Genomic DNA, 144,179 nt, shown 5'->3' on the forward strand with positions numbered 1-144,179 from the left:
ATCATTTAGATTGGAATAGACCCTTAAGATCATTGAGACCAGTCATCTTCATACCTGGCATACAGTGGACACAGATCCTCACTTTGCCCCATTTGTGAGTAGTCTTGGAGCAGCATTTTCCGTGTCCAGGAGCTTATGAACCACTTCACATGAGGAAAACAATATAATAGAGGGTCTCAGAGAAGAGAGAAAGCACAGTCCTAACAGTGCACTGCTCCACCAAGCCACAGGAACACTGTGGAGATAGTGGTGATATTGTGATTAATTTTTTATTTCCAAACAGTGCCCACCAAACAGTTAAACTGCACAGAATCTCTACATACAAAGTGGCCATGTTCTGAGAATCCACTTTTTAATGTTTGAGTACCTGGATTGTGGAATCTTCTCCTTGTGGCAGACTGGTCAGGACTGGTAAGTGGTCTGTCTGTCTTTGCAGGGAGAGCTACTATGCAATTAAAGTCTTCTAGATATTTTCATCTCAGTTTCTCATTGCTGCAAGAACACCCTTTAGTTTCATTTCCTGTACAGATGGTAGAGGGTGTTCAGGTCTTGTACTAGAAATGACTTTCACATTGCAAATTTCTTAAGTCTTTGAGAGACAAAAGCTTTACAATTAAAAATGCTTGTGGAGAGACAAATTTTGAAAACCAGCTGAAATAAAAGGTAAGTCCTTAGGCCTTGTGGAGCTGCTTCCACATCAGTAAGGTAGAACTGAATTTAAAATCCTAGTTGTAAATACAGTCAGACCTGAGAAGAGGGACAGACAAAAGGGACCCTAAGACTTCTGACCCCATCTTCCAGTGCCCTGCTGTCCCTCTTGCTAGTGTCCACTGCACCTCTCCTTGGCTAATCAACTTAAGTAAGAGCAACCACTGAAGCAGCTTTGCTAACCAGCAAGAGTGGCTGCCTGGGCTGCTTTCTAAAGGAAGGTGATTTGTGTTGGTAAAATGCGTGCCTATCCTCCGGTGAGCTGCCAGCTTTAATTGTGCTACAGCTGGTCCTGACAGTCTATGAATTCAGTAGGGATTTACGGACTCACTGGATGCCTTTCCATCATAGAGACACAAAGCCAGTTCTGTTTCCAAATTTATATGCTACACACAACCATTTTGAATTGCTCAGCTCTCCCAAGCCTTGGAATAGATAAAGTCTCTTTGATCAGGGCAGACACAGAGCTTAGGCAGCAGACCTAGTACCTGGCTGATACTCAGACAACCTCTCCCCACTGGGTCTCTTATGGCAAGTCATTTCCTCCCCTTAACATTCCTATCACAGGTACAGCCTTGCCCTCCCTGGAGCTAAGGTGCTCAAGAATCATAGCTTGATTTTAGAACAAACTGGTATTCTTACATCCAACAATGAAAGCCAAATTTTAGCGTTAAAAAAAACCACCTCCAAAAAAAACCAAAAGCACACAGCTGGAAAGCCTGCAGACATTAAGTGAAAAGAAGAAAAATAACAATTTGCTTCAGATTTATAAGTTAGTGTCTTAATAAAACAATTCCCTGAGACAAAGCATACCTGAGAGAGATTGACAAGGGCTTGCAAAGCATTGAGGAAGATAAACATCTCTACTGCTCAGAGCCATCCACCACAAAAAGACAATTTCTGAAACACTGCTTTATCATTTTTTATTTTAATTGTACCTGAACACTGGGAGAATAACCACCAGTAATGCACCACCACAGCTAAAGGTCCCACCCACTGGAAATTAACTGCTGAGATAGCCAATTAAATCCCACAAGGCTCCTTTGTTCACAACAGTGAATAGTAAAAAAACTCCAACTAGGATTGGGATGGAATCCAGTGACATCTGCAGAGCAGCTCACTCACAGTCATGACAGGTCAATACTTTTTCTGGAGGATGCAAGGGAAGAATGTATCACTATTAACAGGTACAGGCCTCTAGGATGGCACAGACAATTCAATTCAAAGCCTTCTGGCATGAAAGTAAGTAAAATAAATTAGTATGTGTGCAGTACACAGGTAACAAACACAGCTCCTCTATTCCGTCATTCTCCTTACTGAACTTCTGTACGTAATCAGATAAGAGATCACTCTTGTATGTTTACACAACAGGAAGCAAAATGGTGCCCTGCTCCTGATACAGCATGACTAATTATCACATGCCAGCCTCTGAAAAAAATGTTGAATGATCAATTAGACTTATCTGGACTAGACAGAAGACTGTTTCTCTTAGGTAGGAATTAATCTCCCAAGTGCTAGTTTTTGTTCTGAAACTAAACTTTTCATATAAAACAAAAAAAAAAGCTCATGACTTTGTGTCAGCCCCTTCAAATGCTGGGGAGGGGAGAAAACCACCACGGTTAATTCTCACCTGACTCTATCCTGCTTTAGAAATGCACAATGTTTACATACGCCTCCATATCCTACAGGAAGGACTGAATTCTCCAAGGAAGATCTCCCAAGCATGCTTTCCATGCTAGAAGAAACACACAAGAGGCCAGGCTAGAAAATGCACGTGTTAAATGTGTTCATTGTGCCAGTCTCTCTAACTTACTCCAAATAAATTAATAAGCTGCTACCAGACATTATTGATTTGCTAAGACACCGCGACCAGGGCAAAGTAAATACTGATGAAACATCCCTCTACCCAGACTAGTATGTAACACAGAAAAGGCAATACAGAGGAGGTAACTTGTCACACACTGCAGTTCAGATGTGGAACTGTGATGGAAGTAATGAAATCCAGAATAGCCAAAAGGCATGGAAAAACAGCTATGTATGGCTCAGTCTACAGGAGAGGCTACATTCAACTGAGGGACCACATCCTAAAAGCCAAGTGAAGTGGCAGCTTGTTTACATGATCCACTCTACTAGTACTGAACTTCAGTCTGCCTGTAGAAACAGAGCACTACTTCATGGTATTTTGCAACTTGCTACACAATCACTGCTTTGACAGTCCTAAGAGGAACAAAACATGTATCAGACTACTGCTGATTGCCCTTTTTTCCCCCTCCTCAACCAGGAGATTTCAGGACACAAAAGCACATAAATTCCAGGCTTAAAAACAGCTCTTTATAAGTACACAGTATTTTTATCTACACATCTATAGCAGACTGCAAACATTTTAACATTTATGACATATAACAAGCATCTGTTTGGTTTTGTTCCCAGTTTTCCTTAAATACCCCAACCTTCCCATATATGACATATATGACAATCTATACATGAAAAGTAATAGGTAACAAAACGTACACATGTAGCCACTGCATCCCTAATCTTTAATAAATAAGAGATAGAATTTATTCCCTTATATTACACTGTAATTATGAATATCACTAACTTCCATCCAAACTACTGTTTTGATGTAATGAAGGGAGAAATCGGATAAAAATTTGCTTTCAAAAGCTGAAAGATAAGTGAGATTCTTTGTACTGTAAAATTTTCTGTGCAAAACAGTTAAGTGCTTTTTTTTGGACTGTATGCAAAATATACATCCTTGGCTTCTACAACCCATAATGAAATTAGAAGAACAAACTGAAGATGACTGTAAGTTTACAGAACTGTTTCCAAAGAAATAGTTCCTTTGGTCTCTGATACAAAAAGCTTTGAAAGTTTAACAGGTTTCAAGAATTAGTACCATCCCCCTGCAAATAAGCTTGAGTAAGTAAGATGATTACTTAACACACATCTTATTTTTAAGCTAAGATTCCAAAGCTGTACAACTGGATGGCAATGCTGAGTTCATCAGCTTTAGTATAGCAGCTCACTAGGAAGTGCTGTCTCAGTGCACTGATCATTATTAAGCTGTACTGATTTGGAAAAAAAAAATCTCACCAGATGGAAATAACAAGAAATGAACTGCATTTCCTGCCTTGGAAAATGGTGCAGTCATTTCAACTACAATGATTTTTAGGCATACCACAAAACCAGCTACCAAAAAACTACAAAATAAAAAGCAGAGAACTCCAAAAGTAATACCATCAGACACTGTTCAAAATCAGGTGAAACAGGAAAAAAACCCAAGTTCCTGCAAATCTGTATCCTCCAACAAGTTCCAGACAAATGTCTGTAATAAATGATCAAAGCACTAGCCATTTTTAGAAGCATCCACTACAAAGCTATGATATGCTCAACTACATTAAAGTGTGTTTTACAGCACTGTTAACCTTGCTTGCTCCAATTAAACCATCCAAAACTATTATATATAAAAAAAAAAATTAATTACATACTGTACTTCACAAATAATTCCCTGCAAACAGAAGTAATGTGAAAACAGAACTGTCAGGATTATCTTGAAGACAACACTAGGAAGGTAAAGCAGAAAATAAGACCAACTCAACACTCAACAGCTAAAGTGTAAAATAAATCTCCACTACGTTTCTCTACTCTTAACATACCTGTAAGTCACAATAAACTGATCAAGATATAAACCTAAATCATCACCTGTATTTCTCTTTTTTAAAAAAGGTACAAATGAATGACCCAAAACAGTTAAGAAGTCAATTAATTCAAGCTTTTTTATAACCATTTGAAAGGAACAACAAACACAGTTCTGTGCACCCTGCATTTTCACTAGTTCTCAACTTGGCTACCACAGGGCCAGTGATTTCATGAACATTAGAGATAAAAGTCCTTTTAAAAACCTAGCTTCAAAAAAAGCCTAAAAGCCATTCTGCAACTGCTTCCAAAAACCGTGGGGGTTTTTTTGCCACTGAATTCAGTGGGACTGTACTTGTACATAGTTATCTTCAGAACTACAGCTATATTGTAGTTTCATGTAAAGCAGAAGAAGCTTACTAAATTCAATGCAATTGCACTAGTGTAGATAGGATTAGTTTAAAACCCCCCATTTTGGCTTGACAAGACCTATTTAACAAAGCTGCATCAACTCAATGCACTTCATTTGCTTCCTCTCATAAAATAAAGGACATCTCACCTTTTGTATGGAACTATTTTTTTCAAATTACAAAAATGGGATTGTCTTTAAGAAAAAAAAGGAAGAAACTTATGTTACTTCTAGGAAGCAGCAGTGAAGTGGGAAATGGGAGAAATAGATGTATTTTAGCTGAACAGAATTGACATAGTAAAGCTGATGGAGAAAATAAAAACATGAAAGGGAACTGGCTTCTGTTCAGATACGAGGCATTAACAGAACATTTCACAGCAGTAAGTCCACAACATTCTATAAAGCATAATTCAAAAGCAAACCCCATTATATTTAGAAATATTAAAAACTCTAAAAATTGCCCCTAAACCAGACTTCATAAACTTTTTTTTAAAATACAACAACTGTAGACTTCTATAAATGGTCTTGCATATTATAGGGATTTAATATTTGGTCCCGGTTTTCTTCGTACTTTTCTATCATTTTCTGCATGTCATGGTCAGCTCCAATAACCTTGAAAAGAAGAACATGAACATTAGAAATAACTGACACAACAAAACATGTTTGCTTTCGAGCAAAATTGAACAGGACTACCACTGAAGCCAAACTGACACACTCCCTATAGATGGGTCTGATTAGCTTTCTGATCTGAATTTGACATTCACTGAAAAGCTGTGTCTGATCCTGTAAACAATCCCAGTGAACAAACCCTCCAATTCCACCAGAGATAAAGACTGCACTTCTATGCACTATTGACAGCTGTAAACATTTTTCTAAGGTTTTCCTTCTCCAAAAGTTATTAGAAAAGCATGTTTGTTTATTTATTTGTACCACTAAATAACACCCATAATATTTAAAGAGTAAAATCCTCCATATGCTTAATTGCTTCTAACTAAATACTCACAAGCACTGGGCAGGATACTTTGAACAGTGTATGTTTGATAAGCCACTCTTCATAGAGCTGATGAATAGCTTCTAGATATTCCTAGAAAAGAGGCATTCAAGTAACACCATACCCAGGGATGAAACACACATGGCAATTTTTACATATGTGGTAAGTAATTAAGAATTATATATAGAATCCAGCATCAGATACTTCCACCAACAAAAATAAAAAGCATCGGAACATTTCTGAGAAAAACTAATTCCCAGTATAAGGTTTTACTCCATGAAGAACCTCAAAGACACAGAGCTTACAGGAGGACAGGCTCTCAGCTCCTTTAAAGATCACTAACTGCATTTCCCTTCTATGGATATAATCAGGTCTTCTTACATCTTAGAGAAGATTAACACTTGATTAATACTGCACCTAAACAGTCAGCTATAGTACACTGATCACTAAAACACAACACTTGGGAAAGTCAGTGTGCATGATACATAATTTTTATAAAAGAAATCCAAATTAAGTACTGAAGTCTTACGTTTGCAAGGAAAACAGCTGCAACACATTTCAGCAATACACTCGGGATATAATTTTAGTATTTAGATTGGAATCATTATGTTTTTAAAACTCATTGTAACCACATATATTGAAGGAACTCCTTACCAGAGGAATGATTTTTTCCTCTTCCCTGCATCTTCTCTTTAACCTCTCATAACAAACTTCAGGAGAAGTCTGCAAATAAACTGCCATAACAAAAATTGTAAGAGTTATGTTCAAGGATCAGCTTTAAAAGCAAAGAAGAAGCTTACTTCACAAATTGTAGAAGGAAAGAATCCTGACTTGGGTACCACCACTGACCCTCCCCCCTTTGGTGATACTGTTAATCAATCCACGAACCATCCACAAATTTATGCTGTGTGATGCTACACCCTGTAATCACTATCATATTGAATAATGTGATTATTTATGAGCAAGAATTATTTTTTCTCCCAGCAAGGAAAGCCCAAAACAAACATGCCCCTCCAGATTTCATGCAATATCTTACCTATCAAATCAACCGAAACATCAGTGTTGTTCTGGATCCAGTCAAACCATTCTGTTAGGACAACGTAATCCACCTCTGGCATTTTTCCACTGAATAAACATAAAAGCCACCAATCACTGGACAGTCTGCACAGAGCAATTTTAAACTCATATTTTTATACCGGCTAGAATTACTCCAAATTTACTTCAGCATTTGTGAAATTAAAACAAGACCAATATTATACCCACCCAAATTCAAAACCTCATTAAGCATTGTTTATACAACACAAAGACCTAAAGAAAAAAAAACCACTAAAACAAAGTTTCTATTATTAGCAGTTACAAATATTAAATCTTTTTCCCATTATAGTTAAGAAATAGAACTGCTTGCCATAGGATGTCCTGGAAACTTAAGTTTTACATGAGCTTAGAAGGAAACTGGACAGGTTCATGAACAAGAAACTCCCTGTGGGTTACTAAATACAGAGAAACCACTGCTGAATGAAGACTAACTATAAGTGACAGGATACACTCAGAAATTATCATGAATGCTTACTCTGTTCTTACACTCTCTTCAAGTACTTTTGACCAATGCTAGAGACAGGATATGAGGTAAGACAAACATTTTTTCATGTCATTCCAAATGGCTATTTTAATGTAGCCCAAAGTTTTCATTTTTTAATTTGTAATCCTTCTACCCACCCCTATATCATATGTTGTTTTGCTATTGGTAGCATCAGATGTCTTGCAGCTTACTGTAACAAACAAAGCAAATGCCTTCAATCCAACATTAAAAAGTGCTGAAGCCATGAAACATCCTAGATGCCCTTAAAAATGTTATTCCAAAATTAATACATAGAGTTAACACAAGCAGACTCAGGCTGATAGCAAAAAAAAAAAAAAAGCAGTAATTTAAAATGAGAAAGACATTCCAATACACTTCCACTGCATGTAGACTGGGGATAAATGATGTCTCTTTCTGTTTGCCTCACATCTTACTGTGTTTCTCTGAACTTTCAAAGCAGTTCCAGCAACAGACTAGGTGTTTATGTAGCATGGATGCCATCTTGTGGCATGCAGCCATTCTTCTGCAGACAGGGACAGGAAAGGGGTTTTGTCCCTTAAGACCAATGAAAAAATTCATTAAAACAACAATCTGTTACATCGGCTTCTCAATACAAGGTCAGCATTCTAAACAAAACAAAACCAAAAAACCCAGTGCTGATTACTGCACTACTTTAATTAGCATGGGATGGATGAGTTACACATCAGCCAGGTAATAAACGCTTTTTTTCTCTCAGCCAAGTCTTATCCCCCAGAACAGATTGCTCTGCCTCTGGCCCAAGCACACTGGGGGCTGGGACCTGATTCAGAAGGTAACATTCAGAGACAACAGGTCTTGCTTTCATTACTCACTAGCCTACCAAGGTTTTCAGGCTATTTTGATCCTATGAATCCTGATTGTGAGCACATCAGGGCTGGAACACCTGTCACTCAAGTTCCTGCTTACAGTAAGTGCCAATCCTGGATGCTAAGGCTGGATCTCATTCTGTCCCTCCTACAGTGCTATCCTTTATAACCTCGGGGGTTTTGACCTGTCTAGTATGGGTTTGCTTTGATTTAAGCAAGACTCTTGTATTCAGCTGGAGAGCAGATAACTTCAAGAAATGGTGTTCTAAATAATAATATTTGCTAAATACACAAGAGCTGTTTGGAAAAAGGGTCTCATCTGCCCAGCGTCCCACAGGTTTTATTCTACCAGTGGGCACCGTGTCCCATACAAAACACCCTGCCACTCCTGCACAGAACTGACAGATTTCACTGACCACTTAGATGCAAATTACTAAAGAAAACATCAGCCAATTATACATATATGTATTTTTTTTTAAATCTAACTACAGCAAGGAAGTAGAAAACCACATACCATACCTTCGATACAAATTCTCTACAAAAATGTATTTTGCACTGTGAATTGATCGCTCCATCATCCTTACAGGGGAAACCTACAAAAGAAAACTTCAGTCTCTCACTAGTTTTCATTCTTCAGTACAGTTCTTTCATTTTGAGCTCGTATTGCTCATCATGTCCTTTATACTAGATAGAGCATGTGAATCAATACAGAAAAACAAAAAAATTACAAGAAAAAAAGGATGCAAACCATCTGCAAAAAAGCAACAAAAATGTAGTGGAAGTATTTTGGATTAACACAAGCAGCAATGGCTACTTTTGTGTTATACAGCATGGAGCAGTGGGATGAATACTTGCACTACCTTTAAGATTACCTAAAGTTTGCCAGAGGTTTTAAATAGCTACATTTAGAGAGACACCAATTGCAAACAAGTCACTGATGCACAGTGATGATGAAAAGATTTCTGTAAGTCCAGCTCATAAGGATGATGAAAAAAAAAAAAAAAAAAAAGGCAGTATTAGTTTGGGGAAATAGAAGTTCTAAGCTGGTTGGAGGCAGATGTTTCACCCCTGGAGGAGATTCTGAGCATATCAACAGTGTCTCTGTACCATAAAAATTCAGCCTCAATACAGAAACAAAGACCGAATGCAAACAGCACCTTAACTTTTGGATACATAGTTAAAAATACTTATTACTCATAACCCTATCTAATGCTTCTTTAAAATTAAAAGAAAAATGTTTGTTTACCATTGGTCTAGTATGCTGCTCCAACATTGTAAGCTGTATGTAAGTCTGCAATGTTATCCCCCATCTTGATGCATCTTGGTACATTAAGCCCTGTGGTTATTTAGAGACAGAAATGAGACAAACAGACATTTTTGTAAGGTCAAACAGCAAAAAAAGAGAGGTTGGGTATTTCATAAGCTTTTGCACTAGGATGGAATTGGTAAAAGAAGTGCACTAGAACAGCTGACACCAGGTTTGACAGGAATTAAGTGATCATCTGCTCTCTGCAATGCAGATGTAAGAATTACAGTCCCAGTCCTTAAAGACACAAAGTGGGGCACTTGGAACACTTGCTGAAGTCAGCAGGAATTAGTTACTCTGCACCTGGAATGGTGAGGACCAAGGCACAGGTCATTTGAGACAACTCAAATATAAATGTATCTGGTACTCTATTTCTGTGCCCTAACAAACTCTCAGTATCTCCCAGTCCATCCAGAAATGCAACATATGGTTCCAGTAAGTATACCTGAGCCTCAGAATAGGTGTCTTTTAACACAGACAACTCTTCTTCCCAAGGGGATCCTCAAAGCAGATCTCAGATCTTCTGCTCTAATTGCTGCAATGCCACACACACACAGAAGCAAGAGCCTATCTTGCAAAGCTGATAAAAGATCCAACCCAAAATAAGACATTGTTCAGTGTCTGTTTGCTGAGGTGACAAACTAAGACAGCAGCATTGCTTCAGTCCACAGATCTGGCTTTTTTTCTCCTTGACCAGCATCAGAAAGTACTGTGGAATTATGAGACTCCTGTGATGATGTTCAACACAGCCAAGCACACGCCATCCCTTGATTAATCATAACAAAGTATAGCACAAGAAACTGCTAGTAGGGAAATTTACTAGTAGGATCTGTGCTAGCAGCAATTGCATCAAATACCTGTTGGGGCATGCGTGGTTTGGGGCGTATCCACACCACTGTGTGGACAACAAATTCCACATCAGCTTCAGCATAGGTATCACCAGCAACGGGATCTTTGCAATGCAGGTGTTGTATAAGCAGGGAAGACTGACATGAGAAACCACTCCAAGCATCTCAGCAAAAGTCTATCTGCAGATGTAGTCAGAGCCCTGACTGCTCTGAGCACAGCTGTGGCAAAGGGACACATCTGTGGGGAATGTTTCCCAGAAGCAATGACTACCCAAAGGGCAACAGAAGCTCTCAGCACGTCACAGGACCAGCGTTTCCGTATCTCCAACAGTCAAACTGTATCAACTGATCAGATTCACCTCTCACTTTCTGAAGTAATTTAATAGCAAAGACATTCTTCTCTTCTTTAAAATAGACGTAAGTAGATTTAGAAACAACTGCCACACTCAGGGCTTACCTTTCTGTAAGTTTATTTAGCTCATACCCAATAAAAGACCCCGTCCTTGCTGAAACCGCATTTTATATGTAACGTTTCTGTGACACGCATGTCCTAATCAAAGTAAAAGATCTTTGCCTCGTTGAGCTTTATTTGTTTGCTGTATGAGATTATGATCACATCTTTTGTTAACAGTTTTGCTGATTGGTAAGAAGTCCACACCCCTTTCTAGAAGAACAAGAATTATAACTGTAGAATTCATTTCTGCCACTTACCAGGATATTATGACCACGAACGTTCCTCCACTTGGCCACTGGTTCTGTCAAAACCTTGTTAAAAAGAACAACTCCATGTTAAACATATTTTAGATTCAAAATATGTAATTTGACCCTACAAGTTTACACCTATTTTTAATAAATACTCCATCAGTAAGTCAGAGTATTCAGGACTTGCACTAGAGAGCTCATCCCTCTACAACACTTAAAAAATCAGAAGAATACGATTATACAACATCTTTTTAGACCACAAAAATAAACCACTGGATTGGTTACCTTATGAGCCTGGATATAATTTCACTTTTTTGAGTCAAAATCAGATGCTGGGAAAAAGAATTACTATCTGACGTACACAAAAGCAATTGCTCACTGAGGTGTGATCTTGATTTTGTTTACAAGACAGTACAAGCCTACCCTGCCCATATCTTGTTCCAAGCAAATGCAAAAGCAAGCACACTGACAGTCCAAGAAATGCCCACAAGCAATTCTAACAGATTTTTCTTTTTTTAAAAAAAGAAAAAGCCATCCATTTACTGGTGTCTCAGTACACATTAGTATTTTTACATGATTGCTTCTTTATCTTTACTTTTTTTATTACAAAGTAAAGATATTACATCAAAGAGTTAAGTGACATAGAAGAGCAAACAAGCATGCCCAAACATGCCCAACACGAGAGCTGCAGTTACTTCACAGAGGTACAAACCGTAATCCACAGGTTTTACTGACGTTTTGGCATCCAGTACTATATTGCACAGGATCTGTACTTCTCTTCTGCAATTTGAGAAACAGCTGGGGAAGGGAGAGCTAAATATGTGCACCAGTAAGTGAACTGGCTGACAAATGGCTCCTTTCTCATTAGCCTAAGAAAGGACAACACCTCCAAGATAACTGTCAGTTTTGTCCAGACAAGCAACAGCTTAATGATGTAAATAAAGACAAAGAAAATTACATCCAGTACCTCAATGCTGGTAGTTTGTGCAAAATAATCCAGGCATGTTGTTTTCCCACTTGCAATGTTCCCCTCAATACATATCTGATAAAAGACAGGACCACCTTTAAAAACTGTGCCACTCCATAGTACTAAACAGCATATATAAAAATGCACTCTCTCCATATCACTCATACCATTTCCTCACAAAGTAAATAGGTTATTTTCTAGAAAGACAGCAGCCTTACTTTCTGGCACCCCTGCAGTCAGTTGCCTCCCCCTGCTTCCAACATCCCATCTGTTCCCATGGCCCCCAAGAGTTTAAGGGGGTCACCAACACACTGGCTGCCACCACTCACCTCTGACTTTTGTTTTCAACTTAAAAGAAACACCAACTGCAGTAACAATTTCAGTATCCACTAAACAGATAGCTTAAACCTTAAGATGCATTAAATTTTTATTTTCAGAAACCTGCACAATTAAAATAAGAGACTTTTGTTTCAACCGTCTTAAAATAATTTGTAGATTAAAGTAGTAAGATTCCAAATCCAGCAATGTGAGCAACAGAATTTACAAAAGAAAAAAAATAATAAAAATGAAAAGCAAACAAGCCAAAAAAACCTAAAAGGCAGAGTTGTGTAGAGCACCTGCAACACTACACACACAAAGCACTCACCCCAAACTGACTCCTGGCCCTGCAGCAGTACCTTGTACTTGCACAAATCCCTCATGATTTTATTGCCATTTACAGCAGTAGAAAAGTGTAGGTTTGCACTGAGTAAGACCCAGTGACAGACCCAGCACCTGCACACCAGTCACTAACAGCCAGGTTTGATGGTTAATAACGTACACATACACAGATCAAGATAAAAGAAGAGGCTGTGTGTTTTACACAGCTTTCTGATCAAAATGCAAATACTTACAACTGTCTTTCTATCATCTTCTTTTATCAGATGTTTATCTGGAATGGAAATAAATAGGAGTTACAACAACAAACTTTGTTATACTGAGCCTCTTACTGTGAGCCCCTCCACAAAGTTCTCTACTGTCTAATACAAACATTTGCTCCGTTACCAATCTTTAGCTTTCAGGGAATCACTGGGTCACACACCAGACACGTTGTGGCACACACTGACAGAGTTTAAGTCTTCATTGTACTCCACACTACAAGGACTCAGAGAGTGCCAACAACAGCCTTCATCAGGTATTTGTTACACCCACTGCTCCTCAGTTAGTTACCATTCCTGCGGGGAAAAACTCGTTTTTGGGCAGGCCAGTCAAGAGTGTGACACCCACTGGTGACTTCACAGGCCTGGCCACACAGTCGGGTGAAAAGGGATGAAAATTTCAGAACACCTCCAAGACAAACAATTCACATGTCTTACATATCACTACTTCAAAACTTCCCAACTGTAGCACTCCTGGAAGCAACAGCAGGATCGCCAGACACTTCACAACGCCAAAAGGGCAGACAGCGGCAGCACCCCAGGGCAAAGAAAACCCGCCGCGCTGGGCGAAGGCCGGAGCGGGACCCCGCGGTGGGGGCCGCGGCACCGGACATGGGCAGAGGCCCGGTCGGCAGAGCAGCGTGCGGGGAGCCCCGCGGCTGTCAGGAGACTCGGCGGCTCCTCACGCTATTACTCGTGCGGAACTTGAACAGGAACCGAGCGCCTCTCCGGGCTCCCCCGGGCTCCGCCGCTGCCGCACCCGATTCACCGCCCGGGCAGCGACAAGCACGGGGCGGGTGCAGCGGGCGGTCCCGCCCCGGCTCCATCACGGCCGCCCCAGCCCCGCCCCCCCGCCAGGCCCGCCGCCCCCGCACTTACAGCCGCCGGCGCCGCTCGGGCCGGGCCGGGCGCGCAGGGCCAGGCCGCCCGCCGAGGAGCCCGCGGCCGCTCCGCCCGCGCAGGCGGCCCCCGGCGCGCCGCTCCAGGACCCCCGCCGGCCCCGGGCCCCGCGCAGCGCCGCGGGCCGCGCCCAGGCCGCCCCCAGCCGCCACATCGCCCATCCCCGCGCCCGCCGCCACCGGCGCGGCCCGGCCCGCTTCCGGTGCGGCGCCGTCACTTCCGGGGCCGGCCCGGGGCGCGCTGCCATCCCGGCCCACCGGCGGGGCGCGGGCGCTGCAGGGGCCGGCCCAGCCCGGCCGGTCGCGCAGCCATGGCCCTGGTGGCGGTGGACAAGGGCTACCCCCGCTCTCCGCGGGGCGCCGTTAAGATCGCCCGCACGGTAGGCCCTGAGAGGAGGGGGGCTCCCCGGGGGGCCCTTCTGGGAGGGGCGGCGGGGAGCGGCGCTAACCCCCCGTTAACCCGCGCTAACCCGCGTTGCTCGTTCTGTCCCCTCAGCTGGTGGCGCTGGTCACCTTCATCTGCTTCGCGGCCTCCCGCTCGCACGAGGCGTACACGGCGCTGGCCGCCATGGAGGCGGCGATCACGGCGCTGCTGTTCGTGCTGAACCTGCTGCAGCTGGACAGGAAGATGAGCTGGTTCTTCTGGCCGCTGGCGGTGAGTATCGCCCGGCCCTGGGCGGGGACAGGCTCGACCCCCTGGCGGTGTCCTGCTCGCAGGGGCCCTTGTCGGACAGCTCCGTTACTGCTTCGGTAAAGTTTAAGCAAAAAACAGTGTTTTAGTGTTGAACCGGTTTTGCCGGACAGAACACACTGTTCTGCATCAGCTCCTACGTAGCTGGCTTATCTCCCCTACCAGCCCTTCCTGCAATGACCAGCATTTGCTTAACTCTGTAATACTGTACTTTCCATCTTTCACATCACAAATCAAGGCTCTACTGTTACTTAAGCAGTAATGAGTGCTCATCTTACCTCTCTTTTTTTGTTTTTGTTTCTTAATTTGTTTGCCTTTCTAGTCACAGCCAAGTTGCATAAATTTGACTGCCAAAAAAAGAAAGAAGGTAAAATGAGGAAGTTCTATCACAAACGCTCTTTTTAACATCAAACCACTGGGTGTCACTATCGGCCTTACGTGAATATCAGTGCAATTCCATTTTCGTAGTAAATCAGCAGGTTTTAAGGATTGATACAATACTGGGAGCGATTCACGTTCCTCCTCAGGTCTGTATTTCAGAATAAACATTTTGCTCCCACGGGCTGTTCCAGGATGTTTTAAACTCGGTGATCGCAGCCTTGTTCCTGGTCGTTGTGTGCCTGTTGGCGATAAGCATCAAGACCAACAATGGGACACTGGCTGGAGGAGTAAGTAGGAGAATTATTAACGAATTTCAATTCTTACAGTAGACGCAGTGTGAACCTCTTGGTGTGCTTACATTGTGGGAAGACCAGGAAAATAACTCTGTCATGGAAACACGTACACAAGTTGCAAACAAAAGTGCATAGAGTGCAGTGTATCTTACCAAAAAATTCCTCAGATTACTAGTGATTTAAAGAAATTACTAGACTTAGTATTTACTACAGAGACGTACTAGCACTGCAAAAGAGTTTAACTAATCTGAGTAACCTGCATTTGCTTCCATAGATTAAAAACATGGGTGGGAGAATCTATAGCTCTGAGGACTATCCAGTTAGGTTACACTACTTTAAGAAATGCCTACAATCCTGCTACAAACAGTTAAAACTTTTAAACAGACGTGCTGGTACCTCCTTCCTGATGTGTGTATCATTTTTTCTGACACAAACTGAGAAATTACAGCAGTTTTCATACGATGATTGTTATATTTTTGTGTACTTACGGTCAAACCAGTTTAATAGTGCAAGCAAGTGGTATTTTTTATTCAAATTAAAACTAATTAACACTAATAATAAGGGGAAAAAACTTCAGTTTTGAAAGTAGGTAAGCCTACTGAACTGCAAGATAAGCTAAATGTAACAAGCAATGAAAAGAAACCCAGAACCTGCCACTTTTCAGAATCAGCCTAAGAGACAGAGAGGTGGAAAGCTGATGCCTGCTGGCACTGACATCCTGAGGAAAAAAAAAAAAAAGACTTTCTGACAACTGTTCTCAGTTGTGAAGTTAATGGAAATAAAAGTTGGAATTAGGAGACTAATCAGGTAGCTTGGAAAACAAGTTTGGGCAGAATGTATAGCATCTTCAGTGTTGGGAGAAACAGAATTGCCCCATGGCCTGTACTACAGGACACACTGGCTGGAACTGTGCTCTCCTTAAAGAGCTGGCCTTAGCATTATTCCCCACTGTTCAGACAATTCCATTTTAAAACATAATTGCATAAAAGCACTGGTGTGAATGTGGGATTGGGCTGAAGGGCAAGAGCTGAGTAAGTAACTCAGCAGATGTTTTGCAAACACATTTTTCCAGTTGCCTGCCTGAAGTTGTATATTTTTTAATACTTACATACATTTTCTTCAATTTGGAATATGTTTCCCATTCAGAACTTCAGAGGAGTACATATTTTTTTTTCTGCTAGGCTTGTTTCTACAACTTTTCATTTTTCTCCAGGCCAATACCATTAATTAGGCAGTCCTTCAGGAGACAGAAGGGTTTTGATTTAGGATGAAAGCATTGTCTGGCATACTGCAAAAGCTTGGCTTTCAAGGTGAACACGTCATCTCCAGGGCTTCACAATCTCCAGGGCTTCACACAAACATCAAACAAAGCCAGGGTGTAGACTGCTCTGTGATGAAAGGCTGATGGGATTTAAATATGGATGTTATTTATCAGTTGTCTCAAATCACGCATATATTTAAGAGTCCAGAAGCAAGTCAGTAAGATGGGTTTACCACTTCTTTGAAGAACAGCAGATGTGTCACTACAGGAAAAGATAGAGATTCTATGGGGAAACTAACATTATCCTTATTTTTATAGGTGCTTGGTCTTATCTTGCTTGTTCTCTGTGTTGTTGATGCAGTTCTTATTTTCCGGAAGATTAGTCTTGATGAACCAAGAAGTACTACTGCAGCAAAATAAGATACCATTTTAGTAAAAGAAAGATTTCTCCATTGATGACCATTTTACTGTGCTCTTTTAAAGAATCTGAATTTCATGTGTTCACCTTTGAATTTCCTGTGCATTTATGTACATTTTTGCAAGTACTGTTTGTAAGTTTTCTTAGATTTACAAAAGTAGTTTAGTGTTCCAATTTCACCAGTATGATCTTCAGGGAAAATTCTCCTGGTTTTCTAAACTTAATTACATTTGCACCCCTGTGAAAATTAATTAATAATTGCCTTTTTTTCTCTAATAAAAAAAAAAAAAGAAAATACAAATAAGCCTAAGTACCTTCTTTAACACTATTTATTTATTAAGTACACTTAAAGTAAAAATTACTTAATTGAATATACCAGTAAACACCTTTAGGAACCCATTTTCTTTCACCCGTACTTGTATTCCTCATTCCTTAGATCAGCTGATAACTGACTCATACCCCATGAATACTGCAAGACATTTTGATCCCCAGATTTTCATTTTTATATTCAGAATAATGCTGAAGATAACCACACTGTCCCTGGTGTAATGCAACCACAGCTGTACTGCAGTGCGTTGATATAGGAGATAAAATTAAGTTAGCATTATAAGCAATATACAATGTTTCAGTGTCTGAGGACTGCTGCTGTGGGTGCTCCTGCACTCGGGAAGCCAGTGGTGAAATGCAGCATCATGTGGCTGAGAGTCTGATTGTCCAAACTGAAGAGCAAGCATGCCTGTGATGGAAGAATTTCAGGGCTGATACAGGGCAACAGACAAAAGTGAACACACAGTGGGCACACGTTGCGAAAAGACCTTTAGGGTTATCAGGTCCAACCATTAACACAGCACTTCAAAGTCCACCACTAAACTATGTCCCTAAGCACCACATCTGCCTTTTAAATACCTTCAGGGATGGTGACTCCACCACGTTCCTGGGCAACTTGTTCCAGTGCCTGACAACCTTTTCAGTGAAGAAATTTTTCCAAATATCCAGTCTAAACCTCCCCTGGCACAACTTGAGGCCATTTCCTCTCGTCCTACCGCTCGTCACTGGGGAGAAGAGACCGACCCCATCTCGCTACAACCTCCTTGCAGGCAGTTGCAGAGAGCGAGGAGGTCTCCTCAGCCTCCGTTTCTCCCGGCCGAGCAGCCCCGGCTCCCCGCGGAACCCCTGCCAGCGGCAGGGGCAGCCGGCGGAGCCCCCCGCCCCTGGGGCCGCCCCGAGCGCTCGGACACCCCCTCTCAGATTTAGGGATGCTGAAACTTTTTTTCACGTTTCCGCAGTGTCACGATTTCCGCTTCCCTCCTTCAAAGGAAAAAAAAAACCCAAGAACCCACCCCCGCGCTCCCCGCCATCCGCGGCCGCCGGAGCCGCTGGCAGCCATGGAGGAGCCCGAGGCCGCGGGGGCCGCCGCGCCGGCCGGGCTGCGCTCGGTCCTGCCCTCCCGGGAGTTCCTGGGCTCCCGCAAGGGCCAGCTCCTCCTCGCCGAGTCGGTAAGGGCAGCGGCAGCCCCGGGCGGCGGGCGCGAAGCGAGCAGACCCCCGGGCGCGGGCGGGTTTTGGGGCGGCGGGGGCCGGACCGCAGCCCTCCGGCCCAGGGAGAGCCGGGGCAGAGCTCCTGGACGGGCCGGGGGCTCCGGGCCTGTCCCCCCGAACCGCGCCGGCTGCCTCCGGAGAGCGGGGCAGCTGCGAATGGGGGCGGCTCACCCCGTTCCTGAGCTGAACAGCCCCTGAGCGGCTGTGCTGCTGCAGCGCGAGGGGCGCCGAGGGGAGGGGGAGCAGCCTTCCCGGCACCGGGCAACACTCCAGCGGATTGTGTTCAGGCAGAGCACCTCAGGAAACCGAAATAACTGTCTCGTTAAGCTTCCAGTGCCTTAAACGTGTCCCCCTTTAGCAGGAGCCCCTTTTCAGTTTTAAATGGCTTTGATTTCATTTTAGCCTCTGTGCAGTATGAATCCAGTGACCAGGACTGATGAGATTTGCGTGATCTCCTGGTGCCACGGGGGAGGCTCCCTGGCCAGCTGAGCTCTACCAGCCCTGAGTTTGTGGGGCAAGTGGGCACTGCCCCTGTGACAGACAGTGAGGGGAACAGCCAGGAGATGTGGGGCTGGCTTTGAGACGAAAACCCATTCATTCAGATCAGGATAACTTCTGCAGTGGGGAACATGGGGCTGGACAGCAGCAGGCCACAGGCTGTATCAGCTCCACCAAAAATGCTGTAAAAATTCCAGGTATTTCCCACCAGTTACAGCATCTGTAGTTTACAAAACCACACATTTAGAAGAAACCAAAGCCCAACTAATTTTGCTCCTTTGGTACATGGTTTTGTGACATACTATAACATATACTGGAATTTCCTATACAAGCTTACAGCCAGTAAATTATGACTTGCAGAGAGCCTGGCTTTTTAACATCTCTGAATGATTACATATTTGAGGAATATTGTTTTGGTCATGGGATCAGACTCACCCCTTTTGTTGTCATAGAGCAGTACTCATTATGCCTCCTTGGAGTAATAAAAACTGCTCTGTCTTGACAAAACAGGGTTTTTTCCTTTTTAAGGCCACTTGGGGCTTCCTGAGGCTTTGGCTGGCTGAAAGCAGCTCTAAAATCCCATCTGCTGAAGCTGCAGCAAAACTTTCTGTGTGCTCCTTGCAGGCTGGCCCGCATGCTTAGGATGTCGTTTCCTGGCAGAGAGGAGGCAGCAGTAGTTTCTCTCCATTTGTCTCAGCTTTGCCAGAATAAATCCTTGAACACAACACAGGTCCCAGAATAAATCCAGTCTGTATACAATTAGAGAAATGTGGTGCCAAATAACTGAAGATGAGTCCAAGTTAAATCTATCAAAGTTTAAATCTGTGTTTCATCTTTAACTTTGTATTTCTTGTCTTGGATGTTTGATTTTTCCTCTTTGACACAGTACAGTAATAATATAGGGTGGAGTTTGGTTCTGCATAAATGTATGTAAAATTCATAGCATACAGTTTTTGAATAGTGTCTTTTGTTCAGAAACAAAATGGGGTTCTCATTGTTACTGAATACTTCTGTAACATTATTCCACAGTCATGAGAAATGAGCTTTATTTCTCTGTCTTTAAAGTCATGCAAATACCGGCATCTCTGCAGGTACATCAGAAGTTCTCTGTTCAGCTGCAAGAAATGCCAAGTCAGGTTTTTCAACATTCAAAAAGCAAACCACCGTACACTGAAAAATATATCACCACCAAAGCAAAGCAGCAACTTGCAAATGTATCTTGGCTGGGCTAGATGCCTATACTTCTCTTTTTCAGTCTGTGGCAGAAAGGGAACTGGAGTTTGCTTCAGCAAATTCCCTCAGCCCAGTGACTTATGCTGGTTGTGTACTTGGTGGAAGTAACCTCATTAAAAAGGCTTGTTTTGCCCAGTAGCAGTGGCTGGCAAATGATCAGTTCAGCTGTCATGGACTCAGGCTTTGTAAATGAAGATGACTGCCACATTCCCCCAGCCTGTTCCCTCACCTGCACTGCTGGAGGCAGCCGGCAGCTCTGGTGCCAGGAGTGCAGCTCTGGGTGTCCTAGTGAAGGTTTTCCAGGCAGTGGGAGCATGGGAGCTCAGCACTGCTGGCAAGGAGAGCTGTGCTCAGACGGAAGGAAACTGCTAGAGCTGCTTTTTAAAAGTAACATTTACACACATGAAGTGAGTGTGGATCTTCACGATGTTCAGGTCTAATTTTCATGTTGGCATCTAAACTGCTCTGTGAGCTGTCAGGTCTGGGCACTCCAGTGCTCCCTCCAGAACAAGTTAGGCTGGTGATGAAGCTGATTGCTGCTAGAAGCGTCATTATAATCTCAAATTTAACTCAGAGAAGGAAGTCATCCCCCCACTCCTTTTCCTTTTGATCTTCCTGCCTTATTCATTTTTTATTTCACCTGGGATTGCTATGCAGTCACAAAGAAGCAGTAACACCAAGTACATGTATATGGTTTGCAGTCTCTCCTGATCCTATTTATTTTCACTGTCTTGCTCCTCCACTTTCTATCACCATTCTTTATCTGCCAGGTTCCTTTTTTTTTTTCTCCATTGTCTTCCCATGCCATTATTTCTTCTGTGTATTTTAACACTCTTCTTGTCTTAAGCTACTTACTTTTCCTAAATACTCAAGTTGTTATCTTGAAGGTCAGCATCTCATCCATGCTCTTTTCTCCTCTCAAGAGATGCATTTTTCCATTCCCTCTGTCCTGTGTTGGAACCATTTAACAGCCATTCTCATACTTGCCACCAGAGTGTATCCAGGCAAAATCCACATTTACACATTCTGCTGCTCATCCCATCAATTTCAGTCAAGCTTCTGTGTTTGTCCTGGTCATTACTTTAGATGGCATCTCCTTAGTCCCCCCAAAGCCAGTATGTGGTGGCACTACAATGTTTTTAAATAAAAATATAGTAAGAATATGTAAAGTTGTCCTGTATAAGGTGCAGTCACCTCTGTGGTGACATGAAGGATGTAGACATCATTGTGCTTGTTTTTCTCCTCTTTTCCTGTCTTTGTCCTCTCTTTTCAGTCTTCTCTGAACTGACCTTCATAACTGAAACTTCAGCTGCTCTGTGTAAAGCCTCCTTCAAAGAAGACCCCTGTGCCTTTCTCCGGGTCTGCAGCCAGAAGGCAACGCTTGTAGCTATTTCTGGGGAAACCAGTACCTTCACCTCCATGACAAGTTCAATGGAGAAGAAGTAACTGAATAGCAGAGATCACTAAGCAATATACTTTGTTTCTGCCAATGAATAACAAAATGCACTCTTGTCCAAAAGAGATCACTGCCAGACTCTTTACAACTGTTTAAGCCAACCTGTTATTTTCGGGGGGGGGGGAGGGGAACAAGCAGAGGGCACCAGGGTGTGTGTGGTAGCCTGGGTATCCTGCTGTGATCCAGCTGCTTCCTGGCACCTGCATCATCCCCACCCACGGGCTGCAGAGGGGCTGTTCTCCCTGCACGGGCAAGACAAACGCCTTCACGCCCTGCCATGACCTCAGCACTTCAGCTGTCCTCCTCCCTGAAGGAGCACAGTGCTGCTAACCATTGCAACTAACTCTTTTTAACACCTTCAGTCGCAAGCTGGTTATATATGGTAACAGAACTTCACAATACCTGGCCGGTTTAAGAAGCCCAGCAACATAGTAATAATAATTACATGGGAGAAAATTACTTTTGGAAACACAATACCAAAGAAGTTTCTTTAAGAAAGGAAAAAGTAATATGTATTTGTTCTTTCTCTGTTACGTACATTCCCATTTCCACCAAAAAATGGTGCTGAAGAGTCAAGAGTTGGTTGGGGTTTTTTTGTTTGTTTTGTTTTGTTGTTGTTTTGCCAGGATTTTTTATTTTAAAAGACTATGAGAGGATTCTGCTCTGTTCTTTGCTGCACTAGAGTTTTCTGCCTCCAAGTACTCTGCCACGCTGAAGCTGGCAACAATCACACTAACCTTTCAGCAGCAGTGCAGGAACTGCTTGGACTCCTGGCTGCTATCAATGCTGAGGATGTAATCCCAAAGGAAGAAGAAACCCCCTGGGTACAAATGGATAAAACACTTTTTTTTTTTTTTTTTTTTTTCTTCCTGAGGCAGCCGTACTTCCTGAGTTTGAAAGTGCTAGAAATGAACTTGCAACTAACTACATCACAAACTTCCTCTCTGGCTTTTTAATTTTTTTTTTTAGCTTAGACACAGAGCTGGTAGAAATTGCTTGATCTTTCTCTGCAATCACTTTTAAAGATGCAGCTTCAGGAAAAAAGGTGTGAAACGAGAGTGATGTGCAGTGGATTGTTTGATAGTCTTTAGAGGAGTCAGGCTATGTTCTGAAGGTTGCTTTTGAATTTGTAATTTTTAGAGCAACTTCCAGTTTGCCAGATGTTTTTCTCAAAGACTCTGGAAAAGTAAGTATGTGTTCATTATTTCTGGGTACAGACTGTTACATCAATGCTTGTATTGTGGGAGGAGATGGAAGTTTTTTAAATTGCCAAATTTTTATATGACATCAAATGCTTCAGTTAGTAGCACTCCGATTAAATGGTCAGATAAGGTAACAAGATACCTACTCACTTTTATAATTCATAAAATGTAGTAATAGGTAATATCCAATATTGCTCCACTCATCAGAAGGGGAAATGAGCTCTAAACAAAGAGAAGTGGGAAATATTGTCAAAAGCCAGCAGCCCTGTGGGCTCCTGTATCACATAGGGCTGTCCCCAAGTTATGTAATATATCTGGCATGAAAGTCCCCATCAGGGCTGCAACTGTTGCCACCAGGCAGACAAACAAAACCAAAGGACAGCTGTAGCATGTTAACTGTTGCCTTACAGAGCCTTCAGGCATCTCCTTCCTTTTGTGTCTTCTGTCCTTTCTAATGTCTCCCTGCCTCCACTTCCAGCCTTGCCACAATGAAGATGGTAGCATTTAGAAATATCAACTTTCAAACCTTCATTCTCAAAATCTGGTCCTCTATTTTTTAGGAATGTGTTTCACATAAAATGTTCTTTGCACTATTTCAGGCTCTGAATACCTCTAAAATGAGGAATGATGTTGGAGAACAGTTATCACATTTCATGTCATATTCTTTCCCTTTTACTATGATAATCAATAACCCCTTGAAATCAAGAGACTTTTTGCAAATCAGGGTTGGTTTGCTTTTTAATGTGGCCTTGACATTCACTTTCCATGCACAACAGGATACTGACAAGTAGAGTCAGGACTGGAGAGCTAGGAGGGGCAGGACTCCAGCCCACCATTCAAGGTGGTGGTGATGGCAAGAGTACAATCACTGGTCATCAGGGCTGAACAGGAGACTGCTGTGATCCTACCAATAACCGAGGGGTTTGGTTGAGCAAGTGGCCTGTTAACTGGATTTTAAAGTGGACAACTAAGATTTCCCCAGATGCCAGCTTCTCCAGATAGGACTGCATTAGAAAGCTGAAATGCTCAGACTGATCCTTTTGTCTCTTAAGCAACTTGCCTTGCACCCAAAGCAGGAATGTGCACCACACCAGCACACTGGAGCAGGACCCCGTTGGTGTACTCTGGCCACGTTAAGTTTTTGTTTGCATCCTGAACCAGGTCACAGCAGGGTCTCAATCACTGCATTTCAAATCACACAGACCTGCCCAGGGCCATCAGCATGAGGGGAAAGCAGTGGGAACCTTAAGTTACACAAATTACCAAAAGGCTGATCTTAAGAGCACACAGAGGCCCTTCACTTCAGCTAACAGTTGATGCTTCTCAGAGGAAAACTTTCACTCTGTGTAAAGGCAGACAGAACACAGGAGTTACTGTATCAAACACAATAGAGATCAAAGTGATCTCTACTGTGCATCATCGACTTGCATAACCGAAATTTGCCTCTGCTGTACTAGGAGGAAATATTTAACACTGTATTGAATTCTTTCATAAGACATCTACCAAGTTTATTTCAGGTCTAATGTTCTGGTATTGAAAGGGGATTGGTTGGTGGGACCCACACTGAACACATCTCCCTCTGCTTCATGACAGGAAGGGAAGAAGTTCTCCCTTAGCAGTTTTCAAGTTATATCCACTTCTCTTCAAACCATACATATCACTTTTTATCCACAGAAATAAAATACCCCATTAAGGATAAGATATATTGAATGAGTTCCCTTTGCTATAGGAAAACTCTAGAAAAAAACCTGCAAAGATGCTATGTAAGCAATAAGCAAATAACACTAGGATAAATAACATGAAATAGGGCAAATATTGTCAGGTAACAGGCCTCAATGCAAAAGTGAACTCCATATATTATACTAGATCAGTTTCTAACAACCCAATGGAACAAGAACAATGCATAGGCATTTTAAGATAAATATAGTATCTTACTAAAAATGTCACATCCTCTCAAACTTCACCACCCAGTCCTAACGGATCAAAACAATTTACTCCAGTTATTATCATCCTGGTCAAGAACTGACTGCTTTCCAACCCCCCCACCCCAAAAAACAAAAACAAAACCAACAAACCACAACCAACCAAACAAGCCTTAGAATAAAGGCTTGTTAATTAAATTATTTCAACAGGATTTAACTGCTTAGTAGCCCCCTAGACCCAAACAGGCTTTTTTGATACATGTATTTGAGGGCAGACCAACCTCTCACAGGAGCAATTATTAATTAATAATTAATGATAGCAGCCTTATCTTTCAAGTACAGTAATGATTTTTTTTCAGTTAGAGGTGTTTCCCAGGAACACATCATAGCAGCAAGGCAAAAAAACCCACAGATCAAAAATTTAATGAGGCAAATGTATTGATCATCACAGTCCATGCACTGACACTTTTCAAGAAGCCACATCTGCTTTCAGACAAGCCATCTGGGGGAAAATAATACATCTATTTTTAGTATTATATGAGTGAGCATGTCAGTATCCCAATTTAGAAGTCTGAAAAAACCTTGTAACACTCAGACAGTACTGCTGTGTTGACCAAAAGCATCTCTGAGCTTTGCTATGACAGAGATTTGTCTCCAAGAGGAAAGGCTGAATAAAACAGCTCAGGGGTGAACTAGCACATAATACTTACACTTGAAGAAACTGTTTTATTCAGCATGCTGGCTACTTTTTAAATTTAAGTTAATTTGAAGAAAACAGCAACCAGTTACCACACAAGGCAGTGGAGACACAGGGCAGGAGCCTCTTCTTGGAGGTGACTAACTCCCAGTATATAATTTGAAAATTTTATTAAGTTACTCTGTAGTTCCCTCACCTCCCCCTTTCACATCCAAATACAGGAGCTGAAAGTCCAGAAGTGTCGCACAGCACTTTGGCACTATCTAGTTTATGTGAAAAATGCATTTTCTTTAGCTATATTCCCATTGTGAAACTTTTGATTTGAGCCATAAGCTATATTCTGAACTTATTTTAATTGAATGGGAAAACACATGCCATTTTTATTATTTTGTAAAGTTAGGAAACATCATAGAGATAAAATAAGTCTATGTGAGTTATCTATCCTATTGCTCTTTAAAACAGTTGTCTACACTGGAAAACCAGAACTAGAGGTTTGCAGAAATCATAGAATAATTAATTCTCAGCTCTTTTCTGTCCATCAACAGCAAATATTTTTCTTTCAAGTCTGTGAAGATTATAAATGCTGGGTTACTTTGGGCTATCTGAGCAATGATTTAGATTTCAAATGAGAACTGTCACAGCTGAAAGCTTAAAGCTCTGTTTGCTTGGCAATGCTCCACTCCATTTTCAGAATTATGTTGTCAGAACTGTTTAAAGTCCAGAACACATTACTGACTCAGAGAGGTGCAAAACCACTGAGCTCTCTGGAAAGCCAATTTCACACACACTGAAATAGATGCCAATACTTTAGATTTATTCCATGCTAAACAAGAAAATGCATTTGGCCTAAGAAAAAAAGAAAAAGCAGGAAGCAAGATATGCCATCACCAGCAGCACTGACAGAATTATGCAGGGAGAATAAAGCTTTAAAGCTTCTCATCTGCCAGAGGCTCTGCTGTTCCATGCAAATAACTAGTGTTTTCCCTTTACTCTAGGTGCTGTCATTTATCATCTTTATCTGCTTTATTGCATCTCTAGCTGCCTCTTTCATGATGGCACCACTCCTAGAGTTTCTGCTGGCACTGTTTCTTTTTTTTGCCTATGCCTTCAAACTTAATGAGAAGTTTAAAGGATTCTACTGGCCTTTGACGGTAAGTGAAATGTACAATATAAACACATACATTTAATTATACAGCATAACTTGAATAAAAGGGACTCTATAGGAGTTTAGGCTGACTGTTAACAACTTAACCCCCTATTAGAAACTTGTCCATATTGCCTCTCGTTCAAAAGGTCCCCAAGCAATCTTTAAGCTATACTGCAAGTTATAGCTTTCTTGGTGCTGACACAAAGCGTGGTTTCCTTAAAGCACAGAATTCATGCCTGATTCCAGGCAAATGGAACAGGGCCAGATCTTCAGAAGCAGGCAGCACCCGCCTAAGTCTGACCACTGCTGGGGTCTCCTTCATAAGTATTGTCACCCTTACAAACGGGGAAACTGAGGCATGCTATACAGTAATGCATACACTTCACTAAAATGTCTTAACATTCTTCGGTTAAGTGCAGTTAGACACAGAGTCATCCTTGCATGCAAACAAACTGACAACTACTTTTGTTAAGGGGGGAAGCCCTGCAACGCTTGCTGGCAGATGCTCATTCACACCAAGGAAACCACTGGCTGCTTTTTCATCGGGGAGTTGTCGGGTTGGCGGTGGCAGGTGATGGCTGCACACTGGCCACTGGATGGCTCTGTTGCTTCAAACATTCGTTCTAAATGGAACATTTGTCTAGCAGTACAAATAGTTTCAAAAAATGCTAATCCAATCGGTCTGGATTCTCTTTCGGTACAGTCTGGCAATAGCTCATCATAGGTCCCTTCCAACCCAAACCATTCTATTGTTCTGTGACAGTGAGATCTGAATTTAAGAGCTCTTAATGAGCTCAAAACACATTAGGAAGGCCATCGGTGGATAAAATAACAGTAGGGACTTTTGACTATTACAGTGTTCATGGCTTTCAGATTGTAATCTCAGTTCCACCATTTTCCCATTTTCTATATGCATCTGATTCCAGAACTATGGCCAAAAAATCACTTGTATGTTTACTATGGCCATTAACATAATATACTCTAGCCACAGCCTGTATCTAACTGACCTCGTCCTGACTTCAGAAGAGTCAAATTTCTTGTAGGATTTGTGTTTTGAGACAGTATCTTATTCACCCATCTTTTCCAAAAAGGCAGAAGACCTAATTGTGAACAGAGGTCAAGATCCATTATTCCAGCTCACATGATTTACACATGCCCTAGGAATCACAGTTCTTTATTTAATATACAGTTCAGAGACACTTGGTGCTCCAGCACATCCCTGCTTCAATTATTGGGCATATGGCCCCTGCCCTGCAGAGCTACAGCCTCAGCCACAGGAGTACATATTTCAATGACAGCAACAAGTACATTCCCTTCAGGCTAGCTGTTGGAGTTACAGGTCTACATACCAAGTATAAATCATAGTTTCCAACACTAGAAGCATTCCGTTTCTAAATGAGGAGTTTCTACAGACAGGCCTGCTTCTCTGTAGAAAGAAGCACACACCTGTTCCCCATGGGGACAGGCACACTCCCCTGGAGCCTTTGGAACAGCAGCAGTTCTGCTTAAAGAGAAAGACTTCTGAAGGCCATTCAAATGATACTTCCATTGGAGCCCTTGCTGTGCTCCAACTTAAACATCAGAGAAAGACAGCCCTTCTCAACCTGAAGACACTCATGTTGAAAGTAGGATTTACACCAACACCTCTAAGAGCAGAAGCTTATGCCAAGATTCCTGTCGTCTTGCATTTTAAAAAAATTGCCAGATGAACAATTCACTTGCTACAAAATACTAGGCTGTTGTCACAGTCCAACGTCAGGCAGATCCAATGACACAACAATTAAAGTTTTAATGGTCATTTCAGAAATCATTTTTAGAGGAGTTTGTGCATTGGAATTACATGACTAATCTGAGAATGCAACATCATTTATTTTACAGGATTTCTTGCGGTGTGTCACTGCTGCCATTATTTACTTCGCCATTTCAATTGCTGCTGTCTCAAAATATAATGATGGAGCATCTAAAGCAGCAGGAGTAAGTAGACGGGGGCTTTCCACTTAGGTATTTTGGTGAACTGTGTATGGATGTACTTAAGAAACAACTGGATGCTGACCCCACTGCAAGTAGTTGAAGCTTCTTCAATACACTGAAAATCGTATTTGCCTAAAGCAAGGAAGAAATAGTCAGTTATTTAGAAAAACAGGTTTTGAATCAATTTTTTTTTCATCCTTACAGTGCTGATAATGTTAACTGCACTGCTTCAGGAAGACACCTATTCTGCTTTTTGATTTCACCGGGTGTACAGGGAAGATAAACTTCTCTGTTCCTGTAAAGAACATCAAGATCCTTGACTGGAGGGAATAATAATAATAAAAAAGAAATCAAACCTGTAACTATTAAGGATGGTCTAAATTAAGCAGTTTCAAGCTCCTGACTCCACTGCTTAATTTTACTTGGATGACTTTAAACAAGCAGTGTCATTTTACCCTCCAGTGTATGGCCTGCCCAGGAGAGAGCCTTCATCATCAGCATTTTGCGTTCAGAAATAAGATACAGCCTTTCCACCTGCAACTTGATTCTGTAGCCATCAATAATGTATGCAACATAAATAAAATTTGCATAATAATTTAAAAAGATAGGGAAGAACAAAACCCAGTACTGCTAGCCAGCAACCCTTACCAAGCCATCCCAAGGCATATGCAATTTCAAAACTATCTTGTTTTAATCTTTGTCACTTGGTTTGGACATGGACCAATGCAACACAGCATTTACCCTCACTTCTGAGACTGAAAAGCAGTCTATTCTTGTCACACTGCTGCTTCTTTAACACTAAATAGGTAACTCCAGAATAATTTTATCTCAAGCTACTTCGCTCTGCAATAGAGATGTCTCCTTGCAAACCAGTAAAAAAGGCATTTCCAGAGAAATCAAGGTGATTTCTTGGTGGCAAAGAGATGCCCTGGGATGGTGGAGGTGCAGGTTATGTTCTCCTGGAGAATGCTCAGAATGTGCCCAGAGTGAGAGCAATGTGGCCTTCTTAGGAAGGAACAAGGAAAAAAAAAAATTCAAACCCAAGTTTTCTGTTAGAATTTTTCTTGTGTCAGTTAGGGTTACTTTGGTTGGTCACTGAAAGATATGAACTGTTGTTAAATAGTGTTGTTTTGCCACTTTAGGTGTTTGGATTTATAGCCACAATAGTGTACGCTATTGATTTCTACGTAACTTTCAACGACCTGGTTACTTTCCTCAAGCAAGGTAGTTCTGATTCCCCTCAAGGGCAAAAGTCAGAAGGTAGGTAAAATTCCCCACTTTGGTTATATGAGCATGTAACATGAGATTTTATTCTCTATTTCACCCTTTACAGGGGAGGCAAGAACACTCACTCAGTAATAACAGTTTCTATTCTTGGCTACCTTGGTTTTAAATGCCACAACCATGCTGCATTATGAAGCTGCTTAGTCTTAAAATACAAGAACTGGAATTTCAGTGATTTATAAAGATAACTAGCAAGCCAGGAATGAGAAGTTTCTCAGTTTTCTGCCATCTAACTTTGAAAGGCTCCAAATCCAACTATAGAAATTACTGCGCAGCACAGACTTTTTCCTCCCATCATTAAACAAGCATCTATCTTTTTCCAATAGCATTTTTCTCTTCATCATCTCTATCATCATTACCTCTTATTCAGATTCAAGCTTTGACCATCTGTAGACAAATGGTCTTGAAATCCAATCCATACAGCATAAAATTAACAAGATTGTTACCAAGTTTCTAATATAAAAGGGTACAGTCTACCTCAAATCAGATCCACTTAGACAAAGATAAAATGAGGGACCTGCTTTTCAGAGGTGAAACCCATTTCAAGTCAGGACATGGGTAGCTATTTTGCAGTACCCAGGAGCCCAAATCCAGGCACCATGCCCCTGTGCTACTACTCTTTGCACCCATGCATACAAAAAAGACTGTTCAACACTTAAATCCCAAAACCTCAAAAAAAAAAAAACCACACAGAAACAAAATCCCCTAAAACCCTCAAAAAAACCACCCAAGATGTTTACAGAATCCTAGAAAATATATTAAAAGGCTGACACTTTTCTAGGTATTTTTGTAGACTTAAATGTTTTTCAAGCTTTAGATTAAAAAAAAAAGAGACAAAGAGGACTTAAAGGAACAGATCATAGGAAGCTGACTCACCGGAAACTGTTTATCCTCACAAACTGACCTCAAAAAGAAGATCAGGTGATGAAGGTATGAAATTAGGCTAAAGATTAGATCTCATTTCCCTGGAGATGGAGAAATATATGAACTTAAAAATATTCAGTCACAGCTTTGTGTTGATGATCTGACCATACAAAATGGGCTCTGCCCTGCAGCAGTGTTTCTCCAGCACCAAACTCATGTTCATAACGGGGCTTTCAACTGCTCAGGCCAGAAATCCTTTGCCTCCTTACAAGCTGAGTCTCATGCTTGAGCAGGATGCACCTCTGTAGGCCTCTTGGGATTTGTCTTAAAGCTTCTGGTTTTCAGATACGTTTAACTGGCAGCACATAACCCTGACCCACAGCAAACGGCAGTATTCTCGCAGAGGAAGCATCTCTTCAGCAAGACTTCCTCTTGGTGGTCATGCTAACAGTATCATCCCTGCAGCCTTCATTTGAACTGTTATCTGTTATAGTGGTCTAGGTGCCTCTCAGCAGCATTTCTCAAGTCCTCTGAAACACCATTTAAAGCTCCATTGTGTTAAAACTGTTATTTTACAAGGCTTTTCCTAAATTTGCCACATCCTTTGAAGCAGACACCTGCTGAAGAGCAGCATCTCTCTCCCAGCAAGAGCTAAAGCTGTCATGAAGATTTCCAGTTTTCATTTTCACTGTTGTTCCTCATTTTACATTCCAGATGAGGACTCAGATTCTGACTCAGACTGAAGAACCAAACACCAGCCAAGTATGAAGGGAAGATGATCAAGCACCTTCCTCTTTGCTGAATACACTGTCAATTGAAATATCTCCCTTATTCAGCCTCGGTATCCTCTTTCCACCTGTTTATGGAATCATCAAAGCACAAACATGGCAGTGATGTGGAAAAGTAGACTATTCTCAATGCCATTAGACACTCCTTCAGAACAGTAGTTCAACCTGCCATAGACATCTGTATCCAAACACCACATCTCAGTTCTCCATTACCCCTCCTTACTCAGCACTACAATGTACTGAGTAAACGGGAACACAGCATTTTAAGCATAGAAGTGGAGCTTTTAATATGCTTTCTCAATTCCAAATATTTAATACTTATAGCTTTTTTACTTCTTACTGTGCCAAAGAAGAGAGGTTCAGAATACCTCTATTTTATTTTTCTTTATTAACTAACAATATTTTCTTTGTATGAAGTCTGAATATTCCACTGTCTCAAGCACTGAAGGCATAGATAGTTAACATGTTGGTTTCAATACATTTATATCTACTAAATATTTGCAACAAGAAAAGGTGAGAACTGGAAATCTCCAGCAAGAATGAACCTCAAAGTGTAACTGTGTTGCAGGGTAACTGGCTCATCAGACATTCACAATCACTTTTTTTTAAGCTGCTTGGATGGGGTCACATCCCATCTTCTACAGGTTCACCACAGATACGAGGTAGGACAGATGAGTCATCATCTTACCAACCCCTTCCACTTGCCTGGAAGCCCTTGTACATGTTTGCACATACTGGAAGGAAGGCTTGCCAAATACCATCCAACTTTATCTGCCTATTGAAGCCTGCAAATTTTTGTGTGCAAGATGTCACTGTCTGATCTCATGCTCTGTGTTGTGAACACTGCTCCTCCCATGAGAAGCAGCACTGGATTTTGTCCACTGGGTTTGCAAAACAGAAGACTGTTTCTGTAAAACTCAGGATATCTGGGCCCCAGGAGGGCAATAGAGCCTTCCCACTGTGAAACCCCAAAAAAAAAGCCCCAAAAAACAACAACCTCCAAACTGAAGAATGTCTGCAATGAAATTCATATTCCCAGACCGCTTTTTTGCGGGTGTGTTGTCTGGTTTGGGTTCCCCCCCCCCCAACCAGAACATGATTCATCTCATGGTCTAGTTACTATTCTGGGGGGAAAGCCTTCTGAATTTACAAGAAGGTGTTTTCATGGGTAGCACAGCCTACCTTGAAATATAGTGTTCACCTTGTGTTCACCTATAATCACATACTCCTTGGAAAAAGCACGGCATGCTCCTTGTATATGGCATCAGACAGGTCTATTCCAAAGAAACCTGTATGTGTTTTTTACAAGTTAATATAGTACCAAAACAGGTGGCCTTAAAAAGTAATTAAAATGAGAGCAGATGGTACTAACAGAGTAAATTAAAAACAGGGATAAAACAATAAAGGCAGATTTCCTTTGGAACTAAATTACTGCTTGGGTTCCAATTCCCTGCTAGCAGCTGGCTGCTGATGGGCAGGAACACAGAACCTAACAGCGAGCAGGTGCTTGGGAAGGTGCCGGCCAGATTTGGAGTTGTCCAGCAGGCAGCTCCTATAGCTCCTGTTTCCAGAAACTGAATAAAAGCAAAACACATGGTTGCTTCCAAATGTGACAAATAATCTTTGCTTTTATGAAACAGAGCTCTTTGGAGCTTTTCTGGTATGAAATTCCATATTTCTTCCTTTTCTATTGTCATATTTTACTGGCATGAAATGGGATGTCAGGGGACCTGGGCTCATTTTTATATTCAATTGTTTTGTATTTCTACTTTTTTTTTTAATTAAAAATGTATTGCATGTCACAGCTGGAAACTAGTACATGGTTAGTATTTAGAAACCATGCTGGATTAAACCTTTTTTAATGGAAGTGTTGGGTGTCTTTACTTATTTTAAGACCTGGTTTTACTGCCTTACCTCTGACCAGCAAGAGTGTTTCAAGAAACCCCATCAGAAGCACGTGGTGTGCTGGGGAGGGGTAACAGCACAGAGCCAGCACTGGAGACCAATCTCTGAATGCTTTTGTCTTGCAAGGAGAAACTTCATTTTCAGTGCATAAGCACAGAAGAATTAAACCAAGAATTAGTTTTAGCATATTTAGCAGACATCAGAGATCCAGTGCTCTTACTTAGCATCTAATAACATTGTTAACAACAGTCTGCTTTAGGTTTACGTTTTACAGATACTATAATCTAAAATCTGGTAAAGTTTTCTAGTAATTTTTTCATACTGGGATACTCCTAAACAAACAGAAGAGACAAACAAAATTGCTCATTAGTTGCTTCAGGACTACTCTGGCAGGCATGCAATGAATCGCCTGTCCAGACAATTTCATTATTAGCATTCAAGTATTTGATGATTTAATTTATTTCTAAGCAGTTTGCTCCCAGGGTCAAGCACTTGGTGTAAGATTCCAGCCTTTATTTAAAAAGATCTCTTCCCATGATTGAAATGAAATAGACTTCTGTATTTTATTAATATAATTTCTGAAAAGAGCTTTCAATTAAAAATAATTAAAATCAATTCTGATTGCAGAGGGGCTGATAGTCTTTCGCTCATCTCATGGCAGCAATATTGCACTAAGCTCAGAGTCCGGTGTAGGGCAGACGAAAAGTCTGCTTTGTTTTTGGGCTTTTTTGTTCATCTGCTTGTTTTGCTTCAACTGACAGGATGAAAATAGTGGGAGCATTAGTTTCTCTGCAATTCAACACAAGCATAATGTTACACCCACAGCATGGAGGCCTTAATGAAGTTCTTATTTTGGTGTACTAGCAGGGTCATAATCAAAGATGTCTTTTCAATCACAATAAATTTCTGTTCCAAACAGGAGCTGTTTCCAAACCCCATCCAGGCTAATACATATCTTCATTACAACCAGAGTGTGCCACTGTTCCCATTTTTAATTCCTGTACTTGTCGAACAGCACTTAGTAGACAAACCTAGGGAGTGATGAGAGTTTCCAATACCAAGTGTGGAACAAAGCTATATAGAAGCAATACAAGAAGTCTTAGAATAACAACACTGTGAATCAAAACCACTAACAGGAAGGAAAAAGAATTAGCTGGCATCACAGCTGAATGACTTCATACAGCTCTCACACTGAAGGTCTCTATCCCTCCTTCTATCAAAAAGCTTTTACACTGATCTGTGGAAGATTTGTTCAGTCTTGTGTGGTGATTTTGGACAGGTGATGTTAAGGAATTCAAAAGACCTTTCTAAGCAGCTGTTTAAAATTCTCTGAGTGAAGAGGCTCAACTGTCCTTTTAGCACTTTGTCCATTATTCCACTTTATTTTACTTTTCCCCTGATACTGTTCAAAGTTCTGTAAGTCTTGAGTTTCCAACTGACACAGTAATTTCCAAGATACTAAGTGCAAAGTGGTGTATATCTCAGCCTGTGTAGTATTTAAGAAGAATGCTTCCACCAGTCTAGTTTATTAGAAAGCAAAAGACAATCTGATGCCCTACACAGCAAGCAGATGTTTTTCATTCATTATGCTTCTGGTAAATGTTCATTGTGCAAATTTCTAAGCCAGAATTTTATAGCTGCATCTTCCCCTGGTAAGAGACCAAAAAGCCGTATCATTAAGTGAGCGTGTACTTGTAATCAGACACAAACAGTGCACGTTTCTGACACCCTGTACTTCTACAATCTATAAATAAATGAGAAAAACATACATATTGCTACTAGGCTGAGCCAAAGCTCATGACAGGCAGCTTGTAACCAACCTTTTAAGAGAATAAAAATAGTAAAATGAAGTGGCTTCATTCCGAAGACCAGGATATAAACTGCCACCAAAGAGCAAGTACAAGGTAGCTATCACCTTATTTTTTTACATTTGCATAAAGAAGCTCCACTGAGCCATCCTTTAATCCTTTTCTGAGCATGGAGAGGGAGAGAGAATACATCAACAAAGCAGGAGAAATTTAGATAAGCACTGAGAATATGAATCTTGTTACAAGACACTTGAGACACTTTTTTGCATGGATTATTGGTTTAAAAGTAAGGATGGAGACATGACCTCTTGGCTCCCTTCCAAGTAAACAGGACTGTATAAAAAAAAAATGTCTCTACAACACAAGATTCCTCCTTTACTAGAATTCCCAGTACTGTGAACATTTTGTAAAACTTCTCAGTCAGAAGGTGTAACAATGCTACCCAGATGTCAGTGTATTTAAAAAAATATATAATTTTTTAAATCAATTTTTCATTGTTTCCTTGAAAATGGAAACAGTTATTCCAATATTAATTTTGGCCAAGTAATACCTGTGCTTGTATTTTATGTATCTGTGATGCTGTCCATCACATTTTGTTAGCCTGATCCATTAAATAAGAAATCAGTTATAGTCTTCCCAGGAGACTAAAGAAGATTCAGCATCTAGAACTTAGACAAAATAATATGTTTTGGGTTTGTTTTTTTTTAATTCAGCAACTGACAAAGCTTCTCTTGACCAAGGAACACCACAGATAATGCCAGCAGCAATATGGCATTAAGCCCAGCACTGCAATTCTTTTGGTTTCTTAAAGAGCACCTATTTCATTAAGGCCTCATCTCTAAGCAGGTCCAATGAATGCAGCAGCACAACAGATGAGTTTACTGTTGCTGGCAACCCTACACAGGCAAAATGAACTAGCCCCTCTTCTAGCAGAAAAGTTGCACAAGCACATGACTCTCCTCAGTGAATCCTCCTGTAGAAGCTTGATCATACCACCACCCTTGTCCCGCTCCCTACACACATTATCCCTAAGCAGTGTTTTAAGCACATCATCCATATTTCCAAATCTTTCCACAACACTGATTCAACCATCCATGCATTTCCTCAGTTCTTACCCTTATTACCTCAGTGCTCTCCCCTCACACTTAAAGCACCTGGATACCAAAAATACTAATTCCACCAAGATAGGACTTGCGACCTCCAGCCCACGAGCATTACCCATTCACTCTGGCATTTCAGCTCCAAAATTCCTTTCCAGGCCAGAACGTGATGCTGCAAACCACAAGATATAGCATTTCAGCCCATTACAGCATACCAGATGGAGAAACCTCCACAAGAGCAATCCCACCACAACCACTTTAGCAATAAAGCAGTTCCATCTGCAGTCTGCTACATATAACTTCTCATCAAGGACTGCTTATACATGGTTTTTCATTAACTGGTGCCTCTATAAGTTGGTCTTGTCAGAGACATAGTAACACAAACAGGAAGGGTCGGTTTGTTCAATATTTAACCCTTGTGCCATCGTCCTGCAGAGCAAGTGCATTTTGCAACTGCACTTACTGGATTATCATCAACTAATCAACCACAACACATGGTATAACTAGTCTGTAATGTTGCCTTTACAGATGAAGACAATGTTTTAGTACTTTAATATATCCATTTATTAAACAGAAAGTCCTTCACAAATGATTCCATACTATATTGATCAAGTTAAGTGTTAGAAAACTACCATTTTCCCTACATACAAAAATACAGACTTTTACCACTATGAAGACATGATCAGAAGAGTACCATGAAAATCCAGAGCTCAAATCTTCAAATATCAGAAAGAAGACAGAAAGACAACCAAAGTAAGAAACAAATAAAATTACAAAAGCATTGTGCCCATATACAAAAGACCAGAAAAGCAAAATTACATTTAAAACTGATAAATACACAATTTAAATTATGCTGTAACAGTATGGATTTTAAAAAGAAGACTGCTTTCTGTATTGCAAGACATTACAATTCTTCAGCTTGTGTTTTTTGTTTAGCATAAAAAACAACAGAAAAATAAGCACATGGCATATTGAAAAATCATTACTGGTGTAAAAACAAGTTGGAGGTTACGTTTTCTTGTAGAGTTGACTTGCTTTGCAACTGGTCAAGTATTAACAGCACAACTTTCACATACAGAGTTGAAAGATGCTACACTTACATAAGTTACAGCTGTTGATACTGAGAAGACAGTGAACACAGCTGGTAGGTACCACTAGGGAAAGCACCCATTTCATCAGCTGGCCTTGTGTGCAGTTTGAGAACTTTCAAGCACCCTTACCAAAGTAGTGTGAAATTGCTTCAAGGCTGTAAATTTTCTCTGTATGAACACCTGCTAACTTGTTATATTCTTCAAATTCTTGATCAGGATTTGGTGATAAATGGGTAACTGATCTGCAGTCCCCCAAGTCAATGGGGAATTTTGCCTGAGTAGGGACAACAGTCAGGTTCTGCCCTCACATATTGAGTATTCTTGTAAGATTTTCCTTGGCAAAACATTACAGTTTTTCTTACTTCAAAAGCAAGCCACCAACAGTATTACACAGCAGACTTGTGCTCATATGACAAAAGCAAAATTGTATCCCTTCTGCTCAGCTCAAGATGGAATTCTAATCCACTATTTTAACTAATACTTCTGAGCTGTTCACAATCACCAGTCTGTCAGTAAAGGATCTATATCCCCAAAGGATGAAGTCAGGCCTGGATGTTGCTCAGACACCATACATAGAACTATCAGCTAGAATCAGAATGTTTAGATTATGCCTGCTATGTTTTCCTAGAGGACCCAGAACCATCACTGAGGATACAGATACCCCACACTAAGCATCTCTTCACACAAGTCAAGGAAAAAAATCTGGAGTACCTTCTAGTTTCCATCAGCAATCTGCTTTATCTCCATCTTTCAGGTAGCAGCTGAAGGCAGAGCAGAGCAAAAGTGATACAACCTTGATTCCCCATGATACCAGATTTACTATTTAGTGCACAAAGGGAAGGCAATGACTACAGTAGCCATAAAACTGGTATTCGTGGAAACAAAGCACAAGGAAGCCAGAGATGCATTAATGACTAACAATACAAAAATAGTGTTTACTGGTTTAATAAATTTACATCTCTATTTTTGTGAATGACAAGTGTTTATACCACACATGAAAGGCACACTAGGTGAAGCAGTTTTTCGGTGTTTGTTTACAATTCTGTGAAAAGACATACAAAGTGTCAACTTTAAAATCAAAATTGAGCATTATCATGAGAAATAAATACATACTTCACTATTTTATTGTGGGTTCCTGAACCCTTACAAACTTCAACATATACAAATAATTTCAAAATGACACTAACACAGAAGAGTAAATCTAGACAGATATGATTAGCTAAGTCATTTGTTATATTATGTCATATATGTTGTCTTAAGTATAGAAATCATTTAAAAATGCAATAAATTGGCCACAATATAAAAATCAAAATATTTTTTTACTTCAGAACTGTGATGTGTGAGTTAAAGCTGGATGAACTGTAGTGCCTAAGATACACTCTCCCTCCACAAAATCCAACAAGTAGAAACCAGTAAACTTTCAAGATTGAAGTACAAACAGTAGAAAAATGAAGGTAGCAGTTGTAACAAAAGGGCACCAGCCAGAACCACTTTAACCTGTAGACACCCGGATAAATGCAACAATATTGAAAATATTTAGACAACAGACTTTTGGGATTAAAAGATTATGAAAACTGATAAATCAGCCTAGTTAAAGAGGGTATTTTTCTTTCAAACACATTAAAGTTTTAATTAAATATGTCTGTTGAGACATTTGTCCAAAGCAAAACAAATACAATACCCTGAATTTTTCCATATGCTAGACAATAGTCCATGACAGTCAGAAGAGGAAGATGGTCGTGTTTCAATCGGTTACTCACATCCAGATGTTATTGAAATAGCTGTTAGGGACCAGCCCCAATCAAAAAAAGAAGAAAAAACCCAGATACTCCGTTAATAAGATGTGGCTATTGCTTTTTGAAATGCTCTTATGTCCTCATTCTGAATTCATGAAGACAGTTTCCATATCCTTCCATATACGCTAACTGGCTTTTTAAAATTTTTACCCATGAAGTCCATGGGATACAAGATAAACCCTTCATAGTAAACACAAAGCTCTATGTTATAAATATGTCAATCAAGGTAACTATGTATATTGTATATAAAATTAAATATCTTCTGTCTGCCAAGTATAATTTAAAAAAGGAATATCTGTGGCTAATTATAAAAAAATATTTATTAACCCATAGAGACTAAAAGGCAATTTCACTTACTTGTCCACCCAGCACATCTGAAGGAGTTGCACTGGGATTCTGGATAGGTAACTTCATCTAATCACATTTTCATTATAATTATACAACTTTCATTTCTGGGCATATATAAGAACACTTTAGAAAGCTGCATATCCAAAAAAAAATATCTATAGATTGTGTTGTATACTCTAAATTAAAGGCTATCATAAATCACAATGTAAGCAGATTTTTTTTTAAATATTATTTTTAGAATACAGATGGTTAAGTCAGAGACAAATTTTAAAACAACAATGCAAAAATAAGACCAAAACAAAAAAAGAACCTTTCAGGTTGGACAGTATTGCTCTGACACTGTCAAATAGATCTATCCAGGTGGCCAAATGGCTATCAGGGAAAACAATACACCAGGAAAACTTTGAAGTGGCATTCAGAGATTTCCTGAATATTTGTATAAATTAATTTTTAATCAACTCTCTCTGTTAAAGAGAAGAATATGGCATAATGTCTACAAAGTATTTTTAAACATTCTGCTGGCTTTTGTACCTATTTCATTTTACAATTCTTACTTTGGTTATTAGGTAATTAATAGATATGACACCTCTATCTGCAGAGTCTTTTTGAGCTTTGTGGGCTCTCCAAACAATCCATTATTTTTATGCAATAACTAACAATAAGTACCAAATTTTCAGAAATGCTACATGATGGCTTTACTCATTTCAGTGGGACTGAGAAGAAATTAGTGTTAACCTATTCTACCTTCTAAACACACAGAGCCTTTCTGATACAAGCATCTATGTCCTGCAGGTCCCTGTGAACCAACTACTACACTTGAGCTGAGCAGAAGTTGATAATCACACAGATGTGTCAACGTATCTCATTCACAGTTAATGCGCCATTAACAAGGTCAGTGTTCAGTCTCTCCAACTGTATTACACAGCCCTGGAGTTAGGAACAAAAGAAACACTTCTACACCTAGTTTTACTACTGATTCAAGGTGTCTCACTCTCCTCCATCAGAAGCAATCTTCCTTCGGCAGTTGGGGAGTACTAGTGTTCATGTATCATTTTGATAGCACTGGATTATTAACATCAAGTTTGGGTTTCTCTCCTCACCCTTTAACACATCTCAAATTCATCATCAGATTGTACCTGCCTTTTTATTTAGCTGAAAAGGTTTGGCTTCAGAGTTTTCAAAGTAAAACCTGTTCTTTAGGCTCTGATTTTCACATACAAATCTGTTCAGTATCTCATCTGAGTAGAAGGACGGACGTTGTTTTCTACACTATTTGAATTCCTATTGTTTGGTTTTTTAAATTGTGCCCTAAAAAAACATCCTTACTTATTTTGGGTTCTGGTGCTTTTTTTCCCCCTCACAAAAAAGTAGGAATGTTTGCAAAGTTGTCATAAGACAACAAAATAACAGATACAGAAGAAGGATTAAGGAAGAGGGGAAAAAAAGGGTTGTATTAATAGAACTACGTATCAGATAAGCTTTTGGACATCTCCAAAATAGCACAAAGGTGACAAATACCAAATTTGCTTAGGGATCTTAAAAATTAATGGAAAACTAGTGGTTAATTCACTCTTATGAGTCCACATGCAGAATGTTAGCAAATAATTCTGCTGTGTTCCAGCCTAATTTAAGGATCAATAAGTCTGCTCTGTTAGGAAGGGGCAATCATATAGTAAAAAATAATGTGGGGGGGAGGAGAAGAAAATTATCTTAGGGAAGATTGTAAACTTGCCCTAGTTTTCCCCTCTTCTTTCCAGAATCAATGAAATACAGATGAAACAACTGTAGACTGTATCACAAGAAGCAAGATGCACAGTGAAACACATGTGACAAAGCCTATGAAAAAGCACCCCACATTATGGATTTTATTTAAATTCACATTTAAGAGACATCTTATGAGCAAAGGACAAGAAGCTGCTTCCAAAGCACAGCTTCTGAATACAAAGCCCATGAGGAATAGCACAGACTGAAATACAGGCATCAAATCTCAGTACCTTGTCTCTCAAAAATGACAGAGGTAGATGAATCCTCCCAACCTTGAAGCATGTGGGTCCTACCAGAAAGCTCACACAGAAACACATACCAGATAGATTGCGAAGTCCTATGGGAAATATCCCCCAGCACATCCAGCCCAAACATCATAAACCATCATAAGAGAGAACCATACTAAGCAAAAGGACATTGGACACAGTATTCTTATCTTCCTTATACTGAAGCAGACACTATACAGACCAATGAAGGACGCTTAACAAAAACCAAATATTAAAATATAAGACAGATGAGGCATGAATGTACAAAATGAAAGGAGCAAGTGGAGAGTAAGAAGTAATCAACTTTACTAAGTAGTAATGAAACTATCAAATCAGTTTTTCTGATCTTCTAGGGCTTTAGAAACTCCCCTTGTAGGCAGTTTGCACATCATTACACGAACATAAGATAAATTTGAACTAAAGCTGAGAGCTGAGCATACATAACATTAAGATAGAAACATGCTTACAGCACTATAGATCAATTATGATGCTGTTGCACCAGTCATATCTTGTTTAATGTCTGTGCACAGGCTGCAAAATTTTCAGCCATTTCTACACACAAATACATGGAGATTGCATATCAGAGAGCTTAACTTGACAAAAGAGAACTAATTAGAACCATTAGAGTTTCAAGCACCCTCATCCTACAAGGTTCAACTGTTTAGCTTTAATTTCATTTTATTTATAGTGGGTTTTCAGTCCCTTTATGGAGCTAAACAGCAATCTTAGGCACTATAAGAAATTATCCCTATATGCTCAGAAATTACAAGCAATGCTAACCGGTGAGGAGAAGCAATTTAATGTCACTTTTCTATGGAGTTTCAAAAAACTTTAAACCTTAAACCCTATTTTCCTCCTTCAGAGCTGTTTTTGTTTTGTTTTAAGATTACTACAGTTTGTCTAACAGTCTTAAAATATTACCACCTCCTCAATACACCATGTAAAATCAAGTCAGGGGCAAGGAGAATCAACTGTGAATATGAGCTTAATGTTTCAAATGTAGTCGTCTCTCACACCTACTTTTTTTTTCCCTTCTATGTAATCCAAATAAAAAATAATGTCTCTGTAGAAAAAAAAAAACGCTTAACTTAGATTTTTTTTTAATTTTTTTTTAGAAAGTATATGTTGTACAAGACTAAAATTGTCTTTGGTCTCCAGAAAAAGGAAATTACAAAATTACATTTGTTTTTGTTTTACAAAGTGTATTGGATAGTATTTTTTAAATTAATATTCTCTTTGAATTCTACCCTGAAAGTTCTGCTAAGCTCAAGTAATGACCTAAGTAATAAATGCTGACATACTGTTCTCAGCTCAAGAAAACTTACGTCACATGTAAAAGCATTCAAGGTCATCGTATGATTCAGGTGTACCACATGATAAAATACTACACTGTATTACAAGTGTAATTATCACTCTGCATTTATCAATCCAGCTAAAAGGTAACAAAAGCTATTCATGACCTCACTACAGAAAAAGCTCAGTGAATGTATCCTTTTTCTAGGCAAGGGAAGGTGTAAGATAGCAAATTCATAAACTTAGAGACACACAAGACCTCCCACTCCTCTGAAAAATCCATCAACACAGGGAGTACAGGAGAGGAAGGGGGTGTTCTTATGTGTGCACCATTTCAGTCCTTGCCATTCACCAGCAAAGAGATTACACCCCTAATGAAAAGCCCTTGCTATATACATCACCTAACTTCTGTTTCTTGATTTCAGATGAGAGTTCCATTCTAAAAGCATGGATCTTCTGGAGGATAATATTCTGTACTTGAGTTGGTGATCTGGGGACTTTGGTGATGGTTTTTTGTTTGGGGTTTTTTTTGTGGGGTTTTTCCCCTTTTTTAAATCAATCTTCATTTAAACTGCTTCAATGCCAGTTTACAATTCCAATATAAGTATGTTTGTGCTACTTTTAAAAAGGTCCTTTTGATAACTGCCAAAATCTAGAAACTCTCCTTGCAAACTTTGCCAATACTAGACAGAGTGCTGAAAAACAGCAGAGCTAGAACAACTGTACTGGCAATAATAACCTTCCTTATTTCATACCACATTGAACCTGGAACTGTCAGTAATCCTGGCCACACACCACCTCAATAAAACGTCTGTTCTATTCTAAACCCAGTACTAGAGGCTGGCTTATATGGCCTGATCTTTTTTAAAACCAGTGTCCCCTTTGTCATTAACTTTCAATGAAGCACAATAAGCATAACTGATAAACCATTGCTCATTAAGAAAACACAAGTTTTCCTTAACTTCGTTAGTAACTCTTCCTAAATTTTCATCTCCAGCTTAGCCACTACGGTGAAATGCACTGTAGACATCAGTAAATTGAAAATGAAAAGACATTGGTTTTGTCACCAGTTTTTCACACACCAAAGTAATTCCCTGTTACTTGATTCAAACATTGCAGTGTTAGGTTCACACCTGCCACTACTCCAGTTTCCTCCAGTATTAAAAAGGCCCAGGCACTTCTACTGATCTTCTGTTTGCTATAACCTGTTTTTCATATTTAAAAGTGACCTATCTGCAATGTAATGCCATTTCTTCTGAAGACTCCAGTCACCTGCATTCATCCACTTCAAGTACAGCTACACAGGAACACAAGGCAAAAAGTGTTCAAGTCAAATGTGAGAGAAATTCAGGCATGCGTGACATATAGTTCTGCTAATTTCAAAGGTTTGATCAGCTTACACCAGAAAAATTCAGCTCTAGAGATCCTCTCCCCCACAAATTTTCTGCATGTAACATGCAGGTATGCATATTCCAAATAATTAATTACATAGATAAAAACACTAATCACACAACCAGAAAAATAGCAAAGACAGACATCCTCCTAGTAACATTACAGTAGTGTCTAGATGATTAATGCAAAATTTGGGTTTTCAGCAAATGTCCTTCTGTTCACTGTAAGTACAATCAAAGTAAGAAAACTGCAGTTAGGTAAAACTATTTCTAGACAAATCAAAACAACCATATTATCCTCCAATTATCTGAACTCATTTTCGAAATAAATATTACAGAAAAAAATCTGCAGAAACAGCCAATTAAAAAAAAGTAAAAAAACCCCAACAGTTTTACCTACTACCAACAGTTTCTAGAAGAAATAACCAACCTCCCAAAAAGGAAAATATTTGTTTCACATTACTGCAATCTTAGAAACACTTTACAAGCACATCATGTTTTTTTGGCTAGTTCTTGCTTAACCTAGGATTCTCAGAAAGGTTGAACCTTGGAAAAAAAAAAGGGGGGGAAAGGAAAGAAAAGAAAGCCACGACTGGAATGCAAGTCAATTGGATAACAACCCCTTCTTTCTCTACTGTGTCCCCCCCACCTCCCAAGCATATTTATTTTCCCATTTTTGAATGAAAAATAGAATGTATCCCAACATCAGCAGAAAACCACAAACTTGCACTTGATGCATTATAGTGACCATTCAGTAAACATGCTAACTTTGCACAAGTTCACATCTGACCAAAGCCATGCACGAACTGAGCAATTTCAGAGTAACCCACAGGGTAACTACCTCAGCACCACACCCATCAAAGAAAAAAGTGACATGGTTGTCCATAAGTGCACCAACAGCAACACTACAGGAGATACTGCAGATGAGAATTGAGCTGCACTGCCAGGGCTGCATGAAGATGGACACAGAGTTTGTTGAACATGACATATGGCTGAAGTTATTGCTGTTTGCCCCTCACTTCCTTTTTATGTATATTAAATTTACTTTTGGTGGATTTCTTTCCTATATTAACCAGCCAATATAGTGCTGGTCTTGAGTGTTTACAACAAAGAAACAGTGGCAGAAAGTCTGCATTTGCAAGACGGAAATAAAGTAATGTGCAGTTAATCCAAAACAAGAACATACTTCAAAACATATATTATATATACACATATATTATATAGCTTATATAATATATATGTGGACATCTTAAATGGATCTTGCTTTTGAATGACCAACATTTACTGCCTTCATGACAACAGCTTTTGACTCAATGCATCTCTGCACATGTGCAGGGCTGGGCATTCTTTGACACCGTCTGATCTTCCTTTTCCTCCTTAAATAAAGAAAAAAACCCTTTATTCCATGAGGGAGTTAAACACGTCTTCTTTTCCCTTTACAGTCCCATTTGAATGTTTCTTTCACGCATCCAGACGCTGAATCTCAGGGCGATGATCTACTTCTCTGGACTCTGTCCGAGCACGTATGTAATCACTGGTCTGCCGACTGTTTTGTTGTCTGCTGTTCATTCGCCACTTTTTAATAGCTAAATATGTGTTCACAGCATACACTGCCATTGCCAAGAAACCAAATATCTACAAGAAGTAGAAAGAATTGTCAAAGACAATTTTTGAAAACAAGAACAATAACAGTTTCAAAACAAATTCCTAAGAAGCTTAGGTTTCTACTTTATTTGCACTGACAAATCATCATGGCCTGTAAAATAGATTATTTTCTTCCTCAATGAACTAGAGAAGCTGCAGAAGTGACTAAGATCAATGATTCCCGAAAACAAAGTTCTCTGCTATAAACATGACAATTAAAGCCTGCAATGCAACTTTAATGGAAGAACTTCTTGTAAAGAAGAACAAAGCTCTTCATCCAACAGTTCATTCCTCGGGGTACACATAATAGTGAATGAATGAGAAGAGAACAGATGAACAGTCCAGACCATGAGCCTGGAAAAGGAGCTAATTTGCATTTCTCCCCCTATACTTCTGCAGAATTGCTATATGATTTTCAATGTCCAAGCTAGGGAAAGGAAAAAAACATGTTGCCAACTCTAAAATAATTTGCTTAATCTTAGTGTTCTCATTTTAAAATCTTGAAGTAAAGTTCTGTTCACTCCACAGGAAACGAACGAGCTGTAGTAAGCAAGAAGAATTCAGCAAATTTTGTGTAAGCAGCTCCATTGTCTTTTAAATTTTTGGCAATATATTCTCCATAAGCTTGCAACACAGAGCAGTACCATCTAAGCTATCTATAGGGAAAGCAGCAAAGCAAGTTCAGCTGTTAAAAGTGTTCTCTGCAAGTCATTTTTGTTTGTTCTTGCCTTAAGAAAAAAACTCAAAGGACGCCAATACTTTTAAAATCAGAATCAGCTCATAGCCAACTGTAAAATTAGAAGTAAATCGTGATGACAAAAGCAACAGGAATATTCAATGAACACAAGGGAAAAATGTTCTTAGTTTTAATAGAAGATAAGACTCATATATGAAAGAAGTTCAAATTCTTACCACAGCAGCAATTTCTGCTCCAGTTTTATGGTTTAAAGCAGCAAGTACTACAGAGGCAATGAAAAAGAAGAAAGTGCTGAGTCCAGTGTTGACCAGATCCTAAAAAATAAATTCATTAGCATTACTAAACAATGATTCTTTGCTTTTATTAGAAGTGATGAAACAGAAGAAGGTTAAAACAAGAACTATAGCATTGCTTTCCTGCTTGCTATGCAGTTCATCACTTACACAAAAGAAGGCAAAGATTATTACACAGCCAACATAGCATCTGTGCGCATTAGTCTGTGAAGTCAGATGGCACGTAGATGGAAAGCACCAGTGCAGATTCTGGATGTGTTACCTCTATTTCTACTGGGTTTATAAGAAAAGTACTGTCAGTAAAAACAAGGAGTAAAGCTGTTCTACCTCAGTGGACACTGCAGTAACCTAAAACCAGTACTTCAGCGCCCCAGGAACCCTTTGTTCTCTTTCACATCACAACAGTGCTCCATGCACTGCCCAGGTAATGGTCATTGATTTTTCTACAAATTCTGTGAGGCCTTCACTGTAGAAAACCACAGTCTCAGCTATTACTATGAGCAACAGCTGCCTGTATTGTGAGAATACACAGATTTTTATGTATGTATTGCATAAAACTGATGTTTCAAGCAGACATATTGGAACATACGCACAGCAACAACCCAGAGGCAACTGCAGTCCACAAAAACTCCTGCTTTGCTTCAAGCACAGAAAAATGACAGGCACATGCAATTCAGTTATGCATATGGTGCATATGTCACTTAGTATTCAGACTATTATGCTGCCATGCCTTGCAGAAACCAGGGTCATTAACACACCATTGGAACGTAAGTAAGAATTCTGAATGGCAGCTATTAGCACAAAAATAATTACATCAATATGTGACTAGCTGATCAGATGCAATGAAAAAGAATCGAAGAGTTGAGACTTTACAATAAGAAAGCACTAGATTCATTAAGGAATAGCTGTTCAGTATGTCACTTAGGGCAACTTTTACAATTTTTTAACATGTTTGAAACATATATACGTGGGACTATATGTACACTACAGAGATGTAAGAAATAAAAGACTACCAAGATAACTGAAAGAACAGGTGAAGTCAGGGAACAAGGAAAGATGTGGAGGAATCAGGGAATGGCACGAATACCCTGAATGAACATGAAATTGGTGAAAAGTGGATACTATCACAGCCAAAAGGGATGGAAAGAAAACCCAATTGCTGTGCAACTTACAGTTCTGGGTTAAAGAAACAAACAAAAAATAACCACAACAAAAACACACCAAACATGCCAACACCCACTATTTTAAAAAAATCCCATCCCTACTCCTTAATTAGAATTCAAGAATAAACTTGTTCTACTTGACTCTTTTACATGCAAGCCAGGCCCACTTCCTGTTCCTGCTCCTCCACTTACTACAAGTATAACTTTATTTTTGTTTTACTTTTCCCTGAAGTGCATCTTGTGAAATGCTGGAAGAAGGTAAGATTAGAAAACTGAAGACAAGAATCTAAATTTATTCCCTGTGTATGAATCCCATGACTACATGTTCCAGCTACATAGCACAAAGACTTTGAAGAGACCATGATCATCCAGCCACCCCTGAAACATCTGTTTTTCCAGCTATGATTGAAGAATGCTTTATAAAGTAACTGTAAAAAAAAAAAGTTTCTGTTTATTCACAGGGAAGGCTATGTATTTTGAGGGTACTGACTCAGCAACAGCTGATTATCAAAATTAAGTGTACCTGGGGATAAACTGTGATGGATCACTTGTGGCCTGATCCTCATCTAAAAGGGGGACTTTCCCAAGAAATCCGAGAGGCTTCCATTGCTCAACTGCTATTTCCACCCACATGTTCAAATTTCCTGAGCTCAGGAAGACCTACACTGTCTTACCAAATATTAAGAGAACAAAAGCAAACTGTGGGTCTCAAACTCCTACCATCTTTTCACCTGCTAGTGCATAGAGAGATAACTTTTTATCTCTGTTCAGGCTTACTGAGATGGATGTTACCTGGTACTGACTGCATCAAACAAAATTGAAATTTTATTAAATAGTTATTGCAGTTTTAATTATATAAATCTTGCTTTGCAGATATCAAATTAAGAAATAGATATTAGAAAATAAATTACATTTCACCATTTCTCCAAATATCCTCCTCTCCAACTTGGGAGTTAGGCAGCTCTACCTGTGCTTCTGGGATTGTCAAGAAGACCTGTGGTTCCCATCTGCACAAACTTCTCACTAGAGAGGAAGTCTTACTACATATGACAACAGATACCAGACTCAACAGTATTCAACATTTTCATCAGTTCTCTAAAGTAAACACATGTAACCAAGAATACTGAAACTAAATACTGAGAGGGCAGCTATGCTCTTGAATAATAACAAAATAAAATTATTTCAACCCAAGATCAAGTTATGTATTCTACTATCAGAGTATATTTGCCACCTATAAGAAGGATCTACAGAACAGAGACAAAATCGTAGAAGAAATAATTCAGCAGAGCTTAGTAATTACAGTAGGTAAGCATCTCAAGACGTGATGCCATGACAAAAAAAGGGAGAAAAAGCACTTATACATTCCTTCGGACATTTGGACACAATAGGTGTAAGTTGGTAATCTTACCTTTGCAAGGGACACTGGAATGCTGCATCCTGTTCCGGTATCCACATTTTTTAAAGTATGTTGAAAAATTGGACAGGGTACAGAGAAGAGTCAAAGAAGTTATTTGAAAGGAGGAGAAAATTTCCCACAGTATGAATCAAAGAACCTAAACTGCTTTGAATATTAAAAGGATTGAGCTGTGTACATGAAGACTCCAGTGTTCAAATAATAAAAAATACTTGCTGTTTTAAAAGTTTAACATAGAAAAGCACAACTAAATTAATAGTATAATAAAATAAACAGATGCAAAGTTAAAACAAAAGTCATACACAAAATTAAGTTGTAAATATAAGGGAGCTAACCATCAGAACAACCAAAGGTGTGCTTAATATTCCATCTTTTCACTTCTTACAACTCAGATTGTTTTTTCAGACACATATTTTGTATTTCCTTAATACCATACTTAAAAGATTGAGTGAATGACACATAATGGTCTATGTTTTATGGGGTCAGATGTGCTTATTAATTAACCCTGCTGACCTGACTTTTTCAATCTGTCAGCTTGATCATCTTGCCAAAGGAGAATAGTATAAGCAAGATAGCTAGGCTTACCCACAACATGACAGACAATCTATCTCCATGCTACAAATTAACTTGAAGGCTTCTTAAAAAAAGTCTGAGATACTGCAGAATATGAAATACTGCTGAAATTAGACTGCTGGTGCCCTTGACAAGATTATTCCAGGAAACCAAAGACATAAGCACATTAGAAACTTTGTCACTATCACTGGCATTTTATTTTATCGTGCTCTTTACAAAGAATATAAAATTTGTCTTAGAAAATAATCCAACAATTCAAACGTAAAGAATTTATTCCATCTTAAGGCTCCAATATATTAGTTTCTGCAATTCTACCTTCCCTGCTTAAGTCAAAACTTTTAAATGAAAATAATTTATTCACATTCATACAATAAGGCTGGTTTCTTAAAAAGCTAAAACTAACAGTATCTTTTATATCTGTGTACCAGATTGTTTGGAGCTTACAGAGCAATACCACATTAATAATGCTGTCATACAGACATATAATAGTAATATCACAGATGCAAACATCAGTAGAGGTTTTTAACTCAAAATTTGGTACTTACTACTAAGAGCAGAAAGTTAAGAAAAGAAAAAATACAGTAGTTTTGGACAATGTTAGAGCAGAAACAAGAGATAATGAACTACAGCAAGAATTCAAGAAGTAAAGGACACTCCCTAAAAAAATGTAGCTTTTTGCCACGTAAAAGAAAATAAATAATCATGACAATAAGAAGAAGAAACTAACTGAAAAAAGATGAGCCATTTCAAATCTGGTCATGATGTAGCTCAAGTTCTTGCTATTATATTTATAGACAAAGTAAAAACCACATCACACAGAAGAATTTGTGCTGAAATGACAGCAACCTCATGAGACAGTATACTGTGCCATAAAATTCTGTGCAAAGCTGCCATCCATAACAGAGAAGAAAATATATGAGCTGAATCAAATCCACTCTAGACTGCTCCTGTGCTCTCTCCTTTCCAAACTGATTTTAAATGACCAACTGACTTGTGGTCACTTCCTAGTTACTTGCAAGTCATTCTGTTCTGTCACCAGTGGTCCTGTAAGTCCAAAGGAGAGTATCCAAGGCCTATAGTTTGCTTCAGCTAAGCATTAAACCTTGACACATCTCCACCTATCTGTCCCACTCAAAAAGAGCATAAGGCAGAAGAGGTATCTTAACTTCTGGATGAAGATGGGTCTATGCCAAGGAAGCATTTTCTACTAAAAAAAGGCAGGGCTTTTGTTCTCGTGATTCTGCTGTAAAGGTGAATTTTCTTTTCTAGAAAAGAAAAGTGGACAGCACTCTACAGCCTTCTGTAGTCACAGTCATTATTACTAAACATTGTATGATAATTTTGCACCACAATTAAAAATGGAAACATGGTTTCTCAAGCAAAAATAAGTCCTAGGTAGGAAGAACCCAATTAACTGTATGAGCAGTACCATCTTTTTTTTTTTCTCCTCATTTAAGCTTACATAGGTACTGATGCCTTTATTCAAACACTAGATTCTGCTACTTCAAGATTCACAGAGACATTGCTTCCCCCTGGTAAAATAGTCCAATATTTTCATAAATATATTAGTGACCCAGAGGGCTGGATTCAGGCTGTACAAACAGTGATATCCTAGTGCCCACCTCACAGCACTGGGCTATGCTGCCTGGCCCCCACATAGTCCCCATGGGTCCCACATTGTACAAAGCAGCCCCCAAAGGTCTCTAGTATTAGTCTGCAGGTGTGTCTGTTAAAGCACTTCAATCCAGTCCCAGGTGTCTGGCAGTAGCCAGAAATCAGTTCTATTTCCAGTATCTCAAGCAAAGTTTGTAAAAAAACTGGAATTAACACAAGCCACTTTCAAAAACTCTAGTCAGCTCCCAAAAGATCAGGGACAAGTTCTGATTTTGAAGAAATGGCCTCAAAACGAAGACTGATATGACTTTATTCTTATTTGTAATTATTTTTTAGTTGGAATACAAGCTCTGTTAGATGCAGGAACTGCCATAAATGACAAAACACATTCCTGAATGAATGCTTCTACCATTGGTTTTCATTTCTTGAGGATCACCTGTGTGTTTCCCTCTCGGTTCTTTCTTAGAGCCAAGGCTGGCATTAGACAGTTTGGCATTTTGACACCACATCAAGTTTTCTGCCACTTCAAGTGTCAGTTGCTTGCACACACAGTTTCATTGCTGCAAGAACTGAAAAAACCCAACCCTGCAAAGATGATGAAACAAGTGTTCAGGCAACACAAAATACAACCACTGATCTGTGTCTTCTGGGAGACACACCTAACTTCTGAAGTCTCCTCCTCCCTGAAGCAGTGCTTCCCTTGGGATTGAGTCCAGGCTAATAAATCCAACGGAAGTCTGGTAAGTGTGTGCTGTGCTTAATCCTGTGCCTCATCTTTCAGGCTGCTCAAGGCTGAAAAACTGCATTCAGAACTGGACACACACAAAATATCCCACCAGAGCTCCTACGGACATATACAATTTTTAATTTTTTTGTTTTAAAACTATGGTCAAAATCTTTTGGAATATTTTTTTCCTGCACACAGACATAAATAGTCCCTTCTGCTGGCTGATTATGCAATGATCTGCATCTGTTATGACTCAGACTTCTCTCCTCATACAAACTCTCATCCAAGAGACACTGTCAAATTCTAGTATTCTCAGCTATTTGCCATGATTTCTCCCACTCCGCATGTTACCTCAGTTGTCAGTCCTGAAAAAGAAGGTACTGCAGCATTACAGTGGATCCACTCTGCAGTGACAGTAATTGCCAAAAAGCCTTGCAAACCACATGCACGTTGACCAAAACACCAAAGTCACTGCAAACACTTCTGTCAATTTTCCTACCCCGCCTCTACTTCTAGTGGGCCATGCCATGCACACAGTTTGGCTGCAAGATCTTAAGCTCTCCCTGTAGATCACGTAAGATGAAAATAATGAATTATATACTAAAAAAGGAATAATTTAGCCAAACACAAAATTATAGTAAACATTCTGTTATAGACAACACCGAAAGCTAAACATTTCAAAGCAGCAGCTCATCAGTTAAGCAAGAATCTCTGCTCTGGTGTTCTCTTCATTCCCCTGTGCCAGTTGCTTGTCTTCTGCAGAATAAGCTCCCTTTGAGCTGTGACACACAAAGGAAATGGAAAATTCCACTGACAGGTTCACCAGCTTTTGCATTTTTGCATAATACTGATAGTGCTGCACAACACAGACAAGTGCTTGTTCTTCCATCTTACTGTAACAGACCTGCCTCTTTCCAACACACCCAAGCAAGGTCCTTTTCTGGCCTCACCATCTCTGCTTCTTCCATGCTTACCTCAGAAAAATGAGAAAATGGTCAGGAAGTCTCTAACTATTATCAAAACAAAGCTCTTTCCCCAAATGACTAAAAGAATGTATTAAAAAAAAATAATAGTAATTTTTCTTATCTGTTGGATGCTAGTACATACCAATCCACATTTTCATTCCAACCAGGGATAGCGGACATCAGACAATATCCATAACACATTACAAAGAAGTAAAATTGTAATAGAGTACTAAAGGAAGCAATCCTGTATTGGACAATATCAGTTGACAGCCTGGTACTTCCCAATATGTAGGATAATCTGAAAGCAAATGATTTCAAATGGATCCTGGACGGCTCATGTGAGGGCTCTCTCAAGACAGACTTCTCAAATTTAAAACTTAAGAAGTTATTTCAAGCACTGCAGCAGCTTCTTCTCACACAGCTTGTAATAGCAAGGTTTGAGACTCTTCACAAGGGCAATACCCATTATAAAGTCATATAGATATATTTTTAAAGCATGCATAAAATGAATTTATACAGAAGCAGGAGTGATTTCCTCCTAAAGCATTCAGGAGTGTGAAATTCTTGTCACTCAATACAGTAAGACAGCACAGTGGCTGAAAGAACCAGTTACATGCTGATATCCACTGCATTATTTGGGGGAAAAAGAGAGAACTGTGTTAAGGTTTCTGTACTTATCTAGGTCCAACATACTGCCAAAGTGTTCTGGTAGGCAGCAAAACCATGCCACAAGGCTCAACAACAGAACAAAAGGTACCGACATACAGAATCAAGGGTGTGTGAAGTCATTAAACTGACTCTTCCTGAGGTACAACTTAAGCTCAGTCACAGACACCACACATACCATTCTGTGGTCTCTTTATAAAAAGTCTTGGTCAAACTTACTTGGAAAATAAACTAGATAGACCTTGTATGCTCTGTGAAATCACTTGCACCGTACCATCAACACAATCATGCATTTCATGTGACACTGAGGCACTTATAGACACTTGATATCATGCTCTTGTACATCTACTAGCATGTACAGAACTCTGTGGTATAAAAAGATGGACTTCAATTGCTGTTATTAGCTGTCAGACTGCTGTGATGCTCAATAAACAAGAAGCTGGCAACAGAAACAGAGACCACCTTCTCTCTGCAGCTGCTGCTTTTCAACTTGCCACAAAGATAAGTGGTGACAATAATGTGGCAGAACAGACACAAAAGGAGCAAAGGCAAGACAACCCAGGCACATTCCAGTGGTTTCAATTGTTTTGTTTTGCAAGCCACCTGGATCTCCCTCACCTACAGTTACCAGTCACACCCCTCAATCCATCTAAGCTTTCTACCAACTACTTCTAAAAAGAGTTCCTCAATAGACCATGCATACCCAGGGTACAAAAGACCATCCAGTCTCATTTTAGACAGGTCACTTAGCCTTACAAACAGATCCTATAGATGTGCAAATTACAATGTTAGTAAATTACATTTTTAAAATTATGTAAAAAAAGATCACAGAGAAGCCTAAAAACCTCTGGAACTGGTCTCTAACAGTACTTAAAAAATTACTGCTGTAAAACAAAACAGAACATAGGCACATAACTATCTGAGCTGTCCAAAGAAGTCAATGTAAATATTGTCCTTGAAGCTGACAGATCTTTTACTAGAGTGACTACCATGTTGATTTTATGACCTGTGTTTATGCAACCCAATCTGAAAGTTTAACTCATAATACAGCATGGAAATAGAGACTTGTACAAAAGGAATGTGCACTGCCAGCAGTTCTCTTCCTAAAACTCCTTGTATTTGAGAACACATTAAGCATTGCCAGTCAATGTTCAACAGTTATACATGTAAGCAATTCAAAACACTTGATTTCCACAGAAAGCACATAATTTTTTACACTAATACCCAATGATTATATTGTATTAAACTGTTTAAGAAAATACATGTAGCTCAGCTGTCCTAATATAAAAAAAAAAAAAAAAAAACAGTTTGAGAACTACATGCAACTGTAAATACAGCATCTGTCAAAGTTAAATAACTACAGGCTGCATTTTTATCCGTTTCATCCACAAACAGTAATTACTGGCATTAGCAGGAAGTTTATCCTTCCAAAGAGAATCTACCAGAAGACAATTTTAATCTTGCTACATTTCAAAACTTATTCTGCTGTTAGTAGTCAAAATAAATACAAGTAAAATGTATACCTTCCTCAGCATAAGAAAGTCATAAACAATCTTAAACAACTGTAGAAAGTAAAGGTCAAAGACTGAACTTATAAACAGATTTGCAGCTATTTTTACTATTTTTAACAGAGCAAGCATTTGTATGAACTTACAGTAAGATTCCAGTTGATCTGTGGTATTCTTGTGTGAAGATTTAGACTGAACATAAGCAACAGAACTCCAGTAACCACCAATGCACTACAGCTCACAAACTCGAAGAAATAAAGGCCTTCGCAAGGGGAACATTCCATGATGGTCTCTATGCAGATGAACGCAATCAGTGCCAAAACCTAGGAAGCAAAACAAGTGGAAAAAAATATAAATAGATTTCCACATTTTGAAAGTAGCCACAAGTATTCCTGAAATTTCCATTGGGAACATGATCAGTTTACACTCAGGAATGTGTGATTTTAGTTTATAACAGGGCACTGTCTAAAGAGCAAAAACAAAAGCAAATCAATGCAAGACTTTCTGGATATCTCCTGTTCAACAAAGTCTATTTTAGCAAAATGACAAAAAGTCTAACATCAAAACGTCTGAGATACCCAGAAAGGCAAGAAACCCCTTCAAGCCATTGGCTTAATGTGCAATGGCACCTCAAACATTTTCTTTCATTTTTCACTCATTACATGCTAATGCAAAACTTCAGGATGGAATGCATTTGTCTACTGGGCCAACCTCAAACTCAATTACATAGTATTAATATAGTGTGATTGTGAAAGACACTTAAATAAAGCTGTAATTTAAAATTCACTGCCAACTTGAGATCTAAATCAATTCAAAATAGAATAGACTCTCAATCTCTACCAACCTCTAAAAACGCCTGCCTTTTTCATGTTTTATCACCATCAATACACTATATTTCATATAAAAACATTTTATCATTCCCTGTAGGGCAATAAAATGAGCAGCTAATAGATAAAGGAAAAACTGATGCTGCAAACACATACATCTAACTGAGATAATGGCTAGTCACTAAATTCAAAAGGTATTTTGGTAGAGTTAACACAAATGCAGACTTTCAAGACAATAGTTTAATTTCACTACTTAGGATACAACAGTGAAACTCACTATACTTAAAAAAAATCTACCCAGTGAACAAAACTAAAATATGTAAAAAATATGTACGGATATTAGCTACCACTGATACCACTGAATATACCACTTACATGTATAAGTCTGTGTTTCAAACTATTTGTCTTAAAATATAACTGGTAAAAGAAAAATGTTTGCATGGATGGTTTTTCTTCTGTTTTTTAATTTTCCATGGCAAGCAAGGAAGGCTTTAAGAATTTTTTGCTTTGGTTTTCAAGACAACACCACCCCACCACCACCCACTCACATTTTTCAGAAATAATTCATTTTTTTGCTCTGCCACAAAATTCTAAGGAGACTGTACTAAGTCACTACAATTTGAGGATGAAGAACTCAGGGAGATAGACTCCTCAGAGGTAAAAACCCATAATTTGAAGGTTCTGCACTAACAAAACAAATTCCTAAGACAGACAGATGCCATAACACAAACACATTTCTGCTAAATACTGCTTTGCCAATTTCAGTAATGTTTTGCAGATACACTCTCTTCCAGCACTATTTATGCTTCATCCCTTAGTTTGTCTTTACCTCCTACAAGAAAACTATCAAAATTAAGCAAAAGGTTTTTCAAAGAAGATACCATTTTTTGTCACATCAGCAGTAATTCTAAGTAATGGACAATACCCCATATGCTTTGTCACATACTTCAGAATAAAGTGGCTAATTTAAGTTTAAAAATTGACTAAAACAAACCAGTTTTGATTCAAAAACATCTCACACTTGGGTAGAAAGCTTCTCGTAGTTCACTTATAACACTCTCTTTACAAAAATACATGCTATACTAAATTTTGCCAGCTAATAGAGCAGACCAATTCTTAAACAAAATCTGAATGGATACCTCTGGGAAAAAGGAAAGAAAGAATATCCAGTGGAATGGAATATTCAGAAAACCAGAATTAAAAATATTATTTCAGCAATCATACACACACAAACACTATTGTCCAGAACACAGCTTCATTTTGCAGTATTATATAGTGTTTAATGACATCCACCTTTTCTGTGAACACAGCCCTCAGAACATAAGATGACACAGCACAGAAGAAAAAAAGTAAAGCTCAAAACAAAGTTCTTAACCATCTCAAGCAGGATCAGTATCAAGTGTTAATGTTAGCTGGCAAAACTTTAACCTTTAAATGTTCCAATATAATAGTCTCCATTGTTCTTGCCACTATTTTCGAGAAGACAATTCTAAAATTACTACTCTTTTAAAAGAAATGGTTCTGCAATATTCTCTAGAAAGACTGTAGTGCAAGCCCAGGCAATATTAGGTTAAGTTCTAAAAATATTAAAAGTTCTGAATTGTGCCACCAACATTAAGCTGAAAGAGCCAAAAACTCTGGCACACGAATCACTACACTGAGCAACTGCTAAGACAGATCAAAAGTCAGGCTTGATCTCAGGTGTCCCAGATTATTTTCTGAGAGACTTCAGTGAACGTTAGCACTATTTTCTCCTGTTCTCTCAGAGCTCTGCAAATATAATGAAAACATCTCCTTTCTGACCTATGATTATTGCCATTGCCTGGATATTACCCATCACTGCCTACCACATTAGCAAATCTACATGAAGCTAAAAGTTTTTAAAAGGCTCAAAGACCTAAAATGTCACTTCTCCAGAGCTTCCCTCTGCCACACCCATACACCCAAGATAAAACTGATGCCCTGCCTTACCACATTTGCTACACACACCCTCTTGGGAAGAGGGAAGAAGAACAAAGAGCCTCCAGCCCTCCTGGGAAGCCTCCATGCTCCATCCACCATCTGAGGACACTGAGATTCATGCCTGCCTCAAGTGACTGAGGCACAAACATGCAGCTGAGAAATCCGTCACTCCCCAGCTGTCGAAGCTTTGCTCTTGCTTTGTAACACAGTCACCAACACTCCCTCAGAAAACCAGGAGACAGGATCCGTTTAGGCCTGCATCTGCCTCCCATGAAAGTAGTTACTGGACTAAGCAAACAAAAAACCAGCATTGTATCAGAGCACAGGTCTTAGCCAACAAAACACACACTGCCTATCTGTCCAGCACAGGAGGTGACCCTCACTTAGGAGTCACACCTCTTCTCATAGTTCAGGGGGATGACTTTCGACAAGTTTTTCCACAAGCACAAGTTCCAAGATTGGTTTACTGAAGAAAAACGAGAAGTGGAATGTGATGGAGATCTCATATTAATTACTGCTCTCTCCTACAAGTAACACAGCTACAGCTTTCTCAGGCACAGGCAATAGAGGAAGTTTCTTCTGATGGATGAAACAAACATTTTCATCCATTTTTCTCTGCAGTGAGTACTTGGGAGAGTTTTCCATTCCACCCTAATTCTTCCAATATCCTAAGATTTTTATAACTCTCTTATTACTATTTGTCAGTTGCTTTTGGTTTCCCTTCTACGTGCACTCTTCTTAAAGTAAGTACAGTAGATACTGCTGCCTCAACACTATGGAAACTATGAAAACATCCACTTGTTCTACTGGATTCTCAGGTCCACTCACAGACATCCTAGGCTACCTGCAATACCACCTATTTCTTGAACAAATGAGATGCAAATATCTAGTAAACAAAGCAAAATTAACAAGAGTGAGCTTCAGAGTATGCTGAGAAAAGGTCTGGGTCTGCCCACACTTGGAGCCCCATGTGAGCAATTCAGCTCTAGTTTTGTGACATAGAAAACATCCTCCTGTCCTTCATCCCTTATCTCCCACCACTACATAATGAAAAGGCAGAAGAAAAAAAACTCCAAACAGAGGAAAGTACGAGGTGTTTTACCCTATCTTGTGCTTTTTGTCTTGATTAAACTGGCAAACTGATATCCAATGTTATGTTTTGGGACATTCAGGACCACTGAGATAACTCCTGTACAGTGTGAGGCCATCGCACTGTTACTAAACAGCAACAAATCCCCATGTAAAGCTGCACTGCACATGAAGCAGCCCCTCACTAGAAGGGGATAAAGCAACCACAATTTAGGGCCATTCCTGAGAGAGAGCCTCTGTACCAGGATCCAATGTCCTTTAATTTAGCCATGTTAGCCTCCTACCATTATTGTATTCATCTCAACTTTCCTGTAAATTCCCCTGGAGAAGGGCCCTTAACGAAGAAATCATCTGCCTTAGGGCTATGTAAATGGCTTATATTTACATCACTTTCTTGGCAACACAGGCACGTCAGATATAAAACACTGTATTTCCCCAAAATGGAGAAAATGTGCCATGACAGGAAGCAATGCTGAAAAAGAGCTTTTAGGAGGTTACTAACGGTGTATTTTTCCTGTCAGAACATGTTGTGTTTTATTCTTGAAGAAAATAATCAAACAACTTTGCACTAAAAATAAAAAAGACAGTTCTGCAATGAAAACAAAGTTAAAAAAAAAGTTTTCCTGTTTGTCTAAAACATTACCACAGAAAGCCTTATTGTGTGGTTAAATGACATAATTACGCATGATTTCCAAAAAAACCACAAAATGGTCAGCATTTTTTCTGCCTGAAAAATACCCACAGAATTTTAGTAAGAATGTCACACTACCAAGACATTTTTACATCCAGACTGTTTAAATTAATGGTACAGCATAATACATATACACAAAATAGAGAAGAAATAAATTGCTTTTACACCACTTAAAGTATCTGAAGACATTAAACTTTTTATAATTAAAATCTAGATTTATTGTTCTCATTTACTTGGCCCAGCAGTCCCAACTTAATGTAGGAAACCGGTCTCATTCCTTGCAAAGCACATGCATTTCCCACATCTAAAACAGCTGGCACAGATATGAATTTTTGGGATCATATGTCTTAAACACAGTCCTGCTTCTCCAGCAGGAAACCATCTTCTACCCTAAGCAGAAGAATGACTGATTTCCCGCCTGTTCCTAGTCTGCATCCTTAAGACTAAGAGAAATGTGTTATTAACTCTAGTAATTGGACTGCAAGGAGCCTGAACAAAATCCAAAGAAATTTGACCAGACCACCAAATTCAACTCCGATTTGGTTTTAGTGGTGAAGAAATAAATAATAGCAGAATATTTGAATTTCAGATCTTCATTGCACCTCTAGGGTTTTACACATAGCTGAAATCCTTAAGTTTTTACTATTTCTTAGTTCAGTTTTGGATATAACATGGCAAGACTTCAGAGCATTAAATATTGTAGAATCTTTATTAAATCAGCTGATCTTTTGCCACCTCCAGCAGTTTTCTATAATCCTTGAAAGATTCAGCTACTGCTGACTTCCCTTTCCCAACTTAGGCAAAAGACCAATTCTAAACACAGAACATATTTCTGAGGCCAGAAACAATTTGATGGCATATTATGAGAAAGGGTCATATTTAAGAACAAGGGTAATCAACACTCAAAGTTAACAACAGAATGATGGTTGTTTTGAAACACTAAGCACATAAAAACTAACATTTATTCTAAAAAAATAATTAACTGGACTGAACTAAGGTGAAGCAACTCTCAACTGGCTAAAATACAAATGCATCATTTTTAAAAGTGAAATTAATTGTAGAGTCCACAATGAAAAAAAGCAGCAGACATGAAGTAGTGACTCATTTCCTGCTAACTATGCATTAGTACAGTGTTTTGTTTATTGCTAAGACATACCTATAAAAGAAACATTCTTACCTGCTCGACAAATGAAAAACCAGTTCTAGTCCAAATACCATTAAACAAACAGCATTTTACAGTACTGAAATATTTTATGTTTTGGATTGTTTTCCTTGAAAGAGAAAAAAAAAATTCTTCCTGTTAACTGCTAAATAATTTCAGGGGTTTTTTACATTACATTTATATTGTCCTCATAGAAAATCCTTATTTCAGCATGCAAAGTAATAACTGAACATGCAGATGGTTGTGAAGCCCTTGTTTTCACAACACCCGCATGGCTCATTCCGGAGGTGTCAGTGACCAGACCCATCCTGTGCTGCTCCTCAGAAGTGGAGCAGCACCAGATATGGCCATGGCCACCACCTCCTCCCCTTTCTCCCTACACCATTTCTCTCTACAAGAGCAGGCCCCTCACCTGACTTTTGGCATTTAGGGGTGCACTCTGCTTGGACTGGAAGAATCATCTCGTGACCTCCACCCTCAGCCCCATCTCCATCAGTATCTGGCCAACTACTTCTCTCGCACTTGCAAAAAGTTGCTCATCCCTACTTCGTCTTATCTTTGCAGACCTGACTAAGAGCTTGGCTTATTAACACCAAACTAAAACACAACCATCTTACTAAAGAAAAAAAAAAATTACTCTGATTTAGGTTTATTTCAGTTTTTACCCAACCAAACAGATGACCAAGAGAACTGAACACAATCGGTAACCAAGGCACAGTATAAAGAATTCACTGGTAATTCTATTTTTGTCTTAAAGACTAATTTAATAGTTAATATAACTAGAAGTCACAGCACTTATTAGCTTGTTAATAACAACTGCGCAGGATGCTCAAGAGGGGATGTCTAGGAGAGGTACCTCTCAGTACACTGTCCCACTTCCCATCCCCAGTCTCTCAGTAAGGGTACAGTATCCTCTCCAGTCCATTTCCTACCATTTTCTATTAAGTCATGCTGTAAATACTCAAATTATCATATCTTTGCTATTTAAACAAAATGGATAAATGCTTTTAGCCTATTTTTTACTTCAGGCTGCAAACACGTGCTATATGGTACATACGCACACATGCTCTCAGCTGGAACACAGCAAGTTACTAAGATTGTGTTGGTATATTTTTAAGCAAAGTTAAAAAAATTACTATTGCCTCACTTATGAGAACTCTCTACTCAGCTCTTTAAAAAACAGAAAAATCAACACTTTGACTTGGTTTTGTTTTCCCATTCACAGTCATAGACCAACCTGTGTTGGAAACCTGGCTAGTCAAAACAACATTAAAACACAGCACAGTAAATCTGTAAGAAACAGTAGGATAAATTAATTTGTTTTGAGAAATAAAAGTGTAGTCATAAAATCTGACAAGTATTTGATCTGCGCAGCCTCCTTTTTAACTAGCCTGTTAGGCTATTTTAAAAAGTGAAAGTTCTATTTTAAGTCTATCAGAATCAGTCTGTATCCTTTAAAACCCCATTTAATCCAAATTATGAGTAAACATCAAACATCCCAGAAATACTAAAACAAGAAAGGAATTTTAATGAGAAAACAATCAAGAACTTAAAGTAACCCTAAGGAATCCATTAAAGTTTTGGGGGTTTGTTTAAAGGAAATGGTGCAAATGTCCTTGAAATCCCAACGTTCCCAAGATTGCAATCTGAAGGCCCCCTTAGATGCCATGCCTTAAAAGGCAAAAAGAGTCTAGACATACTGGTAAAACAGAACATTAAAAAAATAGATGTAGGCCAGAACATTAAAGAGCACTGCCAGCTGTACTGGGGAATGCACGAAACCTTCAAGCCTAGCTGTTTAGACTGTCTTAGGAGCGTTATACAGCAGTATCTCATCCAGAATAGAAAAGAGCCCACAAACTTGCGTTGTGTAACTGCAAATCCACCTACTCCTCAGTAGTCCTCAGATTTTATAACTCAGGACCAGATCCGCCTAGGGACTGCAAACAAACTTGGCACACTGCAAACAGAGGACTATAAAATGTTGTAAATAACACAAATGCCTTTGCCTTCCCTGTCACAATGCTTACTGTACTGCCACCATGAACTGAACATACTGAACATCCCAAAGACTTAGGACCCTACCTTATAATTCTGGAAGAGTACTCTTTCCAAAACACTTAAGTAATGTTACTAAGTGATAACATCATATAAAAGTAAAAGATCCCAATGTTTAAAAATTTTTTTCATCTACATGAGATAAAATGTTTATAAGCATTAAATGCAACAATAAGTATCTTCTTGAGGAGTATATGATCAAGCAACTAATTAATTTATTCACCAAATTCAAGTGGCTATATCAGCTCCTAGCATTAAAATAATTTCAGAAGACAAAAGCTACAGAAGGTTATTAAAGATCTGTAAAACTTAAGCATTTCATAATATTCACAACTGTGCTCATTGCTTTCTTGCATTAACAGTTTAAAATGTACAAAGGTACAGAAAACTACTAATAAGGAAATGTTTGTAGTTGATTCATTGAACACTTTCACAAAAAATTGCCAGAACACCTAAGAGACTGGCAGGAGTATCTGCTGTAACAGCAGCAGATTTGTAGAATCTGAAAATACCAATGTTTAGCTTGAGTGAAAGTTACAGCAGAAGCATCACCACACACAACTCCAGACCTAAGCACAGGACAGACTTCTACAAACCAGGCACATGGTTGCTGTGCTTTTAAGCTGTGCTGTAATGAGGGCAACTATCACAAACAAGTTCAGCTCACTTGCAAGCTGAACAACTTGTGAACATACACACAAGCTAAACAAAATGTAAAGAAATGTCTTGAACAAGACATTATTCAAGCATCAACACCTGAATATCAAGGCACATATTAAAAGAATTTTAACTGCAGACAGTGCTGAAGACACTTGCTTGGGTAGAAACATGTCATATTCTTCTGCAAGCTAAGGCATTAAATACCATAGGCTTAATACCAGAGCAATTAATCACATATAATAGTGAGAAATGTGATACTCAGAGTTATAGTTTTCAGTTTAACTCACACAGAATGAGATTAAAACATTAAAAGTTACTCTGCTTACCTGAAACTACATTTCAGGCATTATGCTATTCTAGTACAGATCTCATCCTGGATATTTACTAAATAAAACAAAGCTTGAGACCTGTCACTGTAAAGACTGCATTACTTGATTCATGCAGTTGCATACTGCATGGGCTTCTCAGTTTGGGTGAGTGCTACACCAGCTGTAAAACCTCTTTGCCCATAGCCAGTAATATTTTTACCCATCTTTCCTCTACTCATGGTTCTACATTCTTACATATACTCTACATCAGGTTAGTGTTATCCAGCTTTTGCATTCCTCCTCCCATATTCTGGACAGCTGATGGTAGAAGTTCCAGAGAAACCTAAACATTACTTCCATATTTTGGAAGCAACTAACTACAAAAATCATCCGTGAATTAGGTGACTCATTTTTTTAAAAAAATCAAAACACTTTTTTAAAATCCACCTCTTATTTAGCAGAAGCAACTACTGCCACTACAGAGTTACAGCAGTTGACCAATCGTTAAGATGTCTATTAATTCTGTATCTAGTTCTCTTTGTATAAAAATTTCAGTACAAAATTATTTATGGAGGTCTAGAATCAAGACAAGTATTTCTGAAATGCTATTTTGAGCACAGAACAACAGCTATCGAAAACTGTATGCAAGTTGATTTAACTGCATCAGAAATAACAGATCCCTCCTCTACTGATTATGTCACAAGAAAAACACCTCTTAAGTTCCCAGTCTTTCTCCTTGTCTTCTCAAATGATAGTGAGATCACTAGGCAGGCTCATCAACAAAAGACATTACAAGAAAAGAACATAGCTTTCCAAATAATAATCCCATTAGAACTACATTTCTTCCTGCAGCATCTACAATTAGTATAGAGTATCGATTACTATTACACTGGTTCATAATGAGAGGGGAAAAATAGAGCACACTTATTATAGAGATTATAGAAATTTCTTCTGAAAGCAGATTTCTAAACTATCCACCACCTTAGAGAGAAATTTGTAACAGGAATTTGGAGTTGACTAACAGTAGGATACCAGCATATGACCAGAGATGGTAGTTAAGGGACATCAGTCCAGACCAGTGTGCTCTACTTGCTTCCTGAAATGCCTGTACACCAATGCACGCAGCATGGGCAATAAACAGGAAGAGTTAGAGGTCTGTGTGCGGTCTAAGGGTTATGATCTGGTAGCAATAACAGAGACATGGTGGGACAGCTCACACGACTGGAATGTGGCCATGGATGGCTATGTGCTTTTTAGGAAAGATCGGCCGGTGAAGCGAGGTGGTGGAGTTGCTCTTTATGTGAGAGAGCAGCTAGAATGTATCGAGTTTTGTGCAGGGGCTGATGAGGGGCAAGTTGAAAGTCTGTGGGTGAGAATTAAAGGGCAGGGTGGTATGGGTGATACAGTTGTGGGGGTCTACTACAGACCTCCTGATCAAGATGAGGAAGTTGATGAGGCTTTCTACAGGCAGCTGAAAGCAGCCTCACAATTACAGTCCTTGGTCCTCATGGGAGATTTTAACTACCCCGATATCTGCTGGAAGACTCACACAGTCTAGGAGGTTCCTCCAGTGCATTGATGACAACTTCTTAATGCAAATGGTATATAAGCCGACTAGAAGAGGAGCGCTGCTGGTTCTTGTGCTCACCAACAAGGAGGGCCTTGTTGAAGCAGTGGTGGTCAATGGCAGCCTTGGCTGCAGTGACCACGAGATGGTGGAGTTCAGGATCCTGTGTGGGAGGAACAGAATACCCAGCAGGACCAGAACCCTGGACTTCCACAGAGCAAACTTCGGCCTCCTCAATCAATTGTTAAGGGAAGTCCCATGGGACAGAGTGCTAGAAGGTAAAGGGGCTCAAGATAGCTGGACAACATTCAAGGACCACTTCTTGCAAGCACAGGATCAGTGTGTCCCAATGGGTAGAAAATCTAGTAAGGGAGCTAGGAGACCAGCGTGGTTAAAAAAGGAACTGCTGGGCAAACTCAAATGGAAAAGGAAAATCTATAGATCATGGAAGGAGGGGCTGGTTACTTGGACTGTTGTCAGAGAATGTAGGGAGGCAACTAGGAAAGCTAAGGCCTCCTTGGAACTTAACCTTGCAAGTCGGGTTAAGGACAATAGAAAGGGCTTTTTCAAATACATAGCCAACAAAACTAATACCAAAGGCAATATAGGCCCACTGCTGAATGAGGTGGGAGCCCTGGTGACAGAGGATATAAAGAAGGCAGAGGTGCTGAATGCCTTCTTTGCCTCTGTCTTTACTCCTGCAGGCTTTCCCCATGAGCCCCAGTCTCATATAGCCCCAGTAGAAGTCAAGATAAAGGAGGAGTTTGCCCAGGTAGATGAGGATTGGGTTAGGGATCAGTTGCGTAATCTGGACATACATAAATCGATGGGTCCGGATGAAATGCATCCAAGGGTGCTGAGGGAGCTGGCGGAGGTCATTGCTAGTCCACTCTCCATCATCTTCGGTAAGTCATGGGGAACAGGAGAGGTGCCTGAGGACTGGAGGATACCAAATGTCACTCCAGTCTACAAGAAGGGCAAGAAGGAGGACCCGGGTAACTATAGACCGGTCAGCCTCACCTCCATCCCTGGAAAGGTAATGGAACAACTTGTCCTTGGCACTATCTCTAGACATACCAAGGACATGGGGGTCATCAAGAGCAGTCAACATGGTTTTACCAAGGGTAAGTCATGTTTGACTAACCTCATAGCCTTCTATGAGGAAATTACGAGGTGGATAGATGATGGTAGAGCGGTGGATGTGGTCTATCTTGATTTCAGTAAAGCATTTGACACCGTCTCCCACAGCATCCTTGTAGATAAGTTGATCAAGTATGGGGTTGATGATCAGGCAGTGAGGTGGATCAAGAACTGGTTGAAAGGAAGAAGTCAGAGAGTTGTAGTCAATGGGGCAGAATCTAATTGGAGGCCTGTGACTAGTGGAGTCCCTCATGGGTTGGTACTGGGACCGGTGTTGTTCAACATCCTCATCAACGACCTGGATGAGGGCACAGAATGTACCCTCAGCAAGTTTGCTGATGACACCAAGCTGGGAGGAGTGGCTGACACACCAGAAGGCTGTGCTGCCATTCAGAGAGACTTAGACAGGCTGGAGACTTGGGCGGGGAAAAACCTGATGAAGTTTAACAAGGGCAAGTGTAGAGTTTTGCATTTGGGGAAGAAAAATGTCATGCACCAGTACAGGTTGGGGGCTGACCTGCTGGAGAGCAGTGTAAGAGAAAGGGACCTGGGGGTCATGGTAGACAGGAGGATGACCATGAGCCAGCAGTGTGCCCTTGTGGCCAAGAAGGCCAATGGCATCCTGGGGTGTATTAGAAAGGGTGTGGTTAGTAGGTCAAGAGAGGTTCTCCTCCCCCTCTATTCTGCATTGGTGAGGCCGCATCTGGAGTATTGTGTCCAGTTCTGGGCCCCTCAGTTCAAGAAGGACAGGGAACTGCTTGAAAGAGTCCAGCGCAGAGCCACAAAGATGATTAAGGGAGTGGAACATCTCCCTTATGAGGAAAGGCTGAGGGAGCTGGGTCTTTAGCTTGGAGAAAAGGAGACTGAGGGGTGACCTCATCAATGTTTACAAATAAGTAAAGGGTGAGTGTCAAGAAGATGGAGTTAAGTTTTTTTCAGTGATGACCAGTGATAGGACAAGGAGTAATGGATACAAATTGGAGCATAGGAGGTTTAAGGTGAATATCAGAAAAAAATTTTTTACTGTGAGAGTGACAGAGCACTGGAACAGGCTGCCCAGAGAGGTTGGGGAGTCTTTTTCACTGGAGACATTCAAAACCTGCCTGGACACGTTCCTGTGTGATGTACTCTAGGTGACCCTGCTCTGGCGGGGGGGTTGGACTAGATGATCTTTCGAGGTCCCTTCCAACCCCTATGGTTCTATGATTCTATGATCAGGAAAGAGACCAAAACCGTTTCATTCACCTTTCTGGAGGAAGACAACCACAGTCTCTAGTTGCTCACAGAAGCAATATCAAGCAAAGCTAAACAGAGTTATCTCCTCATTCTTCCCTCTATGGTAAATGTCAATGTAAAAATAGCACCACATGGCAATGCAGATCTACAACCTCTAAGGAGAAAATCTTTACAAAGAGAAATCAGGAGTTTCAGGAACACGGAAGAGACATGGTTTACCTAAAGAAGATTTCTACACATATTTTGTTATAAGTCTAAGACCAAATGCCAAAGATCACCAGCGTAAAAAGTCAAGCTTAACATCTTTTGAATAGCTACAAATACCAGAGAGTCAAAGCTCAATATGCAACACGCAAAGTCACAAGGATTTCTTACATAAAGGCACATCTATTGTATAGAAACTGTAAGAGAATTAAAGATGGAAGATACAGAATTATTCTAAATTAGCAATGCAATCCTAGGATGTAACAATAGAGGCATTTCCAGCAGAGGTTTGAAAAGTGAAATGTCATCATACCCACTGGTAAGACACACTTGAAAGGTTATCTACTACTCATGCCCACTGAGAAACCATCTCAGTCAAAGAGAGGAGCAAGAAAGGGCTGCCAGATGGTCCTCAGACCAGAGAGCCCCTCTTACAAGCAGCGTCCAAAACAATTTTGTCTTGCCTTGTTTGGCAACATGAAGGCTGGCTGAGAGCAGACAGCTGTTCCAAAGTACACAAACGAGTAAGCAGTAGTTACGGAAAGCGGCAATGTTAGCACAAGAACAAATGGCTATAAATTTGTTAGAATTAAATTCACACAAGAAATAAGGAAGGCTTTGATACTTCCCAACCGCAGTGCAAATGAACAAAAGCTAACTTCAAGGTGAAACTATCAGTTCTGGAAAAAGCTGTCTAGTATAGGACTGCCTGTGATAACAAAGCTGCTCAGGTGTCTCCTGCAGTGCTCTGCTTCTCACCAAGACCACTGAATGCTTTACACTTCAGGAACCTCGCAGTGGACTGACCTTACCATGCAATAAATATGACATAATCTTCTGACCTCTCTCAGGTACAGTCTAATGTTATGTAGCTTAGTTAACACCTCATATACATAAAACTGAATTTCACAATAACTAATATAAAAAAAATCTCTTTATTCACACTGTATTCAGTGGTCAACAGGTAATTCTACTATTTACAGAATGACAACTGCCTGTAAAGCACCCAGCTCCCCACCCTAGTAACTTAATTAAGCAGATCAGGAATCACACTGCTGTGCAACTGCACAAAGGTACTGCACAAGAGACCCAGGGAGAAAGGAGCAGGAAGGAGTTATACATGTAGGAAGAGGTGACACACCAGACTGGGATGGGAAGCTGGGGACTCAATCTAATTCTCCCCTCCAGAAGTGATCAGAATGAGAAGCTGAGATGAAGGCACAATAAGGCAGCAATAATTACATATGACTTTACTGAAAACTTCATATTAATTTTCAACCTGATTCTAATAGTTAGGAATTATCTTATTCCTCGGACCATAAATGTTTTCACTCTAATTCTTTAACATAATTAACAATTTTTTAGTGTAATTCTCAACAGTCTTAATACTCATGTAGGTGTGTATTACAGGCTTTTTGAATTTTCTTTTCTTTACTGCAATAGATCCTGATAGCAAAGAACTTCACTGTAGTCCTGGCCTTAACCCATTTCTGGATCTGGAAATGTATAAAGACAGTAAGCCACAGAACAACTTTTTCCAACATTCAGCTACTCTCCACTAATGAAGATGGAACTTTTTGTTCTGAAAATTGTGAACATATGAACTGCTATTCCCACCAGATTTCATTTAGCTCAAAATCTTGCCTCCACCGACAGGCAATAGCATATGCTATAGAAAACAAGGCGAGAGGAAGCATGCAGTGATACTTCCCAGTACACTCATCAGCAACTTGTAGCTCAGAGACCTCCCAAGCAGAAGTATTATCTTATTTAAAATGAGTATCTGACCAAATTTTTGTAGCATTTGGAACAGACACATGAAGAAAATAGTCCAGGGCTGTCAGAGCTAGAGAAGCCTTCACTAATGGCACCTTCTCTTAAGCTAGCACTTGATAAGGGTTTTCTGACACTTGCTACTTCCTTCAGAAGATTGCACTATGATGTTACTGCTCCAGTTAAACACTCCTAACTGCCACCAATGTCACAAGAACTGGCTAGACAATTTTTCACATAAGTTGTTCCAGTTGTTAAATGTAACGTGCTACTTTAAATCAACTGCCTGTGAAAACCTGGTAGGATCCTGGTGAGATCCTACAGGTCCCAACAGGATCCTGCCTGGTTTCCTCAAAATTCACCTGGTGTCCTGAGGAACTGCCCACCTGGAGCTACAGTTCCCAAAGAAACCAAGAAGCAGAATACAGGCAGTCATGATTTGCCATGGGAACTTCAGGGGAAAATACATGTCTATGCCCACCTTCAATGACAGTGAGATCCTTAAAGCTACAGACTTGTAACAATCAAGGAAAAATTATAATGCTCGTAGAAGAATCAAAGATAAAAATAAGGAAAAAAAAAAAAAGGCAGGTAAATTCATCTAAAGTAAAACTATTTCCAGCAAAGAGGTGGTACCTGTTAATCAGCCCCTCTCTTTCAGAGGACAGCAATGAGCCCCTCTGTTTCCTCACATTGTAAACACCTTTCTTCAGCAAGCACACTCAGAAAAAGGAGAGACTCTCCTTAGGAAATTCAAGGAAATGGGAAATAAATACTGAAATGAAACAAATAATTTGATGATGTCCACAGGAAAGTTTCCCAGATACATATGTTTGATTACTGTACAATAATCATCATGGGAAGTATTAAAGCCCCTAAAAAGCATGAGAAACATAAAACCATGCCAAAGAGTAATGAAAATAAACTCTAAAGAGCTTTTCTGCTCTGGTCTCCAATAACAACTATCTAATGTCTCCCATCTGATGTAAAGCAAGGTACTGCTCCATCTAACTGCCAGAAAGTCAGCTGACAATTTCCATCTAGATTTGAAGCACCCCTCCAAAAAAAGCATTTCTTTGGTTGGTATATAAGTATACTGGCTTCTCCCTGACTTCCATTTCAAGCCCTCATTTAAAAAACAAACAAACAAACAAAAACAACACAAAAAAAACCACCACACAAACATGAGAGCTCCACACTACTTGAAGACTTCCCCCACCCCCAATTAATTTCCCTTCACACCATTTACTTCCCACATGCCTGATGACACCTGATCAGATGTCTCAGCCACCTCAGCAGCCCTGACATGGTCATATATTTACAATTCCTTTCTTCAGGCTTCTTCTTTAAAAGAAGCTTACAGCTCCAGTCCCAGCTACAGCAGATGTGTCCTCACAGATCAAAATAAACACACACAAGTATTTCAACAGAACAATATGATAAAGGCAAAAGAGCTACTTTCCAAAAAGGTCTCTTGCCTAACAGTACAGCTTTCAAAAAGAGGAGTATTTGTTCAATATTAAGCTGTTCTACATGGGTCCCTTTTATTACTTCCCTGCTATTCCTCATATTGAGTATTAGTGACCATTAGCAGGCATACGTATGCAGCACGTAACTATTCATCCTAGCCTTGAATACTAATCAGAAGCCCTAAATAGTAAAATGTAGTTTTCTTAGTCTGCATGCCAAATTTAAAATTAAGAAAAAAACATGATTCTCTTCAACCTTTTCTGGAAGTCAAGGGAAAGAAGCCAAAATAAGACTCAGAAATATGCTGCATAATACCGCACATGAAACATTATCATAACCTATCATGTCAGTACCCCTTTAAAGGACACTTGAGGGAATATTCTCTTGAAATATTAATAAATAAGATTTAAAACTACTCTATCCTCTACCAGCACTTAAATTACTCCGTATATCTAAAACATCATACTGCTTTTCATCTTGTAACAATATTTTGAATAAATTAAGACACATCTACAAGAATAGTGCTCTATAATCACCTATTTTCAGTAACTTCCCCCTCCATTCCTCAGTTCCTTCTGCTTTTGACAAATAGGCATTTTGAAGAAGAGCCACTTAAGCCACAATGCCCAACAGTAATCCTTCATACACAGTGCTAGGAATGAACTTGCGGAAAGTCCTTCAATTGAAGATTAGAAGAAACAACAAAGTTTGTCTTGAGCTGATAATTTTGTCTGCCAATCATACATGTATTTTAAGACAAATCCTTATGCTAAATGAAGCACATGCATTGTAAACTTTCCTGTAGCTTTATTTTACTAAGGTACATTTAGAGACCTTTTGTCTTAACCAACACTTCTATTTTTGGGTTTTTTAAAAGTTTCCTTGCGTGCTATATGGAGAGTTTCTCCTTAAGAGCTACAGTTCTATGGGCTTTGACACATTGTAGTTCATGCAGTATTTTTGTTAAAGTATTATTTAAAATTATAATTAAAATAATTATACTTGGCAAATAAGTGAATTAAGTGCACTGTGGAACGTGTTCTCCCTTCTTTCTTTTCCCACACAGTTCCATTTTCCATCAGTTTGCAAAATTCAGTTGTCTGCTCTGCCATGAATTAGAGCTTCTTGTGAGTACCATTGTGCAGAAACTAGTTTCTTGTTAACTGCTGACCCACTGGACTCATACACTTCAAGGGAACCATGCACGATAGCTCAGATCACTCTTATTAAAAAGGCACAAAGCACTACTCAAATCCCCTGAAGGTATTAAACTGCACGAGTAAGTCTTCCTAACAACATACTAAAGTAGCAACATCCTTGTCCAACAGTCAAGAACACCCTGCATCTGTAACTCCAGCACAGCGTGGCTTTCCCCTCATCTTTCTTTCTATACAAGACTTAAAAAATTAAAAGGTGCACTCCATGTAACTTTGGAACTTTTACCAAGCCAATCAGAGTTTAATAATCAAGAATTCACTTACTCATGATCAGTAATCACTCATTTTAATTACAGCCTTTACCATGACTTGCCACAGTACCCAGTGTACTACAGAAAGGATCCGCAGTAGGAACAGAAACAAAAATCCCGAGGGCAGATTATTTCCATGTATTAGGCAACACCACCCCAGGATTTCTACCACATGGAGAGTTTTTAACCGTTCAAAGATAGGTAGATGTTGTACAGTGATGACAGATTCTTTGGCATCAGTCCTGAAAACACATAATACAAATACAACTATTCCCTGTTGTTAAAGACTTCTCGGGTAACACACTCCTTGCTACCACTTGCAGACCACAGATTCCACTCTACAGTGAGGAGATGAGAAGAAAACCCACACTTCCAAATCCTGGACGTTCATAAAAAAATAATCATAGATTTTTCTACATAGTCTATAAACATTTGTCACTGTTGAACCTAGCATATTCTGCATATATTTTACATGAAACCTGTAAGTGCAAGCTTTGTCTTGCACAAGCCAACAGGGGTTTTAAATGCTGGAGTTTTATATACGAAATATTAAAATGTTTCTGCCATCACAGTTCCCAAAGAATTCACTCATTTTAAAGGAAAACAATTTGTAGTAACCCAGAAGACACTATCTTATCATTATTGCAAGCTGCTGTTCTCATAGAATATCTATTTTAAAATATCCTGCAAAACATATTCATTGATTTAAAAAACATTAACAACCAAGTGAAGGTGGATCAGATGAAGACAAAGATCAGCAGCAACAGAAAACCTGACAAAATGCTTTGGTGTCATTACATTTTCAGCTGCTGTATCGCTCCAAGATTTGCACAGCCTCCATCAAACTAAACAGTTTAGTCGTTCAAAGTACACGAACAAATACAGCTTACATGTTATTTCAGAACAGAAAAACGTTGGTTGTTTCGGGTTTTTTCCCCCAGCGTTTCTTTTCTTTTACTCAGCGCACTTACGAGCACCGCAGCCTGTTCAAGGCAAGCACCTAAGCGGATACTTTGCAAGCACCCAAGTCGATCCCCAGAAACAACTCATGCCTGCAGCTCCTCAAGCAGGAACCCCAGGCAGCTCGCCCCCATCCTGCGGCTCCCGTGCCCGGGACACCGGAGCACCACGAGCCCGCAGGAGCCCCGAGGCCGCCCGGGCAGCGCGCCCGCCCCGGGGGCTGAGCCGGCCAGGGCCGGGGCTGCCTGCAGCCACCGCCACGCCGCTCTCTGCGGCAACTCCATCCAGTAAATCGACATTTAATGGTTAAACTGAATTATTTACGTATCCAGAAGTTGCCTTTTTTTTTTTTCTAACCTATACAAAGCCCGTAGCGTTAAGAGGTTTTTTGACCCCCCGGGATCTGAGGGCACAAGGCAGCCCTGGCACGCACACGGAGGTAAATTTTTTTACAAAAATCGGGCGGCACAGCAAAACAGCCCCTACAACACCTTCCGTAATGGAGGCCCAACCCGGGCCGTTTCCCGCGGCAAGGGGAAGCCACACCACCTGACGGCAGCAAGCCCGGACACCTCTCGAGCCACCCGAAGCCGAGCGGCGTTCCCCCCAGCCCCCGGGAACGGCCGCGGAAGGAGCGTCGGAAACCGGGAGCGCGGCTGGCGCCGCTCCCGGGCTGGGCCGAGCCTGCGCCGGCACCGGGCTGACACGGCCCCTCAGAGCCAGCGGAGGCGGCCGTTCAAACAGCCCGCGCCCCAGCGCCGGGCTCGGCTGAGGCGGCGGCTCCGGCCCGCGCCTGAAATGGAGGACGGCTGGGCCGCCGCCAGGCGCCCGCCCGCAGGTACACACCGCGCCGGGAACGCGCGCACGGCCCTGCCCCGCGGCTGCCCTCCCTCCTCCCCGCCCGCACCGGTACGAGGGAAGGAGCCCGCCGCGGGGGCGGCCCCGGGCCCGCTTCCCGCCGGCGGTACTTACCACCTCGGCCAGCTTGATCCTGCCGAACGTGCCCCGCAGGTATTCCAGGTCGCAGCGGAGGCCGCCCAGCCCGCGGCGCTGGCTGACGGGCTCAGTGGTGGGCTGGTAGGGACTGCTGGCCCCCGAGATCATGGAGGTGCTGGACGCCTCACCGTCGAAGCCCTCCAAGTCATCGCCGTTCCTCATGGTGCCGGGGGTGCCGGTGCCGCCGCGCTGCTCAGGGGGTAGGTGCGGAGCCGCGCTCACCTAGCGGAGTGCCGGCTGCATGGCTGCCCCGTCCCGCCTCAGGCGGAGCGGCGCGGGGAGAGCGAAGGCAGCATCCCGCCGCCTCACCGGCCCCGCCGCCTCACCGGCCCCGCCGCCTCACCGGCCCCGCGCGCGGGCACCTCCGCGCCCCGCCGCTGGGGGGCGCCCCAGCCCCGCCCAGGGGCGCGCGGGGCCGCTCCGCTGGCACGAGACCGCCCGGGCCCCCGCCCCGCTCCCCGCGCCCGGTCCCCGCAAGGCAGCTCCGCTCCGCTCCGCTCCGCTCCGACCGGGGCCGCTGCCGCCGCCGCTCCTCCCCCTGCGCTCAGCGGAAAGGGCGGAGAGAGCCCGCCCCGGAGGGCGCGCCGCGGCCGGGCGGTGCCTCCTCCACCGGCCCAAGGCCCTTCGCCCGCTCCGCCCCCGCGGCCGGCACCTGCCCCCGGCTGCCCGCCCTCCCCCGGGCCGGCCTGCCCGCCGCCGGAGGGGCCGCCCCGGGCCGGCGAGGGGCTGGCAGCTGCCCCCGGCGGGTCACCCCGCACCGCGGCACTTCAGAGCGGTCTGTTCGTGTCCCAGACTTTTGACTTCGGGCGTTTTAAAATGCATCGACGCTGCTGTTAACAGGGAGCAAGTCAGCGACACTGCCCTTGTAAATGGTATTCAGCACTCCGAGTTAGCCCGTCGAGATACATAAAGCGGTTCACACTGCTCAGAATTACACCCTCAAGCTGTTACGATACTGTACCCACAGTGTTCGAATACTGGACATCCTCAGGGTATTCCTCCTGAAGTGTCAGAAACATTTCACCTGTAATTTTAAATAGTGATGTTTTCCCAGTAAATGGTTAGCTCTGACAGGCTCTGAATCACTTTTTGGAGGCACTTTTTCTTCCCCTGTGTGTCACCATAAATAAGGATAAATTGCAACGTAATCTGGTAAATACAGGTGTATCAAATGCAGCCAAAGAAGTTTGGGGTTTTTTTAACATGGAGACAGCCAGACTGCTGTGCACCACAAACTGAGCTGAAAATCATGGTTTTCAGTGTTGCATCCTGGCATCTGCCATCTTTATCAGCCAGATCCCTACTCTTGCTCTTGTCATTGACAGTCAACACCATTCTCTCTTCTTTCACATTACTAGTACAGGACTTTCACACATACTATCCCTCCAGCATCTTACCCTGGCCTCCAGGAGTCTTTCTTATTGCTATTGTTTTTCTGCTTTCCCTGAACACTGTGGATTATCAACCTTGTGTTTTCCTTTCCAGTTATCTTTGTGCTTTGCTTAATCTACCCCTTTCCGTTCTCTTGAAGCCCCTTTAATCCTTCTTCTTTCAGAGGGTTCTGCCCACTACCATGTGATTTTTAATTTCAAGAGTTTTTTCTTCTTTTCTTTGGCATCTGTATAAATAGACCCTAAGAAGTAGTGCCAAGGAGACCAGAGCACACCAGAAACCCTGGATGAAGAAAGTCAGGTTTTTGTCTGCCATTAACAGTCATCGCTTGGTTAACTAGAGACATGGCTGAGTCTGCTGCCAATAAAAGACTTTTCATAGCTTCTCTGGTACACCCTGGTGCTGGAAGAGGCTGATACTCTCAAGCAAGATGAAGAGTTAGGGGGCACGCTTAAGAAGGGCAAATGGCAAGAAAAATGAAAAATTAAAGAGAAAGAAAACATGAGAGCAAGGCATGGAGATGATGGAAACTCTGTTGCTTGGGTCACATAAAACTAGCCTAACAATACGAAATGATAAAGGAAAGGGTAAAATGCTGCATTGGCACAGGGCAGGCCATGATGGACTAATAGGTTTTTATAGTCTCTTATTTCAGTTCTTGTATAACTCCAGAGAAATAAGAAGTCTCACAAAGCTCCTTTTCTTGCAGTAAAGATCATGGGTAGGTAGTTGCCACTTCTGAGAGCTTCTCTGGATTCTTTTTAACATAAGACTTCTCAGCTGTTTCAGGGACACAGGATTTCCACACCCACCTACAGAGACAGTTAACACTTGTTTTGAGGGACTGCTGTGGCAGTTCTAGAAAACTATCCTGAGCAAAATAATGAAAACATTTTTGATACATCCAGTGATCGTTATTTTGATTAATCATTTGCAGTTCTAGAACATCAGTATGTTGAAGGAGAATCAAAAGGTGGTATTGCAGAAGGCAAATGAAGGACAAAGGGAGAGATGGTTGAATGATTTCAGAAAAAGGCTAGGTGATAAGAGATCTTGATTCGGTTTTTCGGCATAGCCACTGCGTCCTGCACAGCCTTCAGCAAACTTCTTAATAGCTCAGTTTTTCCTGAGTGGAGGATGCAAAGTTTAAACGTATCTAAAAATCCTCAGAGCATTTTGGGAATCCTGCACAGCACAGACACACCAAAACCCCTCTGTTCTGTAATGAGCCAATTGCCTAGGTAGCGAAAGCACAGTAAGTGTTCCCTCTGCTCATTCCAAAGTGTTATTTGAACAATTGTGAGGAATGTTTTCAGCGAGCCTGTTGACAGTGTCACCGACCGCAGTTCCACAGGCGTTCCAGGCAGTGGGAATATCGGCAGCGCCGCCCGCAGCCATCGCGCCCCTTTCAGCACCGCGGCTTGTACAGCCAACGTCCCTCTTGCTATCCGGGGCACACAGCCAACACCAAACCATACTGGGGGGTTTTCTGGCATCCTCCTGGATGGGTGGGTGGGCTGGACAGGCTTGGCATGGGCTTGTGAGGTTGCTGCCAACATTTAACAAAGGAATCCTTTACACACATTCTTGCCTGATACGGCACCTTTTCAACCCGCTCTGTAGCACTTGAAGGGGGGGAAAAAAAAATGTCTACGTTTAATATGTAAATAAAAGTATTGATCCAGAAAAAAGGTCATTGCATTCATCCAACGCAGATCATATTGCTTTCAGATAACCTTGTTTTTACAAGGTCATAAACTTTTCAAGCACAGCCTGCCATTTCATTGTGTGGCTGCAAACCAAGTCTAGGAAAATGGGGAACCAGGTCAATGATCAGCACTCAAGACACTACCATAGCATCAAGCTACTCAGATTGTGGAATTCGTCAGAAAGGACTTCATATCCAGCTAAAATCTGACTGAATAGTGAAAAGAAGGAAAAAACAGCAGAGGGGAGGAAATCCAAGTATGCTATTCATAGACAGGACAATTAAATGATCAAAGATCTGTATTTTTACAGAACAGTTAAGCCAGCTTTGACAGAATTAAAAATTCCCCATTAGAAAGAATTTCCAGCACAGTTATGCTAAATTAAGACCAACTGCTGATTTAGGTGTAAAAAACAGTGGAAAGATAATTATTATCACTGATCAAACTGAACAATCCTCACCTCTCAACTTTCATACAGCCTGTAATGAACTGGTGAACTTCTTGTGGGTTCATTTCATAAAGCACATTTAATTTTTATTTCCAAGATTAAAGTGTGATTCTACTGCAACTGAAGAGGAATATCAAGTTAAAACCAGATTTTTAAAGCTGCATTTATGTAATTTTAATGTACTTTAAATTATTTTAATGTTTATACATAAAATTTTGTAGATCTGGATGGTGCTTCTTATGAAAGGTGCTTAAATGTAGTTAAGAGTGTGAAAGGAATTAAAATCCTAACAGGAAAGTTGTATCTGTGCAAGTACCTGAAAAGAGCTGAGAGGTTCTTTAAGAAAATACTCCGGTATTTCCACATGACCTACCAAAGGGAAGGAGCACTGGTATGCTGCCAAATTCCAAGAGAGCTGAACAGTGATTAGAGTTTAACTCTGGCATCAGAGAGGAGGTCTTTTTCCCCTTGAATTTCTCACTATAAGAAATGCTGAAACTTTTTCTCAACTTTTCAGTTAGGGGGAAAAAAACAAACAAACAAACAAACAAAAAACACTCTAAAAAGCTAATAAAAGGACTTGCTTTAGGAAAACACCTGGTAGTTGTAAGTGCTTTAGTTCAGTAAATTGACCATTTTCACAGCATGGAAGTGTGGCTTGCACACTTTGATTCTGTAGCCATGGGTGACATGGGAAGCAGGCAAACAATTTTGCTGAGTCAGAGTTAGGAATTAATACAACAGGAATAAGCTGCAAGTTCTGCCATGGACTTTAACCAGAAGGAAAACTGGACAGAATGGTGGGGACACATGCAGTCAGGTCTCTCTAGCTGGTAGAGGATCACTGCTGCTGAACAGTATGATGATTCCTACTTCACCACATTCAACCACAGCTGAAGCAGCACTGTGCAACCTCCCAGGGTAAGACCACTCAGCATAAGGGCCCCTCAAAAACAAGAGCTGAATGCCTCAGCTAGGAGCCAAAGCACAGTCATATCAACTGAGAAAAGCATCAAGAGAAAAAGAGAGGAGAACAGAAGGCAGCAGTGGCTGGAAGTCACCACAGGACCTGTCCCAAGGACCCGTATGGGGTTGGCATCACCTTGAAGGGGACAGGAGAAAGTATCACTCCTGGAATTTCACTATCACTATGAGGAAACAGTATCTTCTCTTCAAAAACAAACCAGCCCCCCCCCCAAAAAAATCTCCAAATTAATAAAATCCAAGAATGGCATCACTGCCAATAAAGCCAGTCAGACTTTTATTTGCAGACTTAGGAACGTAACTTTATATGCTATTAGCAATGAGCCATTCACAGAACAACTTTCTTGGTTTTTTTTTTATTCACTCCAGGATTAGAGATTGGCATGTCCTTCAGTATTGTCTACTAGTCTACTTGTTTTTCCCCTGCCTTCATCACTGATGAAGTAGTCATTGACTCCTTTCACCTCCAAAAACTTTTACGGGCATCTGCAAATGCTAGTTACACCCTGCAGTCACAGCTGGGCTGAAGGACACCAGACATTGTACATAGCAGGGAGGTGAAATTAATTTTTATAAAAAATAAAAGCAAAACCTCGTATTCTTAAGAAAAGTGCCAGCAGACCTTTAATGGTGCTGGGAACCAGCCAAGACTTTGGGTTCTATTTCTTTTCAAAGAATCCTGTATAATGAAGCACACTGAAAAATATGCAGAGACTGACAGCAGTGTTTATTTTATTCATGGCACTACATTTGTTCAGGGAACAGAGGAAGAAAAAGCCCTGAACTAAGAAAAAAGGTAGTCCCCTTCCAGTAACACTAGAAAAACACCCAGACCTAGAACAGAAAGTCAGAAATCACTGGTTCCCCCTGACTGCACAGTCATGGTCATGTGGCTGGCCTCTGTGATACCCAGACTTTTTATAGCAAGAAAAGCAGTGTGCAGGGTACCAGAGGCCTTCGAAGAGAAAGAGCTGATTTTTAGTTTTTGAGGAGGTGGCAAGCTGAAAGGGAAGATGAAAAAGCTGTATAAACCATGTTTTATAAGAAACATTTTAAAGGTCCCTTAGCAGGCTTAAAAGAGGAAGAAAAAAAAAAAAGCAGCAAGCTGAAGTACACTCACTACATTCTTTCTTTCCATGGGCGAAATGGGCCAGCGCAAACAACTGACCTCAACTGTTCTAATGCTGTGCTGGTCATTACCTAACCAACCAGCCTGGCCCTGCACTGCTGGTGGGGAGCTGCAAATGTTAAAGCACTTCATTTTTAAATTATCCTTCAGAATTTGTTTTATGTACAGCTAAACTAGTTTATTGCTAACATCAGCTAATGCAACAACGGGTCAAAGAATATTCCTTTTTTTTATCAGCACTTAATTCCTCCATATGACAGAACTTTATATTCAGCTGATCTGGCTGTTTCCCTTGCAGAATATTCTTCAGTTACATGGGTTTTCTACATGCAAGGGGAAGTTTTGGCCTTTTTTTTTTTTTTAAACAGGAAGAATAATTCCAAGTCTTCCATCACTGGCTATAAACTCAAGGCAAGCATATGGCCCCAACTCTACAAAGCCATACACAGCGGAACTAATAAATCCTGATTCCTTGCAGACTTAAGCCTTTTCTTCCTACCTTCCCCACCTCACCCCTCCCACTGAGCCCAATGACCCAGCACCCTCCCAAGGGTCCCTTTTCACACACAGCAGGCTTAGCTCCTATTTATGTCCTCAAACTACTGCTTGAGCAAAAGGAAACAAGTGTTATGCCAGGTTCCATGTGTGCAGACCGACAGATTTTTGTTTGGCTTGTCTCGCCTAGGAACTGGCCAAACTTACTTGGCAATCCTGACCTAAAGCAGCGGAAATCTTTGGATTTATTGTCTCCACCAAGCCACTAATTTTCATGCAACTGGTATTAAGTCAACTATCTGTGAGATCTTTCTTGTTCACTGAAGTTGCCCAAAAGATTTAAGTTATTTTGGAGGAGAGGGTAGAACTGGACGGAGCACAAAGGTGAAAGCAGAGGAAGCCATGCTAAAAATATTTTATTAGCTATAAATGTATAAAATATTAATAAATGACAGCATTATTTTAATAGTTGTGTTGCACTTCTTTGCAGTTAAAAGGTGACTTGAAGAGACTTTGACAGGCTTTTGCTAAATCTGAAATATTTCAGATCCTGCCAATTTCACTGGCTATTTCTCAGCCTAGCAAAACAGCACTGCAAGGAGGCAGTCAACACATCCCACCAGAGCTGGTTCAACTGTTGCTAATTATAGTTGCTCACTGACAATCCAGGATTTTTCTGGGGAATGTGCTTCTCCCAGAAAAATAAACTGTGTTACAATTTGGGGTATAACATACACAGATTTCAGTACCAATTCAGTAACCCTGATCTCCTACATATATCAAAGGCTAATATACCACTTGCTTGTTTCAAAACCAGCTCATTACAACAGAACCAACATTATGACCAAAGGATACTGTCAGCTGACAGCTGTTGAGTATTTGTGAGTCCAGACACAGTGAGATTACAGCACAGATAGATGATAAAGGTCTCTTATCACTCCCCTTGCTGACCTCCACATCTAAGCTAGGTTTGGCTGGAAGTACCAAGAGCTCTCCCCCTAACATTTTGTCTTTGCTTTGGGTTTAAGAGATTTTTAGTGCAGTCAGTGACTAATTTTTAATAAAATGGATTCTTTTTCCTACTGTTCCCTATAGGCACAGTAACCATCTGAAAATTTTGCACATCTTCACCTCTAAGAATCTCCAAAGCATAGTCAGTATATCCAATTCTTCATGGATATTGATTCCTCTGGAAAATAAAGGTTTTACTTTGATTGTGCTTAGTGATTTATTATCAATGTAAAATAGATTTTATTAACCAACCACAGCAAGTAACATTCATCTCCACCTTTATCCTACCATTTAAGACACATATGATCAATGTAGTAATTTAAACTTGAGTGCAACATACAGGTTTGCTCTGCAACCAAATGTGTGTTAAGTCTCTGTTCAGATAGAGACACTAATTTCTGGGCCTCTGCCTAGGCATATATGACCCTCCTACAACATGTGCCCATGTTCCTATTTGCACTGTGACCCCATTATGAACTCACTGTTCCTGTACCCTACAGGACAGTCAGAAGGCTGGTGTCAGACCAGAAACTTGGCTGGGCTCTTTTACAGACGGAAACAGGCAACATTAGGCAAGACAAAAACTGTAGCGGGTCACTTGGGCCAAATCATCCAAGTCATAGAGTACCCTGTCCTCTGCTCCCTCAGACTATAAATCCTCTGGTTCAAGCCTTGGTAGCTATCTCCAACCACGATCTTTTCAGGGGTCTTACTCAGAGAATGGAATCACTAGAATTGGAAGGAACCTTAAAGATAATCTAGATCCAAATGCCTGCATGGGCAGGGACACCTCCCACTAGACCAGGTTGCTCAAGAGCCCCATCCTTCCTGGCCTTAAACACTTCCAGGGATGGGGCTTCCACAAGTTCCCTGGGCAACCTCTTCCAGTGTCTCAACCACCCTTACACTAAAGAATTTCCTCCTAATGTCTAGCCTAAATCCCTAGTCTTCCAGTTTTGATCTGTTACCCTCTTGTCCTCTCACCACAAGCCCTTGTAAAAAGCCCCTCCCCAGCTTTCATGTAGCTCCTGCAGGCACTGGAAGGCCACTATGAGATCCCCCAGAGCCTTCTATTCTCCAGGCTGAACAGCCCCAACTCTCTCAGCCTGTCATCCTAAGAGAGGTGCTCCAGCCCTCGGATCATCCTCATGGCCCTCCTCTGGACTTTCTCCAGGAGCTCCATGTTCTTCTTATCTTGGGCGCTCTAGAATTATTCTCTCTGATGTGTCAATTAACTCAATTCTTATGCTGTCACTTCATTCCCTCTCTAAAAGGAGAGTATTTTTTTTTTTTTTGAATGCTGTATATCTGGTAAGACATGTCCGAGATTCAAAATTGCATGTTTTCTTTTCTCAAGAACTTAAACATTTTACTGCACACTCTTGTGACTATTCATGCAAGCCTATTCCTAGCACCTTTTTGTTGCAACGACCTTTCTGCATCTTTTGAAGGATTATTTTTTTTCTTTTTAAGCATTTAGCAAGTCTGAGGCAAGGATGATGTTTTTACATGCATCATTAAAGCTACACTGTTACATAAAAACAAGTACCGAGTTTCATCAGTGAATATTCATACTGAAAAAGCAAACACTTTCCAAAGGCAGCTTGTGCAACCTAATGCAGCTTTCATGTGCACTGATACAAGTGTTTTCTTCTAGTGCTGGACATTGCTATTTCAGCTTTTGTTCTCAGAGAAAGGAATCAGAGTGTCTTAATTAAGACAACTAAAAATTAGAAGGAAAAACATTTAACTCAAATTTAAAAAATGCTTAAAACTGAATGAAACTGCTTTTGTTTGGGAAAAATTCAGCAACTGACTCTTTGAAAGATACTTAACCTAAAAAAAAAAAATGATCTGCCAAACAAGAATTATTTAAGGAAACATCAAAAGCAATACACAGAGCATCCTGCAATGGCACAATAAGCAGCATTACCTACAGGCATCGATTCCAAGTCTGCCACCTTCTGGACTTGGAGCATTTCATCTCCAGAAACTTTCAGCAAAACATGACTATAATTAATTGTCAGAGGAGTCAAGGATCTTTTTCATCAGATAAAAAGTTAAAACTAGCCATGCTGTCCTGCCACATAGAAAGTCTGCAAACAAAGGCAAAAGAGAAAATTGCTTCCCTTGTTCACAATACCTGACTCTTGCATGCAACTATTAATATGGTTTCATTATAACCCCTCCAGTCACTAGAAGTCTGTGACTATGAACACCAGACCACAAACCAAAGTGATCACACAGCTCTTTCAGAGGGCAACAGTGCTACAGATCAACTTACACTGGCAAATCACATCCTCTGCATCAGTCACTTCTAAACAGTGTCAGCACCACACTCTTAGGCGTGTCGCTTTATTCAGCAAAATTAATGTCTAAGATGCTAATGCTACTACTGGTTTTTAAGCCAGTTTAAAGCAGAATTATGTGCCCTATACTTAAGACTTATGGAGACATGCGTGATTCTGAAGCATTGTAACACCACATTTATACTATCACTTGTAAAACTCTTCATTTGAGAAAATTAACTTTCTTGAGCTTTTTTTAAGCACTTGAATTTCAAGAGACAATTACACACACGTGCAAGTGGATTAGAGAAGCAGTAATTAATTATTATGAAGGCAGCAGTATAACAGGTTGGAAGTTTCTTATCAATGCTTCCTTGAAGGGGAAACTGAACTCCAGCAAAAGCATGCTTTTAGAATTAAACTGCCTCTATCCCAGGAATATATTATTCATTTATTAATTTAAAAGACCAAATAACACACAAGTTCTGCTTTGGTACTAAATATTCAATTTAGATATTCCATGCAGCTCTACATATAGACCCAGACAAAACAGTCTGGTTTAGGTCATCAGTGACAACCTGCTAATGTAAAGCCTTTCCCTTCTATGTATTTGAACTACAAAGACTCAGAAACTGATGAGTTTATTCAACCAAAGGTTCTTATCTGTCATTCCCTAACAAAATCCTGCCGCAGCTGAAGAGTACTCCAACAGGACAGGCAGTGGCAGATTCATCTTCTATGAGCAGCTTACAGCCTCTAGCATGAGGTTTCCCACAACAAAACCTTATCCTAAATCCTTTTTTTATACTTGGAGAGGTTTTGCTTTCAAAAAACCAAATTCTGGTTGAACAACAGCAAAGTAAACATAAGAGTCACAAAGGTCTTCCGTTTCAATCCACTCTGACAGTCTTTCTGAAGGAAGTCACTTTCAACTTCAGCACGTCTGAAGACAAAATCTTCATTTAGTTTCCTTCCAAATTAACACAACAGATAATTCTCTTAATATTTCAAAAAACGCTTTGTAAATCCTACTTTAAAGGACTACAATTAGTTCTTTAAATTAATGAACTAATTAAAACAAAGCACTTAGGCAGTTCTAAAATGATGGTTGTGTCATGGCCTCATAAGGATTCCCTTCTAGAGAAACTATGTATTTTGAAACAGGGTGAGGCAGGGTGACTCAAGAAACACTAATAACTGTAACTTCAGATATGCAGGGGAATATAGAGGCATCCAGTTAAAGTAACAATGAAGTAAATACACAGAATCCTAAATAAATCAGTCTACTCCTTGTAGGCTTACTAGGAAGAATTTGTTACACCCACCAAAGGAAGTAAACTTAACTTGGCTACTGGCAGAGAAGAGGTATTTGCACCACTCAAGCAATTTACTCCTTAAGCTTCTCGTAACCTGGATTTTACTCCCACAAATTTAGGAGCAGAGCTCTGCCTGCATACAGTATTCCACAAAATATATTAGAAGGTACACATCTTAGCCTGGGAAAAGAGACATCTGTTTCCCCATTCTCATGAAACGTATTACTTTGCATCAAAAGAAGTTCTGCTGTCATAACTTTATGCCTAAGCTATGAGGAGTACATCTCCCTGTAAATGTAGCTGTACCAGCTTCTCTTTACTTCACAAGGTCTGTGCTCTGACTTCCAGAGAGGAGTTGCATTAGCCAAGGCTGGTACATGAACCCCCAAGAAGAAAGCTACTGTTAAGGTACACAACTGCACAAGCCAACTTACTTCTGTTGACAGAAATCACTAATATTCTGCTCCTGCAGAAACAGCAGAAGGGGATCTTAAAAACAACAAAAAAGCACAGCATAAAGCAGTCTGGATTCGTGTTTATTGAAGCCAGTATTTAAAGATGTCCTCATTTTGCCAGCACTAGAAAGCAAGATTCCACATGACTGCATACTGCACCTGGTTAAAGCCATACAACTGGACTAAGGTTTGTTTCATACATTTGCAGTCCTAATTGTAAGTTGGAAAAAAAACCCAAGAAACTTAGTATACAAGACAGTGAACTTTCATTTACAGCATGTATATTGTTAAGTTCATGATGTACAGAGCAGTCACTTTCAACTTAGTTAAATTAAATAAAATACGAACTTCTGTTCAGTTTAAACAGTTTTTTTAAACGCCAATAAAAAAGTGCAAACTTAAAACAAGCAGCATAACCACAGCATTTTTATGGAGGGCCAATCTTTTAACTTTTCTATTCGCTTCAAGACAAATACTTTCATATTTTGTTTTCTTAGTTTAAACGTGAACAGTAGGTGCAGTCACTATAATGCATATAAATATAGTCATATAATAGTTTAAACAGTATACCATACAAGTGTATCTGCAAAAAAAATGAAGTTTCACTTGAAAATGTAAAGGCTGTTTGCAATTTGGCCTTTGGTTCCAATGCTTCAAGACACCAGAATAACAACTGTGCAGCTCACCAAAGTTGACAGACTTTGGCAACCACAGGATGCTACATTACTTACAACTTTCTTTCAATAAACTAGGAGCATTCACTTGCAATTAGAAACTAGAAATCTGCTTGTTTTGTCAGAGGCATCTTTCTGCAAAGCTGGTAAGTTATCACAGAGTATCAGTTTCGAACAATTTTAGTATATTTAATTTTTTTTTAGAACTGGAAAGTACTTCAATTTTAAGTTTTAGCCATATTGCTAAAGAAAGTGCTTATCAGGTTAGATGACCAAAAGACGCAGTTTCAGACTGAGGTTTTCAAATTATACCCCATGATGATCACACACTTTTTCAATTTTCCTATCAAGTTCTTGATGTTTCAGTCTCCAATCTCAACTCTCAGAGTCAGGACAGTGTGCAATCACTTCTTCTAGTAATTCTACTTGCAACTGGCACCCATTATACCAGGAAGTACAGCCACATTACCCATCAGCCATCCACAGTCTTAGTCTAACTGTTATCTAGACAACTGTATAACTTCAGGTCATACCGTTTATTTAAAAATTTAAAAAAAAAAAAAAAAAAAAGAAAAATATAACATTTTCAACAAAAAAACTGGCACAAATAACATACTCATGTTAATGTTTGTCGAAGAGGCAAGTAAATACTCTTAGCTTTCTGGATAATGTTTAGACAGACTTAGAAGAACAGCCTCTTGATGTAATATAGTATTTGAAGTTAACATCCAGTACTGTGTTAGTGGTCAATCTAATTCTGCATATTTAAGTAACAATATATATTAGGGAAGTTATATCCAGACATCAGATTTAGTACAACAAGGTTCATATCAATAAAAAGTAAACTCTGCATAATTCAAATTGTGGTTTTTCCCTTCACCATTAAGAGCACAGAATATGCTTGGTATTTTTAACTTATGGAAAACAAGCATACTGTATATAAAATCAAAGTGCTGTTTCAGTAACCATAGCAGTTTTGTTTGTTTTTACAGAATGATGGTTTTATGTGACCATGGACAGAGCTCCCTTCGAGCAACGGGGACAACCACAACCCATCTTTCCAAATGAAATGCTACATTAAAGAAAATACAAAACGTGTTATTGAGGGTGTTCATCATGTACACACTCATACTTTTTAAATTACCTTCAGAATTGGAGTTGGCTGCACCTGCAGCAGATGTAGTTGGATATAGGGCCTTGAAAGTTTTTGTAAAAAACCTCCATAGGTGTAAGGCAGGAACCAGTTTCAGCTTGGTAGCTAGTATTTAGTTACAAAAAGTATGAAAAAAAAAAATATGGTGAGTGTTCTGTAGCACATTTCATTATGGGAAAATGATACGTCACCCATCATTCTTCATAGGCTATAGCCTCTTGGCATAAAAAAAGGCAGAAGCTATCAGAAAACAGGATTTAAAATTAAATACAACTTGCCAAACTACTGATTTTAAAATAAAACCAAACAGTGACTGTTTGTACTACAGTGCACAATAAGTTCAAGCACCTTCTAAAGACACATCACACACTGTGCCAGGCACTTGGATCTAAACAAGTTATAGTTTCTCCCTTTGTCAGCTAAACCAAAAAGGGCATTCACACTCTTAGACTTTTTTTTTAAAACCTAAAAAAAGATTTATAGTAAGAATAAATTCCCATAATGCTTAGTGTTTGGCCTGGAATTCTTCAATGTAAAGTAGTCTTTTTAAAACAGTGACTATTTACCCTATGTGAAACACAGGATTAAACAACATTGCTCCTCTCCAGTCAATCCAACATTCTAGTTTCTCACTGTCCCAAACTTGTTTCCCCTTTTAGGGCTCCATTCCCCACCTAGGCTTCTTTCACCTAATTAATGCTCTGTTACACCACCACCACCACCACCTTTCCAAGAATATAATGCATTTCCAAACATACAAGTAGCCAATTCCAGTAACTCTGAAAGAGGATTTCATTTATCTTTCTTGCCTTGTGCAGTCAGTAGTAGGTTTTTCATAAGAATTCTCCATTTTGCTTCGCTGTGTTCTTCACAACAGGAAATGCAGCTGCACCTGCTTACCTCCAAAACCAAAAGAATTGCCCTATATAAATTCTAAATGGTTATCTTATACAGAAGGATTTTATATGCAAACTTCCTGAATGTGCACTTTTTACTGGGACAAGGCAATGACGTAGTAAGCTCATTTCCCCTGCCCCAAGAAAAACTGATAGCATCTGCCATAGCAGAAAATTCCTGGTCTTATCAGATCAATATACATAGTTATTTGGTCATTTACATAGGCATTTTTATGCATTATCAAGCTTCATTCTCTGTTGGAGGAGAGTTTGTTGTTACCATAGAGTCTGGCTTGCGAGTCATCCTATCCAATTCCTCTTGAACATTTGTCAAAACCGTCTTTTGTCCTAAAAAAAGGAAAAAAAGGACCAAGTTAAAGCAATCTAATTTAAACAAAATTTTCTAACCGATAAGTACAAGTACTTGTAAAAATCATTTTTATATGTTGTTATATGATTTCTCACTTTTTTGCCACCTATCCAATAACAAAGGGCTGGACACACTGCAAGGTAATGTCTGTGTAAAGACTGATAAATACTAAGGTTTGATTCAATTTAAAGAGATGAAATGCCAATGATACAGCAGAATAAAGCACAAAAATATCTGTGATATGTTTTATTGCAACTGATAGTTTAAAAATAAGCACATTTAGTAAAATTTTCTATAACAATCAACTGAACACAATTCTATTAGTAGTACTGATAGCAAGGACTTTATTTAAACTCAGATTTTAACTTCAAGTTTTCCAAGGTACGTAGGAAACCTGTTCAAAAAATCACATTGTTCGGTCACATTTATACTTGTTGCATTTTAATATTAAATAACTAAAAGGAAGAACTCTTTTCTGTCTGCAGACATTTCCCTTAAAAAAAGAGGACATGAACTGCATATTCATGTAATATCTCAGAGCAGTCAATTCAAAGGACTTCTTCAATTGGAAACAGACACACTGAGGTATTTCATGGAAATATCCTACATTTTCATATTAGACTCAAAACTTCTAAATAATTCTCTAACTGAACCATCAGTTTAATTCATTCTGAAAATTATAAACCCACAGACAAATTAATTGCTAAAATTGGAACAATATATTCTCATGCTTAGAGCATACAAGCAATTAAGATTAAAAAAATGTATTTTTAGGCAAAAAGTAGATTATATAACCGTGTACAGCTTCCTTACATAGCCAAAGAATTTAACAAGCATCTGTTTTCCAGCTCAAATGTGTGTGAAATATTAGGTGGATTTTTTCCAGGCTACATGCTGAAAACATTAAGAAGGCAAGATTTGACTGGTAGAGATTTAAGTGTTCTTTTCCAAAGTACAAAGACATAACCAAGTTAAAAGGCTACCTTCAACCACTATACAGGTTTTAGATTTAAGCAGTAGTTGTAAGCCACAGTACTTAGTAGCATCAACTGAAAGCATGAGTATTCAAACAAAATTTAAAAATTAGTGTATTAACTGTAATATAATTTACAGTACAAAACACTTAACATGTAGACTAATGGTACTTCAGAGTTAAAAAAACCTAAGTAGTAAAACAATAAAAAACACACAAAATTATTGCTCAAACAAAAGCAGGTTTAAACAAAAACTGTGGCTTTTTTTTTTAATGCTAGATGAACTGGATCCTTAAGCTCCCAAAACAATACCAAGCAGCTGTCTCCTGCAACCACCTCGTGCTGAACAGCAAAAACATTGCCAAGCTGTTCAGTGATATGTAGGTTTACATACTCCCCTTTACCACCACCAGAGCTGAGCATCTTTCAAAGGAGAAAAAATACAGGGAGTTGTTTTCAAGAAAATAAAAATCTTCCCCTTTGTTATAAATGGATACTTGCTTTCAGTTTCCCTAGAATAATACTGTCAAGGACAGTGATGGTCTATACAATTACAGGTATTGTCTTTTCTAGATTAGAGTGAGAGCAGAAAACTCTAATTCCTTTATCTATTGCACAAGAATAGAAGCGTGAAAAAGCAAACCTTAGAACCCACAAAAATCTTCTTGTGAATATAAATGAAAAAACTTTTCAAGTCTGCAAGTCCATATAATTAAAATTAATCCACCATAGAAACCACCAATTCAAGTTCTTTGAAATATCATGGTCTACACATGGAAGACGGACATCTCAGAAACATAAAGGTAAATAAGATGGGTAAGGAATTACACAGCATGAAAAATAGAAAGGACATTGCAGAATCTGCCCAGTTGAGAGTTCTCTCAAGTAAGTGCTAATGTAGCAGAAACCAACCCATCAACTACACTGACCAGTATGTTGAGATCCACAGTGTTTCCCTCATTCTGTGACAGAATGTCAACATTTCAACCATAGAATATTCATAGCTGTGGGAGGAACAGATGGTGACATATTTTAGTGTCAACCTTTTGAAAACTTAGAGCTCCCTTAACAGTTCATATTAGACACTTAAAATACCTACAAAGATCATGTTAGCACATTTACTTCCACAGAGGATGCTGCCATAAACAAGACTTTCTCCAAGATATTGTCCTCATCTCTTCCATGAAAGAACAAGTAATCTTTTCTGTTAGAACCAGCACCAGCTACCTTATAAGCTCAACAAGAACTTTTCAGATATATTAGGAGCCCTTACCTTCTCAGGAAAGTTTAATCTTAGAGTGGTTGAATGTAAGATGTGAGCACATCAGCTGACAAGGAACAGGCATATTCTCTTGCGACTGAAAGTTGATTGTTCTGTTCAGAAAGTCGGGGAATGAGTGTGAGCTGCCAACTTGATGCAGCCAAGAAAAGCCAGCTGCAATCTTGAGATGACTCAGGAGAAGTACTTCCACCAAACAAAAGAGAACTGTTGTACCAGGCATTAAAGTGAGATATATCTGGAGTGCTGTATACAATTCTGATGACTTATGGTCAAGAAAAGGTAAGCCAATGATGAGAACTAATGAAGAATAAACTAGTAGAGAAAACAGAGCTCAACCTCTAACAGAAGACCAGAAGAGAACTTGTCTAATTTAGTCTAATGAGACAAGAAAGTTAAGGATATATGACTGCTTTCTCTAGATGTTTCAGGAGAGAAATAATGTATTTAAATTAGAAGTTAATGCTAACAGAAGAAGAAAAAAAAGGTACATATAGCCATTTGTTATCTTTGAAAACTCCTGAGAGGCACATGATGTTCTAGAAGACTGAAAGAGGAAGCAGTAAAGCCCACTACAGACTAGTTAGTTTTCACTGTAGTATTTTTTTCCGAAATTGCAATTATGTTTTAGGTGGTCACTAGCAAGCCTACCAGCACATCAACACGGATCTGTTACCAACAAGTTGTGTCAAGCCAATCAAATTTCTTTCTATGATAGGACAACAGGTTCTGTGGAGAAGGGAGAAGTGGTTGGTGTCATATCTCACATAACCTGCACGTAAATAAACTACAAGACAACCAGTCTTGATATTTCAGAAAAATGAACGTATTGTAATTTATTAAATTACCCATTAGTTATCCATAGTACTGGTCAACATTTCTATTGGGCAATCTACCCTCTCCAGCTGTTGAAGATACCAGATATGTAGGCAAGCATGCTTGAAGGGACAACAGAGGATTTCGAAAAGCTGGACTGGAGGGAAAAAGGTATTGATATAAAATATTCTAGGGGTGCCTCGTAACAGAATGGAAAACAATTATGAAGAAATTGTACAATCTTTTTAAATACTAAGTTAACTTGAAACCAACTGGAAAACCTCCTACTGGGAGGCATAAATGACAACAAACTGGTTGTATTGTTACAACAAATCCTGATTAGTATCATACAGATGAAAAAAATCTAGCATCCAGCTGAGATGTCTAAACAGAAGCACAATATACAACTCAGATTAAGTAACCTCTGCTTAGGGCAGACAGAGCCTTTTCTGACCTACTGCATCCATTTCTGAGCACCAAAAGAAACACGTCACAGTCCAAAGAAGAACAGTTAAGAATTATCAGAGCCATGAAAACACATCCTGTGAGGAAAGGCCAACAGAAGTGTATTCTTGTAGTCCAGATAAAAGTCCCAGGCAAAAGGATAATAGCTTTTGAATACGCAAAAAACTGTGGAAATACAAAGGGGCTACACTGGTCTCTGTCTCCACTCAAACATGACAGACAGTACTGGGATTAAGAAACACTGATCGTACCAACAAAAAAAATAACTAAGAAATTAAGAACTGGAATAGACTTCCCAGAGGGATGACATTACATCTTTTATTTCAGCATTTGTTTGCTTTTTAACCACCAGCCAGGAACTCCCTGATTCTGCTTTATATAAAGAGCATGGATAAAAATAACCCCCTAAAATTATTTCTAGTCCTATTTCTACTAAAAGTTAATTTGACATAATTCATTTTGCGTAAGTTAAAAAAAACCCAACAAACAAACAACTTTTGCACACGTACCAATTATTCTGATGGGTTTCTTATATTTAAACATGAACTCCAGAGGTATTTCAGTAGTTTGACTGGAAATCACAGTCCAAACCAAATTAACTCCATTTCCTTCAGGCAACACTGAAGTGTCAAGAAAGGAAGCAATTCTGAAGTAAAAATAGAAACTATTTTCTGAATATGATCAAGACTTCAGTGTTATTTGTATCCCAGCAGTGTAACTCCATGCAGAGAATCAAGTTATAACAGGTTTAATAGAAGCTCTAGAGTTGTGAATTTGCAGTTCAGTTCCTTTGTTTAAAGACAGCACGTTTTGGCACTGTAATCTGTGAAGGTCTGTCACTTTACCAACCAGTTTAAAAGACACACGCAGTTAAGGCCAATGTTGGCCAAATAAAATACTAAAAATATGCAAAACAGCCTGCAATAACAAGTACAATACCTGATTTCTTGGCTGTACTTTGCACTCCTCCAGCACCAGGACTCCCAGGAGAGCCAGTCTTTTTGCTCAACAGACTGTTAAAGAAGCTAGCCAGGACACCTTCACTTGCAGCATTATCTACATAAAAAAACAAATATGTATGTGTGTATATTCAAGTTCGTATTTTGCAGAGCAGTTATTGCTGGTAAATGACAGAACTTATTTTTAATATCCATACATAACTAACATAAAGGAAATTAACCTCAAATATGAGTCCTCACTCAATTTAAAAACACTAGTCCTTGGCATTCTTTGACAAATTCAGAGATTACTGCTCTTCTGAATTGGGGAGGGGGGTCACAAAATTGTAATCTAAATATTTATATCCTGATCGTTCTTTTTTTCTAAATGTAGAAGCCAAGAAACAAAGTATTAAGTATAGATGTGCAATTCAGAGATTTGGAAGTCTATTAACAAAAAGCATAAATGTTTTAGTGCAGTCTTTCATACCACACTACTCTTCATAAATCAGAACTTTGATACACAGCAATGAGACAGGACAAAAAACTCCATGAGTATTTTTTCCACTGTGAGATAGGGCACCATCCTGCACATTAAAAACAATACTGGCCTGACCAACTTTCTTAATGCACACAGAGGAAAGAAACCACACTACATCTTAGGGCTGAGGGAGGGGAAAGGGTGTAATTTCCAAGTTGCTTCGTGTACTACAGAAAATAATCTAGAGCAGGATTAGTAGAACAAGTTTCACTGTCAATTCCAGGATAAGTTATATGAAGTATAAAACTGTATGTACTTTTAAGCAGTCCCCACTCTAGTAATCCAACTGATGCATAACATGTATTTAGGCAACTTAAGGAAATAATATATTTTAAACTCTGACTGCTTGACACTAACAGAACTCCATTTCACATCATATAAATGACAAGGAAAAAAAAAAAAGAAAACCTGAAACTATGTCATAAATGTATTCCTATTACTAAACCAACTATACCATTAGTGAATAAATTCTAGAATCTTTCTACAAAAAAGGTGGTTGTTTTTTTCAAGGAAAATAACACATGATAAAAAAAATGCAAAATGTTTATTCATACTTTTAATATTTGGATCTGGTTTCTTAACTGATGTTATTGGTGAGGCACTGGGCACATTGGTGGGACCAGCTCTGCCTTGAGTTCTGGGGGATCCTGCAGGGCCTCTTGCAGGAGATTCCTTGAAAAAAGTCCAAATCACACAAATCAGAAAACTAAAATGGATCAGTTGTATAAAGCAAGTGTAAGATCACATACATATTATTTTTTAAACCTTTATATTAGCACTGTAGCATATGCACACTATGAGAAACCAAAAAACTAAACACCACCAAATATTTTGGGCATGTGCCTCCACTAAAAGGAAGGATGAATCACTGCAGGAAATCTTCAGTTCAATAATCATCAGATATTTCTGTGCTTCCACAGTGAATACGAATTAAGTAATTTATAAGAAACATTTTAACTTATTGTCATATTTTTATTATTTACTTTCTGCAGTTTGGTGAGATTATGTATTTTAGATTTACATCTACAAAATGAACTTTCACAGGTTAGAATCATTCCCTCTTCCCTAAGAGGAAACAGAACACCTCCTACTGTTCTCTTGGATCTACTTACTGATGCTCTTGTAGGCGTTGCTGGCTGTTTGGCAAGGAATGACTGCAAAAGCAACGTATTAAGAATATTAAATATATTTCCAAAAATATAAAAGAATAAAATACAGTGAAGCTGACAAACCTCTGATTTACCACTACATAATCTGGTAATTTTTCTATTCTAATTACAGGCTTCCTTTTGATATTTATATACTTCCAGACTTTACCACTAGAGGACAGAGTTAAAACGAGTGAATAAGCTTCAGTCCTTTGTCTCACACAGCCGTTCCAGAACTATAAGCCACAACCATAGACACCCAAAGCTGTAACCTCTGTGATGTTTATCACCAACTATACAGAAAAGTATTACTAGTTGTTGTTTTTTTTAACAATAAATCAGTTAAGAAAATAACAAGATAGACCATAGCCAAATTTGACACCTTATAGACTTTCAAGCCTCCGGCTGTAAGAAAACTGCAACGCTAAGATGCTTTGTTTTAAAAGTTTTACAGATCAATATATATATATGTCGTGAAATTTCAAATAATATTCTTGCTCTTCTGCTTTGTATTTATCTTCTCAGCATATATTTCTTTCAACTTGCCAAGAAAAGTGATGATGTTTTCTACTTGTATTTGTTAAAAAAATTCACACAATTACACCTGAATTTGCAAAGCCGAACAGTGGCTCTCTAGTGATTTAAATGAGGAATGAAAAACTGCAGGCAGTAGCAACAGAGAGCACAAAGTGAAATCTTATTTAGTAAGGACTTACTTTCATTCTTCCATTCTTACCTGCTGCTTCATAAGAAATACTTGTTCATCTTCTGCTGCCAGCTCTTTATCATGGACTAGCTGTTGAACAAAATATTTAGTTACTAGAAGTATAATATTAAATTACTGTAATTGTTTTTATGTTTTCATGATCAAAGGGGAAGAAAAAGAGGCATATATTTAACACTATTTTTTGCTGGAAAAAATAAAACCACAATAAACTTGCACATTTCAAAGAGCAGTCAAATTTAAAAAGCTGTCATTCAAAAAAAAAAAAAATTTGTAAGTGAATGGAGTAGACTAGCACTGATGCCAGCCTGTGGATATTCTCCCAGAAACAACCTCCTCATCAGCATCTCCTCAGACCTGAGGTTACCTTCTCCGTAAGCCCCCCTACAAACCCTCAGCCCAGAAGAAGCATTAGTCTTACTTCTTACCAGTCATAACACCACTAGCAGGCAATTACTGTCCTGGAGGTGCCAAGAGTTACAAACCTCAGGATCAGACCTTTCCCTTACATGAAAGCTTCAAACTGCTCTTCCTTTTTCCAAATACTGGGGCTTGAACTGGAGCCATTAGGTACGTAAGAAAGCTCTAAAATCTTACCAATACAGATCTGCATACAGTTTCATCTCCAATTTCCCACAGAATCTATTTTACACAGATCCTATTCCTGTGTGCCTATACTCACAAAAGTAGCAATATACAGAACTCACATGGATTATTTACTGCTCTTGCTGTACATCAAGAAATCTGTCATCAGTAATATTAGAACAATAGCTATATCCCATCTTCTTTTACAAGGTTTGCCTTTACATGGTAACCTCAATGCCACGTGTGTATGTAAACTGCTGAAGTCCTACAACAGCATCCTCCATTTTCAAAAACTGTTTTTGCCCCATATCTGCCAAAAGGTCCATGTGAAATGGTTCTTTTTAGACTGCCTTTCATTCACTAAGGTGAACATTATTTCTGTGTTTACTGACAGTATTTTAAAAAACTGGAAAATGAAAGCCTGATGTTTCACACATTCAGATTTTTAAAAACTTACATTTATATTTGGAATTCTTCAATATTAACTTTTTAGTAGCCATTTAAGCAAATTATACTTATTTTTCAGGGGGCAGGGAAGGGTTTACCCCTCTTTACCTTTCGTACAGGAGGTTTTACAATGAAGTCCTCATATGCATCTTCTGGTTTCACTGTTGTGAAATTTTCATGTAAAATAGCAATTTTCTTTTCATTGTCCCAACCAGCAGGTCTATAAAAAGAAGGAAAGCTTGGCCTTCTCACTCACAAAAAAGCACTTACCCAGAGACCACCTATTTACCACCCTCTACTCGAATAAGGCAATTTTATTATAGGTCAGTCCTAATTCTCAGCCAAATTCCAAAGATACTAAAAAGCTGGAATGGCATACTCTGAGTCAAGTAACCCAAGTAATACGCATTGAGTTTTGAGGTTTTTTTAATTCAGGGTTTCAGAACACTGAATGACACAAACCACTCAAGTTATTTTTATGGATATGTTATATGAAGTGTAGTGCTTAACAGAAAATAATCTGAAATCATGCTGCATATACAACTGACTTACATAAAAACTGCATCCTTTTCTACCACTAAGGCAGGCGTGGTAAACTGAAAACCGTACGTTTTATGTACAATGTACTTATACAACAGATCAAGGTTCTTTTCCTCCTTAACTGATGTATAAATCAAGGCAGCCCCATCTGATTATTTACTTAAGGAAAATTACGTAAGATATAGTTTTCAAATGATAGTAAGTATTTCAAAACAGGAGCTAATGGACAAATATATACTAGATGTAATTTTGAGAAGTATTTCAAGGCAAAAGCTATAGCCATTTAGTATTCAGGGAGAGGAGGGGAGTGTAACACAAGAAAGCTCATTATAATTTTCTTTGATACACACAAAAGTATCCTGCCCTCCCAGGCACTTAACTGTGAAAAAACTTAAGAGATGGCTGAGACCTCAGGCTTACATGGAAATTGCAAGTTCTGAGGGCAAGACTGAGAAAAAACACCTCACAAAATATAAAGGAACAAAGACTCTAAACTCATGCACAAATTAAGAACTATAAGTTGTGTATTATCTCTTGACATTTACAAAACAACAAATGCTACAAAGTAAATAACTAAATACTAAGCAATCTCGAAGAGCAATTTCTCAGATTAACTTGAAGTGCCATCCAACACTACAATGTATTTTCTTGAGTCCACATTACAGCAAACCTCTTCAGTGCAGGAAAGGATACACTGTAAGCAGAATCTACGAATGTGTGACTGAATGAAGTCGAAGTGTTCTTCTCTGTAATCATGCTCCTTCTCTAATACACTCACTGCATCACACTGGAAGAAAGAGAGAAAAAAAAACCCAGAAAACACAGCCACTTAATACCAGCATATCATAAAGTATCTTCCTTAATATTAAAAACACAACACTTATAGTTTGAGCCTCTGTTTTTAAAATGCCATCAATAAATTAAAAGATACAGTAATTAACATAAAATTGATAAGGTTATTACCTTCTTGCAAAATTAAAAATTGACACCGATGGCAGAAACTTAGTTTTAAAAAAAAATAACTTGCTACTATTAATCCAGAATTCATTTTACATGACTGTATAAAGCATGCCTTCTAAAAGAAAACTAATTAAACTCTTCCATAGTAGCCAACATAACTAGAAACTCACTTTTGTACAAACTACCAGCACAGGAATACCGAGGTTGTGAGTCAGCACATTTTCTCCAAGTGGCAAAGAAACATGTTCATCCTCTTGGCCAGAAGGACCTCTTCTTTGTGGTGATCCTTGGTAGCCTTCTTCAGGTTCTACATACTCTTGAAACTCCTTTATAACTATTAAGAGAGGTTTTCTTAAGATACAAAAAAGGAACTGGTTCTTTTTAAATTATATCTATGACTAACTGGAAATCTCAACCTTTTTTTTTTTTTTTTTTACTTTTATAATGAGGCACTACATGAAAACAGAACACAAGCTTAAACCCTGTTGCCTCTTCAAACACAATTCTCCTCCACCAAAAAATGTACAGCAAGCTAAACCAAGTGCAATTTGGAACCACTGCAAATAATCAAAACTAGATGCAAGAGCTATAATACGCAGAAATGCACATTCCTCAACTCAATGTGTTTCATTAGAGGGAAGCCAACAACAGAAAACATAAATGTAGTTGCCTATACTCAGTGCAATTTGAACCTAGTTTGGAAGAATGCATGGTGAAAATGGAAATGGACACAGAACAGCAAGCTGGAACAGCCGCTCTTCCTTATATAAACTATTACTCAATTTAAGTTTTTATTACTCTACATTTCTCTTGCAGGCATCCAATGCTAGAAATGTAAAAAATATACCACATAAATACAGACTGAAGGACTTCTCAATGTTATAAGGAGAGACTCAAGTTACATTCTGGAAAACTACAATGGAGTAGATGGTATGTCCAGAGCTCTCCCTCGTATGATAATCCCACCTGAAGCCTCTTCCTTGCTCAGCCATGAGGATCCCTCAGGAAAGAGGTAAACAAAATGCCTTTATTTGCTCCCTTTAAAGCTTCTATTTTAGAAACAGTGGGAGCAGGCTGACTGTACATACAGTAAGAAAAACTCCTGGAAAAGGCTCCCAAACTCCAGCAGAGTCACAAAGACTGCGTTTTTCAGCACATCCATGTGACAGGGAAGGAACTGCAACTGTACTGCAGGCCACCTGATACTTCTGAGGTTTAGGAAGTGGTAAACCCTCAGAAAAGTTTATAATACAAATCTGGCAAAATTAGGGCACTGTACTTTTTCCATATAGGAACCATTCCTGCAATAGAATGGTCATGTGGAAGAACAAAACGGAAAAACATGTTGATTCAAAGATGCACAATCTACAGTTTTTATCTGGAATAGAAAATTGTGTAATTCTTGTGAAAAACAAATGAACCCCAGTGCACAGAAAAGCTTAGAAACACATTAAAGATAGATCATAAGACTTCCAACCACCAATTCATTATATTACTAGGTCCAAGGAAATTAAAAAAACAATAATAAAAATTGAATGCAGTTGCTCTTAAACTTTGGGACACAGTGCCTTCTGGTGGAGAAGAAACAGCAACACTTTCAAAGAGATGCTTTCCTCTAGTACCGTTTCATACTCAGCACTGGAATTCAACATTCCATTACACATTCTGCACATTAAATACGTTTACTGACTACCTCACAGAAAGCAAATTAGTTCCAGTGCATTTAATTAGAAAAGGGTTTTTAAAAGGACTTATTCCATTACTCTTCAGACTCTTCCTAGCTCAGGATAGAAAAAAAACCAAAGCTAGCAAAGTGTTTTACAGCAGTAAAAACAATACCACTTACATCCATGACAATCATTCGAATAAGCCTCTCCAACTTAGTCAGATGTAAAAGAGTATTTCACGATACTGCTCTCAATTTACTACAGCGTTATAATCAGACAATACTAATTTCCTAGGTCATATCAGATCAGAAAAATGGTTTCTTAACCAAGTTTTCTATTAGCATAAATCCCCCCAAATTTGGACAAGAAAAGCCTCTCTTGTAAACAGTAGGACTCTGACAACATGACACAAATAATTCTTCCAGGTACCCTAAGAATTTTAGTAATATAAACAATAGGAAATGCAACTTCAGCAATCTGATGGTACATCCTCATGAATTTCTGCTCAATGGGAATGAGGACGATAATCCTAGTGAGCTGAAATTCCCAACTCTCCTCCTACCCAAGAGTAGGCAGTACCAAACACCATGCATCACACACCCACAACCAACGAGGCTGTAACTCACTCTGGTTTATCCATGCATGGAGGGAATAACAAACTTCACTGTGGAGATGAACTGTTGTGGATTGTTAATACAGCACATGGCCTGGCACTAATCCCTGCCTAGAGACTGAGGAACACTACAGAAAGCACTTGGCTTCAGTTCCCAGGGGTGTCTGCTGAAGGAGTAACTGCTGGAGTTAAAAGAAGGCAAAAGCAACACTAGGAATCACTAACTACTGGATCTTGAACACAGACCCACTTGTTTCAGAACTGAGGTGATTTAATACCTTGTTAGTGATAGGCTCTTGAACACTTTCTAAAGACTCTAATTCGACTCTCATTCCCATTTAAAATTTAGTCTTGTTAATCCAAGAAAACCTGTATCACAAGTGCTGTCAGACTGGCCTCTGATGAACAAAATGCAATCTAGGCAGCTAATAAAAAAGCTCACTTCGCTTAAAGTGTTGCTTTGTCACACAGCAATTTAATGCTTTTCCTTACCTCCCACACTTGAGGATTTTTCAGATGAAAAGTAACTTTTCTGCTTTCCTGTTTTAAATGCATCATCTTACCTATATTTAAATCAAAGTAATATTCCCCTACTTTTCCCACACTCCCGTATCTATTTCTTACTTGATCTCCTCTCTCAAACTTTTAATGGACATGAAGTTCATCATGGACCCAAACAGCTTGTGTAAATCTTTTTTCCTTTTTTCTAGTTAGCTATGAATATTTTCTCCTTCACAAATTTAATAATAAGAAATGACATTTCATATGGTATGGGAAATAACTCTTTTCTTTACTAAGAAGTAGGGGAAAATTACTTTGATTTAATTTTTTTTGAACAGGAAATACAGGTAAGATGATGCACTTAAAACAGGAAAGCAGAAAAACTACTGTTCACCTGAAAAATCTGTAATATTCTGCTACCTGTCAGTAAGGTTAAGGATTAGGAATGGCCTATTACATTTCAAAAACTATCACCAGGTAATAAGACATGAAAATAAATAAATAAATCACACCTCTGCTACAGTGTGCTGACTTATCTGCCAAACTTGTGGCTTATCTAGGTAAAAAGCCTTTTATTTAGACTTTTGCATTTAACATAGCAAATAAATGCAAGTTTCCAGTTATCTGTTTTGCCTTCATGTTACTTCTTATTTATACAAGGTAATGAAAGCTAACTATAACAGGAAAAGATGTATGATTCATGTCACAGGAACAACTGACTGGAAGTACCACCAAGAAAGCAATTCACAATTACTCTTAGATTCGAGTGTTCCAGGAACAATAAAATCCTCAGTCTTGGAACAGCAATAAGAAAATGGCAGACAAACACTACTTAACTAGACAGATCACAAAAGCACTGAACAGCAAAACAAGAAAAATAAATTTTTTTTGAGACAGTCATTCCTTGTTTACTTTCTATTAAGTTTCACAATCAATTCATGCATTTTTTGCTTTTTTGAGCACTATCTTTGCTGATCACAAATTTCAGTCTTGTGAAAAGAATTCCTAGACAAAAGACATCTGGATAAACTCCTTTTATCTTTCAGCTTAAGAATACTTTCAGGTGTATGTCAGACAAAAAAGCAAACAAACAAACAAACAAACTAAAAGGCAGAGAACCTGAAACTAATTCAGCTTGAATAGGACAATTTAATTTTCAGAAGTAAGATTCCTGACAGCCATCTTTGCTGTCATGAACTGGGAGGCAAAATTTAGATCTTCCCTGAAATTATTACTCAAATATGTGATTCAAACAATGGTTTATGGTAACTGAACTGACATTATTTATCTCAATCGACACTAGGCAAGCTCTTAGCAAGCAAGAGACTTCCAGAGCAGTGCAGTGATGGGAGTGAGTGCAGACAAACAATGTTCTTGCCATATTCTGAATAATTCAATTTCTTTCAGGCAGCCAGTTGCTTCCATATGTGTCCTGCCTCCCATTCTGTAAGCTCTTTAACACAAAATAAAAGCTTCTCATAAACCAGATGGAGCCCAGGTCATCCACGCAGTAGAGCCAGGAGTCGGTATCTCAAATAGCAAATACAAGACAGAAGGCTGGGTGGAGAAAGGCCACTAAAACACTGAAAGCAAAGACAAGCACTCCAAAGTTTAATTCCACTGAGAATGGTGAGCTAACAAAAGGATTTCTGCAAACTGGTAATAATATCTTAGTAAGGGAGAGAGAACAACCTAGCATCACTTGGAATGGATGCTAATGGGATAATCCTAGAAAATGTGTCCCCAGGGTCAACAAGAACTCCTGGTTACTGGTACTGAGTTGACAAGTTAGGAACAGCACTGTGGACATTCAACTTGGTCCACATGCCTCAGCTTGTATCAAGAAGGAAGAGTAAGCGAACACAGGTCTGAAAACTGAAGTCAAGAAACACATCCATGTGGCATTACGCCACATTACGCTGCAGTTGGGCTTCACTGGAATTAATTTAGCAGATTTCTTTGCTCTGCACCCTGCTTCTATGTTTTGACTGCCTGCTCTGCATATGCGCTTTATTACCCCAGTGTTTTCATACCTGGGCTATTGCAATAGTGACTCTTTGTTTTCTAAGTAGCAGCTTATCTCAGTAAATATAGGCAGAAAACTTTGCTGGTGTAACTTTTTGAAGGACTGTAGTCACAAAGCAGTCTTCAGGCTCTGTACTGTCTAATCAGTTACATTAATATAACCACAGTTATAACAGGAAATTTATTTTAGCACAATTTGCTATTTAGAGAATTACAAGCTATGGTGGCCAAAGTTTTCAGCAGAGATCTGGCCGTAGGGAAAACCTGCAAGAATTCAGAAGGCAGTATCTGAGATGACACAATCGGCCTACAGAACACCTGAGAAAAAGAGCAAGATGCAAGTTTGTGGGTGGAGACATGAAGGCCCCTGCTTTACCTGCATGCTGATATTGGACCCCAGTACACCGCTCAGCCACAGGATGGCAGCAGAGCTGTGCAAGCGTGTGAATTAGGCAACTCAACTTTTCCCTCGGCTCTAACTAGGAAATTCTACAATATTTTAATTTAGAAATCTCTAAGACAATACATGGTGCTAAACTTTGCCACAGCTGTAACTGGCTCCCCCACACAGCACAGAAAACACTTCTCTTTTCAAAAGTAAAGTTTAAGTGCACAAACTCCACATTTATTTGCCTGAAAATTTGGTGCATCTCAGAAAAGTTCAAATTGGGTTAGCTGCTGTATTTTGAGACTAGAATTGACTTCCCATCTCCCACATAAAAAAAGAATGCTTTTCCCCCTAAAAATTGTCAGGTTTTGTTCGTTTTTTTTAAATATAACCTGCTGATCAAACCCAGGTGATTTCAACCATTAAGTTTAAATTCTAGACAGTGTGCTACAGGCACAAGCCTTTTAGGCACTACTTAACATTCAGAAAGAATATCAGCTATACAAATACATCTGAAAGCTCACAGACCAAGCAGATGACACTACTCCCTAAGTGCATCTAAGGAAGCTACTGGGCAGTATTTGAAAGGTTTAAACACTCCAGTATAGCTAGTCAACAGCCCTGAACAAAAGCAACCAGCAAGGATCGGTCTCAATTTATACCTCAGCTGAACAGGAATGTATGTTGCTAAAGACTTTTCCACTGAAGGAATTTATTTTGGAGTAATTAAATATGAAAACAGAAAAAAGTCTCAAGAAACATTCAGAACTATTTTAAGAAAGAAAGAAGCTGCAGGAAACAAAACTGCAGTGATGACTGCTTGCCAGTGCCAGATTCCTTCCTGCTACAGATATGCCAGGAAAGAAAGTTAATTTATACAACATTCCTAAAGTCACAGGATAGGAATGGCTGTAACGCGACACAATTAGACAAACCAGGATCAGTTTGAGCCTTGTGAAAAACAAGGACAGAGAGACCTACTAGAAGAGAAAAACATTATGGGAATGGGGCCTGGCTTAGATACCATAAGGAAGCAAACAGCTCAGTTACTGAATTTTGTCACTGATTTTAAAAATGTTATTCTGCATGGAGTTGGTTTTTTAATTGGTCTTTTTAAAAATCAGATTATCAGAATCTCATTATTACAAGAGATTTAGACCATTAACTGACCTGATGCTTTGTTAGCAAAACTGGAAGAGTTATTTTAGTACCTAACAGTGTCTATCTGAATTGGAGTTGTAATCACAGCTTCAAATTAATTCTTATCCAACCCATTCTCAAAATACTAATCTGAATAAAATTATAAACACAAAATAAAGCTGCAAGAACTAGCTTGGGTTTTGTTTGTTTGCTTTTTATTTAAAAAAAAAAAAAGGACAAGAATGCATGGATGCACAAAGACTTACACTTCTGTTCCATGTCTCTCATCTCTTCTGGAGGAATTTTCATCTTATCAATATGTTCTTGCAAGACACTGGCCCATTTCTGTAAAGACTCCATAACAGTCCAAGGTCTAGACATATCTGCAACAAAGACTACAATGGTGTCTTGCAGGGATTCTGCAGAAACTGCAAACTTCAATAGGCCTTTATGGTATAAGTCTCCATCCAGAATCCAAACGTTACAGCGAGTATGATCTGAAAGGAAAAAGTACAGTTGTAACTCAACAGATGCCATTTTGTTGTTTCATTAGTCTGTAAATAGATTACTACATTAAGAGTTAAACGGAAAATGAAAGCCCAACTACCATATCTTGTCTGTTTTTTAAAAGGACACATGCATGTGTAGATGCCTACATTACGTGGTACATGCTTTCAATTAACAGGATTTTTTCTTGGTTCAGAATATTTTCATTTTTAAAAATAATTTGTTTTTTGGCTTTTACTAAGAACAGCTGACAACATTTTTTAATACTGTACAGCATTCCTGAAATATGTATATTCCAAGTACAACCAGAATACATGTGACAAAGGGGGTGGTAATAGCCGAGTCCAGCAGGAAAGCCTTAGGTGTCCCTCAGACATGTAAGCTGGTTTAACATCTCACAACAGATATAAGCTGCAAACAAGATAGAAACAATAAGCAGCTTAGGTTTCTAGCACAGGAATAGGAGGAGAAAACACACAGGATAAACCTCCAACCTACCAAACTTTAAATTTGTACTACCTGCTCTTAATTCACTCTGACTTAAATTGGCTCCTACTTCCAGGCTCCTTATAGAACGATTAGTGGACAAACAATTTGGTATTTTAGTTTTGCATTTCTCCCCCCATGGTGTTTTGATAACAACTGGATATTTTTTGTTGAAATGCAAGGCAGGAAAAGTGGGAAAAATCAGCTGGGACAGACTGATGGCATGGGAAGTTTTACCCCAAACATGAACTCTGGCAAGCATAGAAGAAACTGAAAATGGAGCATCATGCAGGAATGATGTATCAAGTACTCTGAACAATCAATTCTGTCCTAATTAAAAAAACACAAAAAAACCAAACACATTATCCTTGAAACTTCCTCCTGAAAAGGACCAAGTCCATTTGTTTCTATTTTCTAGACTCTTCCTAGTACCTCTTCTGAAGTATTCACTATTCTACTACAACTGCCCAGAGGGAACAGTGGATCTCCAAAATTCTGAAATACATGGATCAGGAAACCAACCACTGCAGAGCCCAGATTTTCAAAACAACTACTGCGCTTCATAATTACTCTGCTTCGCTATATTTTTCTACCCTGTGGTCCAAATCTTACAACTTCACAAAATAAATCCAGTTGCCATGAATATCATAACTTAACTCTAGGTAAAAATCTACCAGGATCAAAAACACTGGCTCCAGAAAAAACAAACAAACAAACACACACACCAAAAAAAAAAAAAAAAAAAAAAAAAAAAAAAAAAAAAAAAAAAAAAAAAACTTGACTGAGGAAACTGGAAGTAAAAAAGAGCACAGAGACAGACAAACTACCCCTTTCTATCAGGTCTTGGATAAAATTACAGAACAGGCAAGTTACAGACAGATTACATCAAGATGCTATATGGTGGGCTCTCTGCATTTAGCATTTGTTATGCTCCTGCTTAGGCTGTCATAAAACATTAAAACATCAGTCATTACACAAACAAGACAGAAGTTACATTTGTAACTTGAAGAACTGTGCCTCTCAGATCTCTCCTTTGCAGTGAACTGTTAGGATAATAGCTGTGTTCCTAAGAAATGCACCTTTACATATTCATCCACTGTTTCCCCCCCTCCCTTTCCTCCACTTTAGGAAACGGTCTCGCTGAGATCACACAGGATTCTCACAGCACTGGATGTATGAATCTAAAGCTGTAGGAAGACCTCTAAGGATGGAGAGAAACTCTAGTAAAAGTTTGGAAAAGCAGGAAGGATGCTAGGACATAATGAGAACGCTTTTAGATATTTACTACTAGACAACAGTAAATGAAACGTTTATGCAGGACTTCATTACTTCCTGCATTCCAGAAGCATCCTTTGCATATTCCCAAAAGCAGAAATCTACTAATGAATGAAAACTCTGTTAACTTTCAACCAGTTAAAGCTTATTAATAATGCACAACTGTCTCCTCAAAGCAAATACAAACATTTTAGAAACCTAACTTAAAGTCTACCTACAGTCTGTGGAAGTTTACAACTCTCACTGGCACTTTCATAGATTCTGCAAAAGCTTTCATTGCAGAAAAGACTTTCACACCTTATCAAGTAACAAAAATTATTATCCTAATTCACTGTTTTTAAGTCACTTTTTAAAGCCAATATCTAAAGGTTTTGTTTGCTAAACACCTTTGGTCCTACTTAAGGAAGTTTCTACTAAACATCTATAAGAGACAGGAACTAGAAGAGATGGAATTAGAATGCAGTTGGAACTATCAGTCAAATGAAATCAATCTGCTGGGAAGACTGGAAGCCTAGCACTCATTAAAATATACTTTTTTAAAAAACAACAAACACTGTATGAAAATGAAAGGTTTTGCTCCTTTCTTATAGTAAAGAGGTACGGCTTGTGATTTATGATTGCTACAAATACAAAACACTTAAAAATACAGTACTGGTTGTTGACAACTTGGTACGGTCTTGATTGGCAAATTCAACTTTGTCAGCACCGTATCAAGCTCCTCGTTAGTCATATGATGTGAATGTTAACTGGGCCTTTCAGAGTGGCTATGACATGACACACCAACACAAAGCAAACATTTACCAGATCCTAATGGCAAAGCAGGTGCTACTTACTAAAAACTATTAAAATAGCTGCTAAAACTACATTTCTGATCCTGTCAATATTTAATTATCTCTTTAGCCATGAAAAAGATTTTTCCAGCTTTGATGAATTTTACTGCAGATGGTTGATTCTATGAACTGCAATTACACCTCATGCATTTATTCAAAAAGTATCAGTGGTAATTAGATATGCCTTGTCCAAGCTGTGAAGCACAAAAGGACAAAATAATTTTCAAGAGAAACTACTTTAAGGATATTGACAAAAAGACAATTTTTGCCACTTGAAACCAGTGTACCAGCTGCACTTGGCTCCATCTGGAACAACCAGTTCAACTGGAATATGCATTTGATATGACTAAGGACAGTCCAAACCTGAGGCAAAAATCCAAGACTCCTGGATTTTGTTACAAGAACACAACAACAGAATGGTTCTACTTCACTGTCACATTCGGCCCAGTCAGAACAACTGTATTACACTTGCAATCTGAGGCAGTTGAACTGAAAGCTCTCTATGGTGTTTATTATTGGCAGCTTAACTCATGCAGTATCGCTACAAAACCCGACAGTGTAGTTTGTCTCACTGCCTTGCTGTACATCCTCACTTGAACTCTGCTCCATCACTCCAAGAGACTCTGAAAGCTACTCTAGGAATACATACCCTTTAAGAAAATTACACAGAGCCTCTCTCCTACCTCCTGTGAATTAAGATACTCAGTTCTCAAAGCAAACTAGCCAGCATAGACACAGAACACCTGCTCATCACAAAGAAAGGTAAAAAATTAAAACCAGCTACACTCCCTGAGAAATCCCACTAGCTTGAGCTTGAGCTTCAAGGTCATTTAATATTCTGAGTGAACTTTACAGCCAGTGCTGTAAGCGGTTTCATCCAGATGAACTACAGTGTTATGTACACAGAAGCTCCATACGCTCCAGGGATATTGTACCTGAAGCTAATGATCTAGGAGGAGCCTCCCTTAGGATTGCTTCTCAGGCATCCCCAAACCTCTTCCTGAACAAAAGAGTTAGTCTAAGCAGAATCTGGCATAGTACCTAGGAGGAGATTTTTCAGGTAGAGATTCAGTAGGCGACCTATTTTAAGTTATCCTGAGACCTATGGACAAAAATACTGCATGTTACCTTGAAAACCTAACATCTAACATAACTGAACCAGCTAATGACGAACCCAGAGTGAGGTTATCTTGCCATCCAAACTAGGTGTCAGCCACTACCAAGAAATCATTGATCTAATCTTTAGGGAAAAAGACAAAAGTAACTGTAAACTAAATATGCACCTAGTAATCTAGAGTAACTCTGCTTCAAATGTAGGAGAAGTCAGATTCAAATATCCCTCAAGGAGGCAGGGTCGTGGTGCAGGGTGGAGGAATAAGAAGCAACACAGAAGATTTTCCTAAAGATTTCCAAAGGGAAGTGGGAGATAGATGACTCAGCACTATGACCAAAATATTTCTCCTGGACCAAATAAAGTATTCTGAAATCAACAAGAAAAAGGCAAAGACAGCAAAGAAATTTCCTAGCACCTGGGAAAGCTGCTGAATAGATCTTGTCACTCCACTACACAGTTTGTTACCAGTGTCTATTTGACACACCAGGAAATCCTAGTGGTTTGCTGGTCTTGAATAAGTTGGGTATAATACAAAGCAGATACCCTCAAAAACAAGTACATGACAGTAAGCTCCTGAATGCCTATCTTCAGTTCCTTTGCAGCGTCCAAAAACTGTGGGTCAATTATAAAGGCTTTGCTCCCAAACCTCTGTCTGAGACTACACACAACTCACAACTTGCAGAGTTTAAAGAAATAAACCCAAACCGGAGCTAGAGAAGGAAGAGTGTTATCTTTGCCTGCTGGGAGGTCCTGACCCACTTTGCAATTTATTTTGCTTGCTGATGACACTAATGAGACAGAAAAAGGCATATATTATTAGATCCTAACACATCCATTAAAGGGATGCAGGAAGACCTGGATTCTCCAGCTGAGTCCTGTAGCCAAAAAGGTCTCTTTTTTTTCCTGCCAGAGCTACCCGAGTTCTTATGACAGGGTTCTCCTAATCATCTCAAATACTTATCACTACTCAGGAATAGCCCCAAAATATTTGCAAAGTAGAGACATAGTTGAGGTCTGATAGACAGCAACAGAAAAAATAGCACACCCGACATTTTTATCGTTATAATACCATCTCCTTTGATGTTTCAAGAAGCCTGATGTCACAGGCTGTCTTGACACTCCTAACTGTAGAGGTTTTTTATCCTTGAAGTATTTATGCAGTACTAAAGAAAACTGTGCATGGTGAAAAAGTACTTGCACCAAAAACCTCAGGAAGCCAAGAATAGCCCAGCACTTAAAATTACAGCACAAAAGATCTTTAGGAACTGCAAGATTAAGGCAGCCACTGAAGACACAGGCAATGTACTCATCTATTAATTGTGCCTAACTTAGTATCTGAAGACAGTTTATTACCACACAAGCACAGGACCAATCTCCATAACAACCAGTCACATATGGTACTTAATCACTCGTGCAAGCCTTCAGTATATTTCCAAAATACTATTACGGAATCTTCCAAGTTCATTTGTTTTTAGGAATATGGATGAACCACCCTCATTGCCTCCCTATTCTGAACTGAAAACTCAGAAGGAAGTCATGAATAAGAAAACTGCCATTCCCCATTTTTGAAGAGGGGAACTAACACAAAGAGGTCCAGCGCTTTGCCCAAAATGTGACAAGCGGACACAGGTTTAGGAGCAAAGACAACTAATTCCCTCCTCATCTCTTCCTGTCCCTAGCCTTCTGAAAAAGTGTTCTGATCATTAGACCTGCTTTTAAATGGGTTTCTTGTCATAATCCCCCTCCCACAGAACAGAGAAGAGCAACCACCAACAGCAACAAAGAGAAAGACAAGGGGTAGAGAGACAAGCTCTAATTTGAGAAAAAGAAATACCAATTCTGACTTTTAAGTTCTGTTCTTCACTCGCTGAACTCCTAAGAAAACATGCCACTTATAGTTAATCAAAATTCCATACAAAGCCTTCCACAACAAAACACCAAAACCCCATGCCCAGAAACCCATACTGAGAACTAAATCCTCATGGACGTATCACTTACTTTCTATAGTTATCAAGTAGTCAAATGACAATATATCTGCTAGCAAGCCAACATCAGCAAATGTATCTACCCTAAACGTAAATGAATCCAAAGAGCTGCTCAAGTGTCCTTTTTCCTCATGCACTTCATTTTTCAGAAATTGATCTAGCTTCTAAAACATACAGAACAATGCTAGAACCACCTACTGGAGCGTAACTCAAAATCCACTGATAAAACCTCAGTTACAAAAAAACCCCACAACAGCTACTTAATTACAGTAAAGAGATTACATATAAAATGAACTTACCATCTCTGTCTTCATCATGAATATTTAGATACAAGTATTCCAACCCTCTTCCTTTCTTTCCATGCTCTGCTCCCTGTATTTTAGCCATAAGTGTGGTTTTACCTGAACCATCATCACCTGCCAGTAAGTTTGTACAGGAAAAAAAGACACTTTCAGAATTAATTTTAACTTTGCAGAAAACCTTTTTCAAAACACATTTCAGTAACTAGACGTATCCTTGTACATTTTTGTACCACATTTACTTGTTGTTTTCCTTCAAATATTCCAGTTAAATGCAATGGCTTATACCATAGCAATAAGAATGAAACAATTGCTCTGTATTACATTCCATTTGTTCCAATACATGTTATAAAACTAACAGTGCAAACCAAGAATAAAGTAAATCTACCAGCCTGAAGAGAATACAGTAAGATCATATCAAATAACATAATTTTAACAAATTCATGTGTCAGTTTATTCACATAATTGTTTTAAACATACTTTGTTTCTACAAAAAAGAAAGAACCCAGCCACCCAAATGCTGGCATATGCTACTTACCAAAAACAAGGATATTCTTGCCCGAGGGCAGTTTAGATCTTGACCGGGTAGAAACTTCGCTGAGTATCGAGGACCTAGAAAAAAAGCACCATTCTTGTCAGAGTGACGTGCCCAGGGCCGCTCACACACACACACACACAACCCACACACTGCCCATTTGACAGCACCGATGAGCTCAGCAGATCAGCACGGACCAATCCAGTCACATTTGTTCTATTTACAAACTCGACGTGATGCTACAGTTACAGATTTAAGCTCGTTCTGAAAGGCTCGAAGTATGCCAGCCTCTTGAAAAAAGCTTTTATGATTTCTCAAACACACCCAGGAATGTTTTCCTAAGTTTTTCTCCCTTTTCGCCACATTACTGCAATACATTGCTTTTCAATTGATGACTAACTCTTCCCACAGTTCATTACTATATTTTGTACGCATTTTTTTCTGCCGTTATTAGTATTTTTAAAGCGCTACTCAGCGATAAACGACGGGAAAACAAGCGGTCGAGCCTCCCGGAGCCTGTCCCGCAGAGCCAACCTCTCGGGCTCCGCACACTCGCTCTCCTCCATCCTCCCAGCGCGGCTGCCCGCGTGCACGCGGTGCGGGGCTCCCCTCACGCACCCCGCGAGCTCGGGCACAGCGGGCAGCTCCGCCCGGAACGCCGGGCGGGCCGGCCCCGCCGCGGGCAGCCCCGACTCAGGCGCCGCCACCGGCCCCAGCGCGGCCCCACAGCCCCTGCCGAGCGGGCCGCCAGCTCCTCCGCAGCCCGGCCGAGGCAGGGCTCCCGCACGCCGCGGGAAGGCTGAGGCGGCGCGGCAGAGCAGAGACCCCGCCGTGACAGGCACAGGACGCCCCGGAGCAGCTGCTCGCCCCCGCCACGGCCCGGGCGGCGCCCACCCTCGCCCCCGCCCGGCACGGCCGCTCACCAGAGGTTCTGCCCCTCCTCCTCCTCGCTGGGGAGCTCGGCACCGCCGGGCCCGTCCGGCCCCAGCAGCTTCTTCTCCACCAGCACCGGCGCCATCTTGCCAACTGCAGCCACAAAGAGTGACCTCACCCGGGCCCCGCGAGGCCCCCGCTCCTCCCTCTGCCCAGCCCGCCCGTGCGGCCGCCCTGCCCCGCGGCCCCTCCTCACCGCCCCCGCCCCGCGGCCCCTCCTCACCGCCCCCTCACCGCCCCCGCCCCGCGGCCCCTCTTCACCGCCCCTGCCCCCCGCGCCGGCTCCGCCGCTCCCGGGCGCGGCCGCTTTGCGATCAGGCGGAGCCCGGGCAGCCCCGGCAGCGCTCCCCGCCCTGGGCGGCGCCTTCCGCGGGGGCGGGCGGGGCCGCCGACGGCAGCGCCCTCTGGTGGCGGCGCGGGGGGGCGGCGGCCTGCAGCGCCCGGGGCGCGGCCGGGGGCGTCGTTCGTTCATTCGGTGTGTTGGGGTTGAACTGTCCGCTTTCAATTATTTCCTGCTCAGGCAAGCTTTAATTGCCGCCCAAATTCTCTTACACTTTGTCAGTTAATTTCTGTTATTCTAATAGAGCTACAAAGCACGTTCCCGTTCGAGTGTTTTTGGTGAACGTCCCTTCCTTAGTGGTTTTTTAGGCGCTTCAGCTTCTCAAAGGGCTAAAATACTGTTGGTGGAGAGCTTAGGCAGCCTAAAAATTACAAAAATACAATGGCATGAGAATAATTGATGCCCATTATGTATGGATTTCAAAGCATTTTATGCAAGACAATAAGGTTATCAAGGTTGTACAGTCAAATAAAAGGAGATAAAAAGATTAATTGACTTGCACAAATCAACACCACAGGTTTCCCTTCACTTTTAGTCCATGACTCTTCCCTAAGATTATACAAGAATGGTTTAATGATGTCTGTTTCAGCAACTTGCAATACAAAAGTAGCTGAAGCACCAGAAGAGGTGGGGGAAAATTTCATCTTTGAAGATCAGAACTTGGCACAGCACTAAGCAACTTGACTAACCTAAATTATACCTAAAATTAGCTAAATTGTCGGTGCTGTGGCTCCTGACTTTGTGTCAAGTGAAGACTTGAGCATTACATATTTTCTCTACTTGAAATGTATTTAGGCCAGAATAATAGCAATTACTAACAGACACTCGGTCAATAGATGAAAGAGCAGCTTGTCTGGACTGGCTTTCGAGTCCTTGGACAAACACTGTGCAGGGTGTGTAACTGACCAGAATCTCCCTCTCAAGTGTCCTGCTCCTGAGCAGCCCTTTTGGCTCATGTTCTGCAAATACATGTGCCAATATGGAACTGTGCTGGTTTGAGAAGCTCCATTCAAATACATCTTTTAGAGATGCTTGAATATTTTCATAGTATTAAAAAAAAAAAAAAAAAGCAGCAGCTGAAAATACTACATCTATTACTTCATTGGCATCATCTTCACCAAAAACTGACTTACAGTAATCTTGCTTGTCTAAGCATTTAAAGCAACATCATAGTGAAAACCTAGTTCTAACAAGATAACTAAACTTTTTTCATAATAAATTAACTATCAGTTAATCACTCCTTTATCAGAATAGATAAAAGACACACAGGAAATACTAAGGCTACCATTGAAAAAATCAAGTTACTATGGCTTTTAATAAAAATTACCTAATCAGCAGAAACAGTGATTCTGCTCCATTACTTGAATAATACACATTTGGTATTTTCTGTCAGAGATATATTTTTCGGCACATACAGCACAATGAACATGACAAAATATTTTACCTGCTTTAAACATTTCACTGATTAAGAGGAAACAAGTTTTGATGTAACATTAACACTTATCAGTTTCTGACATAAAATATTCATTTCAGCAAAACAGCCTCTTCTTACAAATGGCATAAAGCAAACAAGAAAAAGATTAAAACAAAAAGCCAAATCAAATGTTATATGTCAAATGTTCAAAAAGGTTAAATTAAAAGCCTCCATAAATTTTACTGATATTTTGTTACTACTGTTAGCATTATTAAAAAAAATAAACCACAAAACAAACTTATTTAATTGCATGTAATTTAAATTTACAATTAAATTTAAATTTAAATTGACAAAGCATAACAGTTCTCTCAGGGAATGTTACCACTGAAAGAGTCCAAGCCAATCTGCATTCTCCAGGGGCTTTTATTTTTGTGACAATAACTCACTGTAAAAAGTGCTGTTCAACATTCTGCAACAAAATACTCTTGAAGGATCTTATGGATGATACTTATTTTTTTCTTGCTTCTATAAAATAGAGATAAAAGAGAAAATATTAAGACAAATGTTGACTTAAAACACTGCACAATTTTACAAAACATTTCAGCAGAAGAACACTTGCCACAAAGCACTCCCACGCATACCCAAAGCACAGCAGAAATGCTATCTACTCCATCCATAGAGAGCATCTCTGTGTAAGGAGGGTACATATTAAACAGTGAAAGTTGGCAGAGAGATTTGCACAAGCCATCAGAAAAAGAAGACTGAACAGAGAAAATATCCACTTGCTAATAAAACAGGGATTAATTTAGAGCCCTTAACTGAAACTCTTGACCTCTTTTTATCTGTCAGGTGGCAGTGGGTGGTACAAGTCAGATCAGGGGCAAAAGATGGAAACAGCTGACAGAATACATGAGTACTAGAAAATGAAATCATGATTACTTGCAACTGTAATCTGTAGTATTTCTTGGAAAGATCAACACTTGTCCGTCCTTTCTGAAATGGGTAAGACCACAAAATTAAATTCCAGTGATTACCCATTTTTTTTACTCCACTCAAAAGACAGTTAATTTCTTCAGCTGAGAAATCTTTTCGGGTTCTTCTTTTCTTGGTTAAAGTTCTTGTGTCCTTCTCCAGGGAGCATATTTCATTGCTCTGCAAATATGTATTTTGTTGTAATTAAAAACTACAGTGGTTCTTCAAAGTTACTTCACTGCCACCCGCTTACTGAAATAACAGAATTTTTCCATTACCCTTACCTTCATCTGTCATGCCTACATAGTTTATACCCTTAGTATGTTTATTCCTTCAGGTCGCTTTTATTTCTATACTATGAAAATTTTCATTAGTGCAGGAAAAAGCATATCTCCATAACCATTATTCAGAAAGGATTGTCAGTTGAAAAAAAGCTTAACTGATGTCAGGGATAAATCAGTATAACTGGAGCAGAATCAACAGAGGAATATCTTTTTAATAAGGTTCACTTTGCTACTGGGCTCCTTTTAAAGGTGACTTAAGAAGAAATTATGCAATTCAAAGTGTTTTTATCTGGACACTTACAAATATGTGAGTATATGATTAGCCTTTGCATAACTAACCTCATCTTTGTCAAGTGGATATTTGCAATTCTCTTTTAAGTGCTGATGTTGCTGGTCACACATTTCTTTGACTCTTTGTCTCTTCAAGTTAGCATCTTGGGTTTTTTGGAAAGCTATGAAAATGTGAACAAGGCCATCTCTTAGTTACAACAAACTAACTGAAATCTACTGTCAAACTGAATATAGTGTTACAAAGGAACATTTCTTCTAGTGAACTTGAATATGTAAGTCTTGCTTTATTAGTTATACCTCATTTTCATTAGATTTTTTTCTCATTGTTGACATTAACACACGAGGATTATTTATGCATTGGAAACTTAAACAGGAATTAACTCAAACACCAATAATAGTTCAACTGAACGTACAAGATACAAGAACAAACTTTAATTCTTAGCCATTTTTCTTCGGTAGGAAGCATAGGTACTTTTCTCAGTATCCTGACCTAAACGCATAACCTGATCTTCAAGTTATGCTTATTACAAGGTTTTCTTTTAATACTCACACTTGTCATATGTAGGTATCAAGTTATAGTCATCAGTCAACCTAGTATTTTTGCTGTGTTCATCTCTTCTTGAAATACTGGATTTGTTTTTTCTAATTGGAGTCAAAATAATACCTTAAACAAACAAACAAACAAACAAAATAAAACCAATAAAGAATTATGCTTCTTTGTTTAAAAAAAAAACAAACAACACAAAACACAGCTAATATTTTAGGAATTATGACTTAAGAGAGAAACATCTTTTCATTCATACTACTATCTGGTCTTGGAGGAAAGACTGGAATACTCAAATACTGGAATACTTCAGAAAATGTTTACTTGACAAAGGTAATATATTAGTGTAATGTACTATCTACAGATGGACAGTCATTGTGTACTAGAAAGAACACCAGTTTTTATGGGCAACTGATGGTTCTGTAAACACAGGGTTCTTAAATGGCACTGCAGAAAACTGATGGAATCTATATTCATTCTTGCAACTTTACCTTCTTAGTAACATCTTATTCAACACCTCAAAATACAGAACAGGTAAACAGGACTCCTGTACTTAATTTTCTGATAGCTCACTCTTCTGATAGGTTGTTTTCAGTTCCTTGCTCTAATACTGTTGCACATGTTAAGGTTTACCCTTTCAGCTATTTAGCACACCAAGACCCAAGCCCTTAGCAGAGCTTCAAGCAGGAAGAGAAACAGGTATAATAGAATAACATGGCTGTAACTGTATAGCAGAGTGATGCTGAAACCAGGAACAGGCAACTGTACTGTGTCCTGATCCTGACTGTTCCTCTCCATTTAAAAAATTAATGCCACAAAACTGAAAAATAGCAGATGGCATAGAAGCAACTCTGGCAGGAATCAAAGCAGTATCCACAAAGTAAGTGCCTGGTAACTTTGTTGTGAACTTATGTCCATGAAATGTCAATATTCTAGAATATGAATTTTTCACAGAATCCACAGAAAAAATCCCTGTTATTCCCTATCCACAGCCTCCATCTTAAAGTCCTGCAAAATAATCACATAGAGAGTATAAGCTTTTTGCAGTAACTTCCAAACCAAGCCCTTACTTTGGAAACTATCCTTTTTGCTCCTAAAAGCTGATGTATCTGTATGCAGTCTTTCTTTCCTCACTGGGGTCAGCAGTACTTCTGGAAAATATAAGATGGACACCAGTACAAATGCTAGTAAGTAATAACTGTTTATTTTTTAAAATGTCTTCTTTGAAACAGAAAGATATAGGATGGACTTTCATTTAATTATTTAACGTAAGGCTCTTGCATCCATAAGTATGTAATATTAGAATGATGTGACCTTGTTATGAAGTCATACATTCACACTTATTTCAACTTAATATATTCTCTTCTATTAGTACTTAACTAACTGGAAAACAGAATAAAGTCTCATCAAAGTGTATAATGAGGATATCTCCTTACTGCCAAGAAATATACAAGATCCTCAAAACAAAATGGCTAGTTCTGATCTCAATCCATAAAACCATAGGTAAATCTGATTAAATTAGTGAGTTTACAAGAGCAGGACAATCGGAATCAGACCCCCAAAAGTTCAGAATTTAAAACAAGTTACAACATCTAAAAAAAAAAAAAAACAAAAAAAACCAAATCCTAATTACTTTCATGAGCTGCATATCTACTGTTGTTATCAACAGCCAGTTTGCGAAGTTCCTTTTTATATCTTTCTTCAGCTTCCAGAATTACTTTGTGATGGTCACACTGGTAGGGACAGCTTTGCAACATCCTGGTAAAGTTTCTACTATTGAAGGACAGTCCTCCTGCTGTACAACCTGGAAAAAATAAGCTGCTGTAGAAAGAGCAAGCGTGACTGCTATAGCAGCCATCACCAAGTCCAGAAATGTATTTTGCTCACTATAATCTACAATTTGGCCCCCAGATTTCCATATATATATCTCAAAAGAGGTTAAACTTTATGTATCTTCTTAAAAATACTTCTCTCTAAAAACAAACAAGAAATGTTTTCAACATGGGACCAAGTTATCCTGCATTTCAGCTCCAGATGTACTAAATGAGGCACAGATCATCTACAGAAGCAAAAATATTACTGGGATGAGAAGAAAGGGGCCTCAATTCCCTTTGCACATTTATGCAAGAGCCAAAATATAAAAGATTTCTTGGAAATACTTGGAAACTTTATCTGTGTTGTAATAGTTATCTGTATTAAGCTCAATAAATGGTAAGTCTAGCTTAGGTATGAATTTCGTCATAGGAAGCCTTCCTGTTCATTTTTGAGGACATTTCTAGGGTAATTTATGGTTTACTTATTCTTGGATGTTGTCACAGTCAGTTAAATCACCTGAAGGGCAACTTCTGTACTGAGGAATAACAAGAGCACTGATACATATCTGCACTGTTCTAGCCTAAGATAAAACAGTCCTGAAGCTCAAGTTTAATTTAGTTTGACAACTGGGGTTCATATGTCTAAATGATGTTCAGAGGTGGGTTATGGGCTTATTTATTTATTTTTTTTTAATAAAGAGATACATGCTTGATTACAAAATCCATTTCCAAATCCTGAATACCAGCAACATTCTTATAACCTAATGATAGACCATGAGAAAAGATGGGGTAACTGAGGGCTGCAAACATGGATTACTATAAAACTGTTTGTGAGTACTTAACTGGAATAAGGCAGACAAAGCAGAAGGGCAGCATCTAATCAGGAAGTTTAGCAGACAAACACATGAGGGAACTGAGCCAGGCTATATGTTTTTACTCCCTCTTTCCCATCAGAGAAAGGAGGGAAACACCTGCTATTAAGTGTTCTTGTAAGTAGCATGTCATCTTTTAAAATGCGTATTCTGTTAGTAAACCCAGATTAAGAAGAGAACTGTAAAATGTAAGCTTTATTTCCAGGTTTATGTTCAATAGAAGGGAAACAGTTAAGAATTCCTTAAGAGGTAACTGAATAGATGTGTTAAGATTTCTGTAATGTGAGTTTACTTACGGCATTGCTGACTCTTTAAAGCCTATTTTATGGACTCTGGCAAGAAAGACCTAAGATAATATTTACCTAAACACCTTAAATCTGCTACTTTATGGGATGCAGATGTAGTTGAAGCACTTTTTTCTTCCCCGGTTATCTCTGAGAAGAATGAATGTTGATCTAAATTAGGAAGGAAAAAACATTAAGAAAATGTGACCTATCTTTTGCTGTGGCAATCATGCATCAGCATACCTGTATTAAATCTTATTTTCTACTTGTAGATTATTGAAGTTTAATGTACAAAACAGCAGAAAATCCAAATGAAATTCCTGAAGTTAAATGGATCACATTTACATTTTTGTCAATCAGTATAATTACATTTAATTCAGTGCTTTTTCATCACCCTCCCACAGCATATTACATCCACTTGAACACAGCAAAATAACCCTGTAAACTTACATTGCTTAACTAAACCCTCTAAACTTTATTTCTATTTGGAATCAGATGCTGAAAAATGTGCTGTACTGGAAACATACTTATTCACCATTTAAATAGGTATAACCTGGAAATTAGCTTGGTTACCTGTAAAGCTACCATTCTGGCAAATACTAATCTCATTAACTATTTTTTTAAGGTAACAGGAAACTACACCATTCATAAAGATTAGATTGAACAGAATCCAGTTCTGAAATAAATTGATCAGACTAAGAAGATCAATGCAAACCCAAAAAGAAACATTTATCTTAAACACATTTTCAACATGTAGGAATAGCCTCAGGCAAAAGTCACTCTCACAGGTAGGTTCCATCCCCAATCTTAGAAGCACAGAACTAAACCAGCATCCTTACACATTTTCTATTACTTGCTTTCATTGATCAGTACAGATTGCATTCAGACTAAACTTAAAACACTTACCTGCAGTATATTTATTTTGAGTATTTAAAATCAATTAAAAAAAAGAAACCTAAAATATACATTAGAAGAAAAGCAGAGTAAATACTTTCCTGGTAAAGTTGTATTAAATATAAAATTCCAAAACTATGTAATCAGATTAAGGATACTATACATAATGTACTCTGTCATATAATGATATACAATATCTGATAAAAGGTAGTGATAAAAGGACACAAAACTAATTAAAATATCATTAGGAAGAAAATTACTTAAGAAAATAATATATGTTTAGCTATTTGTACCTGATGTGCATGTCTGTTTCATATTTTTAAGAACCTCCACTGGTTTTTTAAAAAAACGTTCACTGGGAAGATAAAAATGTGAATAAACTTTTTTAAAATTAATAATAAAAATAAATAATAATAATTTTTTTAAAACACATTCAAAAAAACAAAACATAAAACATATTAAATATATAAAAGCTAAAACTCTAAATAATTTATTCTAATTATCCCAAGTTACTGAGCTTGTAGTATCCAGCATATAACCACTGTGTGTCAGAAATCTGTTTACCAGAGGTCTGTGATTAGCACCCCTTGCAGTAGTGTTCAGCATGTCTGTTCCAGCTTTTGGAATGCAGTGCTTTGAATGAATCCCAGTTTCCAGGGTAATTTGAAATTCTGGTTCATGAAATATTACTTAGTGTACATAAAACTTTCATAAAGTCTTCAAAATACTGCAGCCTTCACTAGATGTAACAATTGTTCTAGAAATGGTTGATTTTCTTCTTTTCTTACATTGGTTAACTTTTATGCAACCAACATGCTCCTATGATATTGTGATCATGCATTTTTTTGCATCACTGACTACCTCTGAATGCTATGGGAGCAAGGAGCCTAACCCATGGTTATGCCTGGGTAACTCCTGTTTTCACACAAATACTTGAGTGGACCACAGAAAATATCCTAGACTGTTCAAAATTTCTGTGGTAATTGCAAAAGTTATAATAAAATGCATGGAAGGAAACTGCATAGGAGCAGGGTCCAGCCAGCCAAAAAAAATAATTAAATAAAAACAATAAAAACATGGGTGTCAAAAAAAAGGAGAAACACAATTTTGTACATATTCTGTCACTGCCCATCTTGGTGGAGAAAAGTGGGAGGACAGAGAAAAGTGGGAGGTGGGAGCTTTTCTCCTTAGTTTGTAGGGAGTCCAACTTTAATTTTTTGCAGAGCAGTTCTGTAACTGATGTTCTCCTAAAAATTGCATGTTACAGAAGTCTTTGTGATTTGATCCAGTTCAATGGTGCCAAATCTGATCTACTGAATCAGTGAGAATTTTGAGGCAAAACCTATGGATGCAGTTTCATCACTCTGCTGAAGGCACTAGAACATGGCCTGTAACTGGCTCTCCACACAATCTGTCAGAAGAAGCCTGCCATTCAGAGAAAAAGATGAGAAGCTTTTATTACTACTGTGTCTATAATCTTTGGTGCTGTCAAAAACACTTCCACCAAACATTCTCTAGTGAGCCACCAAAAGGCTGCATGTCTCTTCACAAGCAGAGGGCGATACAGTTAGTAAAATAATTTAAAAGGCTGACGTTCAATCTGGAAATTACTAAAGAAAACTAACTTAGTATTTCTGCTTAGGTGTAAAATACTTACCTTACTTGAAGAACAGAATTATTTTTTACACAAGCAGTTTTTTCATTCATACCAGGACTTTGAAGTACATGAGGGGTTTGCAGTTCTTCCACAGAACATGGAATATTACTCTGTTTGCTTTGTCTAGTAGAAGCATTTATTGGCTCCACAGCGTTCATTATTTCACTTTTAAGTGCAGAATAATTTACAGATGGAATGAGAACCTGATCATCTAACTTGGAGGTCAGCTGTGGACAATGTTCTACTTCATGTGTTCTTTCTATTAAAGCATTTGAATCACCAGGATTCACTTCATGGTATTTTGATGCTTCAGTATTGGCTTCTGAAGATCCCTCTATGAATACTCTTACTTGCCTTCCTTCCTGTATTGAAATATACTAGTTAGCAACTATACAAACTCTATAAAAACATTAAATACAACTACTAACAAGATTAACTAGGATAGACCAGTCTAACTCTGAAGGTAAAGCAACTTCCAGAGAAACTTAAAAACCCCCTGATTGAGTTGAAAGCCAACAAGAGAGCAGTGGGGCTGGAGGTGTAGTTACTAAGTGGTAATTCCAGACTGAAGCATGGTATTTGCTACTAACACAAGGCCTAAGTTACCTCAATTTTGTAGTAAATTTGCTTTTTATTATAAACTAAAATACTACATAAAAATAGAGATGTCTGCATCCCGATTGCCCTGCATACTTCTAATTTTCTGTTACAAATAGTAATGATAAAAGTTGCAGGTTGTAGTTCCACCCATATCCAATGTTTTCCCTATGTTTCTAGCTCATACTGAAATTATCTTGAGGGTTTACTTTCTGTTTCTTCTACTTTGGTAAATAGGCAAACCTCATCGTGTTCTTTTTCAATCAACTTTATTCGGTGTAAAATTTCTTTTGCTTTTTTCCAGTAGTCCTGTAGACTTCTTTTTCTGACTTGCAAGTCCAACTCTTCAGCATTGTTCACATTTAATGAATTGTCATTTATTTTCAGAGACAATTGCTCAGCTTAAAAAAAAAAAAAAAAAAAAACAACAAAATATTAATATAACAAATTTTATCAATTAACACTTAGATATTTGTTATATTTTAGTATGCTGAGGAACAGCCCCAACTTCATTTAAATTTACACAAATGTTAACAGATTTCAAATATAAGCTGTAGTTACAAGAGGCCAGCTTGCAATTAAGGTTAATATATGCTGTTTACACAATGATGCTGTGCTTTAAATCATGGACTTAATCCTAACTATAGGTCCTTTATTAGTATGGGTCTCTTATTTTTAAGAAAAGCAACTCCACATTTTAATGGACACTGACAATCACCACACCCCCTTCAACCTTTAACAGAACTCTCAGTTTTCAGTACAAAAAAGTGGATACATGGTTTCTACTAAATATCAATGGCATAATACTTTCCATGCGTTAGAGATTAAAGGACAAGTTCTCTGTTTCCTTGATAGTATTACAAAGTTAATAAAACAACAACCCACAACTTCAGCAAGATATTTCAAATTACATCCTACTTTAAAAATAAATATTGCTATTTTTTAATACTGAAAAATAATTGTGGCAATACAGATTTCAGGCTTGATTATCTATTGGTTTAGTCTATATAGCATAGTAGATACCCAAGAAGAGAGTACCAATTGCACATTAGATGTCAATGTTAATATTTTGCACATAATTTCTAGATGGGAAAGCTTTTATAAAGCTAGCTCTACATATATAGGTTTCACAAATGCATTATTGCAACATCACCATCATTTTTTCTTTTATTTTTTTCTGTCTAAATGCCATAATCTGTCCATGGTGGCAAATATGCAATTTTTCTGCAGAAAACAAATATCACTTGGGGTACACAAAATTACAAAGTTGCTACAGTTAAAATAATTCAGAAAGTCAACAGAACTTAAAGATGGAAATAATATCTGTAATTTTTCAAGCAATAACAGTAAACTTACTCATTTGTTTGCAGTTTTGCAGCACAAAAGTAGCAGCTTTGTTTAGTTCCTCATCCTGAGACTCCGTTAATACCTGAATCATAAGTGGGAGACCATTGTTCTGGAGCAGTTCACACTGATTTTCTTCTAAAATAGGACAATGTAAAAGAATATACATTTGTTTTAGCCTCATACACCCTTAATCTTACAATAACTATAAAAACTAATACTAGTAACTTTCAGAGAAATTCTTAAAAAGAGATTTTCATTATGGATCCAAGCATAAAGTAATGACCTACTACCTGAGTTGCAGTAGAAGTGCTCTAGATCATACAGGATGATTTGACCATAGCTCAAAGTTCTTTTAAAAAAACTAGAGAAAGACTGAGACAAATTATATGACCAAGTTCCAAACCCATATAATTGTCACATGAAATATTTTAATTATGGCTTCTGTATTTCTTTTCCTTTGATATATACTCTTAAGGTATGTACACTACATTTATGTAAGTCTTGAAATACAGAAATACCAAAAGCTTAAAGTGTATCATTAGCAAAACTCTAAAAAATTAGTAATTTAATTCTGGTCTAGCTAATCTATTTCTCATGGTTAACTATGTAAGTAGCTACATTTTTTATTGTGATCTCATTTGCAGTATGTGTTCACAAAACTGACAACATTTTAAAGCAGTTATTTGTTGTCTAAACTTGATTAAAAGAATCAACAAAAGATTAAATATTATTTTTCAGTGTTGAAATTTTAAGATACACTTTTCTTCTATTGATTTAATCATATTTCTATTGGAAAGACATTTTCCATTAAGCTTTTATTCAATTAATTCTTTGTGAAAAAAGTGTCTTTTAAAATATCAGATTTATGACATACTGAGCTAATTGTTGAACTTGTTATTGACACTTAGAGGATGATAATAAATCAAAATCCTTTAACATAGTTCCCTTTTCATGCATTTCTGAGCATATATAATAAAAAACAGTAGTATAAATAAATAATGATCAGTGTCTCACAACTTCCCAGTCTCTTTGTGTTTACTACCAGAAAATACCAAATTAAGTGTGGTATTTTCACCAGATATGCTTGAGAAAGCCCTGAGGAGCCTGGCAAAAACACTTCAGGATTACCTACTGTTTATATTACTTCAAAAACAATACTGTTATATAGCTTTTAAAGAAATTAATAGTGATGTAAATGGTAGACAGAAGCTGTATATATCAAGGACCTTTAAAATAGAGCCCAAAAAGTCTTGTTTGGTATGTATGTATTGTAGCAGTTTTCAGGTCTGAATGAATTTTACTCTGTGATACCTACACTCAGCTCTGAATTCTTGCACAGTAGTCTAGTTTTTCTAAGCTCTTAAAAGATACCATCTGCCAACAGGTTTTAAGATTGAATGTTATGGCAAACATTTTTTCTGAATATTAATATTACACTATTTAATAGAACTTTCCCTCAACTTTGTCTTCATGAAATGATGCCACTGAAGTAGTTAGCATATGAGAATGCAGTAGAGACTGACAGAAAAGAAAAATAAATACATCTTACCACAAACTTCAGTACAGTGTCCGATTGTTAGAAGAATACTAATTTTTTCTCCTGTATCAAGAGTGTCATTGGACAGCAGCTTCAGCAGCTCTGACACAGTGTGATACTTTGTCAAGACAACACCCATAGCAGCTATTATGTTAAAAATAATTTAAGAAAATTTAAGAAAAATAAACTAGACAGTAAGTATATAGGCATCATCCAAGTATAAAATGCTGTTTTTCAAAGGCACTCTACAGACCTCTAAAAGCCTTGGACCTGCACAGTCATCCTCTTCTCTCCCTTTCTTTTTATTACTTCAAATTACCACATTCCTTCTGGTGCAGTAACTCTGTCCATGCAACTCCCCAAATCCAACACTGCCCCTTCTCCTAGATTGTGCTGCACAGAGATGTGGCAGAAGATCTGATACACAAGGGCTTTGTAATGTGCAAGTTTTGTAGACCTCTGCTGAGTTTCTCCACTTTATCAGCTCACATCAAGAGTTGAATAAGGTTTGACATATAATCTATCTGCCACAAAAAAGGGCTAGAAATGTTTCTGGTAAAGGGCAACCTCTTCCTGAAACTGGGACCACCACTGCTAGAACATACATGCTGAAACCTAATCCTGTCACATATCAAATTAATTGCAACTAAGCTCAAAACTAGTGGAGGTATATGTTTTTAAACTTTTTTGAACTTCCATTAGAAAGCACTAATGGCAGAGTGTCAAATATAATAATCATGTCCAACAGCAAAGGATCATGAGGCTCACAGTAAATCAGTGCAAAGTTGTGGTATGTCTGCCTAATACATTTGTTTAGCTCCATGCCTGAGTTACTGTGGTCTCCTAAAGGTTACAAAGTTTATCAAGTCCATCAGCTTAGGGGTAACTTCAGGATCCCAGCTGACTCCCACAAACAGTTCTCAGCTTCACTTACACAAAACAAGCTCTAGCATCTTATTTTTAAATTTCAGTATAATTTACATGTCATTGTTTATTTTGGCAACAATGGGAAAGTAATCCACCTCAGATGAGCTAAATCATTGCCCATATGCATGTAATTTTTTTATTTGTTTTTATCTGCAATATAAACTGGGATGTTTATAATTTAATTGCCTTTTAGCATCTACTCATACCACTTTTCCACCAAAACAAGATTTTTAAAACTGCATGTTAAAATTCCCATATGTAAAAAAAATCGTATCAGTCTTTCCACTCACAGTCATTAGCAATGCAGGCATCCAGAGTCTTCGTTACTACTACTGCTAGTTTTGTGCTTGACTGACTCATACAGGAATCATGCATCAGCTTGATGAGAACTTTAGCCAACATATCCAGTCCTCCAACAGAAACAAAATATTTCTGCACGTATGCTTAGGGGAAAACAAAACAAAACAAAAAACAGCTTACATAATACAAGTTGCAAATTGTTTTAGCATTTTGTTAATCATCACAATCTTTCTGTGCAGGTATTAATAATTACATTTCCACCCATACAACAGAGTTGAAGTTGGATATATATTAATTTTAAGAAATGTAATGATTGTCTTACAGAAGACTTACAGGAAACACATGGCACTAATACATGCATACCAACAGCAAACATGCCCAAGTTTTACCCAAGTCATCATTTTCAGAGATGGAATAATGACTTATATTTGTAATATTCTTTTAATCAGAAGAGCTTCCAAATAGTTCTTACTGACCTTATTAAATGTAGCCAGTTTGTGGCTATTTGTGCACTTCAGCACAATACAGTGTAAGTAAAGATGGTGGAATATAGTTTTCAGTGTAAAAGTTGGATGAACAGATGAATTTGTAGAGATTAACAAAGAGAACTTAAACACTTAACTAACAAATTAAACTTAGTTTTAGAAAATAAAAACTTAAAAGGTTGAGTTGCACTTACAGTTATTTGCAACTGTGAGACCAACAAATGAACAAATTGGACGAACTATCTCAGGCTCTGTGCAAATTTCAAGCCACTCTTTGGCATAGGGAAAGACTGAACAACAAATGTTTTGATTATCTTCTGGAAAAGTAAAAACAAATAACCTTAAATCAAAATGTAATATGAAATTTCAGTTGAACAGTAAAAATGAAGAAAAACTGTTGTCACTTTGGAGAAATACTTTAAACTTTTTTCACTATTTTAAACAGCAACACTTACCATTCTGAGGATTGTTAACACAGGCACAGAGAGTACTACAGACCGAAGACCAAAGCTGATAGCACTGATTAGTATTTTCATCTGACAGATTCATCTCGGATGAGGAGAGAGTTGTTCTGTTAAGCACAATGGAAACAAGTCCCAGATAGTCAAGCAAAGGTAAGTCCTAAATAGTCTATTACTTTCCTGTTTCAATTGCAACTGTTTGTTTACCTGAATAACTGCAGCAGAAGACTAATGCAGCCTGTATCTCTGACATAGGTTTGACCACTTTCTAAAATAGAACACATACAAGACACTGAAGACACATGCAACCTGAGACAAAATCTTCATGTCAAGTTCAATTTACCTATATACATTGTACTTCCATTTCATAAGCATATATGCCCCCCAAAAAACAAATATAAAACCACACCAACACATTGGCAAAAACATTTCATTTTTTTCCATGTCTATTTTTTTCTACACATTGTCAGAAACTACTAATTTGCATATACATAATTCCATTTTTTATAACTAAAACACTTTCTGCTCTTTAAGGAAATTTCAGGGAGCTATGATCTACTTATACACTTCAGGTTCAGTCACTTGAAACCTTTCTTTATAAATTAACTTTACCAAAATATAACCTTTTGAGTGTTCCAAATTTCTGTACTGCAGATTCACAAATATAAAAAAAAAAAAGTGTTACAACACAGAAAAAACCCAACTTACTATTATTTGAAACCAGTACTAAGATGACATAAACAGACATTCTTTTCAAGTTCACACTGGAATCCTTATTCATTAAAAATAAAATGAGGTCTTCAAACAATGCAGAAGTACACAAAGTTTGTTGACAATAAACTGAAATCAGAAAACAAAACCCATTAAGCCCAAAAGCAAGCCGTTTGTAATGATACATTATTTTTGTAAAAGAATAACTAGTCTCATTTGCATCCAATGTGCGCTTGGTGGAGACAAATAGGACTATAAAGTAACTGAAGGCTTCCCCCTGGTTCAGTTCTAAACCAACCAGGACTTAGGGAATCTTGGAACAACCTATGGTCATTTAACACTTTCTGCTGAGGAAGAGAAGTACAGCCATCTGGTACCATAATGACTTGCTGTTTGCACAGGTCAGCAAGGTCTTTCTCCAAATCTGGGGATGAAGGGTGAAACAACAGCACCTTCACTGCCCCTCACACAAGCTGATAAACTTGTAACCTGACTATCTGTGACAAAGCACAAGCAGAAGTTATAACACAGGATCGTGACTCACTCAGAAATATAAAGAGTAGTATTATTACCATTACTCTCTATAATAAATCCTAATGTGAATAAAGCTGCTTCCTTTACTATGCAATGAACACTTGACTTTGCAAGATCATTTATAAACATCAAACCACCAATTTCTCTAAAATATTCGCTCGCTTCACCTATAACAGAAAACAAAAGAACAAAAGTTAAACAGTTGCTTTTGTTTCTCCATAAAATGAACACCTTCCAAGATTGTAGAACTTCACAAGCCTTATACCCTTCAGATAATTTCTTCTACTGTGACAACCAGCTTCTTAAAATATATTGTTAACATAAAATTACATTTTTAAAGGAAGAAGTACTCTTACTGTTTTGTTGACAAATTGAATAAATAGTGATCAAAGCCTCTTTCTGAGATACAGGACAATCCATCTGATATTTAAGGCATTCAAGCAGCAAGTTCAGATCTGTTTTCATATCTAAGAGCAAATACAAAATCTGCATGTAAATTCTCATATTTTCTTTATATTAATCCACTTAGTATTACAATAAATCTGTCAAAAAATGTAGTATGCATATGTATTTTAAAGAAAAAAGAGATAAAAAAGAGGAAAAAAATGGAACTATACTACTTCTATCCATCTATAAATAACAAGCATACTTAATCCAAAAATATTCTTCTCCATAGTTTATTTGAGTATGATTTCCTTTGCTAAAATAACAGCCTATTTTTAATATTTCTGGCCTTTAATTACCATTAACTGTTAGCAAGGTTATGTAAATAACCAAATATTGAATTTGCAATTGCAAAATGCATTAAGTGTATAATTAAGTGAATAACACAGAACCACAAAAATATTCAGAGTGAAAATGCCATTGACAATCTACAGAGTAAATAGGGAAAGAATCCAGCAAAGCAAGGCTTCCTATATGATATTTAGTTACCAAAGACTTAATCACCACAGCAGGTAGAATCTTGAGTCAGGTTGGTATTTTAAAACTCTTTTAAGGACTGGGATTTCTTAAATAAGTTAAAAGTTAATAAAGATGTGTGTAAATACTAGCAAAAAGAGGTGAGTTTATGGTGGTACTATTTCTTGTTAAAGTTGTAATTAGATTTGCTCTGTAGCTATCCAATACCGAATCCAGAAATATGGCAACAAGGCAAAAGAACATTTCCCCAGCAGTTCACAACCCCATGAAAGACTCACTGCAGTGTACTAAATTGTATAAAACTGATGCAGATAATAAATGACAAATTATATTAGGTATCTTACCACACTGTTTTTTCTGCATCTTTTGATTTTCCATTTTTGGTTGTAGCCCTGTGGTTGCTCTACAATGGCAAGGAAAAAGTGTTTTATGTTTAGCAGCGTTTATATCACATGCAGTATAAATGAAATTACTTTCCTTAAAATTCAAACAAATTTTCTAGTTTTACACTACCACCTGACACAGTTTAATATGCTCTTGTATGGATAAGATTTGCTTTGGAAATTATAGTAACACTGCATTTGTAACTGCTGCGTTACTATGTTTTGAAAGTTAACATTTTGCAGAAATCAGGTCACTCCATGCTGCCACTGTAAAGCACCAAAACCATTCCTGTCAAAAACAATATACTTAGCTCTGTGTCATTTCTCTCCATAAGTCTGATGCAGTTTTCCTTACAATAGGTTGCAGAATTTGTCATCAGCCACCAACTGGCAATAAGCCCACTGACTAATGTTATATGAAAGATCAAGTGTATCTAACATCCACTTTAAACCATTCAGCATCCTACTCCTACTCAGTGCAACACTAAACCCTGTTGTTTTATCAGTAGTGATCAAAACCAAAAGATAATGAGCATAAACTGAGATGTTATTTCTTAATCTGATAATTTATTTTAGTTCACCAAATAAATGATCACATTACACAAACCACATAAACCAGAAAAACCCACAGGATTGACTCTATGTAAACCTAACATACCAGCATCTGAAACTTAGTTGAGCAGCAGAGTGAAATGCAGGTTTGGTAGCAGAAAGATGGTCCCTTAACCATGCCCCAAGTCCCAAACACAAACAAAGGCTGATGGAAGTGTCACAGTAACCTATATTAACCTCTTAAAAGTTATTTTCTTTCTACTGCCAGGTAACTTTAAATCAGTGATAAATCAAGCTTAATAATGGATTTGTTATCCTCAAAGTAGAGCAAAGGCTCTAAGAAATATCAGTGTGGCCTTAATGAAGACAGCCAGTCCCGCTTTTGATTTAGTTACTGATTGTTCCCATTCCTTTGCTGCATCTATTAGTTCACATTCTCCACATACATCCTTAGAGTAGCATCAGCAAAGCGCATGCTCTGAGAGTGAGAGCTAAAGAGTTCTTCCTTTACCATTTTCAGAAGTTATACTACATATACATTTCCTTGCAAATTTAACCCTGCCACAATAGCAAAAACTTGCATGTCCTCCTCACTTTTTTGCCCCTACTGATACCACCCTGCCTAAGAGAAAACAAAAAAACTACCTACATATTTCTTAACAAACAAAAAGCTGTAAAAATGAGATCACTTTGTAGCTAATGTAATTTCAGGAAAGTTCAATTAAATACATATTTACACAATTAAAGAGCCATTAATATAATAAGCACAAGGTTTTTTTTAAACACTATAGAAAGTTATGTCTTGACCTTACCCAGATCTTTTTCTTTCTCAACATACAGAAGGTACACATAGTAAAACTTGTGAACCAGCCTAGATTAAAATGCAAATAGCTCAACTCTTGTTTCATCATAGGTCAAAGATCAAAAGATAAGTAACAGGATTTGCTGCATGCAACAAACTTCTGGCAAATGTTTACAATAAAAATTTTACGTCTTGCCCCTCAGGTAAGTAAAATAACCCAGTAACACCCCATCAAACCTCAGAAACACACTTGTCGAAAGAAGTACAGATACGTTGACTTGTCCGTTCAGCAGCCCTAGAGCACAGGGCAGGAGGGCCCCAGGCAGGGGGGCCGGGGGCTGACACGGGCTGGCGGGAACACCCCAGCCAGGCAGGGCCGCGGCTGGAGCCCCCCCACACCGCGACAGCCCGGCCCGGGTCTTTCCCTTGAAACCCCGGGGCCAAACCCTGTGCAGGGGAAGAAGTCTGGATTGTTGGTGTCCTGTTGAAATCAAAATTCACACCAGCAGCCGAGGAGGCGTCTGCTGGCCCCTGAGGGACACTGCGCAGTGCAACAGGCCTTTGGAGTCTTCCCGTGCTGCTTCAGCATTCGCCCCATCCCTCCGCCCGCTCAAACAACCCGTGTGTGACACGCAGCTCGTTATCGGAGCTCGACTTTACTTCAAAGTCTGGACTCTCGATCACCCCACATATAAAAAGAACATATCGAAGGCTAAAGAAGGGGGGAAAGGGCCAACAGAGATGAAACGGCGAAAACGTTCCTCCGCCAGCGTTCGGGAGGGCGAGGGCACGGCAGGGGACGGGAGGGCTACCTGCTGCCGGCGGGGCCGCTCCCGCTCCCGCTCCCGCCGCCTGAGGAGAGCCGGCCGCGCGCGCCCTTCCCGCCCAGCCGCGGCGCGCGCCGCCCCGGCCCCGCTCCCGGGGGGGGTCCCGGCTCAGGCCCCGGGCCGGGCACAGCACCGGGCTCCCGGTGCAGCACAGAAGACAGCGAGATGAACACAGCTGGAAGAGTCAAGCCTTGATACACACTACCCCTTTCCTCCTGCCCTTCAGCTCCATAAAAGGCCGTGCAGCTGCTCCTCACACTTCTTACAGCTGAACGCTCACACCATCGCAGTTACATTGACCTTCTTCAGCCCTTTGCAAGTCTTCCCCGCTCCCCAGTTTCAAGAGTAGCTTTTATGAAAAAAAGATTCAGTTCTGCTGCAAACCCGGTAAAAGCCCACTGGTAAATGCCACTTACCACACCCCAGAGCAGCTGCTGCTCTCCTTTCAAAGCTGAATCAGAAAATTCTAGATTTAAAAACACAATTTCAGGAGTTGGTATGATTTTATTTGTCCTCAGGAAAAAAGAAAAAAGATAATAGTTAAAAATAAAGGAACTTCTAATATGCAGGTCATACAGAACAGCCCGGTCAGTGGCAGGACAGCACAGCGGTTACAGAACGCAGCAGACCTGGTGGCAACCAAGGTGAGATGGTTATCCTACAGCTGGAAAGTCGCTGAAGTCTGTGACATTCCACTGTAAATATAGGTGTTACTAAAAATTACAAACTGCCCTGTAATGACTTTGATAATCTCCTGTGCAGCAGCTCCTGTAAAAGTAAAAAAAAAAAAAAATGACAAAGAACAACAAACAAAACAGACAGTAGTTGGCAGGCCATACTTAAAAAACAATAATGTTTTTATCTACAACTCATTACACTGGGATTATTTGGAAAACACCTGATACAACTTCTAGGAGGAAAAAATGCTTTTCAGTACTCCCCAGTACAAAAGAGGCTCAGAAAGCTGTTCCTTCAAAAGTTAGCTTTACACACACTTTCCTGTATGTACTTTCTCTGTCTGTACACATGTACACACACACGGAGTAAAAACGTGTGAGCAGACGGACATGTGCAAGTTGTGACCTCTCTGAACGAAACTGAGAAGTTCAATTAAAAAAAATAAACTGAAAAATAAATGGAAGGGTCACTTCACTGATCCTTTTGTATTCTCCTGTAGTATGAAATACCCTGTAATTTCTTCAGAATTTTTATCTAAGGCACTGCACATACCAAATTTCACTTAATCAGAAAAAAATTCTTACATCCATGGAGTATTTAATACATAATTATCTTCAGCACTGCATGAAGCCAAATAAAGAAGGTAAGTTAATGCATAGATAGATTCTGAGCATTCACTAAACCAAATGTAATTTCCATAATACCCAGAGACTGAATTAAGGTAAGCAATCAAGACTATTTGTTTTTAATAGATACTTCACATAAGTGTATTCTGTTAAAGGAAAGTGTGCATTGTGTTAATTTTAGTATTACTACAATTAGTCCCTTTTTTAAAAGCAAAGCCTCTTTCAAGCATTTTCTTTTTAAACAAATTTTTAAGCTACTAGAATAGATTATTTTAAAGTTACATTTTACTTCTTTTCCTGGCTTTAAACCTTTGCTGTATCCACTTTTTCTACACACCGTAAGAGGTCACACATCTCAAGAAGGGGAAGGATTTTGTTTTAATACTATCTGCGATTATATTGTCAGAGCAAGGACTGTAAAGCAATTAAAACAGTGGATAATCTGATCCAAGTATGTACTACATCAGGTTACTTTGTTTGTATAGACTTCAGAAACAGAGCAGCATTCCTACCTCCCATGAAGGCAGCAATGGCATGTGGCTCCGCAGCTCCGTAGCGACAGCTGGACAGCAAAGAAACAGTCAGAATTTTCAGGGCAGTTTTACAACAATGTGACTCTTAAGAGGTAGTACTTACAACTCATGAACGTAGTCATCTTTCACCACCACAGACAACCCATGTTCTTGTAAGAAGCCAGTAAGGCATGATTTTAGTTTTCCAATATCATCTTCTACCTGATAGTTATAGACACCTGAAAAATAAGTCAATGGTTTAATCACAGAACTGTAACACCATATTCACAGTTAATGGGCATAAATAGCAGGCATAAGGAGTTTAGTTTTCTGAAAAGCTGATACTAAATTAATACTAGACTAATAATAACTGAATATTCTGTTGATGCTACTCACAATAATGACAAATTACAGCACAGCTGTACTGATTCATAATCCACACAACCCATTTTAATGGTATCAATTCAGATAAATTGCTTAAGTTCCCAAAAAGAAAGAATTCTCTTTAATTTTCACATTTAAAAAAATACGTTAATATAGAAACAAATGCAAAATTAATGCTGTATTTGTAGTTTATAATCAGTATTATAGTAACTATTGGATCTCTGTATTTCTTGTGATCACGTTAAGTAACTCTGGTATTAACATACCTGGGTATCTACCATGCTGCTTATAAAATCTATCTACAGCCCGTAGCATCAAGTACAACACCACTTCACTGTCTGGGTTATCCATACTGGAAACTGCAAACAGCAACAGAACTGGTTAGCTGGTGTATGACATAACCATACAGGGGGTATTTGATACAAACTGTTCAGTGAAGGAAGATATTCACATTTTAACTCCGATAGCTGCTGTAACATTACATGCGATATTCCTGAGTTATAATTCTGGGATTTGAAATGCATGCTCATATTTAACTGTAATGACTGTAAATACAAAACAAGCTTTAAATTACTTGACATACAGCTCATCTGTCCAAATAAATAGTAACTACTACCAAAATCACAAGGCATATTACCAGCTAATTCAAGGAGCTTTCGCTTTTAAGTATTATGACATGTATAAATACAAATACTCAGGGGACTTGTGCAAGCTTAATTTAAACAAACTTTGATTAAAAGTATTTCCAGCTTTTTTTTTTTCTTTTAATTTATGGAGGTTCAAAAAAATAAAATGCAATATTAAGTAACTAGTTCACTAATTGACATACTGAAAAGAAACTGAGAGGGGCCAAGACAACTATTCTTGTATCTTTGGTCAGGTGAAAGCACTTTTCCAGCTCTGTCAGAGGTAACTGAGGTATAGAAAAGATAATTTTGAAGTACTGTTTTATTTGTGTGCTCTTTAAAATAAAATGTGAAAGGAAAAATACAAACCTTAAACATGCATCAATCTCTAAGGTAATTTTTGAACTTTCAAAAATCAAACTGAATTCAACATTCTAGACTTAAAAAAAAATACTTCTAGTTGATGCTGAATTACAAAGCTGCATAATGAAACAGAACATAGAATTATTTTTGATCACAAAATCATTCCAAGTTGAAAATGTCATTAAAGCATGTGCCAAAAAGGAGTACTTACTGATTTCATCCTTGTTAAAAGTGTTTAAGCCATATTCTTCAGACAGAGACCTAGACCGCACCACCCGGAGAAAAGCCGAGTTGTTGCCTAAGCAGAGGGTGCAGAAAGGAATTACTTACTTGAATGTGTCACCAATTTCTAAATCTTTCCACATCTCTGATGTGTTAAACTTAACAGGCTAATTTTAACTTCTAATGTTTTTTTGTTTCTTCCTGCAGCTTGCATTAATAAAATCTATTAAGACTACATTTAGGTCTATGATCACAAGTACTTTAGTGAAACACTTCACGCTTATTTACTTCTAGAATATAAATGTTTCTGCAATGTTTATTTAACAGCTCTTCTACACCAATTCATCCATCACAGCTTCATCTTTTCCTTTCCATGCTGCAAATTAACATCGGTTCTTTTCATAATCTGCTAGGCCTACCACTGTCTCACACATTCACACTTAATAATCTGAGATTATAACAATGAGCAGGAAAAGGTTCTTCTCCAGTATCATTGCTGTGAAACAACACACTGTGCAGCTACTACCTAGCACTCAAAAATGAGGTGCTGCAAGGGTCTCTAGCTTCCCAGCAAATGATGGATCAATGCAGGGGCTGCATGCTCCTGGCTACGTGCTTACAGGAAAACTTTCCAGTTGCAAGGAGACTTAGTAAGGCTGCTGTGGATATGTAGACATACCCAGAACAGACATAACCTGAAGTGCCATCAACACTACTACTCATTGCATCCCTGTTTTATATTTTCAGACTACCAGAAGTTTAAAGAGCCTGAACTCTCTGAACTCCGTATCACAGAATGGGCAAGGAGGATTAAGTACTAACTACAGGAAGTAGAGGACATCTACTACCTGTTGTTTGAACCTGAAAAAGTATCACATCTTTTAAAAGCCAGTCTTTATACATCAACTATTGAGAGATGCTGAATATCTGTTAATCCCACTGAAGATAAGGGATGGAACTGCTAAGCACTTACTTGAAAAAATTCAAGTATTAAGCTACTGATTAAGACCTACACCATCACTCAAAAGTTTTTGATTATCTGATCATTTGCCTAGACACAGTAACAGAATGCAAGCATACTCACAAAACAATTTTAATTCTCTCTCCGAAATAGATTCGGGTGCCTAAAAGAGAGAATATACTAATTCCAATACATACAATGACCAGAGAATTCATATTTTCAGAGATATTCATACATTCATTGTGAACAACTAGCCACTCTTGCAAAAGAAGAAAAAAGGTACCTTAAATTGCTAAAAATATACCCCTGATGCCTTTTACTTTTATAGGACCAAACAAAAAGTGAGAAATGAAACAGACCACTGATATGAAATGTCATTAGTACTTAATTAAGCCTTCTCATGTCTGTCACTTGTGAATTCTCTATACAGAATGTCAGGGGGAAAAAATTCTATCCTGTCAGAACGGCCATACATTTGTAATTACCTTGCCTAGGGATTGTAACAATTTAGCAGCATGGTTACCCACAGCAGAAATATCCTTCTTTGCTTTTTCACGGTACCTGTTAATAAAACACAAGTCTTAATAATTATAGCATAAAGCCAAGAATCTCACAGTGAAGAACATTTTGTTTTGTATTATAAAGACAAAATATAAGCCACATGAATGGAAGTGAGCTACAAGGCTATGAATGCACTTACTACCTCCCTACGTGACTGTTCAGCACAGCTAAGCTCTTCACTGAACCTGTGCTTTATAACTACATGCATAACAGTTTTCTAGGAACTAGTTAAAGTTAAAATGAGTATTTGCAGTTCATTTTCATGCACACCTTTCCTTATCTACTAAACAATTCCCTTGAAAGAACATTCATTAGAATCAAGTATTTAGAACTAATTACCTAGGAAACTAGAATTTCTGTATCCCGCCATATATATATATTGAGGAGAAAAACCCAAGGCTCTGTTTAAGCAACAATTTGCTTTGGACAGCAGTAGCTGGACTATGGGATATACTATGGATAGAAAGGACTTTACTAGATCTGCAACTAAGAAAAGCGATCATGTACTACCCAGCCTTAGGAAACTGGGATGCACTGAAGGCTCAGGCCCTAGCTCCAAACAGCAGATAACATCCCTACATGAAGCAGATAGTTCCAGGCTGCTGTGCTTCCCACACCCTGCCTCACTCCAGCACTACATAGCTACTTTTTTGTTTTTTTGAATACAGGAATTGATGCACTTTGTGAGACGTGAAGTCATGACCATTTACTACCTATGAGCAATAGGAAAAAAATGGTGTGCTTACACATTTTGTAATTTGATAAATTTATTGGAGTCTGCTATCATATCAGGAATAGTGCCGCGGACAGGCAAGCTTCCTTGCCCCTCATTTGCCACAAATTCTTTCACAGCTCGAGCCAAAATCCAAAAGGAGGGTGACTGCAAATACACAAGGGACAGTCATGTACAAAAAGCATTTATGATGCTTTTCCAACATTCAGCTCTTACCCTTAGTTACTCATTACCTGCTCTGTGAGGTTTATGCAGCAATCATCATTAAAAATCTCTTCAATGCATCTTGGAACCTATACAAAAAAAAAAAAAAATGAACTGGGTTTGTATTTACTTGAATTTCCATTTCAGCAAGGATCAGCACAGGTCAAATAAAAACAGAACATAATCTAGAAAGAATGCAAAACCTGCTTTTATCCCATGTAGCTTTTGCAACTTGCCAAGGATGAGTGATGAAGGATATAAGAGGCCCATTCTAAACCATGAGTTACTACTTCAGGATTGCTTTAAAAAAATTAAAATTTCACTTGTAATGTTTTTAAGCTTGATCAGTTTATGAAAGGAATTCCACAAAATGTTCTTCAAGAGGAAAATACTGAATGTGCTGAGTCAAAGGTTCCTTGCAGCACTTCATTTCTATACAGAAAAAATACTAAAGCAAGAGGCTTCAGCATAGCACTTGAACAATGCTTTCCGAATCTCCCCCCTAGCCATTTATTTAAATCAGACATTATCCACACCAGTGACTACTAATTCTTCTACTAATTATACCAAGGACTTCACAGTAAGAAAGTCTGATACTGTCAAACACACAAAACCACTGTGAATGAACTCTGGTGACTGACTCATTCTATACTTGAATTCACCTCTTGAGGAAGCAAATGTAGCTTCCTTGCACAAGCAAGGAAATAAAAGAACTTCCCTAAGCTATAGTGGCACCTAGTGTAGGTCTATTTTACCACATCGTTTCAATTTTTAAAATCGTACTAATATTGTTCTACCTAAACATAAACGTTGCAAATAGGTCCTGAAAGTTCACAGCACGTTCAGAAAAAATGAGGTAATTGAAATTTGATCTTGCTTTTGTCATATAAACGTTTATTTTACCTCTGTAGTATTTAATGCTGTGTTCACATTTTTTATAGCTTCTTCAAAGTTTTCCTCATCTTCCGGGGTCCCGTTTTCATTCTTTAAGATACCTTTATAAAAAAAAAAAACAAAACACATTCCCCTGAATTACATCTCATCATTTACACCTTACCAACAGAGCAGACTGGCTTTGGATGTATTTGTGGTATAATAACTAAGTGGTAAAAAACTGAATTATCAGTAAGATGTACTAACAAAACTAACTACATATACATTCTTCCTATGATTCATTTTTATTAATTATCCCGTGATGTTAAGTAGAAGTTACTTATCACAGAAATATCAGTTGATTAGTGCAAGAAAGAGTAAAGTTCATAATCACTAAAGTAATGCAGACAGTGGCAAAAAAACAATTTATCTCTTGGTAAAAAGCCAATTATCTCTCCCTCCCATCACCAGTCATGTTTTGTTGGGTTCTTTTGGTCAATTATGGCAAAGGTAATTAGTACAGGTCAGATCAGTTTCCCCAGCCCAACCTGGGGATAAAGATGACAGAATTACTCAGGTCAGCTTTAATGAGGAAATAACAAAAATTCAGTAAATGGTTTTATTCTACAATATATCAAAACGTATCTGATTGAAACAACTGCAAGAAATTGTCTGTTCACTTACTGGCTGCAGTGCATTTCTCTCTCTCTAGACTAGTTATTTAGAGCTATAGTGATTACCAACAGTTTGGTGGGTCAACTGACCAACTAAAAACTTGCAATTAATAACCATTTCGGTGTCAAAAGCCAGTTGCATCCCTCTTGGTTACATCTTCCATGTTAAATATCAACATTCTACTTAAGGCCTCTCCTCCCACCCAAGCAGTACACAGTAAGAAACACCATGGAACTGCATTTATAAGCAAATCACTGTATAAAACAATAATTTAGCAGAAGAATCAAACTGTATATGCCACAGAACTTTTGATAATTTTTCAGGTATTGCCTTATGTATTTCTGCCAGTGTGAATAAGTGACTCCTCAGACATATTATTACCTTGCCGAATCAGTTGTCTGAAGGCTTCTTTTTCTTTGTAACTCTTGGGCAACTGACCACTTCTCTAAGTTTAAAAACACAAAAACATTTTGTCTTGAAAATAGCTACTACTAACCTCATTGTGTTCAGACTGGTGAAGTCTGTCACTGTTCACATGCATTCACTTTTCTTTCAATTACTTATTTTATTATTTCACCTGCTTTTCTTTGTGTTAGACACTGCCAAAGTAATAATCTAGTTTGTATAAGATATTACTAAAGTAGTAGTAACAACAACAAAAAATAATAAACTGATGACTTATGCAGTTTTGCAATATACCTCATTGAACCACTTTGTTAGATACTTGGCTACAATCACAATCCATGGAGTGTGACTATGGTCCTGTAATTGAGAAGCAGAGAAAAGGAGACAAATTAAAAAACTATTTTCAATGTAAACTCCTAACACCCGTTCCACTACTGTAAAAACACAGGACATATTTCAGATTTTGATTAGAAACCACATTCCCTACTAGAACAAATTATTAAATTCAGTCCTTTACTTAAATTAAAAAAAAAAAAAAAGGGGTGGCTGACCCAATTCTCCAATACTTTTCTGGAGGGCAACTTAATGTTACACACCAATACCCACTCTGCAAAAGCTCTGCAGCAGCAAGTAATCAGAAAAATAATACAAAAGAGGGGGTGATGGGGAATAAATCTAACAAATGATCAAGCTGTCCAACAATATTCTTTACTTCCCAAGACCCCACTTGCTTAAGATTTAAATACAAACTGTAACATTCAGGGCAGAGGCCAAAAATCGTGCCTCATGACTAGTTCTACAGTTGCCTCTGCTCAGATGAGTGTCAGCACCAAAAACCATTGTCCTCCAAGAGTCATTTTCATAGAATCCCAGTTTTATGTCTGCATCTGTCTTGGAGCACATAGTGCAAACCACATACCAACCTTTCTGTCCATATGATCCAAGTCGTAAGACTGAATGTGTTCCCTCAGTTCTGGAAATGGCTTGTCCAGTCTCAGATCTTCCAATGCGTTGTCAGGATGAGATTCAACAACTATGAAAAAAATTACACAATGCATTTCAGGCTTATGTTCAGCCTTCAGAACAGAGCTACACACCAAATACGGTGCATCATAAGCTTGTTTAACTGCTTGATTCTCAAAATAAGTTTCTTGTGTAACTTAACTTTACTGTCAGAATAATCTCCCATTTTACTATTTATTACAGTCTGTAATAACTATGCACTCCTCAAAGAACAGTCCTGGTGATGACATAAAACCTAAATAGTAAATACATCACAAGATAAAAAAAAAAAAAACAACAAACAAACCTCAAAGTGATATTACATATTGGAGCTTTAAACCTTTTAGAAAAGTCTTTATCTCAGAAAATTCTCTAACCTGTATGTTCTTTAATAATGACTCTCATATAACCAACCAGACCATAAGTCCTGCAGACGAGCAGAGGAATGTTAGAATTCCAGAGAAGTTCTGCCAAACGCAGCAATGTACTGTGAAGAAAAACAGATAGGGTTTTTTTTCAGCTGTACAAGAGGACAACACATAACTACAAAGCTAACTTTTATACTCTAAGTCACTTGTAAAAGAGAAGTTTTCTATGAGAGAACTCTAATATTATAATGATTCTAAGCCCATATAAGGTGATTAATTTTATATGTCAATTTACACTAGATTAGAAATATATTTATCTATTAGCATACTTGTATTTAAATCCATCCTCCCCCATGCTCCAATATCAATTAAACAAAAAACTTCAATGAGTTGTGAAAGAAAAAAATAATTACATCTGTGTGTTGCACAAACAGAACTTCCAGCAGAAGCAATTCCAACCAGAGGATTTTGAACAGCACACAAGTAGTACCTTTAGTCACAAACCCCTGCCAGGAAATCCCTGCTTCCAAGGGGAGGCAAGTTGGCTCTTACTTCTTTAAGAGATGGTACCTTATAGCTACTTTGGATCAGAAACAACTTTCACTACAAAAAAGTACTTGACATAGACCAATACACCTGAAGAGAGCCCCAGGAGTCAGGCATGGATCTGACAGAAATCTTAAAACTACGTATTATCATATTAAAAGATGAGTACAAACATGTCATCACAATAATGACAATAGTTCTGTTTTGCTTAAGTTTTCCTGCACGAATATGCCTGCAGCTGAAACCTGCTTTTACAAGTGTATGAAAACAAACAAACAAACTCTACATGATCCTTTTACCTTTCTGGTAATTGTGTTGCAACCACTAAGTTGAACCGATTAAAAAAGGAAGGGTCATTGTCTAGAAGTTTTTCCGGACTCTAAATAGCAGAAAAAAAATTAAAAATATTAGGAAACACTGAAAGTTTCTGAAAACACAGCAAGTGTGTTCAACATTAAATGTAAAGTGTTAAGTGAAAGCTACAAAATTATGAAGTTATAGTATAGTATTTTAAAATATATAAATTGACTGCAAAAAACGGAAAATCTTATTCCTCAAGTATTGTTTTATCATGAAGCTACTTAAACTGCAACATTACAAAGACAACACAAGTATTATTTCAAACTTCTATCACATTATATAACAAGAAGCTTACAACTAATTTAGGAGAACTAACCTCTTCAACAAAGTTTCCAGAAACATCATTATTCAATTCTTGCAAGAGCTCTGTGGCACTCTGGGCACGATTCTGTTTCAGAACAATCAAAATAATGTTTTAGTTCTTGAAATGTAATTTCTATAGTATATCAGTACTACATATGCTGCATGCTAAATAAAAGACCCCATGATAAGCCAGATTTCTTATTCCAAACCTCACTTACCTGAAGAAAATATAAAACCCTTAACAGGCAGTTGTTTGAGATAATTTTTAGTAACGTAATTTTAAAAATAACAATTATACTACAGCTATTTATTTCCAGGAGTTACCTATCCCTTTTGTACTCTCCTTTTTTTGTGTGTTTTTTTTCCCCCCATCCACCTCTCTACTCTTCAACCACAGTTCTCTTCCATCTTGTCTTTTCAAACATTTTCTTAACCATATCCCATTCATTTCTCCCATTAAATCTACCAGAATTAAGCCTATCTTCTCAGTTATGAGCCACTAAAAAGTAAGTACAGGGACTTTTGTCAAAGAATACACAGATTTTAAACCTACACATACATATTTTTAGCATTTCTTATACTGTTACATTCAAGTATTTACTCAGTACTTTCATGCTTTCCCCACACCCATCTCCTTACCTGACCAATATGGCTTTTTTGTAGAAAGAAACTGAAAAGGAGACAACAAAAGGAGTTACGCGTGAAGTGATAATTGAAGAAAAAGAACATTAAAACTACATTTTGTAGTTCAGTACATGTTGCTGACTCTCCTACACAACAGAGTTTCCCTTAAATTTGCATTTCTTCTCCCCACCACTATAATACCTTCCCTTGTGATTAGTTCCTTAGCAAACTTTCCAATGCTTGAGCCACAAATCTGAAAAACTCCTGGAACCCAGGACCATACTGCAGATTCTTTTCCACTGGGCTAACTGAAGACCCAT

At 38.8% G+C, this 144,179-nt stretch overlaps 7 protein-coding genes across 12 annotated transcripts in view; 2 read left to right on the plus strand and 5 right to left on the minus strand.

The window, feature by feature from the left end:
- Window positions 1–3,017: 3,017 nt before the first annotated feature.
- On the minus strand, window positions 3,018–14,001 carry TK2 (thymidine kinase 2). The gene is made up of 10 exons (XM_051629132.1): window positions 13,788–14,001; window positions 12,885–12,922; window positions 11,992–12,066; window positions 11,034–11,087; window positions 9,415–9,504; window positions 8,688–8,761; window positions 6,781–6,869; window positions 6,399–6,478; window positions 5,757–5,837; window positions 3,018–5,365 (listed from the first exon to the last, which is right to left on the minus strand). Exons 1-10 carry the CDS (start codon window positions 13,960–13,962, stop codon window positions 5,267–5,269), a joined length of 855 nt encoding a protein of 284 aa, XP_051485092.1. The 5' UTR covers window positions 13,963–14,001; the 3' UTR covers window positions 3,018–5,266.
- A 19-nt stretch (window positions 14,002–14,020) lies between these two features.
- Window positions 14,021–17,146, plus strand: CKLF (chemokine like factor). The gene is made up of 4 exons (XM_051629133.1): window positions 14,021–14,187; window positions 14,304–14,462; window positions 15,071–15,166; window positions 16,752–17,146. The coding sequence occupies exons 1-4, from the start codon at window positions 14,119–14,121 to the stop codon at window positions 16,851–16,853; spliced, it is 426 nt and encodes a 141-aa protein (XP_051485093.1). The 5' UTR covers window positions 14,021–14,118; the 3' UTR covers window positions 16,854–17,146.
- Window positions 17,147–18,108: 962 nt separating this feature from the next.
- CMTM3 (CKLF like MARVEL transmembrane domain containing 3) lies at window positions 18,109–33,318 on the plus strand. 2 transcript variants are annotated; one of them, XM_051629628.1, is made up of 5 exons: window positions 18,109–18,347; window positions 26,393–26,548; window positions 28,423–28,518; window positions 29,658–29,775; window positions 31,378–33,318. In XM_051629628.1, exons 1-5 carry the CDS (start codon window positions 18,237–18,239, stop codon window positions 31,404–31,406), a joined length of 510 nt encoding a protein of 169 aa, XP_051485588.1. In that variant the 5' UTR covers window positions 18,109–18,236; the 3' UTR covers window positions 31,407–33,318. The 2 variants fall into 2 exon arrangements, with proteins under 2 accessions (XP_051485588.1, XP_051485589.1); XM_051629629.1 differs by having other exon boundaries at window positions 18,314–18,347; window positions 26,436–26,548.
- A 3,486-nt stretch (window positions 33,319–36,804) lies between these two features.
- CMTM4 (CKLF like MARVEL transmembrane domain containing 4) lies at window positions 36,805–75,520 on the minus strand. The gene is made up of 4 exons (XM_051629426.1): window positions 75,025–75,520; window positions 55,624–55,800; window positions 46,770–46,868; window positions 36,805–45,848 (listed from the first exon to the last, which is right to left on the minus strand). Exons 1-4 carry the CDS (start codon window positions 75,208–75,210, stop codon window positions 45,675–45,677), a joined length of 636 nt encoding a protein of 211 aa, XP_051485386.1. The 5' UTR covers window positions 75,211–75,520; the 3' UTR covers window positions 36,805–45,674.
- Window positions 75,521–86,337: 10,817 nt separating this feature from the next.
- On the minus strand, window positions 86,338–113,265 carry DYNC1LI2 (dynein cytoplasmic 1 light intermediate chain 2). The gene is made up of 13 exons (XM_051629425.1): window positions 113,074–113,265; window positions 112,154–112,227; window positions 111,616–111,732; window positions 105,386–105,616; window positions 98,956–99,119; window positions 98,519–98,612; window positions 97,838–97,973; window positions 97,394–97,505; window positions 96,266–96,325; window positions 95,494–95,535; window positions 94,936–95,053; window positions 93,842–93,958; window positions 86,338–89,346 (listed from the first exon to the last, which is right to left on the minus strand). Exons 1-13 carry the CDS (start codon window positions 113,166–113,168, stop codon window positions 89,240–89,242), a joined length of 1,467 nt encoding a protein of 488 aa, XP_051485385.1. The 5' UTR covers window positions 113,169–113,265; the 3' UTR covers window positions 86,338–89,239.
- A 1,440-nt stretch (window positions 113,266–114,705) lies between these two features.
- TERB1 (telomere repeat binding bouquet formation protein 1) lies at window positions 114,706–132,619 on the minus strand. 5 transcript variants are annotated; one of them, XM_051629769.1, is made up of 21 exons: window positions 132,257–132,619; window positions 130,614–130,672; window positions 129,705–129,815; window positions 129,387–129,515; window positions 128,812–128,943; window positions 128,311–128,371; window positions 128,098–128,213; window positions 127,837–127,959; window positions 127,148–127,300; window positions 125,943–126,074; window positions 124,403–124,528; window positions 123,290–123,447; window positions 122,450–122,811; window positions 121,086–121,147; window positions 119,977–120,069; window positions 118,562–118,732; window positions 117,999–118,079; window positions 116,935–117,048; window positions 116,433–116,545; window positions 115,777–115,989; window positions 114,706–115,362 (listed from the first exon to the last, which is right to left on the minus strand). In XM_051629769.1, the coding sequence occupies exons 2-21, from the start codon at window positions 130,645–130,647 to the stop codon at window positions 115,333–115,335; spliced, it is 2,514 nt and encodes an 837-aa protein (XP_051485729.1). In that variant the 5' UTR covers window positions 130,648–130,672; window positions 132,257–132,619; the 3' UTR covers window positions 114,706–115,332. The 5 variants fall into 5 exon arrangements, with proteins under 5 accessions (XP_051485729.1, XP_051485732.1, XP_051485728.1 ...); XM_051629772.1 differs by lacking the exon at window positions 132,257–132,619 and adding an exon at window positions 132,017–132,063 and having other exon boundaries at window positions 115,777–115,830; XM_051629768.1 differs by lacking the exon at window positions 132,257–132,619 and adding an exon at window positions 132,017–132,063.
- Window positions 132,620–133,317: 698 nt separating this feature from the next.
- The window catches only part of NAE1 (NEDD8 activating enzyme E1 subunit 1), a 12,652-nt gene continuing 1,790 nt past the window's right edge, over window positions 133,318–144,179 (minus strand). The window contains exons 4-20 of the mRNA XM_051629115.1: window positions 143,875–143,905; window positions 143,249–143,320; window positions 142,872–142,951; window positions 142,036–142,145; window positions 141,580–141,689; window positions 140,951–141,013; window positions 140,633–140,696; window positions 139,607–139,698; window positions 138,733–138,792; window positions 138,513–138,646; window positions 137,691–137,766; window positions 137,329–137,368; window positions 136,234–136,320; window positions 135,300–135,392; window positions 134,774–134,888; window positions 134,650–134,699; window positions 133,318–133,601 (exon numbers count right to left, since the gene is read on the minus strand). Of these exons, the coding sequence (XP_051485075.1) occupies window positions 133,492–133,601; window positions 134,650–134,699; window positions 134,774–134,888; window positions 135,300–135,392; window positions 136,234–136,320; window positions 137,329–137,368; window positions 137,691–137,766; window positions 138,513–138,646; window positions 138,733–138,792; window positions 139,607–139,698; window positions 140,633–140,696; window positions 140,951–141,013; window positions 141,580–141,689; window positions 142,036–142,145; window positions 142,872–142,951; window positions 143,249–143,320; window positions 143,875–143,905 (1,387 nt within the window). The 3' untranslated portion in view covers window positions 133,318–133,491. The remainder of the gene's footprint in view (window positions 133,602–134,649; window positions 134,700–134,773; window positions 134,889–135,299; window positions 135,393–136,233; window positions 136,321–137,328; window positions 137,369–137,690; window positions 137,767–138,512; window positions 138,647–138,732; window positions 138,793–139,606; window positions 139,699–140,632; window positions 140,697–140,950; window positions 141,014–141,579; window positions 141,690–142,035; window positions 142,146–142,871; window positions 142,952–143,248; window positions 143,321–143,874; window positions 143,906–144,179) is intronic.

This window comes from Apus apus, chromosome 11 (assembly GCF_020740795.1).
Source record: "Apus apus isolate bApuApu2 chromosome 11, bApuApu2.pri.cur, whole genome shotgun sequence".
In the NCBI taxonomy this organism is placed as follows: Eukaryota; Metazoa; Chordata; class Aves; order Apodiformes; family Apodidae; genus Apus; species Apus apus.

What these genes read in the sequence shown, in the direction of transcription:
- CMTM3 (XM_051629628.1), top strand. Translation starts at nt 18,237, where the DNA reads ATGGAGGAGCCCGAGGCCGCGGGGGCCGCCGCGCCGGCCGGGCTGCGC. An exon ending in GATTCTACTGGCCTTTGACG is followed by an intron (nt 26,549 to 28,422) that starts GTAAGTGAAATG and finishes TTTATTTTACAG; the next exon opens with GATTTCTTGCGGTGTGTCAC. An exon ending in TCAAGGGCAAAAGTCAGAAG is followed by an intron (nt 29,776 to 31,377) that starts GTAGGTAAAATT and finishes TTTACATTCCAG; the next exon opens with ATGAGGACTCAGATTCTGAC.
- TERB1 (XM_051629769.1), bottom strand. Translation starts at nt 130,647, where the DNA reads ATGGAAAATCAAAAGATGCAGAAAAAACAGTGTG. An exon ending in CAAAAAGGATAGTTTCCAAA is followed by an intron (nt 117,049 to 117,998) that starts GTAAGGGCTTGG and finishes TGTTTGTTTAAG; the next exon opens with GTATTATTTTGACTCCAATT. An exon ending in ATCCACTTGACAAAGATGAG is followed by an intron (nt 115,990 to 116,432) that starts GTTAGTTATGCA and finishes ACATATTTGCAG; the next exon opens with AGCAATGAAATATGCTCCCT.
- CKLF (XM_051629133.1), top strand. Translation starts at nt 14,119, where the DNA reads ATGGCCCTGGTGGCGGTGGACAAGGGCTACCCCCGCTCTCCGCGGGGC. An exon ending in CCGTTAAGATCGCCCGCACG is followed by an intron (nt 14,188 to 14,303) that starts GTAGGCCCTGAG and finishes CTGTCCCCTCAG; the next exon opens with CTGGTGGCGCTGGTCACCTT. An exon ending in ATGGGACACTGGCTGGAGGA is followed by an intron (nt 15,167 to 16,751) that starts GTAAGTAGGAGA and finishes TTATTTTTATAG; the next exon opens with GTGCTTGGTCTTATCTTGCT.
- CMTM4 (XM_051629426.1), bottom strand. Translation starts at nt 75,210, where the DNA reads ATGAGGAACGGCGATGACTTGGAGGGCTTCGACGGTGAGGCGTCCAGC. An exon ending in AGATCAACTGGAATCTTACT is followed by an intron (nt 46,869 to 55,623) that starts GTAAGTTCATAC and finishes TTTATTTTTTAG; the next exon opens with GATCTGGTCAACACTGGACT. An exon ending in GAGCAGAAATTGCTGCTGTG is followed by an intron (nt 45,849 to 46,769) that starts GTAAGAATTTGA and finishes TACTTCTTGTAG; the next exon opens with ATATTTGGTTTCTTGGCAAT.
- TK2 (XM_051629132.1), bottom strand. Translation starts at nt 13,962, where the DNA reads ATGTGGCGGCTGGGGGCGGCCTGGGCGCGGCCCGCGGCGCTGCGCGGG. An exon ending in CCCGAGCGGCGCCGGCGGCT is followed by an intron (nt 12,923 to 13,787) that starts GTAAGTGCGGGG and finishes TTTCCATTCCAG; the next exon opens with ATAAACATCTGATAAAAGAA. An exon ending in CACAAACTACCAGCATTGAG is followed by an intron (nt 11,088 to 11,991) that starts GTACTGGATGTA and finishes CTTTTTAACAAG; the next exon opens with GTTTTGACAGAACCAGTGGC.
- DYNC1LI2 (XM_051629425.1), bottom strand. Translation starts at nt 113,168, where the DNA reads ATGGCGCCGGTGCTGGTGGAGAAGAAGCTGCTGGGGCCGGACGGGCCC. An exon ending in CAAGAATATCCTTGTTTTTG is followed by an intron (nt 111,733 to 112,153) that starts GTAAGTAGCATA and finishes ACTTACTGGCAG; the next exon opens with GTGATGATGGTTCAGGTAAA. An exon ending in TGCTGGTAGTTTGTACAAAA is followed by an intron (nt 98,613 to 98,955) that starts GTGAGTTTCTAG and finishes TCTTTCTTCCAG; the next exon opens with TGTGATGCAGTGAGTGTATT.